At 38.4% G+C, this 109,089-nt stretch overlaps 1 protein-coding gene across 4 annotated transcripts; it reads left to right on the forward strand.

Annotated features, from left to right (window-relative positions):
* Positions 1 to 25,755: 25,755 nt before the first annotated feature.
* Positions 25,756 to 80,121, forward strand: IGF1 (insulin like growth factor 1). Of its 4 annotated transcripts, none has more exons than XM_026726553.2 (5): positions 25,756 to 26,112; positions 31,742 to 31,904; positions 69,204 to 69,385; positions 72,442 to 72,497; positions 78,467 to 80,121. In XM_026726553.2, exons 1-5 carry the CDS (start codon positions 26,050 to 26,052, stop codon positions 78,504 to 78,506), a joined length of 504 nt encoding a protein of 167 aa, XP_026582338.1. In that variant the 5' UTR covers positions 25,756 to 26,049; the 3' UTR covers positions 78,507 to 80,121. The 4 variants fall into 4 exon arrangements, with proteins under 4 accessions (XP_026582338.1, XP_026582330.1, XP_087791025.1 ...); XM_026726545.2 differs by lacking the exon at positions 25,756 to 26,112 and adding an exon at positions 28,560 to 28,676; XM_087934899.1 differs by lacking the exon at positions 25,756 to 26,112 and adding an exon at positions 29,058 to 29,169.
* Positions 80,122 to 109,089: the final 28,968 nt, after the last annotated feature.

Consider the following 109,089-nt stretch of genomic DNA (forward strand, 5'->3'; position numbering starts at 1 on the left):
TAAATTAACATTTCCAGTATGCAAACTATGCTTCTCTTTGTATACTGTAGATGTGTGTACAAATCATAATCTGATCATATTATAAAACACACACCCACACACCCACACACCCACACACCATTGGTGGTATTCAGCAGGTTCTGACCAGTTCTGGAGAACCAGTAGCGGAAATTTTAAGTAGTTTGGAGAAACCGGCAAATACCACCTCCTACTGGAGATTTTATAGAATCTTTCCCCTGCCACGCACATCAAGCCATGCCCACAGAACCGGTAGTAAAAAAATTTGAATCCCAACACACACACACACACACAAAATAATTGTCAATTTTGAAGCTGGCCTGACTGAGGCCATCTTGGAGGCTTCAGTGTTGCCACAATGGTGCTGAGGGATAAGGAGGGAGGAAGAGAAATAGCTGGGGTTTTGTAGCCAAAACAAAGTAGTTTTCCTTGAGAACCAAGGACATTCCCACAGGTGGCTGAAGAGAGGCGGGGTGAAGTTTCCAAGCAACTGGACAGCACCTTGATTGGACCACATGACTGATTGTTTAGGAAAGGGTGGGGGGAATCTTTACTTTTAATTAGGTGAAAACTGTGGGAACTTTTAGAGGCAGTTTTCACTGACTTGTGCCAATATGATATATTCAATAAATTTGTTCCTTGAGGAAACTGCTTGGCTCGGAGTTCTATGAGTGCATTGCTTGGAACCCCGACAATAATAATTTTTCAGCCATTGTATAATGTGTGCTTTGTGCAATCCACCAAATGAGCATCTTTAATGCAACATTTTACGTGAGTTTTGTCATTGAGACTCAACATTTGTTCAGAAATGGTGGCTGCACATTTAAAATCTTTAGGGAAAAAAAAACCTCACACACTCCTGAGACTGCTTCCAGATTTGAGTGGTATTGTGAAAGAAGCCAGGATAAATCCTTTTGTTACAAAAGAACAAATTCTAGTATAGATTCAACCACACTGAAAAATATTCAGACAACATTAAGAGGCTAGCTTAAAGCCCCCAAAAGCTAGAAATTTATAGCTGAGGTTAGAAAAGATGTCCTTAACTCACCCTCTCTGTCTGAAATAAGACTCTCTCTTTTTTTTTTTTACACAAGCTACTATTCTTAAAGCTGCTCTTAATGGTGTCCCCTTGCTGTTGTATGGTGAGTAGATAATGAATGGGCAGTCTTCCATAGAGATCTTTGCTTGGATACAGTTTGAGATGAACAATCACAACTTCATTGAGGATTTTACTTCATTGAGCTTCAGAGAATGTTGCAGTTTTGTTGAATAGCATGGCTTTCAGAACTTTCTGCTTAATGGGGAATAATCACATGCTTGAGATTGACAGCTTTCAGCATTTCTGATTTCAGAAACTTTTTCATATTTATAAGATTTACTCCAAAAGCCCATACCATTACGCAAAAGCTAATGGAATATATTCTAGCTGGATGAACATTCATTTCCTACTGCTCTCAGCAGAGAAATTCCCCTGAGCTGCCTACCAATTTCCATTCATCTTGATGAAGATTAATTAGTTTTAGAATTTTTTTTCCAAAGGGAAAGCAAGTTTAGCCTGTTTAGGTAGTGCTCTTGCTCTTGTTTAGATGTGTGGTAACCAAGGATGTGGTTGTGGATATCCTCTTTTTTTAATTCTACATTTATATTTCTTGGTATCAATAACCTCTCATTAAATTTCCAAGAAACACATTATGAGGAGTGGAATTTTTTCAGTAGTACTGCTATGGACAACCATGACAACATGACTACCCACCAAGATTATAAGCTGTTTTCAGTGGAAAGCAAAATCGACCCTGTGGAAGATCCTAGCTGGGGCCTTTCCCCATTGTTCATCCAAAATGCTTTCTACCCATTCCATGGCTGAAAGGTATAATTAGCAAGGCACTTTCTATCCCATCTGCTGATTTGTCTACTGCAGGGGTGTCAAACTTGCAGCCCATGGGACAGATGTGTCACATGCTAGCCATGCCAACCCCCAGTTTAGCAAAGGTCATGATACGTGATGTCATGATGACAACATGATGCCGCGAATTTGACACCTCCGGTCTCCTGTCTCTCCTGCCTTAAGCCTCAAGTTGCTTGGATGGATGTCTTTCCTCCAAGGCAATGGGAGGAATGGCATTGGAATAAGGAGCAAAATGCCACTTTAACATTAATGTAGGTCAGCTGAGATAGCAATAGCATTGTGGAAGAAAAAGGATGCTCTGATGACATATCCCATAACATGCTATAAATACCCAAAGTTGCTCAGTAGTGACATAAAAAGGTAAAGGTAAATATTCCCCTTGCATATATCTACTAGTCATTTCCAGTTCTAGTGGGTGATGCTCATCTCCATTACAAAGCCGAAGAGTCAGCACTGTCCAAAGACGTCTCCATGGTCATGTGGCTGGCATGACTAGATGCTGAAGGCACATGGAATGTTGTTACCTTCCCACCAAATTTGTCCCTATTTTTCTACTTCCATTTTTACATGCTTTCAAACTTCTAGGTTGGCTGAAGCTGGGACAAGTAACGGGAGCTCACTCCATTACATCGTGCTAGGGTTTCAAACCACTGAACTGCCGACCTTTCTGATCGACAAGCTCGGCGTCTTAGCCACTGAGCCACTGCACCCCTTCAATAGTGACATAGGAAGCATTATAAATTATATAATAGATTATAGATTATAGAATTCTTTCTTGGCCAAGTGTGATTGGACACACAAGGAATTTGTCTTTGTGCAAATACTCTGAGTATACATAAAAGAAAAGATATATTAATCAAGAGTCAAGAATCATAAGGAACAACACTTAATGATAGTCATAGGGTACAATAAGCAATCAACTCATACTAGGAAACAGTCAATATAAATTGTAAGGTTACAAGCGACAAAGTTACAGTCATACAGTCATAAGTGGGAAGGGATGAGTGATAAGGAGTGATGAGAAGATTAACAGTAATAGTAGTGCAGACTTTTGTAAATAGTTGAACAGTGTTGAGGAGTGATGGCTTTCAGGAAAAAACACTGTCCTTGGGTCTGATTGTTCTGCTGTGCAGTGCTCTATAGTATCATTTTGAGGAAAGGAGTTGAAACAGTTTATGTCCGGAATGTGAGGGGTCTGTAAATATTTTCACAGCCCTCTTTTTGACTTGTGCAGTATACAGGTCCTCGATTGAAGGCAGGTGGTAGTAATTGTTTTTTCTGCAATCCTAATTATCCTCTGAAATCTGTGTCTGTCCTGTTGGGTTGCAGAACCAAACCAGACAGTTATAGAGGTGCAGATGACAGACTCAATAATTCCTCTGTAGAACTGTTGGTGTGTTTGAGATGGGGGTTGTGTAGATAGGTGTCTGTAGTTTCCTTTCAAACCTGCAGTAAAACACATTCAGGTCATTTGCTAGTTGTTGATTTCCTTCTGCCTGGGAAGGGGGTTTGCTGTAGCCAGTGATGTTTTTAAGAGTTTTCCACATGTTTGCTGGTTCATTTGTTGAGAACTGATTCCTTAACTTTTCAGCTTCTTTTTGCTGCTATGATCTCTCTTGTTAATATGTTTCTCTTGTATGGCCTGATTGTATCGCATTCTGTCACCTTTTCTGTAAGGCTTCCTCTTTGGAATGACGTAGCTGCTTAAGTTTAGCTGTGAACCAAGGTTCATTGTCACTATATATTTGCAGGATCCTTGTTGGTGCACATAAGTCTTTGCAGAAGCTGACATAGGATGTTACAGTATCTGTGAGCTCATCTTGGTCTGCAGAGGTATCTTCAAAAACATTCCAATCAGTGCAATCAAGGCAAGCCTGGAGCTTCAGTTTTGCCTCATCCGACCCAGTCCTCACTGATTTAATTGTTGGTTTCATGGTTTTAAGTTTTTGTCTGTAGGAAGGTACAAGGTGAATCATGCAGTGATCAGAGTGTCTCACAACTGCTCATGGTAAAGACCTATAAGCATCTTTTACTGTTGTGTAGCAGTGGTCTAAAGTATTTTTGCCTCTGGTGGGACAATTTACATGCTGGAAATATTTGGGAGCTCTTTCCTTAACTTGCTTGCTTGAAATCCCCTAAAATGGTGGGAAGGGAACCTGGGTGTTTTCAGCCTCCATCATTTGATCAGCAAGAGTTCGTAATGCCTTGTTTGCACAAGCTTGTGGAGGAACATACACAGCTATCAGGAGAAATGAGGAGAACTCACATGCAGAATAAAATGGCTTGCAGTTGATATGTAAAGACTCTAAATTTTCATCACAAAACTTATATATTATAGTTATATCCTGAGACCAGCTGTTGTTGATATATAACCCTTTGTTTTACCTGATGTCGCTTCAATTCTGTCTGATCTAAATATCTGAATTCCTGGGATGTATTGCAGTTGTTAAGTTAGTAACATGGTTGTTAAGTGAGTCTGGCTTCCCCATTGTCTTTGCTTGTCAGAAGGTCACAAAAGATGATCACATGACCCCCAGGACACTGCAATTGTCATAAATATGAGTCAGTTGCTAAGCATCTATATTTTGATCTTGTGAACCATGGAGATGCTGCAATGGTCGGAAGTGTAAAAATGGTCATAAGTCACTTTTTTCAGTGCCATTACAACTTCAAACAGTCACTAAATGAACTGTTGTAAGTCAAGGACTGCCTGTATTTAGACTTTCCTCCAATGAATTCAGAATAGTCTTTAGAGAACTAACTTATATTCTGTGGACTCAATAGGCGGACAAAAATACCAAATCTAGTCTGAACTTCTGGATGACTATGTGATAAACTATAATACAGGTAGTTCTTGATTTACAACAGTCCATTCAGTGACCATTCGAAGTTACAATGGCACTGAAAAAAGTGACTTATGACCATTTTTACAGTTATGATCATTGCAGCATCTCTATGGTCACATGATCAAAATTCAGATGCTTGGCAACTGACTCAAATTTATGATGATTGCAGTGTCCCGGGGTTATGTGATCACCTTCTGTGACCTTCTGACAAGCAAAAACCATGGCAAAGCCAGGTTCACTTAACAACTGTGTCACTAACTTAACAACTGCAATTATTCACTTAACATCTGTGGCAAGAAAGGTTGGTCAAAGTCAAAGACTATCCTCAATAAATTCAAGAAGACTCACTATCATTGTTAGTATTTATTGATTCCTCAGTCAACAATACTGAACAAGTCAAGCCACGGCTATCAAACATCAAAAACACCTGCCAAGCTATCCTGCCTCCTGTACATAAATACTCGGAAGTTGTATGGGGAAGGGAAACACTAGAATATGTGTAAAAACACTAGAATGTGTGAAAATATTTCCAGACCCCTCACATTTCAGACATAAACTGTTTCAACTCCTTTCCTCAAAACGACGCTATAGAGCACTGCATCCCAGAACAACTAGACACAAGAATAGTTTTTTCCTGAATGCCATCACTCTGCTAAACAAATAATTCCCTCAACACCGTTCAACTATTTAAAAAGTCTCCACTACTATCACTATTAATCTTCTCATCACTCCTTATCACCCATCCCCTCCCATTTGTATGACTGTAACTTTGTCGCTTCTATCCTTACAATTTATATTGACTGTTTCCTAATATGATTTGATTGCTTATTGTACCCTATGACTATCATTAAGTGTTGCACCTCATGATTCTCGACGAACGTATCTTTTCTTTTATGTACACTGAGAGCATTTGCACCAAGACAAATTCCTTGTGCGTCCAATCACACTTGGCCAATAAAAGAATTCTAGTGCTAATTCTAATTCTAAATAAAATCACAGCTCAACTCTGTCCTTATATACAGCCAAGGTATTACAATGGAGTTTGGATTGGGCAAATGTGCCACCCTGATCATCAACAGGGGAAAAGAATGAAAACTGAAGGAATTAAGATCTCCTACAGATATAATATCAAGAATTTGGATGAAAAAGATTACTACAAATAGCCTTCAAGCTGACAAGATCAAGTACCCTGAAGGCAAGAAGAAGAAGGCTAGAAGTGAACACATGATGAGAGTGAAAAAGTTCTGAAAATCCAAACTCAGTGGAAGAAATACCAACAAGCAATTAACAGTCATTAACACACTGCTGGAATAGTGGGCTGGACGGAGGCAGAACCAAAAGCCCTGGATAGGAAGACCATTGGTCAGTGGTAAAAAGCAGCTGTAATTGGAATAGCTTACATCCTGTAACAATACCTTTAACACCATCAGACAGTAACATCTGCTCATCCCAACTTCTGGGAAAGATTCAGTAGGTGGACAAAATGCCAAATCCAGTCTAACTTCTAGCTGACTTTGCAACCAACCATAACAACCAAAGCACATATGAATATCCCTTGCATTTTGATGCAGCACATTGACATAGATAAAGAAACCCAAATACATTTCCTCCCATTTTAACAGATTATGTCTTATTTACTTGTCTTTCATCCATGTATAAGTTATCGTTCCAATTGAGGTGAGACTAAAAGCTAAGCCTATATGGTTGTTTCTGTCTTATACACATGATGGCTGCCAACCTTTCTCTCTCAAATTCATAAGTCACAATTGGCATTTTAAAAGCTAAAAGGGATGCTTGCTATTACAAGAGTCAGTAGTTTTAGAATTACTAGATGAAATAAGGTTTGACTGTGTCATGGTTTTATAAACTCTGCCCTTTAAAACAATCAAAATAAAGAATTGCTGATGGAAACTAAATCAGAGGTAGATGAGAAGATATGTTCCCAAGAGGTTTTGCAGATCCATGAGGCTGGTCCAAACCACCAAAGGTATCTTAGCAACAAATAATGATTTACTCAGGTCATTTCAAATGGTTCTTATTAATGTTTGGAAAATGTTGTTTTACTGCAGCATGTTCTCTTTGTCTAAATAGAACAGAAGGAGCCAGAAACTCCTGAGTTCTAATCCTGGCTCTCACTTCAGATCTTTTGTGGCTTTGGACAAGAAAGAATTGTTCAGCAGTAAAATGCCTGCCTTAGTAGGAGAAATAATCTAGCACTGGTTTTTCCATCCTCATTTACTTGATTCCAGTTATAGAGACGCTGAACCAATACAGTCATTGCCTTTTTATTGTGTATATGGCAAGGAATGAAATATGGTCTAGAAGAAAATATGGTCAGGGCTAGAAAGTAGCTCTTTTTTTTTAAAAGCAACCATAATAGTATTGAAATTCAAAAATCTCTTATCCCAAAATTGCTCTGGCTGCTGCTTTCCTTCAGTTAGATTTAATTGGGTAACCGCACTCTCGGGTTGAGTGTGACTGCTAATGACTATATCAAATAATTGTACTGTATCATTTTCTTGGCAACAGTATGGAAGTTCTTTGTCATTTGGTTTCTGTCTTCCAGATTACTTTTTTCTCTCTTCATTTTTCCAGGATAATCAATAGTCCTGAATTCCCTTGGTCCTAACTTGCTTTGCTTCAATTAACCAAGGGGTACAATACACTTAGAATACTGCATCCAGTTTGGGTCACCACACTGTTAAAAAGGTGTTGAGACTCTAGAAAGAATGCAGAGAAGAGCAACCAAGATAATTTAGGGGACTGGATGCTAAAACATACAATGAATGGTTGCAAGAACTGGGCATGGCTCATCTAGTGAAGAGAAGGATCAGGGGACACATGATAGCAGTGTTCCAATATATGAGGGGCTGCCACAGAGAAGAAGGGGTCAAGCTATTTTCCAAACCACCTGAAGGCCAGACAAGGAATAATGGATGGAAACTGAACAAGGAGAGATTCAACCTGGAAATAAGGAGAAACTTTCTGACAGTGAGAACAATCAACCAATGGAACAGCTTCCCTTTGGAAGTTGTGGGAACTTCATCACTTGAGACTTTCAAGAAGAGATTGGACTGCCATCTGTCAGAAATGGTGTAGGGTCTCCCGCTTGAGTGGGGGATTGGACTGGATGACCTACAAGGTCCCTTCTAACTCTATTAATCTATTTAAAAAGCCCAGACAAGAGCAACCAGGCATCTGAATCAGCAAAGGTCATGTTGTAATCTGGATCTGGGAAAATTAAGAATGGCTCATATTTTGTCACAGAATGATTCTAGACTAGTTATGTTTAATGGGACTTTTAGATATACATTTTGAAAGTGCTTCCATACAGCCAATCACCAGGTGAGATTTATCACTTATTAAATTCAGTCTATCCTTATCTGATGACTTTCCCCATGCTGGCTGAAGACGATGGGGGTTGTAGTCCAGTACATGTGCATGACACTAATTGTTCCGGGAAACCTGAACAAATCAAAAAGATGCCAACTTTGGTATCAACTGCAGTCAACTAAGAAATTATAATGCAAATATAATGAACTATTTTAAGGGAAGAATGCTTTCCCTACCTTCCTTCAGAGAAGGCTTCAGTTTTCATTTTACTATTCTCAAATTAATACAAATGTATTGGGACCTGGATTGATGACCTCCGTGGGGATGAATCTGTCCTTTTGGGTTATTTGTAAGTCTAAAGACAGCATCTCAATGAGGTCAAGAAGATGGAAAATGATAGAACCAAGGCCTCCTTTGGGGAGCCTTTGAGTACCATTTGATTTACTGCTGAGCATCAGCTGTAACTGTTTTGGGAAAAGATGTTAAGAAAATCCAGGACATCTTGTCTAGTTTTGCACAGCATAGACGCACATTTTTTACACACAAGCACACATTCCCAAAGGTTAGGTTCTAAATGAAAAGTTTTGGTTCTTTTTTTTTTTTGGTAAAGCTTCTTTTCATTTGGTTTTAGTTCTGTCAAAGATAAACAGACATTTTCCAATGAAGTGTTGAAACTGAGTTGAACGAGTTTTCTGCAGCCAAAACTTCTCTCCTAAAGTACAGAATTGGCTTCCAGCCCCAGGCACCCTCGCCCTTTCTTAGCTCTTCTTTCTTAAGGTATAAAAGGCAATTATTAAACCATACACTGGGTTCAACCTTCTTCCCTTGACAGTTACTCTGATTGCACAATGGTATCCTTTTTTTCTGGTTTGAAAGGGAGAAAGGGAGAGAAACACACAGTATCCAATACTTTTTAAAAGGCGTAATCATACTCTATCAGAGAACTGAGAAAAACAACTTATTTTTCTTGTTGTTCCTTCTTTACATTTGTTGTGGTGACAGCAAGAAATGCAGACTAAATATAAGTTAAATTCAACCACAGGAAGCTAGATTGGGGAAGGTTGTAAAAAATATCCAAAGAAGATAATAGCTAATTTTAAAGCTAATTTTAGATAATAGCTAATTTTAAATGCAATATGAAGGAAAAATATGCTTTGCTTGGTTTGGTTTTGGTTTACATCATGTATGTGAGGTAGGTGAGTATAGAATGAATGAATGCATGAAGAATGAATGAAGAATGAATGAGTATTCTTTAAGCCCAGCTATTATCATTTGTGCTTTAATATTATGTGTGAACTCATCTCTTCTGACTTAGTCAACAAACCATGATTAAGATAAACACAATTGGTCTTATGGCAATTTGCAAACTAATCATTATAGGTAGTAAACCTGGGGGGGTGGGGAAGAAATCTTATTTTTTAAAAAATCTCTCAAATCTATCTCATGGCAGTTTTATCAATTAAGACGGGAAGGGCCTCAAGTTGTCGCAAAAAAAAGAAAGAGAGAGGGGAGAGGGAGATGGAGACAGAGACACAGAGAGAAACACACACACACACAGAGAGATACCATCCCTGGGTAAAACCATTCTACAATTCTCTGTATTATTATTAGTATTTTAAATTTTTTGGCTGCTCAACTCCAGTGGACTCTGGAGCATATATTACTGCCTGGAAAATGTATTAGACAATAATGGGAATTCTATACAGAACCCAGAATTTCACAAATGGGAAGGTCCATGGAGAGGGACAGAATTCCTATTTCTGATTTCTAACTTGATCCCTAGTTATACGCATTCTAACTAAAGGCTTCCATCCCAGTTTCCCAGGCATAAATCAGTGGGTATCTCCCATGACATCAGGAATTTGACTATTGGATTGTGCTTGCAAAATTCTAATCATTCTCTCTATTTTTACAAGTGAAGATATAAATGCTATCATTGGTTATGTAGTCAAAACAACACCATAGGTGGGAGGTAGACCAGAATTGGAGAAACTCCAAGTTATCCAATAGCCAAAACTCTTTAGCAGAAAAATCCTAAGGGAATGGAAATTTCAGCATGCCATATAATTCAAACTGAAGAAGATCAGTAGTCACTGAAAGCAGAAGAGTGGGTGGGAGGAGTAAGAGAGTGAAGTATTGTGAAGGAGAACATGAGTCATCAAGATTAATATGACCAGACTAGAAAGTGGTCAAATATTTCTAAACAAACTATTCCTAGTGCTCTGTTGGCTCTCAGAAGTTGAACATGAAGAGGTCTAAAGTAGATAACTGAGTAGTATATTAACAACTCTTTCATTTTATATAGCTCAGAAAAAGTTGTGGTTGGAGAACATCACCATGCATGCAGACATCTGTGATACTCATTATAGGAAAATTGGACATTGATCAGACTTGCCATATGGCATCAATAAGGCAAACTTCCATATGCTCTAAAATATCTATGTGTCGGTTGCTTCTGATCAAAATAACACTGTTATTCTTTGGCATAGTTTCTTTCCAATTAACTACCTTTAAAAAGCTGACCAGATCTTCCTTGTTTGGCAGGCAAAAGTCACCTCCAAACTCTACAGACTATAAGGGGAGTTAGAAAGCTTTTGCTAAATATTAATTTTCCTAGAATCTCTAATCTCTACCTCTTGCATGTTCATGCTGTGCCCTTTACTCATTCTGTTTTGACAGCCAATAAAATCACACTGGCACATAGGAAACAATAGGATAGGCCAGGGGTGTCAAACTCGATTTCATTGAGGGGAGCATCAGGGTTGTGTTTGACCTCAGGGGTGGCCAGGGGGCGTGGCCTGCTTGATGTCACTTATGTTGGGGGTGCTTGTGGGGGCATTCTGACCCAACCTGGTTCCAAGAGAGCAAACACAAGACAAAGGCAGCAGCCCCCACCTTTTAAGGTTTCATTCACGAATTCTGTTTCTTCACAGATAAAAGGCTGCTTCCAACTAATTAGATCCAACAAGAAAGAGCCTTGCCAAGTTGTTCTTCAAGGCTGCCAAAAACCCACAGATAAGAAATAGTTTACAAGAGTTTTCAAATACTAACTATAATGTCCACGAGGCTGAGTTTCAGAGCGTCTTTGCCTTCTGCAAAGAACGCTTCTTCAAACCTGGCTTTTATCCTCTTGATGGAAGGGCCATTACCTTGTAGGCTTACTCTTGAGTCGCCCATGCTGCTGCAGCTGCTCTTTCATACGAGCAACCCTGCGCGCACAGGTTCCTCAGGTTCCTCTTCATCGCTGCTGCCAGCCCCCACAATCTCTGAAGGCAGCAGTCAACTCCCTAATAGTCCTGGCCCCTCATCTGAGTCCTCGCTCTCCTCAGCTGTCTGCACCTGCTGCCAGCTAACCACAACAGGTGGCTCGAGTGCTCTGCCAGTGAAAACGGAGCTCAAGAGGGCCGTTTGCAGCCCTCCCAAGCTCCGTTTTCACTGACAGAAGTACTGCAGGCCAGTCCTTCACTGTTTCCAGGACAGCCCCATGGGCTAGATCTAAGCACCCCAACAGGCCAGATCTGGCCAGTGGGCCTTGAGTTTGATGCCCCTGGGATAGGTAAGGAAACAAATAGCAATGATACATAATAGTTTATTTACTATGGATGATTTTTTTGGAAATAAGTTATATTCCATTTCACAATTGCACCTTATACCTTGCATTGTAATAAGGCAGAGTGATTACTTTAAAAATCAAATAGTATAAAGTCAAAGTAAAACTAAGACAGAAAACTAATGGATCATTGCTTAATCAACAAGTGATCTTCATATATGGGTTTTTTTAACTGAATTATCTGTATACTTTTATAAAATGTTGCATTTGAAGAACCTAGATTTATCATGGATAGCTTAGTCTAAATTCCACTTGTGATGGAAAGACATATGATTTAATAAATCAATACAGTTAACACGATCTTCTACTCATGAGCTTTGGTAGTCATAGCAACAATCCCTTTAACAGTGAGTGACTGAAAGCAGCTTTTTTTTTCTTTCCCACAATGCCACCCCGCTTTCCCAATTAGAATTTTGAGAAATTAAACATTTCAGAACACAGGGTCAAAACAAGTGTTGATTATAGGGCCCTAGACAGGTGCAAGCAGTAAATTCTGCAGGCATTTGGAAGTTCAGCATCAGGTAGTTAGGTTGATCTGTCCTCAAGGCCATAAAATAAGAGATTAAAAACAGGGTCAATGATTGCATCTTTTTTTTTTCTTCATAGGCAAGATATCCACAACACAGGGAAAACATTTGTCAGTCTAACAGAGTAGTCTCCAAAAAAGGACTCTGTGAATTCCATAAGGCTCTGCTCTACAGTAGAATAAACATTCACTGATTTAAAACATGACTGATTTGTGAATGGGGTAATCTGTATTTCACTCTTTCTCAATGTATTTTTATTTATTTATTTATTTTGTCAATTGCTTAGAAGATAATAGCAAAAACAAAGTTATGAATACATGGATACATATAAGAAAAATAAAAAAATATATAAAAGGAACAATAGGACAGGGACAGTAGGCACGTTGGTGCGCTTATGCACGCCCTCTACAGACCTCTTAGGAAAGGGGTAAGGTCAATAGTAGACAGTCTAAGGTTAAAGTTTTTGGGGTTTGGGGAAGAAACCACAGGGTCAGGTAGAGTATTCCAGACATTGACCACTCTGTTGCTGAAGTCGTATTTCCTGCAATCAAGTTTGGTGCGATTAACTTTGAGTTTGTATCTATTATTTGCTCTTATATTGTTATGGTTGAAGCTGAAGTATTCATTGACAGGTAAGTCATTGCAATGTATGATTTTATATACTATACTTAGATCGGACCGAAGGTGGTGTAGTTCTAGGTTTTCTAGGTCTGGAATTTTGAGTCTGGTGGCATAAGGTATTCTGCAACAAGTAGAGGAATGGAGAGCTCTTCTTGTGAAATATTTCTGGACTTTCTCAACTGTGTTAATATCAGATACATAAAGTGGGTTCCAGACTGATGAGCTGTATTCGAGTATTGGTCTAGCAAATGTTTTGTATGCTCTAGTTATTAGTGTAATATTACCAGATAAAAGGCTATATAAGATTAGGTTAACAACTCTTAACGCTTTTTGGCTTTGTAGTTACAGTGGGCTCTAGCACTTAGGTCATTTGAGATGAGTACTCCAAGATCCTTGACAGAGTTTGGATCATCAACAAGGTCTTGACTATTCAGCCTGTATTTTATTTTCTGATTTTTTTTGCCAATATGTTGGACAGAGCATTTATTTGTTGAGATTTGAAGTTGCCATTTGTTTGACCATTCTGATACATAGTCAAGGTCTTTTTGAAGGGTAGTAGTATTGTCTGTGATGTTGAATAGCTTTACATCATCAGCGAAGAGAACACAGTTGCTCTTGATATGATAACAGAGGTCATTTATGTAGAATATGAAAAGAGTTGGTTCTAGAACACTGCCTTGGGGGACACCACTGTTGACAGGTACAGAATTTGATAGGACGCTCCCAATTTTATCATTTGTTGTCTGTTTGACAGGAATGCTTCTATCCAGTTATGCAGGTGTGCAAAGATACCATAAGATTTTAGTTTTAGGAGTAGTTTATCATGTACCACTGAATCAAAGGCTTTACAGAGGTCTGTGTAGATTGCGTCTATTGTTTTGCCCTGATCAAGTTGTGTAGTCCATATGTTTTTGCAGTGTAAGAGTTGCATATTACATGAAAGTTTTTCCCTAAAACCAAATTGTTTATTAGAGAGTAGTAATGTAATGTAAGTGGCTCTCTCAGATGTATTTGACTAGTCATTTTGTAATTAGTGATTAGTTGTTTTGACCAGACGCTTCACAAATGGCTTAAGACATCTCCTTGTTCACTAAAGTATCTCAATCAACCAAACTAATTTTTTGCAGTTTCTCAGTGAGGAAGAAAATAAAGGGGGACAAAAGTTCCTACCTAAATTCCTGCACATAATAATTCACATGTTAATTGTGAGGAGTGGGAATATTACTGCGTCAAGCAGACTCTCAAGCAGATTGTTAGCTAAATATGAAGAGTTGTCTTAGGGCATGTAGTACCTTGCCAGAAGCAAAAACAACAATTAACAAATTTTTAAAAAATCCTACCATGACCAAGTGGGTCATGACCACTCAGAAAATTTTCTTCAAGGATGAAAATTGTGTCAACACATTATCTGGAACATCTGGTCCACTCAGTGCTATATCACACTGTTATTTTATAAACATCCAGCCACTATGGTATTTGGGGGTTTCTATAAAGCTGAGACATGAGAAATTGTGAAGGGGCACTGAGAGGGAAAAACATCCCACAGATACTTACTGGGTGGGAGTTTGGATCAAGATGAGCTTCCTTGAGATGCTACAATTTGATTTGCCATCTTGTTGAGTGGGAAATGTTTAGCCTTCTAGATACTCTTGGTCTTTGATTCTTATCCTTCCTCATTATTTGTCCTGCCAGATAGCCTATTAGTAACTAGTTAATAGTTCATCCCTGGTGGAGAGTGGGGATGCACAATTTGAGGAGATGTAAGATAAGAAGTGAGAGAAACATTGAACTTTTTAGTGATAAGTCAGTGGCTACATTCCCCCAAACAGTTGAGAGCAGGAGAAAAACTAAATCATATTTAATACCATAGTATATTAATAACATAAAGGTTAAATTGATGTTTACTGTTCCTTGTGCCCTCCAAAAAATTCCTCTCATTCCATGTCTTCTGTGCATACATAAACTTCATTTGACTAGAGTTTTTCATTAGACTTTCTCATCAAAAATGTCTCTGTATTTTTTCTGCTTTGAGGCAGAACTTTAATTAAACTGAAAAGAGGAGTACACTTAAACATTAAACAGTGAGAACAATTAATCCATGGAGCAACTTGCCTCCAAAAGTTGTGGATGCTCCAACATTGGAAATTTTTCAGAGGAGATTGGACAACCATTTGTTTGAAGAGGTGTAAGTTTTCCTGTTTGAAGAGGGGGTTAGAATAGAAGACCTTCAAGATCTCTTCCACTTTTGTTATTCTGTTATTGGTATCAGGTGAACATAAAAATTGTATAAAACTAACTACGGGGAAACTTCCTTTTTACTCATGAGAAATGCTCCGTGAGCAACATCTGGAATACATGTAGCCCTCATTAAATTGTCTTATTTTAAACAAGATGTTGTGCATTTGCACAGAACTCAAGAAAGCATTAACAAGGTTACATCATAAATGTCAGCTGGTTCATGTAATTCACAAATTAACTCAATATACTTCTGTTGATACGATTACTGGTGTCTTTCTTTTGGCTTTTGATGATGCTATCACTTATTTAGCGATAGCATCACCTGTCTAAATGATGGACAAATCTGAAAGTTTGAGGAAGCTGCAAGCTGTAGTACAAAAATTATGTGGAAAGAAAAATAAAATAAAACGAGGGTCAGAATATTTCCAATGAGTGGGGAATGTCCTTAATGGCTTGAGAATACTGGATATTTTGTGAGGAGAATACTGTATATGAAAAACAGGTGGAAGGAATTTATGGTGAAACTGGGAAAATATTTTAATTACAATATTTTGTTGATGTTGTCACTTATTTAATAAAATTATACATTAATTGGGGAGAGAACTGGATCTCAGTTCATGTGGTCTTCAATTTCATTTTTGGAAGTACAGAAAGGGCAAGCTACCATACTCATAAAAATTAGGTGGTATGAGAATAGTAAAAGCTGACTCACGTACCATTGCTGTGTAACATTATATTCTAGAATGTATATTGCAAATTGCACTTCTAAGAACTATGCAATACATTACTATGTGCAGGGGGAAAAATGATAAATGGGGGTGGGGTAGGGATAAGTTCCTGGTTCTAGCCAAGAATTTCTGAAAAAGAAAAGGTTGACAGTTGAAGCCAGTTATTTGTGGCAGAAGAAAGTGGAGCTTAGCAAGCAATATGCCATATGTTCAGAGGGAATGTGGAAACCAGAATTGTTTGTGAAGCAAGCATGAAGTTGTGCTGTGAATTTGCGGTAAAGCCACAAGAAGGCAACAAGCCCAATTCTGAGAAAATTCAGCCAGGAGAAATGTCAGTGTAACATCTTAAAACAACCTAGGAACTACACCTAACAGAAACATCTAGTATCAAATTAAGAGCAATCTACATTATTTGGGCTTGACTGGGCGGGACTAGGTAAAGGTTAGGGAAATTCAGTTTTGGAAATAAGTTACTGAGAACTTAGTAGAAATTATTTTTTGAAACATTAGGAACAAGGACTGGGTATTACTGATCAGCATATATTTACAGAGATCCTCAATCATCCAGGTCATGGATGATTTTCCAAAAGGCAATTGGACCAGTAGTGGAATTCAAATTATTTTACTACTAGTTTGGTGGGCATGGCTTGGTGGGCATGGCAGGGGAAGGATACTGTAAAATCTCCAATCAGAGGTGGTATTTGCTGGCTCTCCGAACTACTCAAAATTTCCGCTACTGGTTCTCTAGAATTGGTCAGAACCTGCTGAATACCACCTCTGAACTGGGCTTTGTTTTTTTCTTGAAGACATTTCAATTCTCATTCAAGTAACTTCGCTTCTCTTGAAGTAAAGAACTGAAGAAGCTTCTTGGATAAGAAGCAAAATGTTTTCAAGGAAAAACCAAGAAAGTCCATTTGCCTTTTTCATAGATGTGCTATTCTCCAACACTGAAGTCCACTGGGGAATTTAATTAAAAACTTGCCAGGGATTTTACAGACCCCATTCTCAAAGTTTGGCATATTTATAGGTGCAATAGAAGAAATAAGACTACCACAAGCTAGGATAGACTTTTCCCTTATATCACAGAGATTCTGGAAGAACTGTGGAACAGATCAATTAAAAATGTTCGCAAATATGTTTTCAAGTACATTTTAAAATTTTCTGAATATAGGAAATACCGGTAGTAAAGTAGTAAAAACCAAGAAAAACTGTAGTGAAGTACCCTTTCTGATGCACAAGCTTACTCCAACCCTCTGGTCTGAATTAGAGCCAGGGGTATCCAGGGCCAATGGTCAAAAAGTCAAGATGGGGGCTATGATGGCCAAGTTGAAGCTCTGCCTGTTTTTTTAAATAAACTTCACATATAAAAATGGATGGCGTTTCCATGACACTATTACAGCCGCCATATTGACTTTATTGAATATATCCTGAATACAACCCTAAGTAGAATACAATGCATATAACCACTAGAAGACTTTGAGGTCCTTTCATATTATCTTTCAACATGACCATTGCTACATCATGGCTTCTTCCCATGGAGGTAATATTGGAATCCTTTGAATGGTAAAGGATGAAAGTTTTGTTTCCAGGAAAGGAATACTGGCTTGGCCAGAAGTTGCAAGTAGGGGGACATTCACATTTTCTGTTACATCTTCCTGTGAACTCTCAACATTGGAGCCATCCTGAAAATCCTAACACAACAATTAGGGGCTTTTTTATAAGCTAGCAGAATTATTATTTTTTCCCCTCACATCAAACTTGAGCTACCTTGGCATAAGGTTTCACGTTTTTCCTTCAGGACAGAACAGTCAAGCTCACCCCTTATCAGAAGTTTGTTTCCTGCAATTGGATACTCTAAAAGCAGCTTATTTGGGGCAGAAATTTGAGGTTTGCAGAATAACTTTTCGGGAAAGCAAAAATCTAAGCAAAAATATTCTTCTCAAAATAGTGAAGTTTAAGAGCCACAGAATATGGAGTGTTGGTTGGAAAAGAAAAACAAGGCAGTAAAATGATTGTTTGGAAGCAATGGCTGACTGGATCTCCAGATTGGAGCACTTTTCTCAGGAGGGAAAAGAACACACTACTTAACTTCACAAGATCCCTGAATAATGTGAACAGGCTGTAACAAAATTAATGATGTGACCACCAGAGGGCTCACCGTTTATTTTATTTTATATTTAATTGACTTCATTTCTTCAACATAGTCCAAACATATAAATACATGCAAGCAAGAAGACATTAAAAAAACAATAGAAAGTCACTGTGCACAAACCTATTAAAAAGCAGTATATGAAAAAAAAGTCATTTCCTATTCTTTAAAAATTATAGGAACGGGACTGTATAAAGGCCTGTTTATAAACTTTTACAGCAAACACCATAAAGTCTTATGGAGTAAGCTGAAGCTTGTTTCTAAATAATGTGGTTGCAATTGTTTATTCAGGTGTCATGTCCTATTGAGAAACAACCCAAGAATACTGGACACTGCACACAAGAACATATGGTTCTGAATGAAGTTCTGCCTAATCCCATATCCAGTTTCTCACAGTAGTCAAACCGAACACTTCCAGGAAACCCATAAGAAGAATGTGATCCCAACAGCTTTCCCTCATTTTCTTCAACACCTTATATGCAGGAATAGATATAAATAGATATTGCGGTTGTCAACATATATATCAAGGCAATGGGGATAAATGTTCTTCATATTTTATTGCAAGTATTTTTACATTCCTGACTTGTACATGATCCAAGCTGCAACTATTCTACAATATTCAAGCTGAATGTTGCAATACTATTTTCACAGATAAAAAGCATATATAGGGAGAAACACATGCACAGACACTGCATTAGTGAAAGTAACAGCTGGAATCCTGCATGTCAAAAGAACTGCATGCAACAACGTACATGTTGGAAAAATATGTACAACATGCATACATGGAAGTTGCATGAAAATGTGTATACATTTTTGCATATACTTTTTTTTTAAGCCACAACCGATTAGAGTTTGCAGGTTCATAATACCTATATTGCATGTACCCCATATGTATGTCCAAGGTTGCAATTTGAGGTACTGGATATCTTTTTAAGAATAAGCTGAGTTCAGTGGAATTTACAAGTGTATAAGTATAGGGTTGTGTTATGAAGCATTTCTAAAGCCCACTAAATTAGAAGTTGCAGCCAATAAGGGTTATCGCAATAAATTCTTCATATTTATTATGAGAGAAAAAATAAAATAACCTAACAAAAGGCACAAACTCAATTTCTTCTACTGAGGGTTCACATAACAGGAGAAGAGTTGGAAGTTGCTAAGAAACTTTTGGGGAGCTTCTCAGCCTAATTTATCTGAATAAATTCTTTTATGAAGATTTTTTTAAAATGGAGGGACTGGGGGGGGGTAGAATTTGCTGCTCATGGTCTTGTTCGATAGAAACTGTAGCTTCTTCGATTTATAGTTCTATTGCAAATATTTATTTCCATCACTGGTTTATTTTTGATATGCCATCAACATAAGGACAGACTAAGAGTTGAGAGATAATGAAAAGAAGCCACCCTGATTTGGCAGCAAATTTAAAAACAAACAAACCAGGAGGCTCTCAAAATTCCAAGTAATAACTAGGATCTCTGGAGTTATAACATGATTCAATATTCATGTTGAAAAATCAGACAGCATTTTATAAACTTATCAGTATCATAATGAAGAGTTTTGTCACAGGCCTGCTTGCTTTGGTCTGGGAATTCAGTATAAAAGGAAGTACTTATTCTGGAAGGCTAAGGTGCATTTTTCCTTTGACCAGAAGATATGTAAGGAATGTAAATATTCTCTACTCTGCTTTACTCAGTTGGTTTTGATTCCACATCATGATCAATATTGCAGAAATTTTGTGATACAACTAATGTTTTGCATATGGAAGGTCCCATTCCAGATAGAAGTAAGAAAGATTCCTAACTCCTTGATAGCAACTACCAGATTGGCCTTAATTTGCCCTTGTTGAATCTTTTTTTTTTTATTCTCTCTCTCTCCAGTCTGACAGCAGTTTCTAGGAATTATGCAGACATTCAAACATGTGTAAATAAATTTCTTATCAGGTCGTTGTCAGATAAAATGTGAGAAAACTTGCCAAATTGTGATGCTGTTACTGTGAAAATATGTAAACCATTCTTCCACAAAGTTAAAACATTTGTAGTGCTAAACCATTGCCCTTTCTTCCATTTTGGACAGAGTATATCTGAGAAAATTCTTCCATTTAAAGCTTTGCATGGAAAGGATCATTCACCTGCCACCTGCCACTTCAATAGCATGGTGAGGAAGATGAATACTAAGACTGATGTTCCCCTGCTCCAAGAAGACAATCCCAACCAACACAAATACCTGGTTTAAGTTCATAAATATAAACATCACCTTTCCATGACCTTTTCCCAAATGATTGGAGATTAAGTATGCCCACTGTAGTTCGATCAAACAATGCCTGTCTCTTGGCTGGTATCACCTCCTGCAGGAATCTCTTCCAGCTTGATCCTCCCTAAACAGAAACAAGTTATTTTGAACATTATAGTTGGACAATGATTTGAAGAATCAATAAGAACAGAGATGTATACATGCTTTGCCATTCTTAACATCTTTTTGAACAAGGGCTCATAATTATTTCCACAATATTCACTTGCTGTTTTCTGCCAATATCATTCAATCACTTCAAAAACTAGAAGGCCCAATACATCTGCAGCCCCTGGGTCAACTTCATATACAGCAGCAGTCAAAGACAAAGCATCCAGCAATCTAACCAGTGGTGGGATTCAATTTTTTTTACTATCGGTTCTGTGGGCGTGGTGTGACTTGGTGGGTGTGGCTTGGTGGGTGTGGCTTGGTGGGTGTGGCAGGGGAAGATTACTGCAAAATCCCTATGCCTTCCCCACCCCACTAACCACCTTTCCAGCTCCGTTCTCCAGTGCAGGACAACAAAAGAAGACCCAGCTGGGACTCGGGAGGCAGAGAATAGATGGGGGTGGGGCCAGTCAGAAGTAGTATTTACCAGTTCTATGAACTACTCAAAATTTCCACTACCAGTTCTCTAGAACTGGTCAGAACCTGCTGAATGCCACCTCTGAATCTAACCACACAGACCCAGAAGTAAGACCCCCCCCAAAAAAGAATAGAATAGAATAACAAAGTTGGAAGGTACCTTGGAAGGGACCCCCTGCCAAACAGGAAACCCTTTAGATGTGATGGTGAACCTATGGCATGTGTGCCATAGATGGCACACAGAGCCCTTCCTGTGGGCACACGAGTCATTGACCCAGCTCACCTCCACCGCATATGTATGTGTGCCTCCCACTGGCCAGCTGGTCTTCAGGTCTCTGCCACACATACGTGGGAATGTGCGCACATGTACGTATGTGTGGCAGAGACCTGAAGACCAGCTGGAAGTGATGGTCGGAAAATTAGCAATTTAGCAGGCAAGTTTGCTGGGTAAGGAGTGAGTGGGTGGGAAGGATTCCTGCAGGCCATGTGGGCAATGGAGCCTTGTGTTTCTGTGCAGCCTGGATTAATTGCTTTGGGGGGGGGGGTGTTCTGGGGGTGAGATTTCTCTGCGGCCCACCAACATTTTCTCATGGCCCACCAGTGGGCTGTAGCCCACCGGTTGGCAACCACTGCTTTAGATTCAATGACAGCAGATGGATGCAATGCTTGCAGAAGGGCCAAACACTTCTCATGAATCACTTTTTAAAAGTGAATCCGGTATAAGCATCTATGACTAGCAAAACAGTGTTCATCTTGAAGGCAGTAGAGCTTTTTACACAACTACTTAACTTTTGACTTGAATTGTTGTTGAATCAAACTGTTCCTCACTTAAGAAATAGTGGGGTTTTTTCCCCATTGGCTGGAGCACAGCACATAGATTTATTATGTATACTATGCATTTCATGAAAAAGTAAAATATATGTCTCAGCGTTTAACCATTTCCCCTTTTTGTCACACTAACGATTTAAATTTTATGACAACATTTGCAAATTATGTGGCTGTCATAGACAGCAGATCTCAAGAGGCATCAAAAAGAAATTTAGGCAAGAGCCTTTCAAAGTTGGACATCTATCACCTTCTGCCTGAATCTTTAAAACAGAAATGCAGAGACTTGGAGTTTTCTGCATACCACGTGTGTATTCTACCCCTAATATAAAAGATTGTGCAATCATCAGTGTTTCAGCTGAGTGAGAGAACAATGATGTGACAACTGGAAGCTTTCCATAGCAGGAATTAAAACAATATTACTTCTTATAAATAGTCCTCGACATACGACCATAACTGAGCCCAAAATTTATGTTGGTAAGTGAGAAATTTGTTGCTTGAGTTTTGCCCCATTTTATGACTTTACTTGCCATGTTTATTAAGTGAATCACTGCAGTTGTTAAATTAGGTTGGTAAATGAGTCTGATTTCCCCATTGAATTTGCTTGTCAGAAGGTTGCAAAACCCCCACCTGTCAAGTATTTGAATGTAAATCATGTGACTATGAGGTCATAACTGAAAAATGGTGAAAACTCCCCTTTTTTCAGTGACCTTGTAACTTCATACATTCACTAAACGAACTGTACTTTACTAATTAAATAATCTAAACAGCAGGTTGCTGTTCAAGGAAGTGAATGCTGAACAATAATATAATCTCTTTTTGGTTCACTATGTTGCATGAACCCATTCGTTATGGCTAATTGTTACCTGCAAAGGATATTATGCTTTAGTCAGCTAACCATGAGTGCAAAACCATGGCTTTGTGTTATTTTTATATTTATTGGACATGGGTAATATCACCCATTTTAACTTTTTCTTCTCCTACATAAATATAAAAAAGGTAGAGAGAGAATGATAGGAAATGAAAACCAATGTATCTGAAGAACATGAGCTTGTAGAAAACTGATCTGATATGAAACTCCATATTCTGTAGAAGTCTAAGGTTTCACAGAGGGATATATTCTCTGTGTGTGTGTGTTGTGGGTGTGTGGTGTATGGGTGTGTATGAAATAAATATAGGGAAATATAGAAATATATATGTTCAAAAATATAAATTAAAAAACTCTTAGAAGAGGGACTATTTACTGTTTTGACCTAAATAATGGCAATAGTAATGGAACTTAAACTGATATTCTGCTTCACAGTGCTTAACAGCCCTCTCTAAGCTGTTTACAGAGTCAGCCTATTGCCCCCAACAACCTGGGTCCTCATTTTACCCACCTCAGAAGGATGGAAGGCTGAGTCAACCTTGACCCTGGTAAGATTTGAACTGCCAAATTGCAGGCGTCTGGCAGTCAGCAGAAGTAGACTGCAGTACTGCACTCTAACCACTGCGCCACCACAGCTCCTAATCTAAATAAGACTTCAACTGAAATACAGAAAAAGTTATACTAATGGTAGAGCAGAATAAACCACATATTAAAAATAATTTAGAGTCCTTTTAAAAAAATCATTCCACTTACCTAAATTGTCTCACATTCTAAGACTTCTTAGCAGGATAGACGAGAGGTCCTCTCTTGGACCTATGTGTCTTTTAGCAGTAGGCAATATCAACATGGGAATCCCAAAGGGCTTTTTCAAAAGGCAACTGGACTTTGTTTTTTCCTTGAAGATGTTTCGCTTCTCATCCAAGAAGAACTGAAGAGTGTAAGAAAATGTGTAAGAAATTCCCAACAACCTGAAAAGAAAAAATAGGACACGTGTATTGCAAGAATGCATGCTTTGATTCTTGCACATGATAATGATCTTTATCCTAAAGTGTACATAATATAAACAGAGAAACATTAAAGTACTTTGGATTTTTATATTTTCAACTTGATTTAACTGATCAATAACATTCTCATAGTTCTAGCCACTGTGTTCTATTTATAAATCAGAAAAAAACTGAGAAGAAAATAAAAATGTAAAAGATACATTAACTTATCCAATAACTCCAATAACTTATGAGCTGACATATCAGCAATTTTGATCATCCAGCTCCAAGGATGCTTATCATTTTAGATTCCTTTTCCAAGATATTTGAGGGGCAGCTTGATCTACTGTATAGATACAGGCAGATGATAAAATGTGTTGCCCTACCATGAACAGCTCCACTGCCCGATTTTTCTCTGCTACTGATAGAAATTTGAGAAGGTTCACTGACTGAGATGTCATTTATCTTATACAAAGTCAAACTATCCATCTAACTAGCTATTACCTTCTTGTGATTGGGAGTAGGATCATCTACCCATCCCCTGGTTTCTGTCTTAGAAAGAACTTTATAGACTTGGAGTTATTGTTATGGAATAACTTGGTATTTTCAAACCACAATCCCTTTCTGAAGACCTCTCCCAATAATTTAATACAGAATTGTGCAGCGTCTTCCATCCTCAACTACCAAATTCTGTGGCACATTATCCATTTTGAGTGAAATACATACTAAAACATAAATGTTAGAGTATAACATGTATACCATTGTGAGAAATAACACCCCTGAAAAACAAGCAAAAATTCTTTATCCGGAAAAAAAATATCAAAAATGAAGGTAAATATAAATGTTCAGGGATAATGTTGCAAGATCCAATCTGGGTTGGTCACTGTGACCAAAGGTTTAGTCTTCCATGCTTTTGGATTCATGCTGGAGCCAGTGGTGGGATTCAAACATTGTTATTACTGGTTCTGTGGGGGTGGTTTGGTGGGCATGGTATGGCTGTGGGCATGGCTTGGTGGGCATGGTGTGGCTCCCACCCCACTCCAGGGGAAGAATACTGTAAAATCCCCTTTCCCTCCCCACTCCTGGGGGAAGGTTACTGCAAAATCCCATTCCCTCCCCACCCCACTAACCTGTTTTCCAGCTCCATTCTCCTGTGCAGGGCAACAAAAGAAGACCCAGCTGATCATCTGGGACTTGGGAGGCAGAGAATAGATAGGGGCGGGGCCAATCAGAGATGGCATTTGCTAGTTCTCCAAACTGCTCAAAATTTCAGCTACCGGTTCTCCAGAACTGGTCAAAACCTGCTGAATCCCACCTCTGGCTGGAGCCTATCCTCAGGGGACTTCCTTGAGGATGAGAGAGAAATTCCCCGAAGATGGGTTCCAGTATGAGTCCAAAAGCTCAGAAGACTAAACCTCTAGTTCTGGTGACCAACTCTGATTAGATCTTGAACAAAATCAAATCACCTTGACTGCACCCATCTTACATAATCACTCAATTCATTGCTTTCTTTGCCCACTCACACCCATCAAGCTTGCTTTAACAAAACGAAACGAAAAGCAAAATGTTGTGGAATATCAATGAATAGATGGGGTAGAACAGGGCTGTCACACTCATGGCCCATGAGCCAGATGCATCACGCAATGGTCACACCCATGCCCAGTTTAGCGAAGGGGGAAAAAGTCATGATAGGTCATGTGTCACCACCGTAACGATGAAAGTTTGACACCCCTGGGGTAGAAGGAAAAAAACAAAAAGTTTCACTTCTGTCAAGATGCATTTATTCCAGTGGGTTTTGTAAAAGGCATGAGGATGTGCCCTGTATATGGATCAGCCATTCTGGTAGGAATCAGATGGCAAAAGGGAATTTTAGCATTTGATATTAGGTAGAACTGGTTCCAACAATGGCTAACAAATGCAGAATTCCAGCAGCTTCTTGGACAATACAGCCCAAAGGTGTCTGAATTAATCCCTGTTGCAGCCAGCTGAAACATGTCCATTTGCATGTTTCATTTTTTATTGCAGCTCCAGCTTCTAAGAGTTCTTCAACTATATTTTCTTGTCTTCCATTCAGAAGCATTCTTTTAAAGAAGGAGGGGGATTGGGTGGAAAAAAAACCCAACGACACTTCAGTGCTCCAGTTTCAAAATGCAAAGGTATGATGTTATTTGTCATTGTGCCCAAAAATCCTTACTCAGTAACTTTGCCAGAAGAGGGAGAGAGAGAGAGGGAGAGAGAGAGAGAGAGAGAGGAGAGAGAAAGGAGAGAAGAGAGAGAGAGAAAGCAAATGTTCTTCCAGCTGTTTCCTGTCTACAGTGTCTGTAATGTAGATAAATGTGAGGATTTTCTCTAAATCTTCTTCTGTTTGCTAAATCTCACTCTCAAATCAGAGCAGATCAAGCCTGCGCAATGGAATAAAACTCCTCAATATTGATATGTGAACATCTCCTGGATTTCTTTTTTTCTTTTTATTCCCCCCCTCATTATTCCTCTGCTAACCAATTCATTTCCAGAGTTTGCACTTAAGAAGCAATGGGGGAAACCAACAGTCTTTCAACACTATTATTTAAGTGCTGCTTTTGTGATTTCTTGAAGGTAAATCTTTCTTCCTATTTGTTTTCTGTTTGAAATTATTTATATATATATAAATATAAATATTATTTATATATATATAAATATATATATATATAAAATTTATAATTTTGCTGTATGTGTAATCAGATTTTGGCTTGAAGATTGCTATAGACACTTTCAGTGGCATTATTTCTGCACTGGGATTTTATTTCTAAACTGCTGAACAATTTTAGCACAGTTGAGAAATGACTGCATGGAATGACTGCTCTGAGCATAGCTTAGAAACGGTGAAGGTACTTATGAATTCAACTTGGATTAGAAAAACTTTCTGCAAAAATTCTTGCTCTGTCATATTTAAAATTCCCACTTACATCATTTGCTGTGGTTAATAACTGCTGAGTTGGATACAAGCAGTTTTGAATTGCACTGCAGGTGCAAATGTTGACATTGTAATACCCATTAGACATCAAATAGCTGATTCAGTTCTCTAGGATTATTATATACCCAGAAGTACAGAAGTAACCGAGAGATTACAGTATATAGTCTTTATAGCAGCTGCTTATTGGCATCCATCTACATTTAGACTTTTTTTATGGTTTCCTATGAAAGTGAAGTTTGTTTTTCCTTTTCTGAAAGAAGAACCATGCACAGCTTTCTGCTCTTGCAGATTCATGCTAAATTTAAGCAATTATCCAGTAAGAAAAGTGAACAAACTATTTTATATGCAGTTTTATTTTACTTTCACAAAGCAGCTTTTGTTAAACAAAGTTTGATAGGAGTTTTTAAATAGTATCCTGTATTCACTGCTTCTTGGAAACATAACACTTTTCAGATAGATTTGACTTCAGTAGATCTACTGACCTCTGTTTTTGTCAGCTGGCCTCAAGTTTCCATTCTCAGCAAAATTATATCCTTCAAGAATAAAGTTTTGTTTTTCCATTTTGTAGGCAGAGTTGCGTGCAGCTGACAGTCTCAAAAGCTGTAGGTGCCAATTTAGTTTTGTTTTTACTTTTTTTAAAAAACTACCTTGCCTGAGTATTATTTATCCATTTTACTTTACTTGAAAGAAATAATTTTATAACATGTTTAGAGTAAGAATAAACAGTGTTATGGAAATATTGCTGAAATCAATACCTATTGGAGGATCATGGTTATAACTGCAGAACTATGGACAGCATCCAATGTTCAGTTTATTGGAAAGAGGAAAGTATTTTTTTATTATAAGCTTTCCAACATAATATAGATACCAAATCATAATTAATTAGCAGAGTGTAACAAAATTGAATTTATAGAAGAAGGCAGTACTAAACTACTAAACATGTTAGCTGAAAACCAAATCCTATTAAGCTTAGAGGGATTTGTAGCTGAATCCTATGCATGAATGTCAAGAAAAAAATCCAACAAGTTAAATGTGAATTATTACCATGTAAGTGTTCATAACCTTGCAACCTTGATTCCAAATATTATTTTTCTTGAATGCCTAAGGCTGCCCTTGAGATGAGGATATTCTTGAGATTGGTGCAATGAGAACTTTTCTCAACTTCTTTCTGGATAATGCTAGCTGCACTGATCCTGCTAGACTTCTATCATAGGTTCTAGAAGGAATTAGTTCATCAGTATTGTTTGTGAATGCCAATAGGTAGAAAAGGAATACCTGGTACACAAAAGCATGACAAGACATAACATTTGTATCTCTCTGTTCTGAGATTTTAAGGAAAGGTGATTCTAATATATACTATATATATCACTTTCTCTACCTGAGTGCCAGGACCTGGATAGCTCCTAAAGTTCATGTACTGCATATAATCTTTTGAAGTGCAAAGGTCCATGAGTTCATGGTGAGGATTTGAACCCCATAGAATTACATCTGGCTACCTAGCTATAATGAGTCCCAAATAGAACAGAACTATTCACTTCGTCCTGGTGGTCAGTGTGCTTACAGTATGTATGATTTCTTATTCAATGCTTCCTTGGTATCATGTTGGTTGCATATATTGCCTTATTCACCTAATGATGATGTCTGACAGCTTACATATGTATTTCCTTAGCACAGACTGATACTTCTGTCTACAGTATACCAGCTGCCATGTCTCTGAAAAGCGCTTTCAAGTAAACCCTGAGCGTTGTTATTTTAGATAGTCACCAAACCGGCATGCGCCCAAATTTCGCTCAAGCGTTTTTGTATGCGCTGCTTGATTTGAAGCTTGCCGAATGGGAGGAGCTGGGGGAGGGCAAAAGAAGGTGTTAAAGCCAAGGAACAATCCATCTGCTGGCTACTTTAAGAGCCACTGTTTTGGACTGCTGCACTCCAGATGCAGAAGATACTGGATCTTCTCGGAAGGAGAAGATCTGTTGAAATTGCAGCTATGAAACATAATTGGTCATTCATTACCACATTGTTTAGCCAGTCCTGCACAGTACAGAGTTGGACTCAGAGTCCAAACTTAATCAGACACTCTGATAAACCCCACCCACTTTCCAGGACTTGCTTTTAAAGGCCTCTGCCTTCAGTTCAAATGGGACAGACAATAAATTGGGGACACTCTGATCTATTGAAAAGACCACCAGCCAAATTGTTAATTATCGTAAGTATTCCTTTAATGACTCCAGTCTTTCCATATGAATGGAGCAGAAATATTAAGGTACATCGGAGAATTTTCTGACAGATAAATCTTCAAAAACACTATTATTATATGATTGATGAGATAGGATTTTTGGTCCATTTGACCATTTTTTCCTCTTTCCAAACTATGTGAAGAGATTATGATTTTGCTTTCTAGGAGATTCTAGGCAAGTGTGTGGTGTCACATTCTTGGCTCACATAAAGGAGTGGGAATGGTGTCCCATTCTCTTGTCCTAGATCTGATATTTCATTTTTACAGTGTGCAAAGTCTGCTGCAGTCTCAGAAAAAATAACATTGTTAAATGAAGTTTATGTTTGAGGCAAAGCCAACTGGGATCAAAGAACACTGTGTTGAATACACAGTGTTCTTCAGTAGGTACGCAATGCCATTTCATTGAGACAATGCTGGGATAACTTTTTGAATTGCACCCTGGAAAGCAAGCCCGTGAAAGCAGGTGACTTACCTCTGCCTTAAACACTTTTGAGGTGTAATTGAATAGAGGAAAATGACATTATGAAAACTGAGACTATTCTTAGTTTCTATGACTGAATATAGTGAACCTTGTTTCTGCTTCTGAAGTCACATTCATATTTGCCTTTCTAATACTCTGGACTGTCATGTTTTGTAAATGTTAAATAGCTATTTCATTTTCATTAAGTCTTTTAAATATCTTTCTATATTTATATTGGATGTTTCCATAAATGGAGATCTTGCCTACTATTCTCATCTGTTGGTTAGTTGGCTAGGTTCTCTGCTAGGTTGGCTAGTCATTATAGATGGGCTTTTGTAGAGAAATGTTTCACATTTAATGTGAAGGCCAAGCTAGACATTGCTAAGGACTGGTTTCTGACTGTGGTTCTAATTGTCCATCCCCCACCCCAGGAACAAATATTATGTGTATTCTGTCTGTGATTCTGTCTGTGTGTCTGTCTCAAGGAAAAGGAATGCTCTTTGAAAAAGCTTCATAGAGGGAAAAGCTGCTTTTCAAAGATATTAAGACAAGTAACTGATGTAATCCTTCCAGCCATTGCCAATAAAGTGTTTGGCAATCAAATCTTTTTTCTACTTACTGAGCAAGATTGAAATTTTCAATAATTCTATAATGTGGCAAAATTTTGGGAGGCTGAGAAAAAGGGATGATCATGATGATGATGATCATGATGATGATACAGCTCATTTAGCAACTGATCTTGGAGATAAAGTAAGAGCCATGGTGGCGCAGTGGTTAGAATGCAGCACTGCAGGTCTAACTCACTGCTCCTTCCAGGGGTTTAATTCTGAGCGGCTCAAGGTTGACTCAGCCTTCTGAGGTCAGTAAAATGTGGACCCAGATTGTTGGGGGCAATATGATGACTCTGTAAACCACTTAGAGAGGGCTCTAAAGCACTGTGTTATCATATATAAGTCTAAGTGATATTGCTATTGCTAAATTACTTGGAGAAAAATCCCTGTATTATTAGCACAGTTTCTGAGTTTTATCACAAGTGTACAGGAAATATTTGGGGAAGTAAAGTCACATATCCATACCTCTGAGTCTAAATCAGGGTCACTTGATTGTGAGATGGGCAGCATATCAGTATGATGAACAAATAAACCCAACCCAATCAGGATTGCAGTATTGTAGTTATATAGTAGTCGTGGAATATTTCATATCAATATGTAGAAGGGACAGGGAAATGGAATGGAACATCCTAGAAGAAAGCATGGCTGCCTGGGTTAAGCATGGAACTGAAATGTTCCTTGCTACAATATTTTGTTATAATTATGAGAATTTCTACACTGTAATTGTTGAGGTACTCCCAATTCTTGGTTAATTCATCTAGGCATTTTATACTTTCCAGAGTTTGATGGTGCTTGTGTTTGTAATTTCTGCCCATTTCTCCCTGTAGTTACTTGTTTCAGATGTCTAACAAAGATTAGCATACTGCAGCTGCCTTGTGTTGCTCCAGTAACACAACACAGCTGTTGATCCTAATTTAAACATCAGTCATATAGGGGTTTAAAACTGCTTTGGTAGCTGGATCACACCCAATCTATTTGGTCTTCCCTTCATAGTTGAACCACACTGTATCTGTTGAGTTAAGCCTCTGAAAATTTAACAATAAGCTGCCAGGTTCAATATATATCTTTGGGTGGGGAACCCCTCTGCTTTTAATAATTCAGACATTTAAAAGGGAAATAGATCCATTTTTAATGTCACCTTTTTCTTGTAATAGTTGGGTGAAGTTTAAAAGACCCAGAAGTTTTACTTGAACTAGAATTAAGTAATCTAACTCTTCAACTGAGTTTATCAAAATCCTACAGATGCCTTCGCAGTATTGGTTCACATGAATTTAAGACATGGGAGATGGCTCTGGATGCCAACAACCTATGAATTTCTTTAAGAAAAAGAAAGAATGCAGGGTAGAAATCAACTGCCACACCAATGTAAAAATACACTAAGGCACATATGTATCTGATTTTTTTAAATGCACAAAAAGCAAAAGATTTATCTGAAAATGAAATATTTTCTTAGTCTATTTTGCTCAAAACACTTGTATCTTCCTGGGTGTGCTTCAGATTTTACCTGTCAAATTTGGAGCAGATGAGGGCCTACCTCAGAGAAAAGGCATGAAGTGAAACAACAAACAATTCTCAGAAGTCAGAAAGAAACAGAAAACGGGTTTCACACCTGGGAGTAGCCCTATATTCTAGTTTACAAAGTTGTCTGTTTGAAATATTGTCCAGGATCTACTTGAATGAAGTTTCTGATCTGTATAAAGGCCTGTCCAGTCAAATCTGTTTAAAAATAAATGAACTATCGGAAACAAAAATTTGAAATTGCCTATAGACATTAGCTCCTGGACGGACAAGGCTCATGGTTATTTGATCAGAATTTTCCCCAATATGTAATTTTTTTTTTAAATGGGCCTCAGTGCTAATAAAGCAATCCATTTGGTTCTATTTAAATAAGCATCTTGTTTAGTCCAATTTTGGGGATTTTCTGAAAAAGCATTGACATAGTTTTGTTTTTACTTCATTCACAGGTAAAGATGCTCACTGCAACATCCCTTAATTTCTTCTACTTTGGCCTGTGTTTGCTCACATTAACTGGCTCGACTGTTGCTGCTGCTGGCCATGAAACACTTTGTGGTGCTGAGTTGGTTGATGCTCTTCAATTTGTCTGTGGAGAAAGAGGCTTTTATTTCAGTAAGTTTAACCATCCATTGATCCTCTTCTCACTGAAAAGTTGGGTCAGTTTTTCCAGTTGTTTTTCTGGAGAATGTAAATTTTGGGGTCATGCACATCAGTTATCAGTTCCTGTGCTTTCTACAGCAGGGGTTTCCAACCTTGGCAACTTTAAGCTTGAAGGACTTCAACTTCCAGAATTTCCCAGCCAGCTTTGCTGGCTGGAGAATTCTGGGAGTTGAAGTCCTCCAGGCTTAAAGTTGCCAAGGTTGGAAACCCCTGTTCTACAGTGTTTCTACACCCATGTGTATGTGGAAGAGGTTGTGTGCATGTCTGTATGGTATTTATCAAATAATAGTACTACAATAGGCTTCTCTCAAATCCTAGGTCAAAAATGTACATTAGTTTGTGTAGGTTTAACATCTTCTACTCACTCCTCTTTTTTTAAAAAACAACAACAACAGACTATTATACTTTCTAACTATTCTTTTTCTTTTTCTCTTGCTATACTTACCAATTTCACTTCTTTTCCACCCTAAGAACTTCCTCTTATACAAGATGCTGCATCTGGAAATGGTTTAGTCCTGCACACAATTTCTCTTTTAAGCACATTAAAAACTGGATGTTATTTATCATTATTACAACTCTCTTCCAACATCTGGCCTTTGTGGCTATGGGAACTGTCATTAAAGTGGGAAGTGCAGGAGATAGGAAATGGTAACATAATGCAACTACCAAGAGGTGCCTACTGCATTGAACAATCTTTGCTATTGGTTTGGCTTCAATATATTTGGAGAACAAGGCTGGAGAAGTTTCTGCTTGAACAGTTTCATGTGAATGTGACTTTGTGAATTAAGAAGGAATGTCATGTAATGGAACCTCTTGTGCTTGTGTATAAGAAATCTTGATTTTAATATCTCTTTGGTTAAAAAAAATTAATTGAAATCATGAATCAAGAGCTTAAAATGCACACTGAAATAATGTGAGGTGAAGAGATACTAAAGAGTTCACAAGGATAACATTTTACTAAACTAGGTTCTCACACAATTTATTTTGTGAATGGTTACAAAAACTTTATAAACCAGCCCCTTGCCATAGTCAGGCTATGGCAAGAACAGAACATACCTGTTGCCCAATACAGGGAACATGTCTACTCCTGTAAGAATTTAAGCACCTTAATAAAACTTGTGATGATCACACTGACTTTCAGCTCCTCTTTATTGGACATCTGTGATGGATATTGCCCCTTGGAGGATGTTTACATTTGGGCATTAATCACCTTTTTATATAAGATATTGTAGGGGATAGTTCTCTCCTTTTTTATCACTTTGTTTAACAGCTATATTAACCTGTTGTCATCCATCAACTTGGAATTGTACCGTCAATAACCTGATGATACCCAGTAATATATCATCATTTGGTCTTGATGCTGATGCTGTGGGTGTCTTTTCTTGGTTTTGTGTGTGTGTGTGTGTGTGTGTGTGTGTGTGTTGTGTGTGTGTGTGTGTGTGGAGGCTATAAGAACTTTGTGTAATAAAACAGTCTGCAATTAAATCTGAAGACAACAGAATTTATTTATTTTTATTTATATCACATTTAGAAACTGTCCATCATACAAAGCAACTCTGGGAGGTATTCAAATAATGCATAAAAGCTTTAAAAACTATACATAAATATTACACTAAAACAATTTAAAGAAAAAATAAATAATTTCAAAGTTTAAAAAGAGTGGAAGAGCCTTCATGTTGCCATTTCCTCCTAAAGCAGGGGTATCAAACTCATGGCAGGCTGGATGTATCACATGCTGGCCATGGCCACCCCCAGTTTAGAGGGGGGGGAGTTGTGATACATCATGTGATGACAATGTGTCATCACGAATTTGACACCCCTGTCCTAAAGATTCTTATTCATTCCAGTGTGCCTCTTGATGTGGTGTCACTCTTGTTGAAGAAGTAGCTATGTGACCTGGAAGTCCTACTTGACTCATAGCTACTGCTGAATAAACTATAATTCACTGAGAATGTGAGTGAAAGATTCTGAAATCCTCCTGGTTTCAGGATACTGAGAAAAAGAGAGAACAAGGCTCAGTGTGACTCATGCCTTCACATTCTACACAAATAAGGCCTCCCAGTTTTCAAGGACTTGATGATGATATTCAAGGACTTAGCATTCAAGTATTCTGCATGTTGAGTCAATATAGCATTCATAATGACCCACAAAAACGGTTTATTCTATTTCAGGGGCCTCATGCTCTTTCCTCATGGACACTCTGTGTTGCTCCATGTCACCTTTTGTGACCTGTAACAATCACTCAGCTGATGAAAGAAGGTGACACTCTCTGTCATCTCAATTGGTTCACCAAAGAAAGTGTGAAGGGACACCAGGAGACAAGAGCAGGCTGATGGAAAAAAAAGGATATAGGGAAAAAGAGGAAGTGACCTGCTCCAATTAAGAATAATAGAAAGTGCCATACAGCCTGCACACACTGCAGGACAGAGAAAATACCAGAAGAACAGTAGCGGTGGTGGCAGTTTGCCAATTTCAGTCAGTTTCTGTGAATACTGGGCTATAGCTGAACACTGAACAGTTGGTGGACAGATACAAGGCCAGTCACTGAATCCACAGTTTCAGAATCAGAAGGAAAGGTGATCCTGTGCCCAGGCAGAGATCACTAGCATACCATCATGGTTAAGCTAGCACTTGCTCTGCTACCACTGCAGCAACTTCACCTTGGTTTGCTCCCAGGTCCTTCTCTAGCACCCTAGGCGTTGTTTTGGGTGGCAGGTTACATGAACCTAAAGCTGGATGACAGCTCAAATTTTGTGTGTGTGTGTGTGTGTCTTTCTGTCTGTCTATCTTTGCTTCCAACAGAATTCCTGGAGTCTCTTCTATAGAGCCAGGACTTATGTCCATGTTTCTCAAACTTTTACCCATCTAGACTTCAACTCCCAGAATTCCCAACCCAGCAAAACCAAACAAATATAGCTACTATGATGCAGTGTAAGAACTTTGTCCATATAAAGCAACTTCTTATGGTCCTATATTCCAACAGTTGAGCCAGGGACCTCCAATTGCACAGATCAATCTATTATCTACAGTGCCACATTAGATCTTGATTAATATACTATATAAACCAACATTTGACCAAAAGAAAAAGCAATATGTATGCCCATTGCTTGAAAAAAAAAAAAAGAATCCACATACATAATAAGCTGTAGGAAGCAAAGATAGATGTAAAAAGCAGAAGAAAGAACTGGCCAGGAACAGCTAGATGATAAAGTCTAACTCATATTTCACTGAGTCAAGTAATCTTGAACTGGTTGCCAAATAGCATAAAATGTTTCCAGGTTGTCTCTCTTTGTGGAGCATTCCATCATCTGCTGTTAAAGCAAGCTGCTCAGTAGCCTAAATTCCATGGCAGGGGGAAATTGTGGCTTTCCAAGTTCACAATGAGATGCTTGGCAACCAAAAGAAATCTCTATGAAGAGCGTAATGGTCCTTTGGATCCAAACAGCTGGAAAATCACGTGAAAACCTGTGTCCTGGTTAAAAAGGAATTGCAGGTATTTAAGACAAGACTTTGGCATTTTGTTTTTGTAAAAGAAAAAAAAACCTTCCACAATAATAATTCTGTCAACCTCCAATTTATGCATTACACTTGACCCAGAAATTGTACAATGCTAGCAAACAGCCAAATTCATTTTTTTCTACATTTTTTTTAAAGAAAACAGAATTCAAAAGAAGTTAGGTAACAAGAAACCTGAAACTAAGTGAGGGGAAAAGATACCCTTAACACTTCTATCCCATATACTGCTTAACATTAAAGGATATGCAACATCTTTTTCTGAAAAACTCCTACAAGCAGGAAGAATTAGTTTCCTTCCCGCTGATTCTCTCTATTCCCAACGCCCTCCCATAGATCTCCCATACGCCCCAAATAAATCTTCTTTGCATGTAAAATATTGGGAACAATAATGGGGTAATAGAGAAAACATAGAAGTGCTATTTTTTCCTCTTCCCTTTCATTGTTTTTTTTTTCTGATTATACATCAATTTCAAAAAGTCTTAGAAGAATTTTGTTTCCTATGTACATTTGAGCTTCTTATGCAACATTTAATGGAGTACCCTAGGTTGTGAAAAGACTGCAAAGAAGTGAACTCTCCAAATCCTTTTCATATCGGTCATTACCACCACTTATCAAACTTGGAAAAGCGGGGGAAACAGAATCTGGGTGGGCAGGAAGGACTGGCTGCTACATGAGAAATCAAAAATTCTTCAGCTCACATGTTGACCTAAGCTAGAAAGAAATGTGAGGTTTGAAAAGTTCACTACTCGTTAGAGAACAATAAAGTTCTGTGCTACCTTAAAGGGTAAAATATATTATTTCATAAGCTTTCATGAATCATAGTTCTCTTTATTTATAAATCCTCAAAGTCTTCTCTGAGCCCAGATTGAATAACCTTTTTTGCGGGGGGGGGCGGGGGGGAAGTGCTACTAATTCAGAAAAAAAAATCAGGAGTAGATTCTCTGTTCCTAGCATCCTTTTTATGATTAAAACTTTACACTTATAAGTTTTAGGAGTCGATTGGATTCTTATAGTAAATCTCTAAGTGATTTTAAGGTAAAAAAGAAAGGTTGCTGGTTTCATGGGCTAACAACAGCATTAGGAAAATTTTCTATCTAAAGTGAAAGATACTGAAATGGAATAAATACTACTAAGATCATCTGGTGACAACACCTTAGTTGATTAAGATTAAGCAGGGCCACACCTGCTTATTACTCGGATGCAACATCATCAGGAACTCACAGTGTTGTAAGACTGAAATCAAACGATCACAGAAGAACCACTTCTTGTCCTCCAGAAAATTTCATAGATGTATCCAGTGGTGGGATTCAAATTTTTTTACTACTGGTTCTGTGGGCGTGGCTTGGTGGGCATGGCGTGGCTTGGTGGTATGGCAGGGGAAGGTTACTATAAAATCTCCATTCCCTCCCCACCCACTAATCTGCTTTCTAGCTCCATTCTCCTGTGCAGGGCAACAAAAGAAGACCCAGCCAATCAGCTGGGACTCAGGAGGCAGAGAATAGATGGGGCGTGAGCAGTCAGAAGTGATATTTGCCAGTTCTCCAAATACCCAAAATTTCCTTACCGGTTCCCCAGAATGGTCAGAACCTGCTGAATACCACCTCTGGATGTATCCATACTCTCACTAGGACAGTGGTCCCCAACCTTTTCTGTTTTTGTGGCTTGGTGGGGGAGAGGGAGGGCATAGTTCCCTGTGAGTGGTAGGCAGGCACGTACAACCATGTGCAGCCCCATTTCTGTGACAGGCGGGCACATGCACTGTGCTTGCGCTACAGGAGCGCAGGTAGCCACCCATAGTGGGCCACAGCCTGGGGATTGGGAGCTCTGCACTAGGAGTCAAGCTTAGCTTGAGAAAGAATTACTTTATCTTTATGTAACTTGGCTTGAAGTTTTATCTGATATACTTTGCAGATTTAAAGGATATGGGATTATGATGCTCCTCAATGATAACGAGGAGCAGGAGACAGGTTGAAAGCATTTGTGTTTTCAGACTGCAGACAGCAATTGCAGCTATGAAATTAAAAAACACCTGCTCCTTGGGATGAAAGCTATGGCAAAACTAGACAGCATATTAAAAAGCAGAGACATCACTTTACCAACAAAGACCCATATAGCCAAAGCTATGGCTTTCCCAGTAGTAATATATGGTTGTGAGAGTTAGATTGAGCATAATCAGATAATTGTTGCTTTTGAATTGTGGTGATGGAGAAGACTCTTGAGAGTCTGTTTGGACTGCCAGGAAATCAAATCAGTCACTCCTAATGGAAATCTGTTCTTTGGAAGGACAGATACTGAAGCTAAAGTTCAAATGCTTTGGCCACCAAATGATTGGAAAAGACCCTGGTGTCTTTTCCACTCCTAATGGAAATCTGGAATGGAAAAGACTGAAGGCAAAAGGAGAAGAATACAGTAGAGGATGAGATGGTTAGATATTGTCATTCACACAATGGACACAGGTTTGGGCAGACATCAGGAGAGAGTGGAGGACAGGGAGGCCTGGTGTGCTATGATCCATGGGATTGTGAGGAGTTGCACACAACTTAGCAGTTGAACAACATTTTTTTTTTGTTCCTCAGTGCATACATTGACAATGATGAACACCTATCAATACTGCATTCAGGCTATGTCTTCAGCTTTAGACTGACTTTGAACTTCAGAGCTTATCTGCCTTAGTTTTTTTTTATTTCTTTCATTTTTTCCCATGTTAGTTTTTTTTTTTTGTAAGAGCTTGCCTTCCAATATATTCTGGAAAACTTGAAACTCTGTTCACTCTCTTATGACATTTTAGTTGACTCTAATAACAGCGTGACCAGTTATATATTTTGGACCTTCTAAAGGTAATATCTTTCCATCCATTTTCCAGAAAAAGCAGTATTTGAAATTATAAAGGAAACACTTAATTCATGTCATTAATTCAAAGAAAATTATGACGCTGACCCTGTCTGTGAGGACTTCCTCCATCTAAGAAAACTGATGGAAAATTTTCAACCTAATCCATACTTGCTAATAGAAAACAGAACAATGGTCCTCTGGGAAATGAGTCACAGCCAAGTTATTTAATACTTGGTTTATTCACTCAACATCCATAAATCTAAAACTACCTTAAGCTTTTGACTGCCACAAAATGGAATGCATTTTTTTCCACTAACAATAGTCAACTGTTATGTTTAAAGCAAATCTTCTGAGGCATTGCTTGCATTAAAAATGAAAAACCACAAGACTTGGCTCTGGGTGAAAAGAATGATCTAACACACACATGCTTTAGAAGAAGAAATTTCATAAAAGAATTGGATAGCTTTTTACCTCTTTGATATTCAGCTCTAGGCACTATTTGTGTCCACCTGTGATGTCATTTAACTGCTGCTTTTCTTGTCACTAACTCATCTGCATACCTTTGTGATACCCACATATGTTACATTTATAAAGATATCTGTTCCTGTCTCTTCAAGGTCATAGAATGTATTAATATGAAGTTATTCTATCCTTCTGTGTATTTCTTCATGGGCTATGCATGAAATTCTTCTTTGATTACATTCTTGCTTTGCCACCCAGAATCTTTCCCGATTCTGTTTTTAATTAATTAAGTGTAGACTCCAATATTTTAGAAACAGGTACTGGTTTGGTTTACACAGCACACTAAGCCATAGGGTGAATTGTTTTGAACCAATGTTTATGGCTTAGTGTTATGAAAAATATAGTTATTGAAAACCCCATGGCTTAGTATCACATGTGAACTTAGCCACTGCCTTGTTAGAGGCAAATTTACATGGAAACATTTGAGGATTTACTTATAAATAAAAATTATTGCTTTATATTAAAGAGAATGTTATCATATATAATGTTTCAAAAGAGTGTATGCCTATTTTAAAATATTGGATGCATTTCACAAATTCTTCACAGACCAGCCATAGGCAATTTTGTAGGCCTTACTATTTTACAATTAACTAAGATGAATTAACTAAAACTGTTTCTTGTTTAATGGAGCCTAATACTAGAAATATTAGTGGGATTTGTCAATATGAAGATGTTAAGTCTTAAAGTAGAGGGAACTATTAAGGCAGGCAAATCCCAGAATTTTTAATAAAGCACCAGATGCAAATTATTAAAAGCATGGAAACTGATCTTCTAAAATATAAATTAAACTTCAATTAAATAAAATTTTGGTTTTATTTATTTATAATTAAAATATATATAGCTGCCTAACTAACAACAAAAACTTATAATAAAAAGACATAACCAGGGAAACAACATACAGCAGTATAAACACAAAGGCACTTAGGACACATATCCTATGGAGATTCTCAGTCAAAGGTGCTTTTTCAGGAGGCAAGATATTTTGCCTAACATGGGACCCAGGTTAAAAATCCAAGTCTGTTTAGAAGGCAGCAGGGATGTGTCAATTCAAATCTATCAGGAATGCTGTGCCATTACCTGCTAGTGATGCCACATTCTGAGCCAGCTGCAGCTTCAACAACATCCACATGTAAAGTCCATTTACACAAAAGGTAACTAAGGCATGAGTGATTGTGAGAAGAGACATCCAGTTCAGGAAAGGGGCAATTGACATACTAAATGAATATGAGCAGTGGTGGGCTGCAACCAGTTTAACAACTGGTTCAGTGAACATGCACTTCATGCTCATGCACGCATGTGCCTAAGGCACTTGTGCGCAGTGCTGAAATTTGAGCTCAGCTGCTTACCTTCCAAGTCAGCAATGGTAAGTAGAACAACGAAAGGGGTGCACAAGGGTAGGATTCAAATTTTTTAACAACTGATTCTGTGGGCGTGGCTTAGTTGGTGGGTGTGGCTTGGTGGTCATGTGACTGGGTGGACGTGGCTTGGTTGTCATGTTATTGGCTGGGCATGACCAACTCAATATCACTCACATCGAGGCAAGCATCTCCTCGCCTGGCCTCTCTTGACTGTGGGGATGCTGCAACAGTTGTAAGTGTGAAAAACAGTCATAAGTCACTTTTTTCAGTGCCATTGTAACTTTGAATGGTCACTCCACACAATCAAAGTACCAGAAAAGGAAGGAAAAACTCCAGAGAAGTTCCTGAGACAGGATGTCTAGTCCTGCCAAGAATGTAATAAGGGTTAACGGAGAGGCAGTTTCTGTAAGCAACAGCAGAATGTTTCCTTCCTGCCTTCCTTACAGGATTAGGCCAGTAATTTCTTCTAACAACCGGTTCTCCAAACTGCTTAGAATGTTAACAACCAGTTCTAGCGAATAGGTGCGAACTGATAGAATCCCACCCCTGGGGGTGCAAATCAGCTGTGCTGTGTGATTGAGATGAGCTAGAAAGCAGGAAATAAAGGACAGGATAGGGCAGGGGCAGGTGGGCAGAACCATTTGATTGTCAGAACTATTGATTTGCTCGAACCAATCTGAATCGGCGGCAGCCCACCACTGAATATGAGGTAAGACTCTCTTGGCCATAGGAGAACAGAACCTTGAGGAGCCCTAAATTGTGCACTCAAGTTTTTTCTGGGGACATGCCATGGTACCAGAAGAACCAGGAACACAAGGCAATTTGGTCATTTGGGTTTGAGTTTAAGCATGCTTGTTTCTTTCGGATCCTGGGCCAAGAGCTTGACAGCATGCTTGGTCAATCAGGGCTTGAGCTCTAGAACTGGGTATCATCAGCCTGATGATATATGACCCAATGTCATCAGATGGCCTCACCTAGTGGCTTCATGCTCATATTAAATAGGAGGGGCAAAAGTGCCAATGCTTGATATGCTACATGTCATGGCCCTCAAAATGAACTGGAACTGGGTACAAAGCAAGGAGGACATGCCTCCCATTCTTAATCCCACAGTCAGTCCAGAAGAATAGCTTGATTGATGCTTTCAATGATATTAAAAGCCACTGAAAGATCAAGAAAAACCAGGACAGTTACATCACCTCCATCCTGGCTGTGCCAGAGGTCATTGACAAGTGTAAACAAAGTTATCTGTACTATGTCCTGGTGTGAAACTGGACTGCTAATCATCAAGATAGTCTGCTTCCTTTTTCCTATGAAACTCCAACCATTCTCTCAATAACTTTCTTCAGAAAGCAAAGAATTGTGCAGAACTGTTTGCTCCAGTGATGGCTTCTTTGTTCCAGTGTCTCCTTGAAGAACCAGAATTCATTTGTACTTTGTTTTTGCAATGATTAGTTTACTGTTACATTGTTTTTTATTGAATGTTTGAGAACTCACTTTCACACAAATCAATCTAACCTAACCAGTGGTGGGATTCAATTTTTTTTACTACTGGTTCTGTATATCAGATAAACCTTGGTGAGTGTGGCAGTGGAAGGGTACTGTAAAATCTCTAGTCAGAGATGGTATTTGCCAGTTCTCTGAACTACTCAAAATTCCAGCTACCGGTTCTCCAGAGCTGGTCAGAACCTGCTGAATTCCACCTCTGAACCTAACATGCTGGTCATTTTCAGTATGTATGACAGCTTTATATATATATACTCAGTTGCTTATAAATATGCATAATAGAAGCAATAATAACTCATTTCTTTTTTATTCTTATAAACAGCCAGTTGTCTAGTTCACACAATATATTAAACAATGTAATTGATTTGGTTTTGATTTAACATATTGTGTGAGCCTAACAATCATGGCTTAGAACTAAAGTATCTAAAATTAGTAAGTACTAGTGTGCTATGCCTATACCATATGTATGAATGAATGTGTATTCTTCAACCATTCATATATACCATCTAAATGGTGTCCATTCAGCCAATTAGTTAAAATGACTTTCTGGCAACCTGGTTCAATTTCCCCCAACCAGGCACGATCCAGAAATATTTGATTGCATCTCTCATAGTCTCCAAATGTCTGGAAGTCACTAGCTTTCAGAGAATGCGGGAGGGTCATCTAATTCTCACCAGCTGGCCACAGCAGAAGACAACATCTCAAGGGGGAAAAGCTGAACTCAGCCACATCTCCTTATGACAAGAACTATGGTTTTCATTTAGTGAAATTAACACTGCCACAAGAGAGGTAATGACTTACCAAAAATGGCTTAAACTAGGGCCTTGGTCCCAGGCAACAGTTCAGACAGATAAATCTTCATATTCTGCCTTTGTGAAGGAATGAAAATTAGAAGTTTTACCGTCAAAATTCATTTGCCCTTTATTTTAGACAAGTCACTGCAACAGCTCCTGGTATTTTATCAGTGTTTTCAGTGTTTTAGTGAAAAGAAAGGGAAAAAGAAGACCCCCCCCCTCTCTTTCTTTCTCTGCATGCACATGTTGTCAATGCATTGTTTAATGTCATGTTGGCAAATGTTACTTTAAAAAGCACTTGGCAAGCCCTGTATCAGTTCTTGCCATTACTGCCACAATTTTTTCATGAAACCTTAAATACCAAGAAATCCTTGACTTGTTTTATTTCTGGCATACTCCATTATGCAATCATCCAAAATGTTTGCACATGATTGCCTTTATTTGCCCTAATGTTATTAATGGCTTTGCAATATTTGAGCATGGATAGCAAGAATAATTTGGGCAAATCATACAGTCAACTAAGACCACATAATCTCTTAATCAAAATCTTTCCCCCATACATTGAAGGCAACCTACATAGTAACTGTAGTCTGACATCGGTTAGGCTGAATGATTGTGGAAGTCAAGAAGCAAGTGGATGGGAATGGTATGACTAATACAGCATCCTTGGCCTTTGACAAAGAACTTAAGTCTGTGTCTTTTTGTAGATTGGCATCTTATTAAAAATGCACTAGGCTGATAGTAATGACAGAGTTTTTGCCAAGCTATACCAAGCTTTTATACTAGGATAATATGTTATAACTTGGCTATGAATGACCAGACAACAGGATTGCATAGTGATATAGCTAAAATAGTTAATTATTCTGAATTACTTAACACTATAAAACTAAACAAGGAACAGTGGAGAAGACCAAAATGAGCCATCCAAATTGGGTGAGTGGTATAGTAAATGCAGTACAAAGAAAGCAAGTGATAAAAACTGGAACACCAAATCAAACATTTTGATTATATATCAAAGATGATTGAAGTGGGAGCCATTGACTGGGGAAGAAATATTGCAACTATGGTGGAAAGCTTAATGAAAATATCAACTGACTCAAAAAGGCCAATTTATGCTAGAATGTATAAAGGACAAAATTCATCTTGTCAGTTCAGCCCAGAGCTGATATTCAGCAGGTTCTGACCAGTTCTGGAGAACCGGTAGTGGAAATTTTGAGTAGTTCAGAGAACCAGCAAATACCACCTCTGACTGGAGATTTTACAGTATCCTTTCCCTGCCACGCCCACCAAACCATACCCACAGAACTGGTAGTAAAAAAATTTGAATCCCACCACTGGTTCAGCCCTATTTCTAGGTACACCAATGGTGGAACCACATTTGGGCCATTTACCAACTGCTAGATCTAAATGTGCTTCCAACAATGGTTGCATATCACAGTGTTTAGTAGTCCAAAGCAATCTGGGAAGCCAGGAGACACATCTGGTTCATGCCACCTTCCAGTGGTAGCATTCTGGAATGGGGAAAGAGGGTAAAACACTTCAACAGCTAAAAAAAGCATTTTGGCTTCCCAATGTAACAAGTAGAACAGTGGTGGGATTCAAAAATTTTTATTACCAGTTCTGTGGGTGTGGGCTGGTGAATATAACATGGCTTGATGGGCATGGCAGGGGAAGATACTGTAAAATCTCCATTCCCTCCCCACCCCACTAACCTGCTTTTCAGCTCCGTTCTCCTGTGCAGAACAACAAAAGAAGACCCAGCCGATCAGCTGGGACTTGGGAGGCAGAGAATAGACGGGGACAGGACCAGTCAGAGGTGGAATTTGCTGGTTCTCCGAACTACTCAAAATTTCCACTACCGGTTCTCCAGAACTGGTCAGAACCTGCTGAATACCACCTCTGTAGTAGAACCCAAAGGTGCATTTTCAGGAGGCAACTGGACATTCTTGTTTTTTCTTTTGAAGATGTTTTGCTTCTCCACGAAGAAGCTTCTTCAGCTCTGGCAGAACAGTGGAGAATGGAAGGATTTATATTCTTTGCAGACAGCTGGTCATTTGCATCCTTTTAGAGGGTCACTGAAGCACTTGGAGGTTTATCTGTGTACTCAGGGTCACCTGAGTAGTGCTCCTGGTTCCTGTAGTCTGCAATTTATTTATTTGTTTATTTTAAAATCCATTCCTACTCCCACAGAGCTATAGATTTAGCTTTACAATTTAGGGTGAACACCCTTTGAATGGTGTGGGAATAGGAATGGATTTCTAGAGGGGGGAAAATTGCAGACTACAGGAACCAGGAGCACTACTCAAGTGACCACGAGGACACAGATAAACCTCCAAGTGTTTCAACGACTGAGAATCTTTACAGACTTATAACAAGTAGAAATTATGTACAGAGAAGAAAGCAAGCTGATACAATCCTTGGGGATCAGCAGATGAGCACCAATTGGCTGGAATATTGTAGACTCACCCAAAAAAATTGCTCGTCCCTCTGCCAAATTGGGCAGTTCAACAGTCAGAACAAGCTGTTCGAGCTTTGCCCCTTTTCAATAATAAAATCAGAAGACTTTACCAATGGAAGGTCCTGTGCCTTTAGAATCCTGTTACAATTCTTGTGCCTGTATATCAGAAAGAATGTTGTATAGTTGCTAAAAGTAAAGTAAACATTGATCAAAGCTCTTAGAAACAACAAAGGTTTTTCATGGAAAGTAGGAAGTGATTTTTTTTGGCTTAGAAAAAACATGAGTAAGACAACATTAAAGAGATCCATAAGCTAATGGAAACTATAGGAAAACAAATTTTCTATTATCATTGTACACTATTAGAACTTTATACACTATATAGTTAATTTGGTGAAGGATCAGTTTGGAATTGCCTTTCCTTGAATAAGGAAAATATATATAATATTTAACATTTACTTCTCATAGAGGGCAATGGTGCATTTAACCAAAACCATATTTTTCAATAAGCAATAAAGAACAATTTTTTAGGGAGCTGTAACAATTCCCTCTTGAGAAGAAATCATAAAAGTTCATGACTACAGCATTCAATGCAGAAGGAAAATCAATGGAGAGAAGACATGAGAGAGCTTTTTTAAGATTATGCATGAAATGGAAAAGTAGAGTGGAATTTTTTTCTGTGTCTCATTTCCTATAATGAAGGGTTCAAGATAGTCAAAGGGAAATCATTCCTCACAAAATGCATAGTCAAATTAGGAGATTCATTTCCAAAACATATGCAATTGTCTTAAAGTCAAAAGAGTTTAAAGAAGGATTGGACAACAAAACCTTCATTGGTCATTGGTCATTATAAAACCCTCCAAAATTAGAGACACAGCACACTGATCTAATTTCAAGTATTATTTAGAGCGCTCTCTCTCTCTCTCTCTCTCTCTCTCTCTCACACACACACACACACACACACACACACACACGTATGTATGTATGTATGTATGTATGTATGTATGTATGTATGTATATATGTATATGTACGTATGTATAATACCAAAATACTGGTGGCATTATCCATGATTTGGTCTTTGTTCTGTTCATGTAGAAGCTTTCTTGATTTGGTATGGCTCAGATCAGGGATGTCAAACTCAATTTCATTGAGGGCTGCATCAAGGCTGTGTTTGACCTCAGGGGTGGGGGGGCATGGCCAGGGTGGACATGGCGAGCTCAACATCATTCGTGTCTGGGGTGCCTGTGGTGGCCTGAGCATTCTGCCAGCAAAAACAGGCTCCTGAACTCTATTTCTGGCTCAGTTTCAGCCTCCTACAAACCTCTGCCAATGAAAAAGGAGTTTGCAAGGGCCACGCACAGCCCTCCTGAGCTCTGTTTTTGTTAGCAGAGGCACTGTGTGCCAGTCTTCTGCTGTTTCCAGGGTGGCCCCATGGGCCAGATCTAAGCACCCCATGGGCCAGATCCTCCCCATGGGCCTTGAGTTTGACACCCTTGGTTTAGATGGTTAGGCTTGGCTTGGCTTAATTTAGCTTAACTTAATTTAGCTACCTCATCATAAGACAGGTGTATGTATCACTTCATTCCTTGCATCTATTTTTTTTTTCAATTTCACAAATTCAGAGTTATTATTATCATTCCCACAGTTGTTTATATTGAAATATATCTCACTTCTGCATCCTTTATATTGCTCAATTATGCTTGAACATGGTAGAACTTGCTTCCTTTGCTGCTCAACTCCCCTGCCCCAACACACACACACACACACACACACACACACACACACACACACATATTTCAAATGTTGTGTTTCTTTCCATTAACGTTTCTAACCTTGCTCAGACATATTTAGTTTGGCAAAAGCACTAGCAGTGACTCACAGAAAAGATTTGAGAATGAGCTACTGAAAATGTATCTAATTTCTCTTTGTATAACTAAGAAGCAGCAATCAGGGTGGGTAAATATCATAAAGTAACAAGTGAAATTATGAAAGTCACTGCTGCTGTTGCAGAACTTTGCTTAAACTTTGCCTGGATCTATTTCTTGACATATCTAACATGATCTTAGCATGCTGCTAAATGCAAAGGATAACAATGATAGGGGTTTGGGAGAAAAGATACAATAGGAATTGGAATAGGAATAAGACTAGACTAGACCAGACTTGGATAGGATAGGATAGGATAGGATAGGATACGATAGGATAGGATAGGATAGGATAGGATAGGATAGAACAGAATGAATAGAATAGAATAGAATAGAATAGAATAGAATAGAATAGAATAGAATAGAATAGAATAGAATAGAATTCTTTATTGGCCAAGTGTGATTTGACACACAAGGAATTTGTCTTTGGTGCATATGCTCTCAATGTACATAAAAAGAAAAAAATACATTTATCAAGAATCATAAGATACAACACTTAGTGATAGTCATAGGTTACTAATAAGCAATCAGATCATACTAGGAAACTAAATAAAACAATATAAATAATAAAGATACAAGCAACGTAGTTATAGTCATAAATGGAAGGAGGTAAGTAATAGGAAGGATGAGAAGAATAATAGTAACACAATTTTAGTAAATAGTTGGTATTGTTGTGGGAATTATTTGTTTAGCAGAGTGATGGTGTTTGGGAAAAAACTGTCCTTGTGTCTAGCTGTTCTGGTGTGCAGTGCCCTATAGTGTCATTTTGAGGGTAGAAGTTGAAACAATTTATGTCCAGGATATGAAGGGTCCTGGACATTTAACAAAACGAAAAAGATGTTCATTTAACAAACAATGATCAATACTTGCTTTCCCAAGTTTGCTTGGGAGATGCTAAACTTTAAAATCTGGTTTTGGTTAGTAGCATTAAATATGACCCATGGAACAACAACAAATATAACAAAATGAGAGGCAGGGGCAACTTTGACCATGTTTGTGCAGAAGATAGAGAGCTGTTTGATATGAGCAAAAAGAAGAAGAACGAATGAAGGAAGTTTTGCTGGTGCTTATTTCAAGACAAGAATGAAATGTCTTTTTTGCTTGCTCCTGTCCATTTTTCATTTTCCTTTGAGGTAACATACTTCAGTTCCAAGAATAATCTTATTTTCTGACCTCTTGTGAACTGGAAATTGGAAAAGCTAATTGCTGTGGTTGCAATTTCCAAACTGGTGGCACGGGCCAGAAGCCGTGCTTAATGTGGATTTCGCCAAGTTTGGATAGTTATGACTTTCAAAAGAATGACAATAGAAGAAAAAAAATAAAGGTAGAGATTTATGTCTGCAATGAATAGATGAGTATGGAGGGGGTTTTGCTCAACTACTTTTTGTTGAAGGTGCCATGTACCTGATATTCTTAGCCATGTATTTTTTCAAATAAATTGCTGGAATTGCTGTGGCCCATCTACTATTACAGTAATATAATCAGAAGTTCTCCTAATCAAAGCATTTTCCTCTGTGGTGCCATTTAGCTGCGTTGGACTTTAATTTCCATATACCCCAGCCAGTCTTTTGTCCTGAAGTCCAACACATCTGGAGGGCACCAAGATGGATAAGATCGTTCTGTTGAACTTCTCCATTATCCAAACTCATACCATCCCTTTTTAGAATCAACCAGTCCCGATCTATGAAATGGGACAGGAACCTAAGAAGTCCAAGGAAAAATATAGTTATGGGAAGAAAGTATTCCTAATTCAAACCACATTCTTAAGGCAATAGATAATCTTTTCCATAGTATTCCAAAGCTCTGTTCCAAAATCACATTGGATAGGATATCTATGTAATTATTGTACTGCAAGTTTCTAATAGGACCCAGGAGCTCAGTTAGGTTATTAGCCACAACTTACATTCTCAAATATGCTTCATATCTGTCAAAATTCAATCTCATTTTAAATCAAGCAAGCCAACATATTGGACAGAGAAGTGAAGATTCACATGAAGTCCCTGCAAACCATATTCAGCTCCCCAACCTATTTTAATTGGTCCTTGGAACTCCTTGAAATCATGCAGCTGAAGGGCTTTTCAATTTTCAAAGAGAATATTTCCATTTTCATTACTCTGAGAGACATTCAATTATATTGCAATGTCTCTCAGATTTTAACTGATTAAAAACAGGGGAAAATGGTTAAACTAGATGGATCTTGATTAGTATTTGGATGGCAGTTTACTACAGAATCTCAAGCCTGTAGACTAGGCTGGTAAGCTGAAACAGGCCTACTTCCATATTGCAACCAAGAAAACTACACGTTCTGGTGTCATACAAAGTCATGTTTGACTCTAATGATCCCATCTCCTCAATTCACATAGGTTTCTACACTTTCGCACAGACTAGTATTGAGATATTTATTTGCTATAGTCAATCATCTTCATAGGAACTTTTATGTATTCATGAAATATACTCATTCTGCCTTGGATTATTAGAATGCTAAAAATTATAACAAATCACATGTGACATATTATCCCCTTACAACAGTCTTGAAGAACTACAAATTGTTCGTGTACCAAGTGCCTTCAAGACTATTGTATTACAAACAATTACAAATCATGAAAAAGCATTGCAATCAACAATATTAATGTACCTAGCTATTTCAAACAGTATTCTGGATTAAAAGACAGTGCTGTATTTGATAATATACATATGGCAACCTATCTTGCTTTCTGAAAGCTGTAGTTGTTGATACTATGAAAACCATTGGATCTGTTACTAAGGTCTTTATGAACAAATGTTGGCAATACTTCACAGCTTTTTATGTGATTGATTTCAATGGAAGCCTTCCCAAAGATCATCTCTGATTCAAAACAGATGAAATCTAAATATGTCAGAAAGGTTATAAATTTTAAATAAATCCAGTATGCTGGAACTATATTAACTATTAAGTAATAGACAACAGATTTTGAGTTCACTTTTTTTTAAAAAAAATAGGACATTGTCAGAAGGCAAGTTATTAAAAAATGTAACTATAATATTTGCTTTGAACCAATGTTATCAAGAAGTTAGAATGGTACCATTAATGTAGAATGCACAGAACTATTATGTTACTGTTATTCTTGATCCTACAACCCAGATGGATTAACACAGGGGTCTGCAACCTTAAACACTCAAAGAGCGATTTGGACCCGTTTTCCACAGAAAAGAAAACATCGGGAATCAACATTTTAACAACTGGTGTGACTGGGTAGGCACTGCCAATTTAACGTCACTGACTCCCCCCCAGTCACATGACTCCCCCCAGCCATGCCTACCCAGCCAGTCATCAGGGCAGAGAACCAGTTGTTAAATTATTTGCCACGCCTGGCCCTGGCTCACTCCTCCCCTCCCAGCCACCTCTTGCCACACCCTGCCTCAGGTGTGTTGTACACCTCTCTCTCTCTCTCTCTCTCGCTCTCCCTCTCCCTCTCCCCCACTCTCTGTCTCTCACTCCCCATCTCTCTGTCTCTGTCTCTCTCTATCTCTCACTCTCTGTCTTTCTTACACCACTGCTGTTGCCAGGGGCAAGTGGAACAGAGTCACATTGTGGCTCCATGTCATAATGGGCTCCAGGAGAGGAGGGGACCCCCATTTCCCCCATTGTGAAGTGGACTAAATTTCACTGTGCTGTGCACAGTGCTGCAAGAGCAGCGGGCAGGCCATGGAGGTGGCTTATAGCTCCGAGCCCAAGCAGCAGGAGGTGAGGGCTGCTTTGAGTGCAAATGTACCGCGATGAAGGCAGGATGCTGTTCCCATGCAAAGGCAAGTACAGGGGTGCTTTGCTTCCATTCTGGAATATGGAGCGAGTCTTCATCCCCCGCCATCACCCTTACCTTCTCAGGCGAGCAGTGATTGGGAGGGGAGGAGCCAGTCAGTGGTGGGATCAGCCAACAAAGAGCCACAGCAGAGGGCTGAAAGAGCCGCAAGGGGCTCCAGAACCACTGGTTGCAGACTCCTGCATTAATACAATTCTGATAGTCATGTGTGTTTGAGAGGGAAGGAAGAAACATTCACCTTTTCTCAGCCATATCCGTGTTTAGAGGCATGCTTAAGGCATGTTGCTTTATTGCTATTTGGAAGATATATTATTCAGTCTTCTTTTATGCCATTATGGTTTAATTGTAAATCTATTAAAAATTGTAAATAAAATAAAAATATCTTTTACAGAAAGGTTTTGTTTGTACATGTAGCTGTTATGAGTCACATAACTGCTATTGTACGTACAATTGTCCACACAAAATTCACTTCTCAGCGCATTAGTATTTGTAAATGCCAGAGAAACTTCGGAATAAGTACAATGTTGCAAGCAGTGTTATACACTGAGCCTCATTATCTACCCATGCACTGAAATTACTGCTTTGTAGAGAGACTGGAATTTCTTGTGATCATTCCTGTGTGTGTCTCCTATGCAAAGATGGTACTATACAAAATAGCAGATTGGAGTTCTCTTGACAAGTTACTGCCTCAGTTAAAAATGCCTGTGTATAACCAAGTTTACTAATCAGAACATCGAAGCATGCCCAATGTTGGTCTCCACTTTCTTTTACCAGGTCTCATTGCATGTCTGGTGATATGGGTAAACAATGAAGCAGGGTTGAAGGAAAAGTTGACAAATTGACAAGCAACAATATGTTTTTTGCTTTGACAGATTCTGAGCAAATTTACGTCCACTGTTTCTTTTAGAATATATATACCAAAGACCTAGCATCCCATTTCTTAAGTGATAAATTAGATGGCAATGGGAAGCTATAGTCATCTAACCCAGCAGTCGCCAACCAATGGGCTGTGGCCCACTGGATGGCCGTGAGAAAATTTTGGTCCTCGCAGAGAAATCTCACCCCCAGAGCCCCCCCAAAGCAATTAATCCAGGCTGCACAGAAACACAAAGCTGTACAGCCCACATGGCCCGCGGGAACCCTCCCTGCCCACTCACCCCTTACCCGGTAAATTTGCCTACTAAATTTTTATTTTTCCTTTTTCCGACCATCATCTGTTCTGCTGTGCCAGGAGATTTAGATTAGCTAGGAAGCAGGAAATGGTTGGATTTCTTGCGTTCTAGCTAGTCTTTAGATCTTTGGCTCAGCACATCCGAACCTCCCTTAGGACTGAAGGTTTGCTTGCAAGCAAATTCAGTGCAGACTCACGGCAAGCAAATTTGAGAGACTGAGCTAGCTGATGGCAGATAGATAGATCACTGAATTATTCTATGAGCAACTGAATCTGCCTGCTTTGCCTGATTTTGGGTAAAAGTTGCTTTTTTTATTAAAAAAAATTCAATATGTATATAAATATTTATAATATTTACATACAAGCCATGCCCAGCCAGTCACATGACCACCAAGCCACCCCCCACGAATTAGGCCATGCCCACAGTACCGGTTAGTGGTCCCTGGGATTTAAAATTATGAGTTCGGTGGTCCCTGAGGTCCAAAAGGTTGGCCACCCCTGATCTAACCTATATGAGCCAGACTGACATTTCTTTAGCTATCATTTATTTAACTATATTTTTGTCAAAGAGTGGGTTCCATTTTTATCTTTTAAAAAGTGGGCTCTTTAAATGTTAGGATTACTTTACTCATTATAACACATTTGCCAGATGTCAGCTTTCAATAATCGCATCACTGAATTTTGAAAAGAACTCTGAATCTCCTCCATGCACGCAATATAAAATGCTTGGGTGGCTCAGTGTTTCCTTATTCCATTTTAATTCTGCATAAATGAACTGCAAAATATACCCTTTCAATATATCCAGAAGGATTTTAAATATTTATTACTAAGTCCAGGGCAAGAAATTTGAAAAAAGGAAAACAATCTTATTACAGAAGATGCAATTAGTTAGAAAATTAAACAGGCAGGGGGACTAACTCATAATGCAAATTGTGAAAATAATGCTTTCATTCCCAATGTGAATGCATTTTGATTTACCTGCAACATATCATATTTCTCTTGGTCTTATTTGTATGAACACTGTATTCCGTTATAACACCAAGCAATTCCAATATATTTGGAGAGTACCATGTTGTACAAACTTTTTTTCATTTTTGTGACCATTGACTCATCAAGTGACTCTTATAGCTATGCGATAGAAATGGAGAACCCATGGCTCTCCAGATGTCACAAGATGACATTTCCCAAGCATTCATTAGCTGTGGTGGGGCAGTGGTTAGAATGCAGTATTGCAGGCTAACTCACTGTTCACTGCCAGGAGTTCAATCTTGACCAATTCAAGGTTAACCCATCCTTCCATCCTTCTGAGGTCAGTAAAATGAGGACCCAGATTACTGGGGGCAATAGGCTAACTGTAAACTGCTTAGAGAGTGCTGTAAAGCACTGTGAAGTGGTATATAAGTCTAAGTACTATTGCTAGTGCTCTAGTGTTAGACAGCTTGGGCAGTGGAGAGAAGAGAGCTGAGATCTTCTTCTTCTTTTTTTTTTTACAACATCTTGAAAGTAACAAATTTTCCAATTATGCTAAACCAAGACAGATTATCGGTCAGTGCAATAAGTGTAAGGAATATCTTCTATGAAGCTTAATAATTTTAATGCCATCTTCTGGGGGAGCAGTTAAATATTCAGTATAGCCAATGAGAAAGTTATCCAGTGACCTAAAGTTCACTAAAAATTCTAGAAAATAAGAGGCCAGATTTGGAAAGTTAAGTCCTTGCCTTAACATCAGGAAAAAAAAAATCTAATGCTTTATGGATACAAAATTCCTAGAACTGTTGGACAATTCTTGTGTGTGAACCTTCTCATCCAAATTGAACTTTAATTGCTCAATAGTACAATACTAATCAAGAGGCTGACATCAAACTATTGTGTAACTCACGCCAGTTTTGCAAATATATTCTGTATTTTAAAATCACGTCAGTGTTCAAGGTAGTTTTCTGAATAAACTCACTAGATTTTTATTTCCCTAATGAATGACAAAGATTAGCAATGTATGTTAGTGGCAGGAATAGTAATGATGAATTTGGAAACCTCCTCTTTAAACATAGAAAATAAATAGTGTAGTAAGTATCAGGGGATAATATCTGTCTATCATTCATCTACTTACCACTTTACCTACCTACCTACTTATCTATCCATTAATTCATCTAATCACATAATAGATTCCTGAGAAATAACAATACAAAAATAAAAGCATAATAAAGCACAATTAATAGTATAAAGTCACAATACTGAAATAATCCACCAGACCAACAGAACTCACTTTCCTCATTTCCTGAAAACTATCCAGAATTATTCAGATTTTACCAGCTTCTGGAAAACATTATAGTAGGTGCTTCACTATATTGGATAGTATTCATTAGTCTGAACTATCTCTCCAAACACTCTCACCCAACCCCTAAAAATAGAACGTTTGTGTTTTTAAAAAAGAAACTGCTAAAATATGTGAAGTGATCAATTATAAATTGTTGTAGAAATCAGTATCTATCCTTGTGTGTCAAGTAAATAGGGACAAAGCTTCAATTGCACCACCATAGATGCCATCTTGGTCGCCCTGTAGTTGTCCATGGTCTTAGTTTGTGAAATGAACATTTCTCCCTCACCTAAGAAATGTGAAAACTGAATATGGATGAGAAATTGATTGAACAAAAGATTACTCAAACTTTAGCACATTGATGACCAACTTTTGAGAGTCAGGTGCTTGCTAGTGGGTCTGAAAGAGACAACTATACATAATCATCATCATGGATATGACTACATTTTTAAGCCATGTGGGCTAAAGAATCAAACTGCTTCTATTTCCATTTTTTAAATGACCCAATAGATTTCTGGGGACTGTATGCAGCAAATATGCAGCTATAGGTAGCCACTCCTATTCTAGTCTGCCAGGACCAAAGGAAAGAGAGAGGTGAGATGTGATATGGAAGGAAGGAGGTCTCAGGGAGGAGGCAAAGAGAAGAACCACTTCCCTTGCTAAAAACTGTAATCATGCTAGGGATCTCCCCAGAAATCTGGTAAAGAATGAGAATCTAGACAATGAAAATTAATCTGTATTGTTGTTGTGAATCATTCTCTTAAGCCAGTTTGTATATTTGAGTAAGCAGAAGCAGAATTAGATGTCTTTCCAAGGGAAATTAGTCCTATGTAAGTACTGGCATCTCAATTCATCAGAATATGTATATATGAGTTACTGAAGAACAGCCAGAATAGTTGCTTGGATGTAGCATAGTCTTTTGCCAAACGGATGAAGAGACCATTGGTAATTTTGCAAGAGAATGTCATTTTTGCTAATTTCCTTTTTCCCACATGGTCAGCCAAATTAGCTTAAGGGGTTCTTCTGCTTCTTTAGAGCAGATTTGGTGTAAAGGAGAAAGCATCTTAAAACCACCATGTACTTTCTTCTATAAGCTGTTAGTTAGGAAATGTAAACTTATAAAATTGAGAAAAGCAAAGATTGAGAGGGGAAAGGAAGGGGAGAGAGAAGGAGGGAGGAAAGAGGGGGGAGGGAGGAAGGAATTATTGCTATTCCCAAGTATTTTAGAATTTTAGAAAATATCTAAGAATCAGGGTATTATTGTCCAGTCTGGGCTGACATGGCAATGCAAAATGCTGAGTTCTGAAGACAGAGTCAGTATAGGCCAGGGGTAGGGAACTTGGCTCTTTTATCACTTATGGACTTCAACTCCCAGAATTTCTGAGTGAGCCATAAAAGTTTCCGCATCCCTGGCCTATCCCAATTTTTGACTTGAATGGGATTGTTTAATATACAAATGTAGGACATATAGACATTTAGAATATGTCCTACATTTGTATATTAAACAATCCCATTCAAATCAAAAATTGATTTCCCCCACAACTGAAAAACCAGTAGGCCAGGGATGGGGAACCTTTTATGGCTCACTCAGGAATTCTGGGAGTTGAAGTCCATAAGTGATAAAAGAGCCAAGTTTCCCTACTCCTGGTATAGGCTAGCAACAGATTTTAAGCAGTTCCTTCAAGCAATAAAATGCAAAGTGAAAGATGGGTTGAGTATTTTGTTTCTTTCCCAATGTAAAGTACACTCCTGATTTCAAAACAAGAGTATTTTCTGAAGAAATGCAAAGCCTTCTCCACAGCCAAATCAGAGTGGTCAACATGCCAAACAGGTGGCCCTGAGACTTTGACTCAGACACCAGGCATAAATTACTAAACATGAAGTGAATTGGGTTAGGTTAAAATGGTTACACAAAGGTGCTTGCTAATGACAGTAAGGAGAAGACTATGGGGAACTGGGGAATACACCAGGATTTCTTCAGGAAAGTACAGGTTGTACTATGCACATGTCTCATAGTCTGCTACAGCAAGACAAAAGGTCACGAAAGTACTTTTAGATGGCTGTTACTAAATAACAGCCTGACTCTTAGGAATCTTCTACATACTTGGGTGTAGTAAAGGAAGGAGACTAAATCATCGCTTGGGACCATGTCTGACATGAGAAACTGATGTTTGAAAGCTGAAGTAAAGAATGTTAATACTGAATGGCTGTGAAATTATTGCCAGCTTTAGATGCTAGCAATCTGCTGAACTCCCGAATGTTGCATTTTATAACATTTGAATAATATTAGAAATCCTGGCCAGATGTGAGAAACTCTGCAGCCCAAAGCTTGCTTATCCTTAGATCACCCTTTCATTTCTCTCTCCTTTCCCCCTCCCAAAGTCAAGAGAGAAAAGATTTGTCTATTGCACTTCAGGATAAATATTGACTTTAAGACCAGTATTAATTTTTAAAGATCTAGTGGCTCTTATTACAACAAAATATGCATTAGAGTTGGAAATGCTGTTGTTCACAGCATAAAACCTTTCCTAACTTTTTATTGGTTTGTCACCTTGAAAAAAGGCTGGAAGCATCTCTCACAACAAAGAATAATAAATGAATCACACACCCACCCACCCACACACACACACACACAGGTTAAATTTCAGCTGACCTGGAAGTTCATGTGACATAAGGAACAAATTACAATTTTTATAACTATCTCCCCTATTTCAGTGCAGATACATGCCTTATCATCAAGCAACACTTTCCAAGCTTTATTTTAATATTCAGTAAGACTCCAATGGTAAAATGTCTTCCAAAATCAGATTAAGTATATAGCTATATTTCTTATAGTTAAAAAGTAAAATAATGACTTGTTCAAATCAACTTGGGAAAGATTCAAAAATTTTAAGGCAAAATTTAAGCCCTGCCTATAGATCTAAAGAGTTGAATGTCTGAGGTTTTTACAAAATAGGTGCAACAATAGAGAGTCTTAGGAAATGAAGACACATGTAGCACATTGAATGAAGATGCATGTGTCTTTTTATCAACATTTCATAACTTTTTATCAAACTTTTGATCATTCTTTTTGTTGGCCGCAATTTAGTAGTAAAGGAAAAGGGAACAATATGAAATGGCAGACATAACAAGAAGGGCTGCAGATTTGGATGGCAAAAAATTTAAGAACTACTAGATGCAGGACAGAGATTCAGAATACTCTAATTTTTTGCTTCAATCTGTGATTGTATTGTTGTCTTACCTGTAACCCAAAATCTGCAGCACTTTACAAGTAGTACAGAAATGAAAGAATTTAATTTAAGAATAATAAAAGATTCAACTTCTGACCGCTCTAAGTACATACCGGGGAAGACTCTTCTCTGTAATACTGGAGAATTGCTACCAATCAGTATATCCCATGAGTCTTTGCACTGCTAATTTATGATAGTTTGCTGATTGTTCTATCAAATGCAGTGAAGCTGTATTTCTCCCCAAAATTCAGTAGTATCATTCTCATGTATTTTAGGATTTTTTTCTCCTTTTTAATTATGCTTTAAAGGTAGTTTAATGTAGCATATCTCAAATTCTGGAGTGTGACTCCTAAAGAGTTGCAAGAGTTGTTTTTGAACAACAAAACTATACATGAATTTTTTTCCCAGGAAAAAAACCCTAGAAATTAGCATCATGAAAAAAGGGTCCCCAGAAAAATTAAGCAGATTAGCAGAATGTTCTCTTTCTTGACCTTCTGTTGGAAAAATGTTTACTTCAGAAATTTATTTCCAATAACACTTAAGGTATAGCATTAGCCTTCCAATGTTGTACAATAAATAATTCTTTTGGCCACCCTCGTGCACAAAGAACCCATTGTTCTTGATGCTTTGATAAATTCCAAGTGCTAGAGATAGAGCCAAGAAGAACATGTGCACCCTTGGGCCTTTCACCATTGCTGAATTAAAGTGCTATCCACCCATGCTTGAGTCAGCTGTAAACTATACCAGCATGACATCTGTTGCCCCCATTGCCAATCCCTATCCTGTCTCAGTTGCATCTGTTGTGATTCATTGCAAATGGTGCAATGTACCTCTCCAACACATCCTCTGATTTGGCTATTCTCCCCACTCCACACATTATCTGTTGGTAAGAAAACATCCACCAGCAAATGAAAGGGATGAGAACCAACATCTTTGACAGTTTGATCCCTTCTCTAGATAAAAGAAAGCTAAACATTGAGAAAAGCCCGAGACCATAAAAAGAGTTGAATTACATTATAGGTAGTCCTTGACTTACCATCACTTACCGTCCAACATTTCTATTGCTAAGCAAAGCAATTATTAAGTTTTGCCCTATTTTACAATTTTTTTGCCATGTTTTTGTTGTTATTGTTAAGTGAATTACTACAGCTGTTAGAGATTCTCAGTCATCCAGGTCAAAAGTGCTTTTTTCAGGACTGACTTGTTTTTCTCTTTGAAGACATTTCTCTTCTCATCAAGAAATTTCTTCAGCTCTGACTGGATGGTGGGGAATGGAAGGATTTATATTCTTTGCAGACAGTTGGTCATTTGCATTCTTTTAGAGAGTCATGGAAGCCGCTTGGAGGTTTCTCTGTGTTCTCAGGGTCACTACTCAACCCTAAATGAATGGTTGTAAGTCAAGGACTACCTGGATGACTTCTTCTTCTAATAACTGTTTTGACTAATATCTACACGGATAAGAAAAGTGAAAGTATCAATTATTTCAGTTCACTGTTCCTGGCAATGGCAATGGAGGGAAAATTAAACTATATTAAGGAAACAATAAGCTACTAATGGAGTAATAACAGCACACTGATACAAGTATTGTACCACTGTTATGTAATATGAATATCTTTAGGACTATTGTATATTTCTATAGAAATTGTCTGTTTTTCTAAAAACTTAAAAAAATATGCACTTTATTAACATGGTTGATAAATTCTAAAAATCATTGAGCAATTTTAATATAGGTACATTGACTGGGAAAATTGGATCAGACATAAAAAAATTATTAAGTGAAAACTGTTGTTCTGGATCAGGCTTTGGCTTGATCCATCTATTCTATAATTTATTGTGTTTGTTTAATTCAAAGATGGAATCCAGCAAGAGAAAAGGATAGCTGCCAGTTAAAAATAATAATCATAAATATCTCTGAGAAACATCTTTCAATGTTCTTGGGATTCATGTCAAAATCTCAAAAAACTTGGACTAGAAATAATGCAACAGAAAGGAAGCACTATGATGGCTTTTAAGATACCAAACAATAGAGAGAAAATGAACTCCATTGAATGCCTAACCCAGAAGAAACTATTAAAATCTCATTTTTTTCTCAGTGTAAGAAAAATTGTGTGTACAGATATATATGTAAATTCTTTTGAGAGCAGACATCAGAAATTCATTTTTAATGTGTGCCAGTGTGTACACAGAAAAACTGTCAGTTAAGGTTATCTTATCTTATTATTGAGAAGGGAAGAATTATTTGTTCTATAACCCATTAAGAGCCATGATGGCGCAGTGGTTAAAATGCAGTACTGCAGGCTAATTCACTTAACTCACTCCAGAAGTTCAATTCTCATCAGGCTCAGGGTTGACTCAGCCTTCCTTCCTTCCAAGGTCAATAAAATGAGGAGCCAGATTGTTGGGGGCAATAGGTTGACTCTATAAACTGCTTAAAAGGGCTATAAAAGCACTGTGAAGAAGTATATAGGTCTAAGTGCTATTGCTATTGCTATAAATGTTTATTAGCTTATCAGAGAAAATATCAATATACCTCTTTTTACACATGAGATTAAAAGCAACAGTTTGGTCCAGGCAGTCCCTTGCCTATCCAAGTAGCCTTCTACTTTCTGATATTGAGGACAACATCTTTAAAAATAAATTACTTGATTTTTTAAAATATGAATAGAAACGGAAATGTCCAGCTGCAAATTTCTACTGTGCTTTAAGTGAACATAAACTGTTCCCTCCAGGCTTTTTCCATCACTGAGGAAAGGTTGAGGACACACACTCCCCTTTATCCAATAAGTGAGTTTGATCCCCACCCAAATATGGAGATTTCACTGAAAGATTGTTTTCTGCCTGGCAGAGTCTCCTAGTCAATATCCCTCCATTGAAATTGTTCAAGGTTTTCTTTAGAAGTTACCAAGCCAGTTAATGTATTAAAAATTATTTTGACTGCAGAAAAAGCCTGGCTAATTATGATAATTCCATAGAATTACACAACAGTAATCCTAAAGCAGACATTGCAATGATATAATACTTATGTAAAAGTAGGCTAGGTTCCAAAGGACCATAGTTAATTCCAACATAAACTACAGGATTTCCTCTGGGAGACCACATTCCTTAAACAGTGAGAACTTTTAACATCACTGGGAAATCTTCTTTCACCAACTTCTTCAAGTTGGAACCCTGAACATCCAACTTCAAAACTGTTACATTCAAACAATGTATACCTATATTTTTACTCTCCCAGATATAGATAAATGATAGATAGATACAGTAGATAGATAGATAGATAGATAGATAGATAGATAGATAGATAGATAAAAAGAAAGAAGAAAGAAAGAAAGAAAGAAAGAAAGAAAGAAAGAAAGAAAGAGGAAAAAAGAAAGAAATGTGAAAAGACTATGTAAGACAGCCTGATTTCCAAGGTTTTGTCACATGTTAGAATGTCCAGTTTCCATACTTTCAAATAAAATATCTATTCATCTCCCTGTTTTTCTGTCTATCTAATGGCAGATCTAGGTTGCAATTGTCTGGGTGATCATTAGACGACAACAAAAAAAATATGAAAACAACAAGTTGGAAACATTGTAATATATTTCTGCCATCCGATGGTGGTCCAGATTTGCAGCTCAGATCTGGTAGCCTTACCTATCTTGGCAGTAATACCCACTTTTCTTTGAATGCACATAGGTCTTGTTTAATCCATAATAAAAAGTTAACAATCTGCAGTCTTTGTGCCAACCTCTCCAGTCTAACAATTAGCTATAATTCTCACAAGGTTGGAGTCAAATCAAAATTTAAGGACTATAGACTGACGTCTGCATAAAGTATAGAGATAAACAAGATTTTGTGTCTTCTGGAAATGTAGAGTTCCAGCTTCCAGAATCCTTTGCCACTGGTCTTGCTGCTTGGATCTGATGACAGCAGAAATCCAAAACATCTGGAAAGTACAAAGTTGCCTTCCCTTAAAATCCTTGCTCCTCTAATCACTGGCTTTGCCATCATTTCTCTTCTCAAACAAATTTCCCTGAAATTTGCCCTTTGCTTCAGGCATCAAAATAACCATTTCTAGGAAAAACGGGAAGGAAAAATATTCTCAGAAACACTTCAGAGTATAGTTCAAATGAAAATGCAGTAAAAGTTTGCAGCAAATATTAGTATTTCTTTTCAAATGATGGGATCAGCGTTATTATTATATTGATTGCAGACTGATTTTTAAATAATAGTCAGATTACTCATTTTCACTCAATTCTTTATACTATTGGATTGACCTACGTACTCGTGTGTATACAGTCTATAATCCACTAAAACAAGGATTGCTAAATAGTTTAATATATTACACAACAAACTAACACTCTCAAAAATTCCTATGAAAAAAGCTTGCCTGAAATATTTTCAAAGCCTTTTTAATGGGCAGAAATGGTATTTATACCTGTTTCCAGTGTACCTACTGAAAAGATATCATTTTGAGTTGTCCTCATAGAGGCTACCAGAACTGCACTTTAAACATCCATAGGATAACAGCAAGGAGATATAGAGATATGGAAGACTTCAACTTTTTGATGACAGGAATATGTGCCTACTTCTTAAAAAAGCTACCCACTGCCATAGCCAAACCTCTAAGCATAATCTTTGAAAAATCTTTCAGGACCAGCTCCTTGCAAAAACTATGGTCACAAGCCATGGTCATCCCCATCTTCAAAAAGGGAGACTCCAGCCTATTTAAAAATTACAGACCAATCTCCTTATGCTGCGTCACCTGTAAGATCATAGAATCAATTATTAACCAATCCATTATCCTCCACTTAGAGACAAACAACCTACTCTTTAATAAACAATTTGGTTTCAGAAAAAAACTATCCTGTAATCTGCAACTCTTACACTGCAAAAACATACGGACTACACAACTCGATCAAGACAAAGCAATAGACGCAATCTACATAGACTTCTGTAAAGCCTTTGATTCAATGGTACACGACAAACTACTACTAAAACTAAAATCTTATGGTATCTCTGGACATCTATATAACCGGATAGAAGCATTCCTGTCAAACAGACAACAAATGGTAAAAATTGGGAGCTTCCTATCAAATTCTGTACCTGTCAACAGTGGTGTCTCCCAAGGCAGTGTTTTAGGACCAACTCTCTTCATCTCTACATAAATAACCTCTGTTATCATATTAAGAGCAACTGCATTCTCTTCTCTGATGATGTAAAGCTATTCAACATCACAAACAATACTTCTACCCTCCAAAAAGACTATGTATCAGAATGGTCAATCAAATGGCAACTTCAAATCTCAACAAATAAATGCTCTGTCTTACATATTGGCAGGAAAAATCAGAAAATACAATACCAAGCTAAATAGTCAAGATCTTGTTGAGGATCCAGACTTTGTCAAGGACCTTGGAGTACTCATCTCAAATGATCTAAGTGCTAGAGCCCACTGTAACTACATAGCCAAAAAGGCATTAAGAGTTATTAATCTAATCCTACATAGCTTCTTCTCTGGTAATATCACACTACTAACTAGAGCATACAAAACATTTGCTAGACCTATACTTGAATACAGCTCATCAGTCTGGAACCCATATCATGTATCTGATATTAACACAATTGAAAAAGTCCAGAAATATTTCAGAAGAAGAGTTCTCTGCTGCTCTACTCATTGCAGAATACCTTATGCCACCAGACTTGAAACTCTAGACCTAGAAAATCTAGAACTACGCCGCCTCCGGACCAATCTAAATATAGTATATAAAATCATACATTGCAATGTCCTACCTGCAAATGAATACTTCAGCTTCAATCATAACAATACAAGAGCACACAATAGTACAAACTCAAGGTTAATCTCACCAAACTTGACTGCAGAAAATACGACTTCAGCAACAGAGTGGTCAATGTTTGGAATACTCTACCTGACTCTGTGGTTTCTTCCCCAAACCCCAAAAACTTTAACCTTAGACTGTCTACTTTTGACCTCACTCCCTTTCTAAGAGGCCTGTAGGGGGCGTGCATAAGTGCACCAATCATGCCTACCGTCCCTGTCCTATTATTTTTTATTTTTCTTATAAGTATTTCATGTATTCAAAACTATATTTATTCTTATACCTGTATGTTGTAAGTGATTGACAAATCAAATAAAATGTAAAAAAAAATGTAAAAATGAAGTGTCTCTTTGGATTTTTGTAGTCCAGCTCTGGTAGGTCTCCAAAGGCAGATTTCCTTTTCTGATTTTAATGAATGGTAAAGTCATGCCAAAATTAGCACTCTCATAGGTGATGTAGATAGAAGCCAAAAATAGGATTCATATCTGAAATCTATAAAAGCTAGTCTGCGGAACAGTGCTTCTCAATCTTGGCAAATTTAAGATGTGTGGACAGAAGAACGAACCTGCTGTTTAAATGTCTTTTATGGAAACAACTTCAGCTCTCGTATATCTGACGGAAAAATGAGCTGATGACAATAGTGAAGAGGATATTTCAAGCAAGGGAAAGCACTTCTGAATTACTTCATTGCTCCTGCCCTATTAAAAGTGAAGCCCCTTTGCTATAGAAGCCAGCTACCGAATGAGTCAAATATTAAGCCTGACTGGTTTTTTTCCAAAAGCTATTGAAATTTTATGATTCAGTCTTTTGAGTCTGTCTGCCCAGAGTTTTGACTACCAATAGATTAAACTGGGAGCTAACCTGACTTACATAATAGGACACCTTATGGGAGCTGACCAAGGGAATGAGGGAAAATCCTCTACCCTCCAGACCCAGACCTGAAATAATTTCTCTGAAGATATAGGCAGAGAGATTCATGTGTCAGTCAAAGTCAGCTTAGACACACAGATGCCATGGTTGACAGTGAATGCCAACAGGGATCTTTTGAACTTTCATTATTTTGGTATCCTTAGAAAATGGCAACTGCTTCCTAGAAGCATCCAGAAGGGTGTGCAACAAACTGAAATTTTGTCAGAATGACAAAACCTTCTCCACCTTTACATACTTGCCTGCAAGGTTTTTTTAATCATTTGGCCTCTATCCATAAGTGTCCACAACACCTTGATCAAGGCAGACCAAAGTATCAGCTCTTCTGATCACCCAGGAAGACCTTTTGGCAGGGGGATGGAGTGGTCAGATGTATGTTCCATGAAATATTTAGCACTGATGATGTTACCCAGTTTGGGTAATGAAACTGCAAAATGACAAGCTCAGAGAGCACCAAGAACCCCTCAAAATTTTCATAGATGCAAACATCCATTGGTCCTCCAGATTACTTCAGATTTGCCAATTCCAAGATGAGCTTGAAGAACTTCAATAATATATATTATTTTCATCCTTTCCTCAAAAGAGATATTACCTCCCATTTTAAATAATTCCAAAGGATCAGTTTTTCCAAAGGATCAGTTTCCCATGAGAATAGGAATCAGAATTTAGATTTCCTACCAAACACTGATAATTATTTTAAAATATCTAAGTGGAATTAACCTAGATGTCTCTCTTAAAATATATTCCAATCTTGAGGTATATTCATTTTTACAAGATTTTTCTTCCCTATAGATAGTAAAATTGTCATCATAATTCCATGTTATACAAACAGAAAGGTTCAAATTCATCATGAAGGTTATTTTTCCAGAAATAAATAAATAATGAAATCTGAACAAAAAAACAAGCTTGTTTTTATGTATTTCCATGGACACCATATTATTGTTCACAAAATATTAGTTGTATCACAATTTTATAACCAGAATATTTACCCCCTCGTATAATCTCCCATTGCCTGAATATCTTGAACAATAAAACTGGTCAACCATTCAAAATTACATCTTGCCAGCAATTTTACCACGTGCCTAATCTCGATATAAAAATGTTGATTTCTCCAGATGTCAGAGGAATCATATAAACATTAAACCAACATGCTTCTACCTCAGGTTTAATTTTCAGTTCTCAATTTAGTTCTAGACAAAGAGACAGCGATGTCCTAAGCCAGTTGGCCCTTCCCAGCAAAGCCAGTTTCAAGATAAATGATTTGAATAACAAACATTAACTCAGACAAAGGCCATTGATCTTGATCCTGGACACACTGCAAAAATTCGGCAAAGTAGAATTGTTTTAATAGGAATTAGATTTCCAAGGTTTGATTCAGTAGGTGAATATTGTTCATTCAATGAAAGATCAATGCAATTCATGACATTTGAATATACACAATGAACACAGAATGCTTAGGGATTTGTTGAACAGGAAAGGTTTGAACTGAATATGAGGGGGCATAGAATAGAGTATCTTGGAATAGGGCATAATTAACTGGAACAATAAACAGTAATATTTGTCACAGCAAGATTCTGCTGCAGTTTACTGGTTGGAAATAATTTTGCGCGCTACTTTTTTGTTCATGTGGAAAAACATGCTGAATGGACATATACTTTTCTCTGGAGGCATATAGCAGCTTCCAAAAAGTGGGGAGGGAAGAAGATGACAAGGAAAATTTGGAAGTAAAAATGTGGCTCCTAACAGACCATCCAATTTGATTTAGTCCTACACCAATATTGCTTTAAAAACAAATCTAGTGAAAGATTTCCAAGTGTATTCCAAATCTAGTGAAAGATTTCCAAGTGTCTTGTGTTGTTTGGCTCTTAGCTAAGGTAACTAATTTGATACCATTTTTTGTTCTTATAATCATGGCACATATCCTAACAGCAGAGCATGGCTTTGCTCTACGGTTATGTTATATACTACTAGAGGACTTCACTGACTTGTAAAATTCAAAACAAATATCTTTTTTATATATCCTGGGGAAAATCTTTTTTCAAATCTATTGGAATTTATCAAGCAAGTAGTTTGAAGGGCCCTGCTGACTAAATGGTCATGTTTATTTTATTACTAGAAAGGCTATGATCTATTAAACATTCTTGGAATATTTATTTATTTGTATTTCATATCTCTTAACCATCTTTCTAAGTGGTGGGATTCAAATTTTTTTGCTACCGGTTCTGTGGGCGTGGCTTGCTGGCGTGGCAGGGAAGGATACTGTAAAATCTCCAGTCAGAGGTGGTATTTGCCAGATCTCTGAACTACTCAAAATTTCCGCTACTGGTTCTCCAGAACTGGTCAGAACCTGCTGAATACCACCTCTGATCTATCTCCCTCTTTGCATATTATTGGTTCACATATTATGTGAACAAATGAATCAACAAGAATGCACACTCTAACACAGTGCCAGCAACAGCAACAAATTTCCCCGATTCAGTGGAGTTTACAGTTTACAGAATTCCTATATGTGTATGTGTGAGTGTGTGTACATGTGTATGTATATAGAGGGGTCTGCATAGGTATACAGATATGCATATACAGGAAGTCCTTGACTTAGTAACAGTTCAATGTTCTGACCACCAGCACCCCTTCCAGTGGTCCCATGATTGCATTTTGGGCAGTCATATTAATGACTGCTTGCAGAATCCCACAGTCATGTGACAGCAATTTATGACATTTTTGCCCGAAACCAATGTGTACTACTGGTTTCCAGCAAAAAATGCCCACTGCAAATGGGTTTGCTTATCAACTGCTATTCATTTAACAAAAACCACCAAAAAGTTATAAAATTGAGTTGGTCACAGAGTCATAATTTGAGGGCTATACGTGTATTTGTGTGTGTACACATACATACACATATATGCATACATACATACATACATACATACATACATACATACACACATGATTACAGCCCAGCTTATTGCATCATGGTCAGCCTTTTCATTAGCAGTTTAAGCAGTTAAACTTTGCTGTTCTAGCCCATTTGAAGTCTTATGAAAGCATACCATTATTTACTTGATTATATTTTCACTGCCAAGGGAAGGGATCAGAGGTGGTATTCAGCAGGTTCTGACCAGTTCTGGTAGCAGAATTTTTGAGTAGTTCGGAGAATCGGCAAATACCACCTGACTGGCCCTGTCCCCATCTGTTCTCTGCCTCCCGAATCCCAGCTAATCAGCTGGGTCTTCTTTTGTTGCCCTGCACAGGAGAACGGAGCTGGAAAGCAGGTTAGTGGGGTGGAGAAGGAATGGAAATTTTATAGCATCCTTCCCTCATAGCTTGGTGGGCGTGGCCGACCAAGCCATGCCCACCAAGCCATGCCATGCCCACCAAGCCACACCCACAGAACCGGTAGTAAAAAAAATTGAATCCCACCACTGGAAAGGATATGAGGAATTTTCATTATCAGAGACCAAAACCACTTCACTTATCTTGGGTACTCTGGCAGTGTGCTTGCAGAGAAGTGTTGTTTATCGTTTAAGCAGAAACATGTCTTATATCCCCTTTAGTTTAAGCAAGATGGTATTATGGCAGTTTAATCCACTATGTGGATACATGAGACAAAATGATAAAAAATGTGTTTTCACATTGTTAGGAAAAAGTGTCATAATCAAAACCAAACTAAGAATTGTCCAGCTTTGTATTTTCTAAACCAGATTAACAGGGGTTGGTACATACTATATTAAAAATGGGAGCACTATCGAGCACAACAGCTGTCTTACAAATTTTGGATCCAGTTGGAGCCCAACTTACTCCCAAAATTTAGGATTAGAATTCTGAAGGGCCACATTTTTCCTCCTATAAATAACTTCAATCTGAATACTTTAAGGCCCCTACTTTTTCTTCTCCTAGTCTTTTCTTTTTTTAATCTTTAAGCAGATTTGGACTACTCTTCAACGAAGAATCATTCCTTTTAATATAAAGTCAACAGTCAGCTGCTGATTGCCTCCAAATTAAGTTAAATGGATGTAATGAATCTACCTTGGATGTTGTAGTGAATTCAGAATGCAGCTGCGGGACTTCTGTTTCTCACCAATATGTGATACCTACTGACTACCTTCTGTAACTTTCGGAGTTAAATTCAAGGTGCTGATGTAAAAATACAAATCCATATAAAACCTTTGGGACCCAGCTCCTTGAAGGAATGCCTTCTCCCTATGTGGTGAATTATTGATTGTCTGATTGTCCTCTTTTTATGGGTGGTGTCCAAGAGGCTAATGATTATCAAAAATCAACCAGGAGAAAAGTGGTACCATTTTTTGTAAAAATTCTCTCCCTGTTATAATTAGGATGGGTTCCTCTCTAGCTTGCTTGAAGATAACATTAAATACTTATTCTTGATACTCAGAATCTGTTATTTTAGACTGTCATTTGGATACTTTATTATTTAAGCTATAAATATTTGGGTTTTATTTCTTATGTTTTTACAGTAATTTATGAATGTTATAGTGGGTTATGATGCTTTGGGACAGCTATGAGTTTAGTGATGTTGCTCTGGATATTAACTGCTGTGGGTTTTGCTGGCCAAAGTGAACGGAAGAGAAGTACGTTAATAAATTAGGAGACCTGGCTATTCCTGTAGTTCTATATGATATTGCTAGCATATTAACCCAATAAAGCAGGGGTGTCAAACTCAAGGCCCAAGGGGCCAGATCTGGCCCATGGGGTGTTTAGATCTGGCCCATGGGGCCACTCTGGAAACAGTGAGGGACTGACCTGCAGTGCCTCTGCCAGTGAAAATGGAGCTCGGGAGCCTGTTTTCGTTGGCAGAGCACTCAGGCCACTACAGGTGCCCACAACATGAGTGACATCAAGCTAGCCATGCTCACCCTGGCCACACCAATCCCGTGGCCCCAAAGTCAAACACAACCCAGATGCAGCCCTCAATGAAATTGAGTTTGACACCCCTGCAATAAAGGATATAATAGAATTTGCTCTGTGTGTCTTATTCTGTGGTGTAATGCACCTAATCATATTGTAATATAAGCAGAATGTTAAATATTTTGTTATGTTCATTTAAAATGATTGTTTTTTGTTCCCTTTAGGTAAACCAGCAGGTTATGGAGGCAATAGACGTTCCTCTTCTTCTAGGGGAATAGTGGATGAATGCTGTTTCCAGAGCTGTGACCTGATACGGCTGGAGATGTACTGTGCTCCTATCAAGCCACCTAAATCTGCACGCTCTCTACGTGCTCAGCGACACACTGATATGCCTAAAGCACAAAAGGTAGCTAAAGTGTTATCAAATTTAATCTGATTATTTGTTACATATGAGGATTTTCAGCATTGCTCCAATCATGGGATGGACATATGGTTATCCAGTACCAGAAATCCAAATTTGACATCTATGGGCAGCTTTCATTTCCAAAATACTGTAGTCCTCCAATATTAAATAGATATGAAAAGAAGACACCAGAGGAGAGATATTCCATATCTCTTTATCTCATCTTTGTCTTTGCCTTCTCTTTTCTTTCTCTATTAGTAGCTGCGGATATATGATTGGTGTTATTTTGAAACATCCTGGTTTATTGTAGCAGTGCCCCACTTTTTTTTCTTAATTAGGCACATTATTTCCTTATTCCTATCTAGCTTTCTTTCTTCTATCCAAAAAGACTTGACAGTCTTGCTGAGAAGTAAATCATTGGGTACTTTAGAAATGGTTGCCCTCCACTTATGATTTACTAAGGATTTGTATGTGTGTTGATATCATCTTTTGTGTACAAATGATGCTGCCTTAGCTACTTAATGGCTTGTACTCATTCTTGAACTTTGCAAAGGATAGTTTACTAAAAGACTCTAGTCCCAACTAACTTTCATGAACTTGGTTGTCCATTTTCGTATTGCCATCACTTTTCTGCCCATGTTTATGAATGCCTGTGGCCGACCATTGTGTGACACTGAATGCTGGCCTAGAAGGGACAAGGGCTGATCCAACAGCACTCTCTATTCTTATGTTCTTTTCTTGGGTTTCTCTCCAGTGTAATTGTCTCTAACTAAGTCTCACTGGAATCAGCTGGATTTTCCTTCTGATGCCTACAAATGGGATCAAGCATTGATCTTACAAATGATTTTTATCTGAACATTTTAAAGTCAGTTTTACTTTTAGAGTCAGTAATTTATTCCCAGGCTTTAGAGTGGTCTTGAATTTAAATTAGTAAAATAATAAATTGGCTTCTTTTAACATTATTTCAAATTCATGAGGATTTACATGTGGCCTTTAGGGCAGTTTGGCTACCATTACAATAAGGCTCAGATTGTTAGCTGGGATGCAAGGAGATCTTATTATGGAAATCAACTGATGGAATAAGACCAAGGTCAGAAGGGATTGTGTTCTGTTAATACCACTAGCAGATAGAGAAGTCTCATTAGAGTAATGCCAGAAAACAAACCAGATGTTTTTACTATTTTTAAAATGTCTCAGGTATTCGTGTTAGTCAGAAACAGGGCTACATAGACAAAGTCACTTTTTAAAATTGTGCTTCTTTCTTCATTCTAATTATACTTAGTTTTCTATTCTAATGAGCACTCAAACTGACTCACCAATTTAACAAAAGGCAATAACTTTTTTTAAAAGGGAGAAAGTTAAAATAGTAATTGAAATTATTGCTAACTTATTTAAAAATTAAAAAATGTGACAAAACAGCAGCCACTGTACAACATCTTTAATCACTGAAAGGATGAAGATAAAATATCTAAAGGATTTCATTCCATTAAGTGGGAGTAATTTATTTATTAAACCTATATGCCGCCCATCTCACAAAAGCAACTAATATAGGTGAAAATTCTCTCCTAAGTGCTAAAAAGAAAGAATTTAACAAAACTGTAGGGTGGTTGGGGTGACAGAACACTGCCCAGTGAATTTCTATAGTTGAGGTGGGCTTCAACCTGGATCTCTTTAATACTGGTCCAGCACCTTAACTATTATACTGTGTTTCACTTTTTACATTATTAGTAGCTAACACATAATACTTTGTCAGGTTAAGTTTATATTCTCCAAGGAATAGCATTCAAACTCAGTACAGTATTATTACTGGACTCACATTGGTCATATCATTTCACAAATTAAACTTGTTATAACTTTGTCAGAAAGTTTGTTGCACAAGATTTTCCATTGCAGGCAAAAATAGCTGTAGCTAAACAACCAGGAGATTGGCATGGTCTCAAAGGAACCATTTTTTTTACACATTTTTAATTGATCCTCAACTATATATCCAGAAAACAGATTGTTCATTATTATAATGGGAAATTCATATGTCTTTATTTTGCATAGCAGCTTGAAATCTTTCACATACTGTAAGTGGCTTTTAAATGTTAACTCTAACAACTTTAACAACTCCCAGTCTATCAATCTACCTACCTTCTGGCCTATTATGCTATAGGAGCTGATCAGGCTGAGCCCGAAGGAGAAATCAAATGTCTCATCAGTCATGAGTCCCTGTGCATGAGATCTAAGTTCAGTCTACTTTGAATTCTTTTCTACTACTTCAGATTAATGTTAAGCACCAGAAAAATCAGGAGAGCCAGAGAGTTCAAATGGATTTATTACAAGCTTAAACTCTCTACAACAATCTGAACTGCTCACAACCAAGGGAAATTAGTGGTAAGAATAGCAGGGAATTCAAGGTGAACTGGACTTCGATCTTTTGTGAGAGCATAGGGACTTAAGACTAATGATGCATTTGACCCCTCCCTCAGGCTCAGCCTGGTCATCTACATATACTACATTCATGTTGGAAGCATCTACCAAAGCACTTTCATATTGAAAGGATAAGCCAGGGACATCATCATTGCCTATGGGGTGCCTGAGGGGGCTCCTTTAATGTCCCTGTTATTTTCCTTCTGAAATGGTACTTGTTTGCCCACTTGCATTTGCATGCTTTTGAACTGCTAAGTAGGCAGGATCTGGGACAAACTGATGGGGGCTTATTCTGTCGTGTAGCTCATGGTCTGGGTTTTGAACTGCCAAGCTGTTGACCTCTCAATGGCCTTTTGACTCAGCATCCTAACCACGTGAGGCACTGCAGCTCCCACTTCCTGGCCTAATTCCTTAGGACAGAAGTAGGAAACTCTTTTTTGCATTGTTAACTTGCAGAAAAATGTTGGAAGAGAATTTTAAGTATTTAAATATGGACTGGATTTCAATTGTGCCACATACCCCTACTTCATATAAACTAGCTTTTCCTCTTCCCATTCAAAAAATAGGAACAGAACTACTGCAGCATTCAGTGAGGCAAGGATTGTCAACAGCACTCATGTATACAATAATATGTCTTTTATTTTCAGGAAGTGCACTTGAAGAATACAAGTAGAGGAAACACAGGAAACAAGAACTACAGAATGTAAGAAAATTCCGCCCGTAAGAATGAAGAATGAATGTGCCACCTGCAGGATACTTTGCTGTAAATAATCAGACATTGGACAAAGCTAGAGTTCAATAAGTTTGATGAATTCTCAACTAATGGGCATTCTCCCTAGGAACAATGCAAGTAGACATTCCAACAAAAAGCCAACTCAGTGCTCAGATGTTTCTGAGACTGGCAGATTGCTACTGTAATTGGTCACTTCCTGTAATAAAATGTGCTACACACAAGTATGTACAAATTGTACATGCCTCACATAGACACAGTCCCACACCTCTTGTCTTCAGCAGAAAATGTAAAAGCCTTTAGAGGATTCAATTGCACTAAATTAATTTATGAACCCTGCTGTTGGAGTCACTCACCAGCCTTATCTAAGTGGAGTTTTTTTTTAACTTTTTTTAAATATTTGTACTTTTAGATAATCAACAGATTGTTTGTCTTGCAGTGTCTGATAACACTGTTTGATTTCCCTTCCATATTTGCACAGTTTAGAATTCCTAGTAGCAACAGCAATAAAGTTAACATATTCCTTTCACTACTGTAGTGGCTTTTTAACACATGAGACTCATGTTTTCATCTGACTTGGAGATCCTTATATGTTCCAAGATCCACAGAGAGTTCTTACATACATGCAAAACATTATTTTCTTCCATTGAGGATGTTACTATTCATATTGCATCCTTATGCAAATCTGTCTTTGGCCAGTGAAATTAATGGAATAGCTTGCATTACTAGAACTCCCTGTGCAAACTCCCATATCTAAAACAAGCTTCTGGGTCTAGGTTTTAAGATGGTCATTCACCTGCCTATAACAGATGAAAATAGAAATATATGCAATTTGAAGAATCTAATAATTTTTGTTGAGGTAAGCTAAGAGCACATATGAGCTCTCTTAAATTCTCAGTGACTCTTTCAGATAACTTATTCACAACAATATAAATAAATGTTTCTTCCATATAAGGCAATACATAGAAATTTAGCATATTAATCATACACATATAACCAACAGTATGTAAAAAATCTCTTTAATAGTACAATGGTGCTATTCTGTAGCTTGCTTTATGAAAGGTCTTACCAAAACAGTAAGAGGTACAAGCAAAGTAGCATATCTGAAATAAGTTGGAAACAATGGCAAAGATTAAATAGAAGGGTATTTGTTAAAAGATGCATAATTGATTTAAGGTTTCTAATTAATTAAAACATTAATATCAAAGAGTGATATGGGTACTCAAGTTACAATATTTTATTTGGTGACTGTTCAAAGTCACAATGGCACTGAAAAAAAGTGACTTATGACCTTTTTTCAGCCTTGTGACTATTGCAGTACCCCTGTGGTCACATGACCAATATCCAGACACTTGGCAACTAGCATGTCCCAGAGTCATGTGGTCATCTTTTGCAAGCTTCTGACAAGAAAAGTATATGCCAGGTTCACTTAACAACTTTAGCAAGAAAGGTCGTATAATGGGGAAAACCTCACTTAACAACTGTCTCACTTAACAATAGAAATTATGGGCTCAGTTGTGCTTGATAGGCAAGGACTACCTGTACTAATATCCAACAGAAAGGATATCTACGATTCATGGTACTGTGAAAAAGCTACAATTTTATCTTTAAAAGCACCTTTGAAAAGATTGGTTCTTTTTGGCAACAAAGAAGAAAAGTGGAGTGAGTTTCCCAAGACTCTTAAAACTAGTGTGGTTGTGATAGAAAAAGAAGACACAGAATACTGAAGCTTGACTTCTTTTGTCATATGACAACAGCAACCGCCCTTCACCATCCTTCCTAAGATAGCAGCATTCAACCCAGTACAGTACTACCTTACTTATATGGCAATATGCTCAGGAATTTTAGTTTAGGGCAAGCCAGAATCAAATATTAGCCACTGAACTTAATTTAATTTCAACCAGTGATATTTTAATACCTTAGAACTGGAAGGAAACTTGGAGAGCCTGTAGTCTACAGTGTCCTCAGTTCAGGATGCAGCCCTAGAAAGTGGAGTTCTAATGCCTAAATGCATTGAAAAATGAAATATGTGGCAAAATTTGCTTTACCTTTTACTGGTTTTAGTTAACAATGCAAAGTGGTGCTATTGTTCTACTTGAGAAAGTACTTGAATAACAAAGACACAGAACAAAACATAAATACTTTTTTTAAGATAAGCCAATTGCACATGTAGAGATTGTACTTAAAACTGAAATATGTTTAGCCATAACTTTTCAACTTTCCTATGATTATAAAAAGGGAAATTTTTTTTTGAACTGAGTGGCTAGCCTAATTTAAAACAAGAAAATTAAATTTGGAATGAACACTACTGCTACATATATTGACTCTTGGGAAGTAAAGGATGATATTAAGCAAATACTTAACTTCCATTTGTTGCAATGGACATGGTATAGATCTGGGATAATTAGATATTGCACTGCAAAAAATACTGCTTTCGGTCCCAATCCAGCACATAAGGTGTGAGTAGAGCTTCAAGTATGGAACTCCTTCTCTGGCAGATAGAAAAAGGATTTGAATCTATTGCAGAGGTCTTCAAACTTGACAGCTTTAAGATTTGTGGACTTCAACTCCCAGAATTCCTCCTCCAGTCATTTTAGTTCAGGAATTCTGGGAGTTAAACTCCACAAGTCTTAAATTGCCAAGTTTGAAGATACTTGATCTGCTTATCGTCTTTGAGCAGCAGGTTGGACTAGAAGACCTCAAAGGTCCTTTCCAACTCTTGTTATTCTGTTATTCTGATCACACTTATGTGGTGGGCCTATCAATTATCACAACAAAATGTTTTCAGTTCACACCACATCTATGTCTCTCAGTTCAAATTTTCTGTCCTGAAAAAGATTATATAGAAATCCATTTCAAACTGGGACACACAAGAAAAAAAAAAGGGACAGCTCCACAAGAAAGAGTTGAAAATATATGGCTAATATTTTATGGAGCCTAAGTTATGTATGCTTGTGTGTTTGCGTGAGTGCACATGCCTGTAGCTTGATCCATGTATATGATTTTAAATGGTAGTTTCCATAAACTTTATCTTGTGAAAAAAAATATATTTTAATTTTCAGGGTTGTTCTTTTTCAGTGAAAGTTAACCCAATTAGAGATTATTTGAATCTAAGCAGGAAAATGTTTTTTTGTATAAAATATAAGCATTTATCCATTTTTAAAACTACTTTTAAAGCAGAAGTCCCATCCCACTGATTTGGGACAAAGACTTTTTATATGAAATGTGACTATACATTTATATAGGACTGCTGTCTTCATCTGAAAATAAATTGAATAATTCATTAAACAAACAAATAAATGAACCAACAAACTGACTCCTCTTTTAAAAATAGTGCTATTTCTATGCAAAACTATGGCATATATATTTTAAAGATCATTTAAACAGACATTCTATTATTTTGGTTGCAAATAGGCACTCTAATATAAATGCCTGTAGGTTTGGGGTTTATTTTTAAAGAGGGATCTGATTTATTATTATTTTTGTCAGAATGTTTTAGTTATTTAATAATTCGCAAATCTCCCTTTATACATTTTTTGCAGAAGTAATTTATTTCAATTAAATCATAGTAAATCATACACATCACATTTTGCTCTTGAAAAAGAAGCAGCTCTATCTTCATACCATGTTCATTTTTATTTTATCACATTTTTGTTCATCATAGCACTACAAGCTTTATCTTTGTTTAAATACAGCATCTTATGGTCATTTTAACTTGATTTTTTACATGAAGAAAGTTACAAATACAATACAGATACTACTCTATAAAACAACAATGGACAATGTTTTCATTTGGCTGAAAGATCTAAGGGTAGATATAGATAGATAATTTCTCCTCACCCCCTTCTATTCAAGTAAATTGCAGCTAATAACTAGTAGCTATTTCTTACTGAATGTAGATTTCAATTTAATTGCAATTATGTTTAGCTGACCTGGGACAATAGATTTTCACAGGTGTGAAGATAGAATTATAGAAGTAACATTGCCCATAAGAAAACATTTTTTTAATGCTACAAGTTATCCTACTTAATGATTTTAATTGGGGCCTGACTTCTATCACTAAGTGAATCAGTCATTATACAAAACGTCTTGTGACCATTCTACTAAGTGATGGCAGTTCCAGTTGTGGTCATTAGGTAAGGACTGAATTGTCATTAGGCAAGGATGTCGACTCTCCTGCCCCACCACACTTGTTTCTGTTTTAGTATCCCTCATCTGCCTATGTCTTTCCCATCCCTGTCCTTTTGGTTACCTTGCACTCTGGTCATCACTGGAGATCTCATGAAGAGCCAGCAGCTGCCTCAGCCCAATAGCAGGAGAAGAAAGATATTGAAGGTCAGCTCTGTATGGCAGGAGTAGGTGACAGCATGAAATCAAAAGGGCAGGAAGTAGTCAAGTTGGATTTGAAGTGCACGCTGTGTCTGTTATGGGCAGGCAAGCTGCCAAGTGCTCAAATTTTGATCACATGATCATGGGATTCATGTGTTGCAACAGCTGTACCTTTGAGGACCAGTCAGAACTACTACTTGTTCAGCTTTATCATAACTTTACGTGGTTGCTGAACAAATGCTTGTTAAGCGAGGACTATCAGTACTGCTTGTTATTCCTCTAGTTTTCATTAGAAAGCTCCTGGGCCAAGGACAAACATTTTCAAAGCACCATCCTGGAGATGCTAATATAATTTTCTAAGAAAATGTATTTGGCATCTCAGTTTCAATTTTTATAGAATTACTTCTTACATATAAAAAGTTTGTTGGAAGATGAACCAGGGCTCTATGAGCACTACATTTGTTGGAAATAAAGAATTCATGCACTTATAGGAGAGAAGCCGAGATCATGTGGTTATACTACAGGTTAAATGTTACAAGCTGCAAGAGGACAAGACAGCAAAATATATACTGGCAGAGCTCGCTTAACAATTGCATTGTTTAGTAATTGCTTCAGGTTACTACAGCACCGAAAAAGTCATTTTACAACCAGTCCTAGCCAGAGGTGCACTGCTACAGGTTCACCCAGGTTCAATAGAATCGTTAACTTGAGCTAGATTCCAATATGAACAATATAGAATTTTTTTTCACAACGGTTGTTACTCTACTATATTTGCCACTTTTTTTCTGTTGTACTGCATAGTGGAGTGTTGATACTGCCCAACTAAACATCACTATCAATTAACTTTCTAAATAGATTTACTTATGAGTGTTTATCTATTACAGAACCTCTAAATGGTGCACTCAGAAACTAAAAATAAATAAATAGAAAACAACATGAGGAAATAACTGAAACATATGAAAGAAGGGTGGATGCCTTCTTAAACGAACTGATGAAATTATCTACACTAGCCTTTCTTGGATAAAATTTCATTTAGTAAAACAAGCAAGTGAAATATTATCCAAAAGAAGCTGAGTCACTTAAGTCAAATAAATAAATTTATTTAGAGTCAAAGCTGATTCATATCAGCACTAAATGACAATTTGGCAACTTCAATATATTAATCTCTTCTATGTGTCAATACCTTGCAAATTGTGGGACATTCTCTAGATGGTGGGGGCAGGAGAGAGGGATTTGCATAGTATTTAAGATGTAGGAAAGTTTCATCTGAACCCAAATAATTCATCAGGAAAAGTGGTTTGTGGATTGCAATCTAGACATCTGTTGGTTAATTATTTTTGTTCAAAACTTGAGAAGGAAAAAAAAGCAACACATCATTGCTTTTTTGTTTACAATATTTTGCTCTGCAAGTATAGCAATAGCACCTAGTTATTATACCAATTGGAAGACTTCTCTGCTAGCCCTGATGTTTGAGAGAAAAGTTCATTCGTATCACTGGTTTTGTGTGCCTTGTCTTAAGTACTGTTGCTTTTTTCTTCTTCTTGTAATCATTCCATTAATTTAAACACCTGTTTCCGGACTATGTTGTAATTTAGGTTTATTTCCCCTTGCAGCCCCAATCCCAAAGCGCTCCACCGACACAAGCCACATTGAGGACCAGAGTCTTAAGCAAGGAACTTGCCTGCGTCAAACTAACCCATGGGCAAGTTTCCTGACAATAGAGAGTAAATGAGAACAACTTTTCCTTTGAGGTATGACAGAGTGACTCTTGACATATGTCTCACCAATTCAATTGCATCCCAAGAAGAATATCAAATTACCAGCTGGTGTCTTACGCCTTTTTTTTTCCTGAATTAGTGTTGCTACCTAAAAGAAGGATTCTTCAATGCAAGATGTGTATTTCTTTTTTTTTTTTTTTTTAAATCAGAATGTTATGGGGTATGTTTTACATACTTCAGAGAAAGTTTGAAGTGAGGCATTTTTTAATGCATCTCAAGAGGTTTCAGTAACAAAACTTGATGCACATTTGCAATGTCACTTGCCTCTAACCATTTGCGTAAGTCCTGCATATCTTCTCTGCAAGCTAACATGACTGAGGATGGGCTGACACCTATATGGGTGACCTCTTACAAATCTAGCATATCATAAGTAGCCCTCCGATTTATGAATATTCTTTTTTTTTAAACTGCCAAGGTGCTAAATGTTGAGATTAATGTTGATGTATTTCCCTTGTGCTCATATATTTTCCCTGTGGTCAAGGAGAGAAGCAACCTAGAACTAAGGAGAAATTTCTCGTCAGTGAGAACAATTCACTAGTGGAATGACTTGCCTTCAGAAGTTGTAAGTGCTCCATCACTGGAGGTTTTCAAGAAGAGATTGGACAGCCATTTGTCCAGAATGGTGCAGGTCTCCTGCCTGAGCAGGGGGTTGGATAAGAAGACCTCCAAGGTCCCTTCCAACTCTGTTATTCTGGTATACTTTTAACAGCAAAAAGTTATTTTCTAAATCCATATTCATCAAATCACTTCAGATCATGCAAATGATCTTCCTAAGTGAATGCAAAATGCATGAGCATAAACGTTTGTGCAGCTCTCCATGTTTGGATTTCTAGTTTACCATTTTCTCCCTTGTGTTCCATCAGAATACAAACTGTCATGACTCCATGACAAGTAAATAATATTTCATACTATGTATGTAACATTAGTATGTTGCAGAATTCTATTCCATGACTCTATCAAATACTACTCATCGGTTATTCTCTCTATTTAGCACTCATTAGTTGCACACCAACACACAGAAATCCCAGCGACCAAAGTTTTATTGCTTTGTTCAAAGAAGAAGAAGAAAAAAACCCTCACAATTTCATAGGTCACTCAGAATCATTTAGCCCAGGTGCCAACTCTGTCCAAAATGTTTAGCCCGGTAAACATTGTTCCATAAACAAATAGCATGCTCATGCTTCTTAAATGCTTTTTAGTGTTTATCATGATAGGTCCAAACATTCTCAAAAGCTAGCTGTCTGATTTCCACTTCTTTTTTTGCATTGTATCTTTACATTTTAATTGACTGCAGTTTCTCCTTTTAGAAAAATGGACTCGGTCACACTGACACAAAGCAATCTTTGGTTTGTAGAATGTATGGAAATATTTGCAACCCTCATGGAACAAAATCAAAATGTGAAACATTCTGTAAGAGGGTACCTTTCTAATGTATTTGTATGTATAATTTACACCTCTGTGAGGTTGAATAAATAATAATGGTTAATAAATATCTGTCTCAGCATCTTCTGTTCCATATAACTTTTGATCTCTTTACTCGTAACCTGCTTGTTTTAAAACATTCTTGGGGCATTTCTGGTTTTCCATCAGCCTGAGCCAAGACTACGATTTTATTGCAAACCAGACTTCCCTAATCTGGTATTCTCCAGATCTGTTGGACAACAATTTTTAGAAATCCTTCCATCAAGATGATGGGAAAGCACAGGGTAGGGGAAAAAGTGACCTAATTTATATCTCATAACTTTTGGCTTTTGATAAGAAGAAGGGCATCATCTGGGACACACCAAACTTGTGATTTCTACCTATCCTTTCTACTCAAAAGCTGCAGTAAACATAATAATATATGCTTTTGATGACAGGAATAGAAATAAACTCTAAAATAGCACACTATTGTTACCACCTTAATCTGCTCAGTTTTACAATTTCTGCAAGCAATAACTGATGGCATACAACTGTTATTATGTCAGCACAATTTCATCTTCCATTAAGTTTGAATTTAAACTCACTGTGGATTGAAGTTTAGAAAAAGATAGCTGTGCAGTTGAAGCAGTGATCGGCAGTGGCTTGAAATTAATTCAAACAAGGACTAATCTGAGGCCAATTTCTCCTAAGGGTCAGAACGCATTTTTGAAACATTACTCTTTCTAAAAGCAAATTCAAATGGTTGAATGCCAACAGAATTTAAGCCAAAACATAGGGCCTCAGAAGTATCATCATGCTTTAGGAAAATCCAAGGTTTGCAGAAATGCAACACATTTTCAAGGAGGAAAAAAGCCTAACATGATTAAAAAAAACAAAGAAAATATATTCCCATTTTTTTTAAGATCGTATCTTTCAAATTGTAAAATATATAAAAAGGTAAAGGTTGTCTTTATCGACTATACAGTCGTGTCTGACTCTAAGGGGCAGTTACCTTCCCACTGAAGTGGTGTCTATTAATCTACTTGCATTTACATGCATTTGAACTGCTAGGTTGGCAGGAGCTGGGGCAATAATGGAAGCTCATCCTGTCGTTCAGTGCTCAGGTCTCAAATCTGGACTGTCAACTTTTCAGTTGACAAGCTCAGCATCTTTAGTCACTGAGCCATCGCACTCCCATAAACCATATATCTTATCCAATAATGGTGAATTCCAGGTCATGCAAACCGACTTTTCAGTAAATGTCAGCATATAATATAAAATAATGATGTACAGAAGAAATTTTTTGATGACCTTGTCACCAAATGATGTAGGACCTAAAGAAAAAAAAAATTCAACAGAAACACCTGACCCAGAAAACCACCAGCAAAACTGGCTTCTAATGAAAGCCACAGATATGAGACCTGTAGCTTAGAAAGAAGCCCAGATAAAGACATATACAAATATTTACAGAACAATTTTAGTGCATGCATGAATAACTTGATGGAAAATGGTTCTTTGGTGGGGGGAAGTTAATATGAAAAAAATAAATGTCCATCATATATTTCTTTATCATTTTATTACACTTTCAAAATACATCAAAACTGTACATTACAATTTGAGTTTCTTCTAGTAAACAATTTGCCAGCTAACAGTCATGGATTAGAATAAATTACTCCCTATTACACATGATTACCCTTATTACTGATGATTACCCTTAGTACTCCTGATTACTCATCGTAATGCAATCCCATCTATCGTGGTTAATTAGCATGTCTTAACCAAACAGTGTTTCCAATACACCGCGCGTGTTTATTATACGAAGTCTTTGCTGGTGGAGGGAATCGCCATTCTTCAGGTCGACTGGGCTTCATTTTAAATGCGTGTGTTGCATAGCCGTGATTCTATTTAAATTTATTCTGAAGTAAGTCTCAAGATACTTTATGCCTTTTCTCCTTAGAACACAGGGGTATCAAACTCAAGGCCCAGGGGCTGGATCTGGCCTGTGTGGTGCTTAGATCTGGCCCATGGAACCACTGAAAACAGCAAAGGACCAGCCCGTGGTGCCTCTGCCACAGAAAATGGACCTGGGAGGGCTGCCCACAGCCCTTACAAGCTCCATTTTTGCTGGCAGATGGTTGCAGGAGGCCATCACAGCCAAAAACAGAGCTCACAAGAGCTGCGCGTGCTTCGGAGCTCCGTTTTCATTGGCAGAGGGATATAGGAAGCTGTCACAGCTGAAAATAAAGGTCAGGAGACTGTTTTTGCTGACAAAGTGCTCGGCCCACCTTAGGTGCCCCCAACACAAATGACGTCGAGCTGCTGACACCCACCCTGACCAAACCCACCCTGGTCACCCAAGTGCAAACACAACCATGATGCAGCCCTCAATGAAATCAAGTTTGACATTCCTGCCTTAGAAAGTGTGTTCAGAATTGTAACTTTATCATCAATATCAATCTTGATATAGGCAACAACTGGATAGTATTATTTCTGTTATACCTGACTTGAAAAAAATATTGAAAGCATCCAGCTACTGAAATGGGAACCAAGACTCTGGATTTGATTGGCAGTTGCTCTGATTCAGTAGGGCTCCTTTGTCCCTAATAATGTACAGTGCAGAATTCTGCAATGCAAAGATATATGAAACTAATTGCAAGCGATACCATAGAGAAATCTCTGGTTTTGTTTTAACAGCCAACAATTAATAGGAATAATTATTAGTCCAGACACTTTCTATTTGAAATGGAAGGTTTGGATTAAATGGAAGAATATATAAATGCCTATAACTTAATTGATGTGTGCAAATTTTGGTTCCAGTAGCAGATTTGCAACCTTGTCCATGTTTTTGAGGGGCAATTCTTATGGAAAACCATAGCCCTATTTCAAATAATATCAAAATCAAAATATCAAATTGAAAACAGGATTCAAATTGTTGTTTGGTTCTTGACTTCCATATCTAGTTTTGTAGCGCTAATTAAAACCAAACCACAAGTAGAAGAGGAGTTACTTTATCTCAATTCCTGTTTTGTTCTTTATTATGAAATTGACTGGAAGCTCCTAATTTATTAATCATTATGGTTAATGAAGAACTGGCGAAATCTTCTCTTATATACCATTTTTCTAATATGAACTGTGTCAGCAAAGCTGGAGGGCTTTATGAATTTCTGTACACTAAGTTTCACAAGTGGGTTAGCTGTGTCCCACATTTTTAATTCAGCAGAACAGATGTTCAGGTGATACCTTACAAGAGCGGTCTGATTCCTTCCATCCTGAGATGTACAAAATCCTGTATGAGAGACAGATAGAATTAAATATCCTTAGTATACTGGTGATACATACTTCAACTCTTCGGAAAACTGTCTCTATATGTAATCTAGGACTTTGGAGAAGAGGAACAATAAAGCATCACGAGACCAAATGAAATTCATGAATGAAGGCAGATATACATGTCCCAATATTGCAAGAATGCAGCATTCCAAATAGAACTTTTCTACTTCTGATTATCATTCTTGCAGATGGGAATGGAACCACCACATATCATGCCCTATTCCTAATTTAGAGACTTATTCTAGCAATATTGCTAGAATGGTATATAATGATCAATGGTATATAAGCATGAACATCTGGGGTATGAGCCAGGGGTGGGATTCAACATTTTTAACAACCAGTTCTGTGGGTGTGGCTTAAGTGGTGGGTGTGGCTTGGTGGTCATGTGACTGGGTGGACATGGCTTGGTGGTCATGTTATTGGCTGGGTGTGGCCAACTCAATATCACTCACATTGAGGCACGCATCTCCTCGCCTGGCCTCCCATGACTGTGGAGATGCTGCAACAGTCATAAGTGTGAAAAATTGTCACTTTTTTCAGTGCCATTGTAAGTTTAAATGGTCACTCCACACAATCAAAGTACCAGAAAAGAAGTGGGGGGAAACTCCAGAGAAGTTCCAGCGACAGGAAGCCTAGTCCTGCCAAGAATGTAATAAGGGTTAACGGAGAGGCAGTTTCTGTAAGCAACTCCAGAATGTTTCCTTCCTGCCTTCCTTACAGGATTAGGCCAGTAATTTCTTCTAACAACCAGTTCTCCGAACTGCTTAGAATGTTAACAACCAGTTCTAGCGAATAGGTGCGAACTGGTAGAATCCCACCCCTGGTATGAGCCTATCTATGTAACTCTGTGTGATTTATACAGCACATCCTCAGAGTTGTACCCAGACCACCTGTTGCAGTACTACAATAGATCCCCTCTGAAGGTAAATATAAGGGATGTAAATATAGCCCTTTGACTGGAATTTGATTCCAGAAAAAACATTCACCACATTTCTCCCAGTAAAGATAATTAATACAGGCAAACAAGGCCATTATATTCACAACAATATCCAGGACTTTATATCCACCTTAAATATGACCAGCTTCTTGCAGCTATACTTTCTCTTTTCCATAGAAACATTTGCAACCTGTAACTGGTTTTCCAAAAGCCAGCATCTTCTAAGGCAGGGATCTCCAAACTTGACAACTTTAAAACTTGTGGACTTCAACTCCCAGAATTCTCTAGCCAGCTATGGAGCAAGAGTCTTAAGGTTGCCAAGTCTTAAAGTTGCCAAGTTTGGAGACCTCTGTTCTAAGATGTCCATTTCTTTTTTCATCATCACTTTCTAACTGATTGACATAATTCCTTCACCTAAATAGGAATTGCGGTCTTGCAAAACAGATCCAATTACACATTAATTACTTAACAAAAAGGATGGATAAAGGTCTAGAAAAGAGATGATTCATTTAATCCCCACATGCAACTTGTTTACTTCCTTGGATGGCAACTGAAAATGATCCTACTAGAATCCCCTCAATTGAATAGATTTCTCAGTAATTGTGATGACTAACTTGGAGTAGATATGAGCAACTTCATTCTCAAAGTATCTTATAATCATGGTATATAACTCCCAAGAAAGCCTTGCTGGAGAGTTCACTTGGGTTCAGTAACATCAGAAAAGTAAGCCTTTATTGTCATCACCATGTAAATAAAGTTGTAAATTCTGCTTTGTATTTGGTCATATTTGCTGCATGATTTGTGCTCCCCTTGTCCAGCTTCTTTGCCCAGAATTCTTTGGCAAATGGAAAAGCATTTCAGGTATTTAATTGTATTTAATTGTAAAAACATTTAAAGGCATTTAATTGTAAAAAACATCCAGAGGCAAAAGTGTTAGTGACCCTACTTATCTTGGTGTATCACAATGATTCATCATATCCAGTGGTGGAATTCAATTTTTTTTTACTACCTGTTCTGTGGGCGTGGCTTGGTGGGCATGGCAGGGGAAGGGATACCGTAAAATCTCCAGTCCCTCCCCATTCCTGGGAGAAGGTTACTGCAAAATCCTATTTCCTCCCCACCCCACTAACCTGTTTTCCAGCTCCATTCTCCTGTGCAGGGCAACAAAAGAAGACCTAGCCGATCAGCTGGGTCTTGGGAGGCAGAGGATAGATGGGGGTCAGTCAGAGGTGGCATTTGCACCAGTCAGAGGTGGTATTTGCCGGTTCTCCAAACTACTTGAAATTTCCACTACTGGTTCTCCAGAACTGGTCAGAACCTGCTGAATACCACCTCTGATCATATCCTCCAAACACTTTCCCATAAGGAAAATTATTGTATGAATGGGTAGAAACTGCATTATCTGTTTTTAATACATTTTATGCATTTACTTTTTGTCTTTGTTCTTCTCTCTTATTATAAAATCTATTTCGTGGATTACGATGCTCCCTAAACTGATCAAATCCTTGGTACATAGGATGGAGAGAGAGAGAGAGACAGAGAGATAGATAGAGAGACAGAGAGATAGAGAGTGAAAGAAATATATGCATAATTAAAAGAGCCATTTTAACCCAACTCTGTCATGATTTAGATTTTCTCAATAATGTCATGTAGCAAGAGCTTAGGCCTTAGCTAGCAAGATTTCAGGGCGCAGGTTCTGAATTGAAAAAGTCCTTTTTAAGTACTATCAATTCTCCTCCAAGTTAGAGTCTCGGGACCTGATGCCTTAAAGAGAAAGTTGTGGGTGTTCTATCACTGGAGGCTTTCAAAGAGACACTGGACAGTCACTTGTCAGAAATGGGAAAGGGTCTTCTGCTTGAGCAGGGGGTTGCACTTTCAAGGTCCATTCTAGCTTTGTTACTCGGTTTAATTTCCCCTGAGTTCACACAGACATTCAAGCCTGACATTTTCGCTTTGCAGGCAAACCACTGAATCGTCTTTAAAATGACTTTGATGCTTATTTGTGGAGGAATGGGAGCAAGCAGCTGTCATTGAACCATTGCAGAACAAGCCAGAAACAATTGGTGCTGATTGTAATGATAGCATTTGCAGCCTGCTTGGAAATCAAAGCCCTTTGCTTTGAGATTAGGGAGTTTTGCAATTTAGTAGAAAGTCGAAATGCTCGCGTAGCCTTCCCATTATTTTTCCAGAATATGCTAATAATGCCTTAACATGGTGCCATTTATTACAACTTTATAAACTTTATTATGTCTTCTTTATTATGTAATCCATAATGCTTCAGGCTGCAGGTAGATGAAACTCCTAGTCTTCCAACAAAATGTTGCTGCTCTAGATGATGCTCTTCCAATCTTTTTATCACTTTCTCTCCACCACCAGTGGTATTCTGCCACTCAACAATCTGATCATTTCAGCAGATTCATTGCTGGGCTACTGTAGCATTTCTATACACACACCTGAGCACAGACTGAGCAGTTTTGTTGCTCAGTCTCCATGTTGCCTGTTTCTGCAACAATCCATGCTTGACTATCAAAAACACAGAAGAAGATGGCAAGTAAAATAGCTTCTTAACGTTAATTGGAAAATGGCATGTCTAAACTAAAACATGCTATCCTCTTATTCCCATCCTCTCATTCTCAATGGATTTCTTTGCACTCAATATTTCAACAGTGAGTGCTTATAACGTTGCAGTGCACAGAGGGGTTTTCATCTTCCTGTCCTTCATCTACTTTTCCGGAAAATATTCCGCAACCCTAGAAACTCAAAGCTTCTCCCAATGAGCCAGAGTTGCTTTCTTGTACATGAGTTTGGCTATTGAGAGAGGACTCTTTCCTCTGAACTTTGGAAACCGAGTATGTGACATCAACCATCATTATTTGGCGAGTAAGAGATTTTTACAAATTACTTTAGCTATCCTACTTTTCCCCTCCATTTCTCTCCTTTGGATGGAGTTTATAAGAAGTTGTCACGGTAATAAGAATGCTTTTAACAAATTGGTGGGCAGCCAAAGTCAATCTGACCTGGCTATAAGTTCAGAGAAGTCGTTCTCACAAAGCATTATGACCATATATTATTTTCTGCAATTGGAGCCAAACTAAGCCACTTCCAGATTAACTAGAGAGGAGGTTGAAAGAATGATTGTCAAGAAGCAACAAGCATTGACGTCCTTAAATATCTGTTAAGAAATCTTGATTTAACCTTCCACAAGAAAAATTGGTCAGGGACTGTGGGAGGCAGACTTCATCACAATTGGAGAACACAAAATAGAGAAACTTTGCCATAATTAAATCAAACTGAAATCAAATTAAAGCTGCTTACTGATCATGATAACTATTGTTCTGAATCATTGGTTTATCCACTTTTTCTTTCCTGTCTAGTATTTACTTTGGATAGGAGAACATCTCCCACATCTCTAGGTGTTTTGCAGACTGTCTTAGATGGCTAAGGATGCATGATTCATAGGCCACACTTCACACACTGAGTTAAACTTTTATTTGATTAGCTAAGGTTTACCGAATCAATATATAGTTTTTAATTTATTGGATTTTTTTAAAAAAATACAGCTCAGACAATTCAAAATTAAGACTCTACAGTCCATACTGGACAATGACACTGCACTTTCTTAAACATTGATAGGTAGATAAATATTGCATCAAAACAACAACCCAAACTGAAACAGATTCTCAAAAGCAACAAGCAATAACAGGATAATGATGCCATCATGGGAACTGGAGCCAGCAACAAGCCTCCATATCTTTGCCTCCATATCTATATCCACAGCTCCCTCACAGGCCCCAACAAACACACATACAAGATTAGAGGAACCTTCTCATGCCATCATCTGCCATCAGTATGCTTCTGGGTTCTGTTTAGAACAGGGGTGTCAAACTCACAGCATTATGTGACGTATTGGGATTTATTTCCCCTTTGCTAAACTGGGCCTGGGTGTGGCCAGCACACGATGCATCTGGCCTGTGGGCCGGGAATTTAACAGCTCTGGCATTGAACAAATGGGATAAACTTTGCACCAAAGAATGAAAGGATGAAAATTTGAAATCAGCGTTCAAACAGATCAGACATCCAGTTCTTGCTTATCAATCGAGACTGAGTGGAGCAAGTGGCTAGTTTTAAGTTTCTGAGTGTTACCATAAAAGAGGACCTGACCTGGGGTGCTCACATTGCAGCACTGGTCAAAAGGGCCCAGCAGAGATTATACTACCTGGGGCTTCTCAGAAAACAACAATTGAATGAAAAACTGCTGGTGATCTTCTACCACTGCACCATAGAGAGCATTTTAACATACTGCACCTCTGTATGGTTTGCCAATTGCACAGTGGCAGATAGGAAAGCACTCCACAGGGTTAATGTCATTGCCCAAAAGATAATTGGTTGCCCTCTCCCCTCTTTGGAAGAGCTTTATAGCTCCCACTGCCTTAAGAAAGTTCAAAACATTCTCAAAGATCTATCTCATCCTGGGAACCCTTTTTGTGAACTATTACCATCTGGCAGACAGTACAGAATAATAAAAACAAGGACAAATAGGCTGAAAAACAGCTATCCCAGGGCAGTAGCTCTTTTGAATTCTACTGTATAGTGTAGTGTTGGTGTGGTGTCAGGGGTTTCAGTTCAATGTGTGGAGTGTGAAGGATGTGTGTGTTTATTTTCATGGTCATGATGTGCACTGGAGATGGTGTTTGATTTCGTTGTATGAGGTGCAATGACAATAAAGTAAAGTAAACTAAACTAAAACAAAAACATCTTAATATCAGAACATTTCAACCTTCCAGGTTGGTAGTAATTGTTTTTTGTGCAGTCCTAATTATTCTCTGAAGTCTGTGTCTGTCTGGTTGGGTTGCAGAACCAAACCAAACAGTTATAGAGGTGCAGATGACAGACTCAATAATTCCTCTGTAGAACTGGATCAGCAGCTCCCTGGGCAGTTTGAGCTTTCTGAGTTGGCACAGAAAGAACATTCTTTGTTGTGCTTTTTTATGATGTTTTTGATGTTGGATGTCCATGTTAGGTGGTGTGATATGATAGAATCTAGAAATTTGAAGGTCTCTACTGTTGATGCTGTGTTGTATAGTATTATAAGAGGTGGTAGTATGGGAGGGTTTCTCCTAAAGTTTACCACCATTTCTATGGTTTTGAGTGTGTTCAGTTTCAGATTGTTCCAGTTACACCATGAGACAAATTGTACAACTTCCTTTCTGTATGCGGATTTGTCGTTGTCTCGAATGAGGCCAATCACTGTTGTATCATCTGAAAACTTCAGTATTTTAACAGATGGATCGTTTGAGATGCAGTCGTTGGTATATAGGGAGAAGAGAAGTGAAGAAAGCATACAGCGGGGGGCTGTGCTAATTGTACAGGTATCAGATGTGATTCTGCCTAGCTTCACCTGCTGCTTCCGGTCTGTTAGGAAGCTTATGATCCACTTACAAGTGTGTTCAGGTGGTTTAATTTACTTAGAAGAATGTCTGGAATGATGGTATTGAATGCTGAACTGAAGTCTACAAAGAGGACCCTTGTATAGGTATTAGGAGATTCAAGGTGTTATAGGATGTAGTGCAGATGTAGTGCACTACATCTCCAATGAATTTTTACCTTCATGTTTAAAGTTCAGCCAAGGGCCTAAAGTAAATAAATGTGAAATGTGTCCTTCAAAAGCATTCCAGCTTTAATGCATAATTAAGAAGGTAATCTGTCTCACCTGCATCTGTATAACCAACATATCTCTCCCAATTTATATCCTACATCAATCTTGCCATGCTACATATCTGAAGAAGTGAGCTACAACTTACAAAATTTTATGTTTTTCAGTAAAATTTCTTAGTTTGGAAATGGTGCTACAAGACTCCTATTTTTTTGCCAGCATAGCTGTTCTTCTGCAATGTCAGGAATATACATGAGCACAATAAAACTCAAACGATATGGTACGTATCCAGTGTAAAATATGACAGTCTTTTGCCAGTAAATAATATGGCAGACTGTTCAATTTGATAAAGGATAGCTCATCCATGCATCAGATGATCTGGGAATACTGCAGTTGTTGCAAGCAGACAGAATGCTAATTCAATTACACTGAGGTAATCTGTCATATCATGAATCTGGCCTGTGAAATGGAATTTGGAAATAAGCTTTTTTTTTTAAATGTGCATGAACATGGGCAAGCATGTCTATTTTCAAAAGAGTTACAGCTAATAGTAGTTAAATCACTTTTTAAATCAAGTTTTTATTTATTTATTCTTATAGTCATCAATACATAAACATTGTGGCACCTAATCATGATACATTTGGTGCAAACAGAAATAACAACATTAATCACATCCCTTACATGCATCACATTTGTATATATAATTCTAATATTGATACACATATTTATAATAGTTTATGATCCTTCATTGTTTAATTACTCAGCATTCCAATACCGTCTTCTAATGCCAATCACCATATTATTTAAATATACATAATAATTTCATTATTCAAATTGTTCTTTTGCTTTTATATATATTTTAAAAAACATCTGTTTTGGTGAGCGGTGTGGTTCTAGGTTTTTACATTTCAATACAAACATGACCATGGTTATATATCCATCTTTCTTGCTCAAATTCATATTATATTAGTATTTATTCTATTTTCTTTTAAATATTCCCAAATATTATATTGATTAAACCTATTTTATCAAATTTCAGTTCATAGCTTATTTCATTTTTCTTATAATATTCTCATATCTTGCTTTACAATATTATCTAGGATTCTTATTTCTTTTCTATATTCCTTATACATATTACTTTTACCTGTCACATTTGCAATTTTATCATATATTGTTATTTAATTTATTATTCAATAATTCCATCCTTATTCTATTAGTTAAAAAGTTGCCCCCTTTGGTTGTCAGTTCGAGCTTACCACCTATTTACCTTATGTTTTCCCTCCATTTATTCCCTTTAATTCAATATAATTACCTCATTCTACATTAATAACAATATTCTCCTGTCTACTACATATCACATATACATATATTTTAAGACAGATTCCACATGGTATTCTTTCTCTCAATCACCTTGTAAATCATCTATATATTACAAAAATATTAATCTATTCAATTAATTATAAAAATCTTTCCTTCAATTCCTTATTCTTATATATCACAACACATTACCTTGCAGAATCTTCTTCCTTTTTACCATTGTCTCTCATCCTGTTAACTATGTAATTTCTTTTCATTCTTGTTTGTTTCCTGTTTCTCTTTCTTTTCTGGTCCTTTCTCTTTCCCATTATTATTTCCCTCCATATCTCATTCCAGTCATTTATTTTATTCCGCTCCCTCTTTTGATTTTTCTTCTGTAATTCCCTCTTCTGCTTTTTCCCTTTTCCGAACCATCCCCCCTTTCATTATTACATCAAACCACAAATTTTTAACTAATTCTTTTTCCCCCTGTTAAAATGGTCGTTGTTCTACTTGATCTTCAAGGCTGGTTTCCTCTTTGTTTAACTCCCCTATTCTGGTTCTCTTTGTTCTTCTTCAAACTGAGTCGCCATTTCTAGTTTTTGTAATATATTGTTGCACATTTCCAGATTCACTTTCATCATTTCTTTCATATCTTGTAGATCCAATCTCATTTCTATAAATAGTTCTCCCATTTTTAGGCTGCTCCTTTCCCCCCACTTTCCTTGATAATTATACAATTCAAATGTCCAATCAGTTGTTTCAATCAGCGTCTTTTATATTTAATTTCAACAACCAGTGTCCATTAGTCTTTGTTTCCAGGTTCCTTCTATTGGTTTTCCCCAAAGTCATCAGATAGTTCCAAAGCAATTTCTTCAGATGTCTTCCCCTTTGTAATATTCTAATATTTCATAGTTAAATTTCTCTAACTGTATCTTATGACCTGGATAAAAATAGAAGGTGAATTCTTGCTAGTAATTGTTCTAAAAAGCTGGAATGCTTTCTAAGGACACATTTCACATTTATCTACTTTAGGTCCTTGGCTGAACTTTAAACATGAAGGTAAAAATTCATTGGAGTGTTAAAACCATCTTGGCAAAGAAAGTCTACATCAGGGGCACATAGCATATGTTCTAAACATAAACACAATGAATGGAGCCCAAACAACTATCTTTTTTTTTTACTTTTTAAGCATAATGAAACACCTCCAACCAGATGCCCTCTGCCCTTTAAGTATGTTCAATCGCACAGACTGAAGGCAAACCGAAATGTAGGAAAATATTTTTATTATTATCATCAATAAAAGGATAAAAATTTCAAGAACATACACTAAAACATTTGTGGGGTTTTGAAATCTGCCCCTGTTATGTCCTGAGGACTCTAGGAGTTCTCACTCAGGTCCACTCACTTTGTGTGGGCGTTCTTCCCCCTTTCCTCATTGGTTGGTTCTCCCCAGCAGCCAGCTATAAAAGCAGGCTGCGGGGTCCAACCAGTTGCTGATTGCTGCGAGCCAGTTCCAGGCGTGGCAAGCACGGTCAGCCCTTTATTGTTATAATAAAGTATTGTTGCACTCATGCTCTGGTTCAGCCTCTCATTGCTCAAACTTAACACTGGCGACAAGGATGGGATTGCTACCAGAAGCACCATGCAACCGCTGAGTCACTAGCCGCCGATCCGCAGCCCAGAGAGAGCGATCGGCCGGCGATAAGAGAAACGCTGATCCGCAGCCAGAGAGAGCGGTCAGCCAAAAGAGCAAACAAAAAGAGCAAACGCTGATCCGCCGACAGAGACAGCGGTCAGCAGGCGAAGAGAAGCGAACGCTGATCCGCAGCCAGAGAAAGCGGTCAGGTTCGAAAGTTAGAAGCGTCTGTAGCCACTTGTTAGCCCAGCTACAGGGAAAGTGAAGCGCTGCGAGCCGCAGCCGCTCAGTATCAGGCGCGAAATTCAAACGGTTGTCATTTGAATTTCAAACCAAAGAGAGACACAGCACAGCGCTGTAGTAAGTCACTAACGCCCACACTGGCGCGAATCTAGACACCTCCAACGGCTAACAGCCAACGTGGTTAACCCAGAGAGAGAGAGAGGATAGCAAAAAACCTCTCCAGAGCTGAAATCACTTGCAACCCACGAGCACTAAAACCTTGCCCGTTGTCCCAGAGAGATTTTTTCCACAGGTAGCTCAGCCGGTCCCAGCACCATGAGTTCCAATCCAGTATTCCCAGCGTTCAAACCAGACGAAGAGAAGTGGGAATCGTATAAGAACCGCTTCAATCATTACATCGATGCGGTCGGCCTGGCGGATGCGGGAGAGCATCGGAAAAAATCCTATTTCCTAATCTACTGCGGAGCCACCGTTTACGATACTGCCGCAGCGCTCGTAGCTCCAAGGGAGTTGAAAAACATTCCGTGGTCCGAGTTGCTTGAGATCCTCACTAACCACTACGCTCCCAGGCCCTCACAGATTGCCAGGAGGTTCACTTTCCGTATGAGGAAGCAATCGAGTAAGGAGACCATCAATCAATATATGGCCGCCCTCAGAACAGCAGCACTGCATTGCGGGTTTGGAACCTACCTGGAGGACATGCTCCTCGATCAATTAGTCTGCGGGGTCAAGGACCTCAACCTGCAGAGGTGCCTTCTAGCAAAAAAAGACCTCAACCTCGCACAAGCGGTCGAGGAGGCCCTGGCAGCCGAGCTGGCAACGAACTCAGCCACCGAAATACAGGGCCCAAGTGCCAAGCTGACATCGCTCCCAGTCCACTCCGAGGAGGTGGTAGCAGAGGAAACCCTCAACGATGAAAACGACGTCCACCGCCTCGCCAACGACAGACGGCCGCAGGTAGGGGCCAAACAAGAAAACACCGGTCCACCCAAGCACATCACCCTGTGCCTAGCCTGTGGGGGATCGCATCAAAGGGCCACCTGCAAGTTTAGAGGAGCCACCTGCAACAACTGCCATAAAAGGGGGCACATCGCGAGAGTCTGCCAAGCCCCCCAAAGCGCAGCACATAGACTCCCTCCCTCGCACTCGGGACCACAGAGGCAAGTATTAAACTGTCGCACGCACCGCCTTGCCAAACGCACTTGCCACACTGTCAGTAAAATTTCTCTCTCCGTTTCCCTAGAAGGTAAACCGTGCCACATGGAGGTTGACACAGGGTCAGCGCTCTCAATAATTTTGTGGAACACCCTCAAGAGACTCCACCCCAGCCTATCTACTACCCGGCTGCAAAGATTCCAGTTCGGCCTGAAGGACTACCAGGGGAAGACCATTCCTGTGATCGGCAGAGGCAAGTTCTTTGTCAGTTTTAGAACTTTTAAAGGTCACCTACCTCTAGTGGTAGTTAACGGCAATCTACCCACCTTATTGGGGCTCGATTGGTTTCCCCACCTCGGCCTAGGGCTAACAGGAGTCCATGCTGTCTCAACCTTAGACACTGACTCCTTATTCGCTGATTACGCAGATGTGTTCAGCGAGGAGCTGGGGTGTTATAATGGAACCCCCATCTCATTCGCAGTTGACCCCCAGGCAGTCCCAATCAGACTAAAACCGCGTAGAGTCCCATTCGCTATTCGGCCAAAACTAGACGCTGAATTGGATAAACTATTAAAACAAGGGGTCATTGAGCCAACAGATTTCGCCAAGTGGGAGACGCCCATTGTCACACCCTCAAAAAGATGGTAGCCTGAGAATTTGCTCGGACTACAAGACAACAATCAATAAATATTTACAAGTTAGCGCTTACCCTGTGCCCGTCATTCAGCACTTATTACACACATTCGAGCCGGGCAGTATTTTTGCTAAATTGGACATGTCTCAAGCATATCAGCAGTTCCCTGTTGATAACCAAACAGCGGAACTCCAGACCATCGTCACTCACAGGGGTGCCTTCCGATGCAAGCGTCTCCAATTTGGCATAAGTGTTGCCCCAGGTATTTTTCAATCCCTCATGGAGCGGATTTTACAGGGCCTCCCTGGTGTAGTACCCTACTTCGACGACATCTTGGTCTCGGCCAGGGACAGACCCCAACTCTTCCAGAGAGTGCGAGCAGTGTTAGAGAGGTTCAGACAGCATGGCCTCAAGTTAAAAAAAGAAAAATGCGCCATTGCCACTAGACAGGTGGACTTTCTGGGTTATAAAATTGACGCCTCTGGCATTCACCCCCTGGAGTCCAAGGTTAGGGCAATCCACGAGGCTCCCACTCCAACCTCCAAAATGGAGCTACAAGCTTTCTTGGGGCTGCTGAACTTTTACGCATCCTTCTTGCCCCATAAAGCCTCAGTAGCCGAACCCCTACACAGATTACTGGACAAAAAGTCACCTTGGCACTGGGGGCACAAAGAAGACCAGGCGTTTAACGCTGTCAAATCACTACTCACGTCAGAGGCGGTGCTTATCCAATTCGACCCTAACCTTCCTTTAGTACTGGCAGCAGATGCATCCCCTTTTGGAATTGGGGCAGTCCTTAGTCACAGACTTCCCAATGGCGCCGAGGCTCCCATCGCCTTTTTCTCAAGGACGCTCTCGGCCACGGAGCGCAATTACAGCCAGATCGACAAGGAAGCCCTAGCAGCTGTTGTGGCCGTGAAAAGTTTCACGAATTCCTTTTTGGCCATTTTTTCGAACTGGTTACGGACCATAAGCCCCTCCTGGGCCTACTGGCCGGGGACAAACAGACCCCTCAGGTCCTTTCCCCTAGGATGACAAGGTGGACACTCTTCCTAGCGGCCTACTCCTACAAACTTATACACCGCCCGGGCAAAACACTGTCCCACGCCGACGCTCTCAGTCGCTGCCCCTTACCCGCTCCGGCTGAAGACCCCGCTCCTGTCAACGCCATTTTCGAGATCACACAGTTGGACCTGCCCATCACCGCCCTTGACATCGCTGCTAAAACCAAGGCAGACCAAACGCTCGCCCAGGTGCTCGACTGGGTGAGGAGGGGGTGGCCGGGTGGCAACGTTGAAAACAAATTCACACCCTTTAAGACTCGCATGCAGGAGCTGTCCAGTTTGCAGGGTTGTCTACTATGGGGCACTCGAGTGGTCATTCCGACCTCGCTGCGTACCCGAGTCCTGGAGGCGTTGCACGAGGGACACCCTGGCATCGTGAGAATGAAGGCATTAGCACGCAGCTACATGTGGTGGCCGGGTCTAGACGAGGACATTGTCAATTGGGTAAGTTCCTGCAACATCTGTCAGGAATCCCGTCCTGCTCCCCCCATTGCCACCCCTACCAGATGGGAGAGCGCCAGCGCCCCTTGGTCTAGAATCCATATCGATTTGGCCGGCCCCTTGCATGGGAAGATGTTCCTAGTGGTCGTGGATGCCTATTCTAAATGGATTGACGTAGCACAGCTATCCACGACCACCACACTAGCAATCACCAACGTGTTAACGCGCCTGTTCGTAACGCACGGACTACCCAACTCCATTGTCTCCGACAATGGCCCACAGTTCGCATCAATAGAGTTCAGCCGTTTCGCTGCCAACCTAGGCATCCGCCACATTTTCACAGCCCCATTTCACCCTGCCAGTAATGGGTTGGCTGAAAGAGCCGTCAGGACCACTAAAGAAGCCCTCGCCAGGTTCAGCAGGGATGACTGGCACCACAAACTCTCGCGGTTCCTGATGAGCCAGCACTCAACCCCCTGTTCAGTCACCAATAAGTCCCCAGCGGAGCTCCTGATGGGCCGGCGCCTGAGGACTGTATTGGACAGACTTCACCCACAATACTGCCCTGACTCTCCCCTCGCTTCCACTTCGGGGGTTAGACATTTTATGTTACAGGAGCCAGTATTCGCGAGGAATTTCGCTGGGGACCCACTATGGATTCCAGGCGAGGTCATAGCCATCACCGGGCCGAGGTCATATAGGGTCAGGCTGGAGGATGGTCGCGTCTGGAGGAGGCACATAGACCAACTGCGGAGGCGCCTCAGCACCCTTGCCAGCAGGGATCCAGAGTCACCAGACGAAGGGGAACCGCCTCATCCGCTTCTCAGCCACATCGTACCCAACGACCAGTTCGCACCTACAGTCGTTCCGGTCAGCCCGAACTCGGACAACAGCGCCCAGAGGGTTGACCAGCCCGATCCAGTCCATGGGAGCTCGACCCCAGTAACCAACCCTGCGAGTTCCGGGGATGCCCGAACTGGAGAGCGCGTTGGTGACACTCTGCCGGCTCAACCGTCACAGACTGATCCTGAACGGACAGACAATGTTCCCGAGCTGCGCCGTTCCGGGCGCCAACACAAGCCCCCTGTCTACCTCAAGGACTATGCATGTTCGCATCTGGGGGGAAGGGGTGTTATGTCCTGAGGACTCTAGCAGTTCTCACTCAGGTCCACTCACTTTGAGTGGGCGTTCTTTCCCCTTTCCTCATTGGTTGGTTCTCCCCAGCAGCCAGCTATAAAAGCAGGCTGCGGGGTCCAACCAGTTGCTGATTGCTGCGAGCCAGTTCCAGGCGTGGCAAGCACGGTCAGCCCTTTATTGTTATAATAAAGTATTGTTGCACTCATGCTCTGGTTCAGCCTCTCATTGCTCAAACTTAACAGCCCCAAATAGAAAAAGATATGACAGGGCATAAGTAGAATGGAGAGTTAAAGTATTTTTTTCTCCATTTCCCAAATGGACATGTAGAATCAAATGCATCAGTTATTAGAGGTTCTTCTTCTCCTTTTTTGAGATGCCCATTATTTTTGTACCATGGTTTGCCTCAAACTGCAATTTGCAATGCTGATTAAAATGGATTTACAAACTGTAGGTTAATATAAGTATAATTAGAAAACAACATAGCTAGCTCCAAATATGAAAAAAAAAATGTCCCTATACAAAAATCGGGAAGAAACCATAGTAAAAAAAAGCCCAACAGATGCTTCCCTCATATTTTTGACTTCCCAACAAGTTTACAGCAGGTGGGTCCTCAGAAACCCATCTGCGTCATGTAGACTGCTGATGAGATGCACCAAGGGAATAATAATGTTCAAAATTCCTGTTTTTTATGATGCCAATTGCCACTTCTATTTCACTTTGGAATCCACTGCTGCTAGAAAAGTGCTGACTGAGAACTCTGGCATCACTATGTTCTGTATTCACTAAACAGGAAACACATCTTGGTCTTGCCAAATATAATTTTAATTAGGGACATCGTCCCGAAATGTTGTGCAATAGCACATCTGTATATTCTCCCTTCCTCAAATGGCTGGTCATTGGAGTCACCTAGGGAGAGAAAAGCAAACTTTTAAATGAGATTTCTTTGCTGCTATTAAAGAATAAACCAAGTACTATGTTCCTGTCCTTTAACTGCCTTACTTTCAAAACTGAAGAACTGTCTACAGTTCATTAAAACTTACATTTATGGTTTTTAAAATATCTTTAAATTTAAGATTATAGGATTATGCTCATTGTATTTCAACTCATGAGTCAGAAAAAAACAAGATAAAGTGCTTTACCTGTGCAACTTTATCTGTAAAGTCTTTGCAGATTCTCTTCCACCCGTTTCTATTGTTATTTTAGGTCAAGCTTGGACTGGGCAGAAATGTCTCTAGACACATATTAGAGAGATTCAGCTACCCCAATAAATTCATTGTGGTTTCCCTGATTAAATTATACTTACAAAAATAATATTGCACCCATTGTTGAAGGTGAAAGCATTCAGCATGTGTGTGTTAGAGAATAAATGAGTTGTTCTGGTGGTAGGAATCTAACCTGAACAATTAGCAAAGCAATTTTTCTTTATAACTATAATAAAAAGGAGATAATAAATTATAGGCACAAATAGCTATTATGGATGTTTAATTAGGTTGGGTTTATGCTGAGGATGTATGTATAGAAGCATAGCTAGGAATAACTTGAAAGCTTTAGTTATCCTTAATTTTTTTTAATATTGTAAGGATTCATTTGTTTAACTTCAGTTTAACTGACAGTGTGCCCAACTTGCTAAGCATAAACTGTGATCAATCAATCACAATGTCAGCATACAGGGAACATATTAGGTGATATAGAAGCAAACTGCCTCATGATTTAATGTAACGTGAACTTTTGTTAGCATGTTGACATTGAAGTCATGCATCTATGGGGCCAGAGGTGATATTCAGCAGGTTCTGACCAGTTCTGGGGAACCAGTAGTGGAAATTTTGAGTAGTTCAGAGAACCGGTAAATACCACCTCTGACTGGAGATTTTACAGTATCCTTCCCCTGCCACGCCCACCAAAGCACGCCCACAGAACCGGTAGTTAAAAAAAAAAAAGAATCTCACCACTGTATGGGGCTCAAGAGGCAGTGTGCCAGGTTAAAATTCTTAACAGTACGCTTCCATTGCTTCCAGATTATTTTTTTGCTGTTAATGGCAGAGAAGAAGGTGAAAGCTGAGGGTAGTGGCTTACTTTCTCTCCCTAGGAAAGAGTTTTGATAGCTGTGTGAAATGACTGCTGACTGTCTTTGATCTCAGTCTCAGCTGAACATGATCAGACAATAGCTTCTTTAATTTTATCTTGACCAGAAACAAACTTTGTTACATAGAAGAGTAGCTAGGAATATAAAGGCCCTCAGTTCTTTACAGTATTGGATGTGAGGTGCAATTTGTGCATATTTTAGAGTCCTTCTGGATTCTTGCTGAATATTGAAGTGCAACTTTGGCCAGGAGTGCCTTTGCACAAATACATCTGGTTCATTGATTTTGGACTTAGAGGCCCTTTTTGCAGTCACTCATGTCTTAGTCCAGGGTGTCAAACTCAAGGCCCAGGGGCTGAATCCAGCCCATGGGGTGCCTAGATCTGGCCCATGGGGCCACCTTGGAAACAGCAAAGGACTGACCCAAAATACCTCTGCCAGTGAAAAATGGAGCTCGGGAGGGCCATGCTGCATTTTTGCTGACAGAATGCTTGGGCCACACAGGCACCCTGACACAAGTGACATCAATCTGGCCACACCCACCCTGGCCTTGCCCCTCCCCCCACAAGGTCAAACACAATCCTGATGCGGCCCTCAATGAAATCGAGTTTGACACACCCCATCTTAGTCACTTCTCATTTAGATTCACTCTAACATGCTCTACATGGAGTTACATTGAAGACCACTTTGAAGCTTCAGATGAATCAGAATTCAGTAGTTCACAGTCACCTCTACTTCTCAAGCTTCCTAAGTTGCTGGTTGGCTTCTAAGTGCAGTTCAAGGTGCTGCTTGTCATCTATAAAGTCTTTCACAGCTTTAAAGTGGAACTACCTTTCTCTAGTTGCTTCTGCTCAGTTCTGCCCTATCTTGAAATTCAAAATCTTCAGATCACACTATTAGAGCAAAATTATTTCGGGAATCTCAGAGTCATGCTTTTTCTATGGCCAGTCATGACTTTTGGAATTATATCCCCCCTGAAATCCATATCATTTCATGCCTTGTGCCCTAGAGAAAAGCTCCGAATTCCTGACTTTTTCATAACTCTTGAGACAGGATGATTTATGATCCTATGTGGCTTAAGTTGCTTTGTACTGTTTTCCTGTTATAGGTGAATGACATTTTCTTTATTATTGGCTAAGTGACACCATTAACCTCATTGATGTGGTTCATACAACAATTACTTACATTTACACAAAATGACTCTCTTAACCAAATGTTGGTTTATCTAATTAAGACCATTTTCTGTATTCATTAGCACACTGAACCTAACTCCTAAAGGTTGAGTCTACAAAGTACAATAGGCTAAAATGTGATTAGTGTAAATGCTAGAAATGAGCTGACAGTTACAATTTTACATACTTGTGAAAGGCTGATTTTATTGTCTAAAATGTGATGTGAAAAAAATACCAAACCTTTACATTATAATCCCTCCCCTATGTTCTAAATAAATGAGGTATGTAAAATGTTTAAAAATCCAACTCTACAGCTACTAAAATCAGAGTGTTGCTTTCAAGACAAAGGATTCTTCATAACTGAATTTTCAAATAAATTGTGTTTGGAAGCTGGACTGTTCACCTATTCCCAGCTGCCCTTTGCTGTTTGCAATGCTCAACACAATTTCAAATCATCTGTAAAAAATCAACTCTAGTCTTTAGAGTTTTTGGTAGAAAAATGAAATATTCCTGCCAGGTCTTTCTTTTCTTTCTTTCTTTTTCTTTTTGGCTGATAGAGAAGCTTTGACTACCAGCCAGATTAACATTACCAGATCATCTTTAAAAAAAACACAGCCTAGATTTTCATGAAACCATTAAACATTTATCTCCTTCTTTTAATTATATAAAAAGTAGTAGATGGCCTTGTAGAGAAAAAAGAAGGTTCAGCTGGAAAACATCCAGATTTTTTTCTATATGTTGTTTCTGCACATGGAATTACTTTTGAGTAAGCATGCCTTTAGTTACATTCAGTGAATAACAAAAATCTGAAACAAATGACACTGAAGTTTGTCTACTGCTGAGATCAAGGTATAGCAGCTGCTCAGTACAATAAGAACACAACAAGAATTGCAAGTCTGAAGATCTAAAAAAAGAGTATTCAAAGTAACATATTAGATAACATGTGAAGTAGATTGTGAAGATGAATATTCCGTTGAGAACGTGTCTGCTCAAGGAAGCTGCAGGTTGGAGGAAAGAGAGAACATTTTAGGATACTTTAAAAAGAACATTCTGCAAGTCCATAAGCATCAAATCATTTTGCAATGCTCATGCAAATGCATAAACATGGCCTGGAAGCATATTATGTAACCCAACAGGAACTTGCAACATGGGCAGCTATGATGAGAGCCCAGCAAAGTGCTATCAGTTGTCCTCTGTCCATAGATTCACCTGAGAAAGCAATGTTGGTTTGCATGATGGTGATGATGATGAGTTATTAACTATGTACAGTATGTCGCTCACTTCTCAACAATTCTGGGAAGTTCACAACAATGAAAGAAAGTATAATGAAACATAAGAACAAATAAAGGGGGGAAAGACAAAAAAATGGAATGAAGTGAAGGGTGTCACTCTCCCCCAGTGGAAGCCTGGGTGAAGAGCCAGGTCTTCAGGACTCTTCTAAACAACAGTAGAGTATGTTCAGATTCCATCTGAATTTCATTTCAGAGGGTAGATGCTGCTTCAGAGAAGACATGCTTCAAGGGCTCTAAGAGATGACACTTCTTTAACTGAAGGAATCTGAAGTGAGTCAAGCTTGCAGATTATTAAATCAGCCGGGAATGTGTTATGGGAGACAAGTAATCTCTCAGATAATCAGGTCCAATGCTGTACTTGGATCATAACTTTATTTCTGGATGGAACTTGGATCCATTTTATTTATTTGTCACATTTTAAGGCCACATACAAAGTGACTGGGAGGCATAAAATAAAACCTACTAGAATAGAAGAATAGAATTCTTTATTGGCCAAGTGTGATTGGACACACAAGGAATTTGCCTTGGTGCAAATGCTCTCAGTATACATAAAAGAAAAGATACATTCATCAAGAGTCAAAAATCATGAGGTACAACACTTAATGATAGTCATAGGGTAAAATAAGCAATCAAATCATACTAGGAAACAGTCAATATATTGAATTATATGTAAAGATATTGCAAATTATAGGCGTTTTTTGTTGGAAACTGGAAGCAAACACCAGAAACCAGCAAAAAAAACCAACCAAAAACAAATCATAGTCACGTGACCTCAAGATACTGCAAATGGCTATAAAGGTGAGCAAGTTGTCAAGCAACCAAAATGCAATCACATAACTGCAGAAAGGGGAGCAGCCATTGTAATTGTGTCATAAGTGGTTGATGGAGGGGATCGTTTTGCATGTGTGCACAGCTTCATTTGGATAAGTGGCAGGTGGGCATGCCACCCACCCATGCAAGTGGGGCTGCAAGTGCAAGCGCCCACCACTCATGCAACTGGAGCTGCATATACATGCATTCTCACATGCCTCTTGTTCAGCCCAGTTCTGAATGCGCCATGGCCCAGTAGTAGGCTGCAGCTTGGAGGTTGGGGATCACTGTCATAAGCAGTTTTGGGAGAAAGGACTCAATTTAATTTTGAATGATCACTAAGTGACTGGTCATAAGTTGAAAGTGGTTTGCATCTTCTACAAATTATTTTCTTGTCTCTCTCAGTCCCACATTCTAGAACTAATATTGTCAGGATTCAGACCCGGTTGCTCTTACTTGATGTTTTTTCTCAGGACCAGGATGGAGTGTGACTGACTTAGTTCTGCTGGACCACTAGATACCATCAGCTAAGATATTATCCTGAATCAGGACTCTCAAACTCGCAGTCCACAGTCCAGATGCATCACGTGCTGGCCATGCCTACGCCCAGTTTAGCGAAGGGTGGAAAAGTCCCGATTTGTCACGTGATGCTACCATGATGATGTGAGTTTGACACCCCTGTCCTGGCTGAAATGCAAGAGTTAGATAAATGTATGTGTTGAGTGGGAGGGTGTACCCTGGTTCTCTTCATTCCTGAATGACCAATTCCAGTTGTTTTTGATAAATGAAAAAAATCAAGAACTTGGATATGTTTTAAGGTGCTACAAGGGAACTCTATACTGCTGTTTAATATCTACATGAGGCCTCTGAGGGAAGTCATCCATTGGCAAGATAAATAATACATCAAAGATTCAGTATCCCAAGTCAAGCAGAAGATGTAACTTGGTTGCTTCAACTTGAGGTCTAGATATGAAGAAACAAGCAAAATCTACTAAAATGATAGGCTCTCAAATTACATGTCCAGAGATAATCCATCTTTGATTCTGGATGGGTAGTTCTTTCTCATATGGAGGTTGAGTTGTTAATAATACTGTATTGACTCTTATGAAAATAGAGTGGCACATACATTGTATAAGATCCTAAATTAGAAATAATTGCATTCAGAAATGTAACTTAGTTCTAGATTAACCTGAATATATTTGCTAGTCTATAGTACCAGAACATGTATCCATTTCTCCTATTTTCTGAGGTTTTGGTGCTATAGGTTCATTCCTCAATATAATAAAATACAAAATAGCCTTTTCAAGAGTGAAGCCTTCCATACTTACCTATTAAATTGCAATATTTTTCAGTACTTTTCTGACCATTAAAAAAAAATATCTTCTCTGGGAAATTATTTTTGTTTAGCATTTATTTCAAAATCTTTATAAAGATCCAATAGAAAAATATGTGGATCAAAGAAAAGAAGCTTTGCCACATATTTTGCTGCTGGATCTGTTAAATGAAATATACAACTAGCACTATAAACTTTCCCATGTTGTTTTTAATATAACAGCTTTAGAACTTTGTTTTACTTGCCAATCATTATTTAAGCACTGTTTAAGTATCTGAATCAGAAAAAAATATGTTTTACAGTTTGAATTCCCATCCTTGATTCCTGAGAAATCAATGGAATATATTTCATAAAAGATATGTGCCTTTCTTTTTCTCAATAGCTTCATAAATTCTCCATCCTCTGAGGATTATTAGGAATTTCGTGATGTGTCATGTTTGCTTCAATTTCTTTTTTTTTTTAAATAAAGTTTTATTTGGGTTTTCAAGTAAAAGATCTTTTTTGAAAATAGCATGGTCCCGGGTTGAATTTCTTTATACAGACACAAAACTCAATTTCATGTTCCTTTTTGTATTCTATTCGATATCTTATACTATTTTATATTTTCTATATAGTTTTTCCCCTCTTTTGATTTTCTTGATTTTAATTTGATTATCTCATCTCAATTCAAATCATTATATTTATACTTTTGTCTGTTCTGTTTCAATTTCATATTATCTTTTCTCATTAAACAAGTTTTCTCCTGTAGTTACTAATTGGAGTATGACACTTTTATATCTTTTAATTACATCCATTCAACTCTTATTTAAACTTCAATATATACCTTAAGGTTATGACCTTCAATATAATACATAATACATAACTTCCAATTGAATTCTGCTTGGTACATTCTTATAATACACACTATATTCTTTAAAAAAAAAGAATTATAAATATATGTAATTATAAACCCTCATTCCATTCCAATTCAGTTCTATCATTAATAATCATTAAAATCTTAACATCTTTAACACTTCTTTTCAATTAAATATCATACTTCCTTAAAAACACATATAATCTCCATAATTAATTTTCCCTTATTTCTCTTCACATATGTTTTATAAATCATTAAATATACCTTTTATTACATTTATTTATTGACAAGCATTCCATTGAATTACAATTGCTATTTTATCAGACATTTTAATCATATTGTTTCATATTTTCTAAAATTATTTCCGTTTCTAATATAACCATACTATCTTATGTACCTTTGCAGAATCCCTTTTTCCATTAAATTTTCACCCATTATCTCTAAATAGGCCCTGTTTCTCTGTATTTTGTTTCTGTCCTTTATGACTTCTTTTCCTTTCTTTCTTCCCTCTCATCTTCTCCCTCCCCTTTTTACCCCCCAGTCTCTCTATTTCTAATTCTCTCTTCTGCATTTCCCTCTTCTGTTGCTTTCTGGTTTTATACTTATTTTTCACTCTATTTTTTTTGGAGTTGTTTTTCCCAATCTTAAACTTTCCATTCTCTTTTCCTCCTTTCCTTTTCCACCCCCATCTAAGATTACTTGTTCATTAAAGATGGCTTCTTTTTTGTTTCAATCTTCTTGCTCTGCAGGCATTTCTTGTTGTTTCTCATAATTCCAAATCTCCATTTCTAAAAACTGAAATACAAAGCCAAAAGAACCTCTTCCTTCTTGTGCATCTTCTTTGTACTTTTTAAGTTCCATTTTCAGTTCTTCTAAAAGTGGAGCCATTTTAAACAGTTTTAAACAACCACCTGATTGATTTTAGTCATTCAAAACAATAACCAAGAATCCAGAAATCATCAAGTAATCCAGATAGTCCTGAGTTATATCTTCTTATTTCTTTTTCGACTTTCTCTTCCTGGGGTTTTTGTTGCGATATTTCAGTTAGAATGTATCTTTTGGAAGTCTTGTTGAGATTTTGCTATAAGTTCTTTTTTAATTCCTTGCAGTCTCCTCCCTTCCAGATCCTGCCCTTTTATTCTTCCTCTCTCCTTTCCTGTTTTCGGAAGCTTTTAATTATCCAGAAATCTTTATTATCCCTTTGACTTTTTATTTTCAGCATTAAATGCCTATTGATGTCAAAGTGGATTTTTTTTTCCAGTTTCTTACTTAGGTCTCTTAGCTGTCAGTATCGGAAAAGGAGAAAAAAAAACCCAAATCTTTTCCCTTTTCTCTCTCCTTCGCAGCTTAAAAATCTTCTTAGGGAACAATGTGATTGTTTTTTAATAGTTTCAATTCCAGGGTACCTTATTTGTTGCTTTTGCTATTTGACCCGGTCAACCAAAACTTCCTCTTCTTATCTTCCTCCTGCACATTCTTTTCCGGTCGGGTTCTTCTTTGTGGTGGCCATTTCTGACCACCGCTGCAACTGCCTTCAGGAAAGGGAGTAATGGCCAGCTAGGGAGGAGAGATGCGGCTCTCCTCAACCCTGCAGGCAGTCTCCCCCCTCTTCACCATCTCTACGGGGTGGCTTAGCCTCGAAGCCAGCCGGCTCAGGGCGCTCCAGTGGCAAGCACAGATCGAAGCCTCGCAGGGATGAGGTTTCGGTCTGTCACTGAAGAAGCTCAAACCAGAAGCCCATTTGCTTCAATTTCTGTTTGGCATAGTATAGAGGTGTCAAACTCATGTCGTCATGGCGGCTTCATACAACATATCGGGACTTTTTTCCCCTTCGCTAAACTGGGTGGGGGCGGGGCCAGCACATGACGCATCCGGCCCACAGGCCACGAGCCTCCTAGCAGAGTAGAACAATAAGATTTTCAAAATACTGTAATATTGGATATGAAATATAGATGATATCAGTTCTGAAGCAAATCTTAGAAAAACAAGAGTTTGAGATCAAAGTGAAGATCAGACAGTATTAATCTTCACTGCCACATATTTTTTAAAAAGTGCCTCATAGCTGCTGCTTTTTCCTACATAGCTACTTTTACCTCTTGTCTCCAGCAAAGTCAAGAAATCCCGACACAAGATTTGTGGCAGCACAGAAAGTCTGCCATGATTCCTAATTTTGAAATAGAAAGAAGGGTCAGTGAAATCCTCCTCAGCACAATTGTTAAGGAAAAAAGCAGAATCAGAATAGAGCTGGAAGGGACCTTGGAGGTCTTCTAGTCCAGCCCCCAAGCAGGAGACCCTAAACCATTTCAAACAAGTGGCTGTCCAGGCTCTTCTTAAAAAACATCCAGTGATGAAGCACCCACTAACAATTAACCATTAGAACAGATGAGATAAATCTGTTCTAATGACTAATTGTTCTCACTGTTGGGAGGTTTTTCTTTAATTCCAGGTTACTTTTATCCTTCATTAATTCCCATCCATTGTTTCTTGTCTTGCCTTCTGGTGCACTGGAAAATAAGTTGACCCTCTCATCTTTGTAGCAACCTCTCAAATACTGGAATACTGCTATCATGTCATCTCTAGTCCCTCTTTTCTTTAAACTAGACATGCCCAATTCCTGCAACCATTCTTCATGTGTTTTAGTCTCCAAGCCTTTAATCCTGTTGGTTGATCTTTTCTGCACTTTCTCTAAAGTCTGAGCATTTTTTTTATTTTTTTATTTTTTGGTAATGTGGTCACCAAAACTGGATACAGTATTCCATGTGTGGTCTTAACTGAGGATTTATAAAGTGGTACTAATACTTCACGTGATTTGATTCTATATCACTGTTTATACAACCAAGGATTGGATTAGCTTTTTTGGCATCAACTGCACACACTGCTAGCTCATATTTAAGTGATCGTCTACTAGGACTTCAAAGTCCCTCTCACCGTTATCATTTTTGAGCCAGGTTTCACCTAATCTATACTTGTACCTTTTGTTTTTCCTGCCCAAGTGTACTTTGCTTTTCTCCAAATTAAATTCCATTTTGTTGGATAGGGCCCATTGTTCAAGTCTGCCAAGATCATTTTGGATCCTGAGCTTGTCTTCTGGGGGTGTTAGCTATTCCTGCCAGCTTAGTGTCATCTGCAAATTTGATGAGTTCCCCTTTTATTCCCCCATCCAAGACATTCATGAAGATACTGAAGAGTACTGAGCCTAAAATGGAACCTTGTGGTACCCCACTGCTTACTTTGCTCCATATAGATGTAGTACTGTTAAAGAGTACTCATTGAGTAAGATTTGTGAGCCAGTTACAAATCCACCCAGTGGTGATGTAAGCCAATTACAAATCCATCTGGTGGTAATGCTATCTATCCCACATTTTTCTAGCTTACCAAGAAAAATGTGGGATAGACAGCAGGACCACCAGATGGATTTGTAACTGGCTGACAAAACCATTATGTGAACCCCTCAAAATTGCCCAAAATTGGTGAGGGCAAGGATGGTCTAATTCCAGGCAGAGAAACATGTAAAATGCCCATAAATCATAAGTTTTTAATAAATGAAGCATCTGCTATTTTTACTTCTTGGAAGTTTCCCTGCTTTTCTGCTTTTGCAAAAGTTAAGCATTCCTTCAACTTCTAATATACCCTTGGCTTTCATGTACCTCCACAGAGATCCTAAGCCTCTGTGATCTGCTGCCTCTTCAAATGTGCCTCATAGAATAAACAGCTGGGGGGCCCATGTGAGAGTGATGTCCTATCCATAAACTTTTGTCTCATGCTCAGGTACACTATTCACTGCCTTTGTACATACTGTATAGTGTGACTGCTTAGATAAGCATCTGATTCCCAGATTTATCCTGACTTGACTATACAGAACTGCATCTTCCAAACCAAAGCAGTCCTGGATTAATCAGTATTGTTGTCAGCTATATTTGCACATTTTTCTGTAATTTACACATTGTACATGTTAAACTGTATAATTTACACAATATACACATTAATCAGA

Source organism: Pseudonaja textilis, chromosome 5 (assembly GCF_049901715.1).
Source record: "Pseudonaja textilis isolate UNSWEBS1 chromosome 5, rPseTex1.2, whole genome shotgun sequence".
Lineage (NCBI taxonomy): Eukaryota > Metazoa > Chordata > Lepidosauria > Squamata > Elapidae > Pseudonaja > Pseudonaja textilis.

Excerpts from the sequence above, each read along its gene's own strand:
- IGF1 (XM_026726545.2), top strand. The coding sequence starts at position 28,608 with ATGGGACAGACAATAAATTGGGGACACTCTGATCTATTGAAAAGACCA. Across the intron at positions 31,905-69,203 it reads AGAAAGAGGCTTTTATTTCA|GTAAACCAGCAGGTTATGGA; the intron begins GTAAGTTTAACC and ends TGTTCCCTTTAG. Across the intron at positions 72,498-78,466 it reads GGAAACAAGAACTACAGAAT|CCCCAATCCCAAAGCGCTCC; the intron begins GTAAGAAAATTC and ends TTCCCCTTGCAG.